Genomic DNA, 144,179 nt, shown 5'->3' with positions numbered 1-144,179 from the left:
GTGACAGGGGATTCCTTCATTTCCGCGGGAAGTCATCATTGAACACTGTGTTTTCACAGTGTCACAGTGTTCAGTGATAAGGGGACTCCCCGCGGAACGAAAGAATCCCCTATCACAGCTGTGGCAGAGGAGCATGGTTTTATCCCATTGCTTTCAATGGGGCCAGGATTCTGCTGCCGCCCCATTGACAGAAATGGGATGAAGGCAGTGATTTTCGGCGGGGGCTTGAAATATAAGCCCTACCCTGAAAAGAAGCCCGAGCTGCAGGAAAAAAAATATATATATATATACATACACACACACACGCACACACATCACCTAGAAGTGCTCCCAGGCTCTTCTTCTTCATGTTCTTCTGGCCGGGGATTGAAAAATCCCCGCCTCCTGGAAGCACTGCCTCTGATTGGCTGAGCGCCTTGACCATTCGGCTGTGATTCAATCCCCGGCCAGAAGAACATTTAGAGAAGACGCGCTGGAGCTCACAACACTTCTAGGTGATGTATTTTTTTTTTTTCCTGCAACTAGGGCTTTGACAGTAGAATTTCTTACTGTCAAAGTTGCATTGATTCACATGAAAATTGCGTTTTTGTGCGAATCGAAAAATGCTGTCCTATTTTTTCCCTAGGCGAATTTTAAACGCATATAAAACCGGACATGTGATCACTTTCATACTTTCATTGGAAAGCATTGGTTTCAATAGATCCATTTTAAAAACGTGCCTATACATGCGTTTAAAATTTGCTTGTCTAGCTGAACCCTAAAGGTATGTTTATTGTCCCAAAAATCGTTCAAATGAACAAAAGTGAATGATAATCGTTCATTTTAAATGTGAGTCAATGACTGTACGATGAATCATTAACTTTTTGTTCATCATTAAGTTTCAGCTGGCATAAAAATCTTGTTGGCTTTTTCACTTCTTGTTGTGTTTAAACACTCACAGAATGTGAAACACCGAACGAGAACTGAACAATTCTCAACGATGATCTGCCTGTGTAAACAGGCTGCACAAGCGTGAACGAGCTGGTGATGATGTCACCAGCTTGTTTGCTCAGGCAAACTTTAATTGTACATTTCTAGTTGTGTGAAAAAGGGACATTAACCCCTTAACGACGGCCCCATCGGGAAACTACGTCCTCAGAAAGTGGGCCTTAATCCTAGAGGACGTAGTTTTATGCATCCTCTTTGGATTGATGCCCACTGGCCTGAGGACGTGACAGCTCCATGCTGTCGGTGCCCGCAGGTAGCCGACAGCATGGAGCTGTCATCCCAGGATGCGGGCAGTCCCCCTCGGAATTGCGATCGGCGCTATAAAATGAATAGCGCCGATCGCAAAAAAGTAAATAAAACAGTGAAAAAAAGTAGTAATTCAGCTGCTATGATGGATCGGATCCATCACGGCAGCTGAAAATACTCACACGGCTTGTCGGCGGTGTCCCCCGGAGATCTCGTCCTCCCGGACCCGCCGGCGACCTTCTGCGCATGCGCGCCTGACGATGACGTCACGCGCACGCGCAGAAGCCCGGGTGTCCCCGGCAAATTTAAAATCTCCTGGCTCCCGGCTCCTGAAGGTAGCCGGGAACCAGGAGGTGTTACCGGGGACCACTGTGAGCGGTCCCCGGGCCCGCGATCACCGCTATCCATTGCGATAGCGGTGATCGCGAAAAAGTTTAAAAAGTAAAACAAAAGTAAAGTTTCACCTCCCCTCATGGATCGGATCCATGAGGGGAGATGAAGATACTCACCCCCGGTCCTCTGCGATGTCCCGATGTCCCGAGACCCGAAATCCCCGTCTGCGCATGCGCGCCCGATGATTGACATCGGGCGCGTGCACAGAGGGGCTCGAGCCCCGGGAAATTCAAAATTGCTCTGCTCCTGGCTGCCATGTGTAGCCAAGAGCAGAGGGATGTCACCAGGGACATGATCACTGTCATCCAATGGATGACAGTGATCATGTAAAGTAAAAAAAAAAGTGCAAAAAGTAAAAAAATAAAAATAAAAAAAGGGGTAAAAGGTAAAAAAAAAAAGTGCAAAAAGTAAAAAAAAAGTTTTAAAAAGTTTAAAAAAGCTTGCGTTTCATCTCCCCCCACGGATCATATCCGTGAGGGAGGATGAAATGACGTACCTAAGGCCTGCGGATTTATCCGCGGACCTCAACCCAGCTTCTGCGCACGCGCCCGTCACCAATGTGGCAGGCGCATGCGCAAAAGCCGTAGTTTTTTAAAATCTCCCTGCTCCTGGCTACAAAACTTAGCCGAGAGCCTGGAGATTTCACGGAGAGCCGCGGTGAGCGGTTCCTGATCACGTGTTCGCCGTTATCCAAAGAATAATGGCGATCACGTAAAAGTTAAAAAAAGGTGAAGCTTCATCTCCCCTCACCGATGCGATCGGTGAGAGGAGATAAAATTTTTTACCGGAGGCCTCCATATTTGCACCCCGACGCAATCTTCTTCCGTGAACTTTCCCGTATTCTGCGCATGCGACCGCTGGCAAAACACCGGACACATGCGCAGGAGTCGGGGAGCCCAGGAAACTTAATATCTCCTTGCTCCCAGCGACCACCGGTCACCGAGAGCCTGGAGCAGTGACGAGTGGCCGTGTTGAGCGGTCCCCGGTCACGTGAAAAAATGGTAGCGATCTACCTTAGGTCGGTCTCACATGACCGGATAGGAATTACGGATTCCGCATGCGTTTGATTAGCGGTAATACGCAGATCAATCGCATTGGATTACACAATTCCGCTCACATTAGCGGGTTGGAATTGTGTAATCCATTCGCAGAAAAGAGAACGCAGCAGGTTCTATTTTACTGCGGATATTGGCAACATAGAGCCAATTGTGCTCCATGGTCATGGATATACCCGCAGCCCATATGCAACTACGTTGTATACGGGCTGCGGGTACCCGCGTCATCGCTAAGCGACGGTGCGGGAAATACAAACAACAAAAAAAAAAAAGTGTACTGCGCATGACCGCCCGTGTAAGTACGCAGTTATGCGCAGTACATTACGCGGCCGTACGCAGGGTCACAGCCGGGCTCACAGCCGGGATCCACCTACGGCTGTGTGAGCCCGGCGTTATTCAGACTGCTGCCTGTAATACGCAATTTACAAGAAGCCCCGGGAACGCTCGCCTTCCTGCAGTTCCAGGAGCAGCTTGTTGAGCGTCTTCTGTGTGAGACCGCCGCACCTCATCAAGCTTACGGAGACTCACAGAGCGCCACTTTTTACACCCCATCCCCGCCACTGAGGTCAAAAAATGACTCCCAAAAAGCATGAAAGGAGGGGGGATACCCGGTTTTATTGCCCCATGTGCCCATCCCAACCAGCCTCCATAATTACCCGTCTTTGGAAATACTACACAGTTCACATTATTACTTTTATCTAAGATTTGGGGAACGCCGAAAAGGGCGTGGAGGGGGGGGGGGATTTTAGGGAGTCAATTTTTATTCCGTACAAATGAGCAATGGGGCCTGGAATGTATTCAGTTGTGCCCTGCAATCCAGCTGGTGTTCCCTCCATTACAGGCCTTGCCATGTTTCCTGTAAGTAGATTAGGGCCACAATGGGTATGTTTTTGAACACGGGACAAAAGGGGGTATCCATTTTGGGGTGAATGTCTTCATTCCTATGTAAACTGTACAAAAAAAAAAGTTTTTAAATTGACAAAATTGCCAAAAAAATGAAAATTGTAATTTTTTTCTTCTGCTTTGCTGAAATTTATTCAAATACTGTGTGGTCAAAATACGCAGTACACCCCTAGATGAATTCGTTAAGGGGTCTAGTTTTTAAAATGGGGATATTTGTGGGGGTCTTTATAGTTTTGGACGCTCAATGGCTCTATAAGTGGGCAATGGGGCCTGGAATTTATTCCGTTGTACCCTAAAATCCAACGGGTGCTCCTTCCATTATAGACCTAGCCATGCGTCCTTTAAGTAGATTAGGGCCACAAGGGGTATGGTTCTGAACACGGGACAAACAGGGGTATCCATTTTGGGGTGAAAGTCTTCATCCCTATGTGTGCTGTACAAAAAAAAAAAACAGTTTTTAAATTGATACAACTGCCAAAAAAATGAAAATTGTAATTTTTTTCCTACTGCTTTGCTTAGATTTATTCAAAAATTGTAGGGTAAAAATACACAGTACACCCCTAGATAAATTCATTAGGGGGTCTAGTTTTCAAAATGGGATCATTTGTGGGGGTTCTCTGTCGTTTTGGCCGCTCAAGGGCTCTACAAGTGGGCAATGGGGCCTAAATCACCTTCATGCTAAATTTCTGTTCTGAAAGCCACCGACTACTCCTTTCATTTTGGGCCCCGTTGTGCATCCAGACAAAAGATTAGGGCCACAATGGGTATGTCTCTGAACACGGGACAAACAGGGGTATCCACTTTGGGGTGCAAGTCTTCATTCATGTGTGTGCTGTACCAAAAAAGCAGTTTTTAAAACGACAGAATTGCCAAAAAAACGAAAATCACAATTTTTTCCTTTTGCTTTGCTTCAATTCATTCAAAAACTGTGGGCTCAAAATACGCAGTACACCCCTAGATAAATTCATTCAGGGGTCTAGTTTTCAAAATGGGGTCACTTGTGGGGGTTCTCTTTGATTTTGGCCGCTCAAGAGCTCTACAAAAGTGCTATGGGCCTAAAACTCCTTCAAGGAAAATCTATGTTCTTAAAGCCACCGACTACTCCTTTCGTTTTGGGCCCCATTGTGCATCCAGACATAAGATTAGGGCCACAATGGGTATGTCTCTGAACACGGGAGAAACAGGAGTATCCATTTTGGGATGAAAGGCTTCATTCATGCGTGTGCTGTACAAAAAAAGCTGTTTTTAAAATGACAGAATTGACAAAAAAATGAAAATCACAATTTTTTCCTTTTGCTTGGCTTGAATTCATTCAAAAACTGTGGGGTCAAAATGGTCAGTACACCCCTAGATAAATTCGTTAAGGGGTCTAGTTTTCAAAATGGGGTCACTTGTGGGGGTTCTCTTTGGTTTTGGCCACTCAAGAGCTCTACAAAAGTGCTATGGGGCCTAAATCGCCTTCAAGCAAAATTTATGTTCTGAAAGACACCGACTACTCCTTTCATTTTGGCTCCCGTTATGCATCCAGACATAAGATTAGGGCCACAATGGGTATGTTTCTGAACACGGGAGAAACGGGGGTATCCATTTTGGTGTGTAAATCCTCATTTTCATGGGCTCTATAGGAAAAAAATATGTCTTTAAAATGACATATTTGCAAAAATATGAAATTTTATTTTTTGTCCCCTAAATTGAACTAATTCCTGAAAAGAACTGGTGGGGTCAAAATACTCATGACACCCCTCAGTGAATACAATAAGGGGTGTAGTTTTTAAAATGGGGTCATTTGTGGGTGTATCTATTATTCTGACACTTATGAGCCTCTGCAAACTTGGCTTGGTGCAGGAAAACAAAGTGCTCCTCAAAATGCTGAAAAGTAATGTTAAATTTGTACGTCCTCTAAATGGTTAAAAAAAACACAAAAGTTTTTCAAGTGTGCATTCAGAATAAAGTAAACAGATGGAAATACATATCTTATCAAAAATTTGTACAGTATGTTTGGACATATTTGAGATATTACGGTTGAAAATGTGAAAAAATGACAATTTTTTCAAAATTTTTCCAATATTGGTACTTTTAATAAATATACACAAATTATATCGGTCTCTTTTTACAATCTAAATGAAGTACTACATGTGGCGAAAAAACAATGTCAGAATCACTGGGATATGTAAAGCCTTTACGGAGTTATGCCACGTTGAACGACGCATGTCAGATTTCCAAAATTTGGCTCCGTCACTAAGGCGCAAACAGGCTTCGTCACTAAGGGGTTAAATGTTACTCCTAATATCTCCGGCTAATGGTTTTATGACAATCGAGAAAAAAGTGATAAGAGGCAGCCTAGTCTTGTAAAATTTGGAGGATTCCATTAATCAGAACTAAATTCAAGGGGGAAGAATATAGGCCCTTAATAGCAGAAAGGATGGGTCCCACAAAGCCAAATCTCTGACCCCTATACAGGAAAAAAAGGAAAGAAGGCATCTGACAAACTTGTTACATCCACCAGATGTATTAACTTTTGAGTATCATCTGGTGCTTGATAACTGCAAGTAAAGCCCACTTGGTCATTTTTAATTAAACTTGGCAATATGGGGAATAATTTATTCGCTATAATTTGGCATTTAATTTTACATCTAAATTGAGAAGAGAAATGGGGCAGAAAGTTTTGGGGGTATCTGGGTGTATGTCAGGTTTAGGAAGTGCTAAATTATTAAATTCTCCTCTGGAAAGTCTCCTTTAAGCAGAACTAGGTTAAAGAAATCGAAATATGTGGAAGTAAAAAAGGATGAGATAATTTCAAATACTAATTAGAAAATCCACCTAGGCCTGGAGCTTTCCCTAGTTTTAGCGAATGGATGGCAGAAGCTATTTATTGCCCTTATGTAGGTTCATTTAAGGTCTGTAACTGTTCTGATGATAACCTAGTTAACTATAGCCCTTGGATGCAATAATTTATCAGGCCTTGTTAGGGTTGTATAGTAGAAGGGTCGAGCTTTAAGCTGTATAATTTGTAATAATATCGGCTACATTCATCACCTATGGCCTGGGGATTTAAGATTTTGTCCTTGGGGTTTAGTGAATTCAAATAGACTATTCTAGCTTTGGTTCTAACAGTTTTTACCCAATTCCCCATCAGCCTGCTACCTATATTATACGAGTTATAGTATGTCATTTTTAATTTTTTTGGCATGCTTCTCAAGCTTTCAAGAAATATAACTCTGGAGAGAGTTTTGTGCATCTTGGAGATGAGCATTGTTTTATGTGACGGATTGGATTTGTCCCGTTCTTCTAAGGATTTAATTTCACCCATCAAATCCTGGATAAATTTTTGAGTCACTGTTTATAAATCTCAATGTATTAACAAACCTTGGGCGTAGGCTTTGTATGAATTCCAGCGGGAGAAATTATTTTATACCGTTGGTTTATTAATAGCAAAAAATTCTGTAGGTGGCCAGTTGATCGCTGTCTGTGTTTGCTTTAAGGACATGACAAGTGTTATTCCTCCATGTATATATTTATTGTTTGGATAAGTGGGCATATGGATGGTAAAGGTAATACGGGCATGATCTTTCACACGATTTGTCAAATGTCACAATGGCTTATGTCTGGGATAACCCAATTAGTGGTGACAAACATATCAATTCGTGTGTATATGTTATGACGTTCAGAAAAGAATATGGAAGAAGATCTTTTTCAGATGTGTGTAGGCACCTCCATACACCATATAAGTCTTCCCTGGCACGCCATGGACCTAACTGAAGGGGAAGCCGGTTGCACCTAGGCATTGTTATCTAAAACGGCATCATAAAAAATATTAAAATTGCAACATATACTAAGCCTTCCTGAGATTATATTTTTAAGTTTCTTTAGCAAAAGCTATTGAGCTATTTCATATTCTTCCACAATAATGAGGGTTTGTATGGGCTATTCAGTCCTTTAACGTTAAGTCATAACATTTTTAGTCATTGTGAATTAGCACAAAAGGCATACGGTAGTTTTGCTCCATCCTGTCTCTCCACCCTCAGTGACCTGTAGTGGATTAACACAGTTGCCAAGCCAGAATGGCATACGGATAAAAAAAAAGAACTAGGAGGATCATTGGGATCAACAAAGAACTGATAATCGAGGTGTTAAATACTAACAAACAATAAAGAAAATTTGGGCAGTGTGTGAGATTTTGGGAAATATTGTAAGAAGACAGTTCTTGTCCCAGGCCTACGAAATGGTGGATGTGTAGTATACCTCAGCAGATTCTATCTAAAGTGTTCCACTCTTCGGTCAGCTTAAGAAAGAGCAATGTTTTTTTTCTCAATTAGTTTTTTATTAAAGTTTTCAGTTTTCAAGCAGAAACTGTAAAAAACAATCAGGGAAGACATTAATACATCAAATAATTACACTGATGTGTCATAAATGTCTCACATAAACAAAAGGAAAGCTCTAGGAATAGCATATCAAATGAGAGGTATAGTTCTATAGAAATGACATCCGCCATACAAATAACTACTTGGGCTGCATAGCCATGAATAATGTCCAAGGAAGCCAAATAATAGAGTGTTGACGGAGTGCATCTAAAGCTGTTCAAGTTATTATGTAGATGAACCTGCAATTATAACCTCTGATAGAAAATGAGTAGCTGAGGATCTCCATTTCTTCACAATTACAGCCCAGGCCATCAAGAGGAGATGATGACTGTATAGTTATGAGGAAGATAATCAGCCTTCAAAAGAACATAGTGCTGAAGCTGGTGTTGCGGCAGTTGTGGGATTGCTTCTTTTCTAAATAATCTAGTATAATCTGTATGTGTTTCTCCATCTTCTGTCTGGGGTGGGAATGGTATTAGGTGAGATGTGGGTCAGGACGAATAAGGTAAGAGGAAACCTGGTATATAAGGGAGAAAAACTGAATTCCAAAACATCTGAATTGTTGAGCAAGACTACCACATATGGAAACAGAAACCCTTGTGTCCAGATCCCCTCCAACACAGTTCCATAGCACAACTACAAGTTTAGAAGTAGCAAACCTGCAGTCTTGCAAGTTTAACAGGATTCAGGCACCATCGTAGGAAAAATTTTTTGTGAGTTCTTCCAATTTTGAATTCCACAGGAAATCTTTATAGTCCGTGAAAGAGCTTCTATCCAATCCTTCAAAGAAAATTGCTTAATAAAATCTTGTTAGATCTTTAGGCCGGTTTCACAAGGGTGACAAAATTGTGCGATTTTCTCACTATGCAACAGTGCTATAAATTGCATGTATGTGAAGCCCATGCTTTCCAAAAAATTATTGAGGGTTGCTAAATATTGCCGCGATGTGCAATGTTTTGTAGCCCATGTTTCCTGAAGAATCCTTCCTTTCTGTTGCATCATATTGCATGAAAACGCGGTTTTCGTGCAGTGCAATGCAACTTTTACAGTAGGAAGTCCTACTGTTTGTCCCTAAACTAAGCCCTATCTGTATTAAAAAAAACACAATGCATCACCTAACAGCCACTTTCAGCTCCGCAGCACTTCTCCTTGCAGGTCTCTGGCACTTGTTTGAAGTCTTCTGTCAGCGCTTCCCGGATTAGAGGTTCAAAAACCCCGCCTCCAGGGGTTGAATGGCTGTGAGTTAGTTCATTAAACTCTGGCTCTGATTGGTTCTCGAGCACCGCTGCTCAGCCATTCAGAAGCAGCGCTTCCTGGAGGTGAGGTCTTTCAAAATCCTGACCAGGAATCATTGACTGAAGACAAGTGCTAGGGACCTGTAGAGTAGACGTGCGGTGGAGCTGACAGCAGCTGTTAGGTGATGTATTTGGGTTTTTTATGCAGTATGGCTTATTTTAGGGGTAGAGCTTCTATTTCAAGCTCCCAAAAAAATTCCAGCAAAAGAGTGCTACAAAGTCGCGCCACTTTGTAGCGACACAAAATTGCGATAATGCACAGAACACTCATGTGATATCACTGCGATTTTCTTGCAGCGATATCACTGTCACCTGTGTGAAAGAGGCCTTAATCTCCAAGAGGCACATTCGTGACCACTTAACCTTAGACAGATTGAAAAAGAAGTTATGAAAAAGGGACAGAAATATTGGAAACCCCATATCGAGATTGAAGAGATGCAAAACTAAGCATTGAGTCTTCATTATATAGATCAACAATTTTACGTATGCCCAACCTCTCCCGATAGGCTAAGTCTGAAAGCATGGAGTACAGAAAACGTAATGAGAGAACCAAGATCGGAATCTAAGGAGGTTCTAAAGACTTCAAATATCTTTTATAAATACCAGGAGACTACCAGGATTTAAGTTGATCTAAAATGGTTGCATAATAATCTCTTTTAATGTCTGGTGCACTCATCTCTTCAAACTTACAAGGTCTAGAAATACTTAAGAATTTAACCCCACAACTAGAGCCCAGCCAAATGAATCTATTAAAGCATAGATGGAAGCTTAGAGAAAAAAGAGGGAACAGTGATCACAATTCTAAAAATATACAATATCTTAGGGAGAATCATCATTTTTATAACTGAAATCCACCCTGCGGATAAATAGATAAGATGATAAATGGATTGCAAGAGTTGGGAAATGGAAGAAAGAAAGGGTATATAGTTTTCTCAAAATATTCGGGAACTAGGACTAGAAAGGGAGATTCCTAAACACAGAAAAGAGTCTACACTACAGCAAAAAGTGAAAGAATTGCCAACATCCCATTTTGTAGAGCCATCTAGATCTATATTTAAAAGTTGAGAGTTATTAATTTTATAATAGAAACCTTTCCAAAGTCCAATAATAAAATTTGAGTGCTTGTCAAGGATGTGATCATTGAATAATGCCAAGATTACATCATCGCATATAGCCCTATTTTATGCTCTTGGCTGCCTACCTGGATACCTTTAATTTTAGGGGATGGCATAACCAATTCCACCAGAGGCTCCATCATCAGGGCAAATATGAGAGGGGACAGGGCGCAACACTATGTCATCCCATTTGAAATTAGGAAAGATTGAGAAATATATCCAGACATGAATCCCCTGGTAGAAGGGGATAAATAAATTATAAGAATAGCCAAATTTGGATTAGGTGGCCTCCAGGTAGCCCCAGTGGATCTGGGCAAACGTCTTCTCCGCGTCCAAAGCACACAACTCAACTCTGCACATCCGATAAGATTTAAAGATTCACCTGGTCCCATCTAGGACCTGTCTTCAGGGAACAAATCCTATTTGGTCTGGTCCAGCCAAGTAGGGAAGAACAGTAGCAAGATGACTTGTCAATATCTTAGCATAAATCATGACATCCATGTTCAACAGCAATATAGGCTGACAATTCGCTGGTGATATACACTCCTTACTGATCTTCGGCAAAGTAACAATCAAGGCCTTGAGCATCTCCTGAAGGATGTCAATTGAGGGGCCAAACAATCTACATAGAGTTTAATATCATCTGTTAAGGAGGCCTTCACAACCTGGTGATTTAAAATGTTTAAGCAATTTAATGGTATTGGTTACTTCTTTAATAATAACTGGGATAGAAATAGACTCCAACTGAGGAGGACAAAAAGCATGGGAGGTGGACTCTATCCAAAAATTTAGATATAACTTCTGGAAGCGGTTGAAAGGTCTCTTTATTCCCCCTAGGGTTATAAATGGATGAGTAGTAATTTGCAAATTGGTCAGCAATTTTCTGTGGATGTGAGAGAAACCCAAGTTTCTCCTTAACCGTAGTCCCCTTTAATTGTCTTGCTAAAAGAGTGTCTGTACAGTGTTATGTATTTATAAACGCATCTGCAATTTCTTAAACACGTAATCGCATTTCTGCATCAATAGGGTTTGTAACTGAAGTGGTAAGTTCACAAACTCTTTTGATCTAACATTAGAGGGATTGGTTTTATTTTGAGACTCTAAAAGATGAATCTGAGATGAAAGGCTAGTAAATTCTTGTTTTCTTGAGTCTAGCTATATTTCAAAAACAAGCCTCTCATAACCACTTTGTGAATATTCCTTACAGAAAAGATGCTAGGGCTAAAGTTAATATTAATTTTAAAAAAGAAAAAAGCCTTCAACTCAGATTCCAAAATGTCTCTATATTCTAGATGTGAAAGTAAATACTCGTTAAGCTGCCAAAGACAAATTTTCATTAAGTACTAGTTGAATGGGGGCATGGTTAGACCACATAACGGTCCCGATTTTTGTTCCTACATCGGTCTGCAAACCTCTTTGGTCAAGAAAAAAACATCAATTCTTGAATAGATAACATGAGGCCGTGAAAAGAGGCCGTAATCCCTTTTAGAGCCATGATTACAACCCCACAATCATAAAGATTACAGATGAGCGAGCAACAAAATGCTCGGGTCCTCGTTATTCGAGTCGAGCTTTTCATAAAATTCGAGAGCTCTATTCGAGTAACAAACCCCATTGACTTCAATGGAAGACTTTTGTATGGGACCCGCCGTTTTTTTTCTCTCTCTCTCTCTCCTCCGCCAAGCCAGCCACAAACTACCATTGACATGCACAGTATTGTAGTGGGGAGGGGTCAAATCTGACACATCAGCGGCGGGGAGGGGCCAAAACTGGGGCAGGGTCGAATACGGCGTGATGCTCGCTCGAGTAGTGAGCACCATCGAGTATGCTAATACTCGAACGAGCATCAAGCTCGGAAGAGTACGTTCGCTCAACTCTAATAAAGATCCATCTTCTTCAAAAAAGGGACAATAGAAGAGAGGCATCTAATGCTAGCAGAAGAGTCAAGAGAATTATCTATGATGGAATTAAAACCTCACTTGGGGGAGTTGAATTATATCCAACTCCCCACCACCACCACCCCCAAATCCAGGTCAGCCAGACGCAAGTTAGGCAGGTAATGGGAGAAATTCTTTATCCAGGTCTTTTATTAATAATGCAGAATTGTATCACACACAAAGAAAACAGGCCACGCGTTTTGCAGTGCTCAGGACCCCTTTTTCAAGCCTAATACACATACATACATGACTTAAATACTTCATCGTTCTCATGTCTTTCTGGCGCCTACTGATAACTCTCCAGTGCTCTGAGGGGATGGGACGTTCGATGTGTTTGCGGAGTGACGTCACATGCACATGTTAGATCACATGGCCAGTGCTGCGTGTCACTTGCGTTTCAAATGGAAGCCACATTTGAACTATATGCAATGTGCTATGGAGCTAATTCACATACTATAGTCTCAGTGTCTCTGATGGCTACAGGAAATAGGATAAATTTAAGTATGACAATTTAATAAATATATAAAATTAAAAATATATATAAAAAGAAAGCTTTTTGTATAGAGATAAAAATATCTCCTTCTGGAGAACTTTATACAAGAATATAGCTGTGTTTAAGATTTAATAATATAGAAAGAATAACTATAGAGGATAAGAGTTGAGCGAACGTACTCTGCTGAGCTTGATGCTCGTTTGAGTATTAGCATAATCAATGGAGCTCGCTACTCGAGCGAGCATCACCTCGTGTTCGACCCTGCCCCAGTTTTAGCCCCTCGCTGCTGTGACCTGTCAGTTTTGACCCCTCCCTGCTGCGACACGGTGCACGTCAATGGTAGTTTGTGGCTGGCTTGGGGGGTGAGTGGGAAGAGAGAGAGAGAGAGAGAACAAAAAAAAAAAAAGCTCGGCAACTGGCGGGTCCCATACAAAATAGAGCTCTCGAATTTTATGAAAAGCTCGACTCGAATAACGAGGACCCGAGCATTTGGGTACTCGCTAATCTCTATAGAGGATTTAACAATACATATTAGAAGCTCTATATATAAAAGTATATTATAATTAAAAATCTATATGCAGGAATTTTAAAATATTAGGACCACTACTCAAGACAAGAAAAACTAACAAACAAGAAGGGGGTGTAACAATTGTTCATGAAGGAAGAAAGGCTATTGGTATATGGATATATATATCGCCTATGTACATATTTACATGAGAACGACAAAGTATTTAAGTAAGTCATGTATGTATGTGTATTAGGCTGGAAAAAGGGGTCCTAAGCACCCCGAAACGCGTTGCCTGTTTTTGTATGTGATACATTACTGCATTATAAATAAAGACCTGGATGAAGAATTTCTCCCATTACCTGCCTAACTTGCGTCTGGCTGACTAAGATTTGAAGAGGGGAGTGGAGGGGGGAGTTGGATGTAATTCAAACCCCTCAAGTGAAGTCAATTCATTTCTCCTCTTCATTATAAGTAGCACAAGGATTTATTTTGGAGGTTCACTGTGGTGACTAGAGATGAGCGAGCACCAAAATGCTCGGGTGCTCGTTACTCGGGACCAAAATTTCGCGATGCTCGAGGGTTCGTTTCGAATAACGAACCCCATTGAAGTCAATGGGCGACCCGAGCATTTTTGTATATCGCCGATGCTCGCTAAGGTTTTCATTTGTGAAAATCTGGGCAATTCAAGAGAGTGATGGGAACGACACAGAAACGGATAGGGCAGGCGAGGGGCTACATGTTGGGCTGCATCTCAAGTTCCCAGGTCCCACTATTAAGCCACAATAGCGGCAAGAGTGGGCCCCCCCCTCCCAACAATTTTTACTTCTGAAAAGCCCTCATTAGCAATGCATACCTTAGCTAAGCACCACACTACCTCCAACAAAGCACAATCACTGCCTGCATGACACTCCGCTGCCACTTCTCCTGGGTTACATGCTGCCCAACCCCCCCCCTACATGACCCAGTGTCCACAGCGCACACCAAACTGTCCCTGCCCAGCCTTCAGCTGCACTCATGCCACGCCACACTCATGTCTATTTATAAGTGCATCTGCCATGAGGAGGAACCGCAGGCACACACTGCAGAGGGTTGGCACGGCTAGGCAGCGACCCTCTTTAAAAGGGGCGGGGCGATAACCCACAATGCTGTACAGAAGCAATGAGAAATATAATCCTGTGCCACCGCCATCAGGAGCTGCACACGTGGGCATAGCAATGGGAAACCTATGTGCCACACACTATTCATTCTGTCAAGGTGTCTGCATGCCCCAGTCAGACCGCGTTTTTTTATAAATAGTCACAGGCAGGTACAACTGGAAATCCCCAACTCCGCAATGGGAATTCCGCGTGCACCCACAGCATGGGTGGCTCCCTGGAACCCACCGGCTGTACATAAATGTATCCCATTGCAGTGCCCTGGACAGCAGAGCTAACGTCAGATTAAATGCAGGTGGGCTTCGGCCCACACTGCATGCCCCAACCTGACCGGGCTTTTTAATTCATAGACACAGGCAGGTACAACTCCCTATTGTGAAGTCCCTGTGGACCGACAGCATGGGTGGGTCCCAGGAAGCCACCGGCGGCACATAAATATATCCCATAGCATTGCCCATCACAGCTGAGGTAATGTCATGTTTAATGCAGGTGGGCTTCGGCCCACACTGCATGCCCCAGTCAGACTGGGGTTCTTTAGAAATGGACACATGTTACAACTCCGTGTAGACCGACAGCATGGGTGGCTCCCGGGAAACCCACCGGCGGTACATAAATATATCCCATTGCAGTGCCCAGCACAGCTGATGTAACGTCAGCTGTAATGCAGGTGGGCAAAAAATTAATTGGATTACACTGTAGGCGAGGGCCCCCAAAAATTGGTGTACCAACAGTACTAATGTACCTCAGAAAAATTGCCCATGCCCAACCCAGGTGAAACCCATTAATCGCTTTGGTTAATGTGGCTTAATTGGTAACTAGGCCTGGAGGCAGCCCAGTTAAAATAAAAATTGGTTCAGGTGCAAGTTTCAACGCTTTAATGAGCATTGAAACGTACAAAAATTGTTTAGAAAAATGATATGACTGAGCCTTGTGGGCCTAAGAAAAATTGCCCGTTCGGCGTGATTACGTGAGGTTTCAGGAGGAGGAGCAGGAGGAGGAGGAGGAATATTATACACAGATTGATGAAGCAAAAATGTCCCCGTTTTTGATGGTGATAGAGAACGATGCTTCCATCCACGGGTGCAGCCTACGTATTGCTTAGGTATCGCTGCTGTCCGCTGGTGAAGAAGAGAAGTCTGGGGAAATCCAGGCTTTGTTCATCTTGATGAGTGTAAGCCTGTCGGCACTGTCGGTTGACAGGCGGGTACGCTTATCCGTGATGATTCCCCCAGCCGCACTAAACACCCTCTCTGACAAGACGCTAGCCGCAGGACAAGCAAGCACCTCCAGGGCATACAGCACGAGTTCAGGCCACGTGTCCAGCTTCGACACCCAGTAGTTGTAGGGGGCAGAGGCGTCACCGAGGACGGTCGTGCGATCGGCTAAGTACTCCCTCACCATCCTTTTACAGTGCTCCCGCCAACTCAACCTTGACTGAGGAGCGGTGACACAGTCTTGCTGGGGAGCCATAAAGCTGGCAAAGGCCTTGGAGAATGTTCCCCTGCCTGCGCTGTACATGCTGCCTGATCTCTGCGCCTCCCCTGCTACCTGGCCCTCGGAACTGCGCCTTCTGCCACTAGCGCTGTCGGATGGGAAGTTTACCATCAGTTTGTCGACCAGGGCCCTGTTGTATAGCATCATTCTCGAACCCCTTTCCTCTTCGGGAATGAGAGTGGAAAGGTTCTCCTTATACCGTGGGTCGAGCAGTGTGTACACCCAGTAATCCGTAGTGGCCAGAATGCGTGTAACGCGAGGGTCACGAGAAAGGCATCCTAACATGAAGTCAGCCATGTGTGCCAGGGTACCTGTACGCAACACATGGCTGTCCTCACTAGGAAGATCACTTTCAGGATCCTCCTCCTCCTCCTCCTCCTCCGGCCATACACGCTGAAAGGATCACACACGACCATGCCCGGTTGGAGGCTCAGCGGCGAAAGCCAGCGGTCGGTCTGCTCTGTCAGACCCTGCAGCAGTTCGTGGGACGTGTGCCTCTTCTCTCCTAAGCTGAGTAGTTTCAGCACGGCCTGCTTACGCTTGCCCACCACTGTGCTGCCGCGCCGCGCGACAGCGACTGCTGGCGACGTGCTGCTGCTGCTGACACATCTTGATTGCGAGACAGAGGTTGCGTTGGAGGAGGAGGAGGGTGGTTTAGTGGAGGAAGCATACACCGCCGCAGATACCAGCACCGAGCTGGGGCGCACAATTCTGGGGGTGGGTAGGACGTGAGCAGTCCCAGGCTCTGACTCGGTCCCAGCCTCCACTAAATTCACCCAATGTGCCGTCAGGGAGATATAGTGGCCCTGCCGCCTGTGCTTGTCCACGTGTCCGTTGTTAAGTGGACCTTGGCAGTAACCGCATTGGTGAGGGCGCGTACAATGTTGCGGGAGACGTGGTCGTGCAGGGCTGGGACGGCACATCGGGCAAAGTAGTGGCAACTGGGAACCGAGTAGCGCGGGGCCGCCGCCGCCATCATGCTTTTCAAAGCCTCCGTTTCCACAAGCCTATACGGCAGCATCTCCAGGCTGATCAATTTGGCAATGTGCACGTTTAACGCTTGAGCGTGCGGGTGCGTGGCGGCGTACTTGCGATTCCGCTCAAACAGTGGCGCTAGCGACGTCTGGACGCTGCACTGAGAGACATTGCTGGATGGGGCCGAGGACAGCGGAGGTGAGGGTGTGGGTGCAGGCCAGGAGACGATAGTGCCTGTGTCCTCAGAGGGGGGGTTGGATCTCAGTGGCAGGTTGGGGCACAGGGGGAGAGGCAGTGGTGCAAACCAGAGGCGGTGAACGGCCTTCGTCCCACCTTGTGGGCTGCTTGGCCATCATATGCCTGCACATGCTGGTGGTGGTGGCTCCCCAGCTGATCTTGGCGTGACAAAGGTTGCACACCACTGTTCGTCGGTCGTCAGGCGTCTCTGTGAAAAACTGCCACACCGTAGAGCACCTTGACCTCTGCAGGGTGGCATGGCGTGAGGGGGCGCTTTGGGAAACAGTTGGTGGATTATTCGGTCTGGCCCTGCCTCTACCCCTGGCCACCGCACTGGCTCGGCCTGTGCCCACACCCTGACTTGGGCCTCCGCGTCCTCGCCCGCGTCCACGTCCTCTAGGCCTACCCCTACCCCTCAGCATGCTGTATTACCAGTAGTGCAGAAACAGAACGCTGTAATTAAATGTGCCACTTATTGGCCTGTGGTTGGAGGCTGACTTCGCTTACGGAACGCACAGCAGAGCCAGGAAATAATTTTGCGCAAGCCTGCTGTAACACTTAGCTGGCTGCGTATGAATTAGGACAACTACCCCCAGCACAGACCCAGTACACTGAGGACAGTCACAGGCAGCCCAAATAGATTTTTTTTCCCCAAATGTTTTTGGAAAGGCCCAATGTCTATATACACTGTATATGTCTTCTCTCTCTGTGTCACCACTACTGGCCCTGGAGAATGTAAAATAACTGCAAATTGTTGCACTGTGGACTGGAATACAGCGGTGATGTAACAGCCAACACAGAGCCAGGAAATAATTTTGCGCAAGCCTGCTGTAACACTTAGCTGGCTGCGTATGAATTAGGACAACTACCCCCAGCACAGACCCAGTACACTGAGGACAGTCACAGGCAGCCCAAATAGATTTTTTTTCCCCTAATGTTTTTGGAAAAGCCCACTGCCTATATTCAATAAATATGTCTTCTGTCCCTGCCTCACAACATATGTCTTCTGTCCCTGCCTAACCACCACTTCTGGCCCTGGAGTATTACTGCAGGGCGCAATGCTCTGCACGGCCGATATACCAAAAAAAAAAAATGTGCAACACTGCAAAAAGCAGCCTCCACACTACTGCACACGGTTAGATGTGGCCCTAAGAAGGACCGTTGGGGTTCTTGAAGCCTAAAATAACTCCTAACGCTCTCCCTATAGCAGCTCCGGCACCAGCAGCACTTTCTCTGATCTCTGTCAGAACGCATCTGTGGCGAGCCGCGGGAGGGGCCGATTTATATACTCGGGTGACACCTGATCTCGCCAGCCACTCACTGCAGGGGGGTGGTATAGGGCTTGAACGTCGCAGGGGGAAGTTGTAATGCCTTCCCTGTCTTTCTATTGGCCAGAAAAGCGCGCTAACGTCTCAGAGATGAAAGTGAAAGTAACTCGAACACCGCGTGGTACTCGTCTCGAGTAATGAGCATCTCAAACACGCTAATACTCGAACGAGTATCAAGCTCGGACGAGTACGTTCGCTCATCTCTAGTGGTGACCATTATTTTACTTCGTAGGCATGATCAGAACCATTTTTAAAAGCACAGCCTTTTGCAATAGGAGAGGCTTGAAGGGAGGAGGGAATATCTCTCTTAACCAGTTCCTTACCAGAGAGAGCTGAATCCAGCAGGACTGGGGAGGAAGAGTTGCTGCAAACCCTCTGTTGCTCAGGCCTGCTCTCCTATGAAGTAGCAGTGAACAGACACTCCGGTGATGAAGAGGCTCATTGTCCCACATCATCTTGGGAGATACACGCTCCGGGACTAAAGAAGTCCATTTGCTTTCTGGGAGCAGTAACTTTGCTCCACTTACAGGTCATGGCTGCAGGCAATGAAAAGAAAGCACCACTGGCAAGTAGAGCTAATGAAAAGGCTTGATGTGAGCTCTGTGTGTTGCTATGGAGCTACTATCAGTGGAAGCTCGGAACACGACAGCGGCCAAGTGTGCTGCTATGGAGCTATCAGCGGGAGCTTGAAAGATGACAGCGGCCAAGCTCAGCCCCAGAACAATGGGTTTTTAATTTCCTTCTGGTTGGTTGGAAAAGGGGGACCTAGGCACCAGAGTTTAAGAAGTTGCATGCCTCTTTCCAAAGAGCTAAAATTGTTGTTAGAGCCATTTTTCAAAATAATTAATTTTGTGTGGTAACCCCAATTATAGAGAATGGCATTTTTTTTACATAACATTTGGGTAACTGAAGAAAGCTTTTTTCTGGCTGCAATTTTGACTAGCGAGAGGTTGACAAACATCAGAATGTTTTCATAAGATTCAGGAAGAGTAATTTTCTTGATAATGACCTGAGCTGTTCTTTCACATGAAAAAAAATGAATATGAGCAATGACATCTCATGGGTTAGAGTCTGGGAGATTCTTTTGCTTCAAAAATCTAATGAGCTCGATTGATAGCTAGTTCTTGAGGCAAGCAGCTGGGGAGGAGTGTATGAATTAACTTCTGCAGCAATCGGAAGAGTTTGGGAGGTGATACCAATTCTGGAATGTCTTTGAACTTTATAGTGTTCCTTCTATTTAGATCTTAAGTCGGCCAATCTAGATTTTAATGCCTCAAATTCCTCCTCCAAAGCTCTACTTAGAGGGGATGAGTGTCGGGCAATCGATGCCCGACACTCATCCCTGCACATACTAGCTCCCGTGCACCTTCACCGAAGCTAGTATCACTGGCTCACAGTGGGGAGGCTGCAGGAGATTTCTCTCCTCGATCTCCCCCAGCCCTCTCCATTGACATAACATAGTGGCAGTTCAATACTGAAGGCTGCTATTTACACTGAACAGCATAAATGATGGACAATGAGCTGAACGATCATCATTCAGTGTAAGTAGCAGGCCTTCAGTATTGAACAGCCTCTATGTTATGTCAATTGAGAGGGGGCAGGGGAGCACGAGCAGAGAAATCTCCTGCAGCCTCCCCGCTGTGAGCCAGCGATACTAGCTCCCGTGCAGGTGCACGGTAGCTAGTATGTGCGGGGACGAATGCCGAGCATCGCTTGCCCGATACTCGCCTGTCTAAATGGGCCTTTAGGAGTTATATGCATGCACTAATGTGTTTTGGGCAGTAGAAGATTCCCCTATCTTTTGTTCTACGTGATCTACTCTTTTATTCTGAGTCAACATTAGTCGAAACTACAGCTATTGCTTTGGAGATATCCTTTGAGATAGAACTACGTAAAGCCATCATAGCTTCTTGATGCTGTCTGATTGCGAGCCGATTGCATTGAGTGAGTCATCTGCAAGTGTGTCTGAGAAAGTACCATCAGTGTCAGGTCTATTAATATCAGGTTGTGAGCACCATTTCATATGTTGCTTGGCAGGGCTCTTTGAAGGAGAGCAATTTGTATGCCTATTAGTGATGTGTCGCTAGGTGAGTAATCACATAACAACTCAGAATTTGACTCCGTAGTGGAGTCTCAGTTTCTGTATAATAGACTGACCAGTGCCCATGTCTGTGGCCCCAGGGAGTGGCTCATGCAGATCTCCTGTGCTTACTTCCAAAGATTGGGAAATACTGCTGGGGGTTCAAGGGGGAGCCACCATTACTGGAATATTACTATGCTGATATAAGTATGCATCCGTCCAAGTGTAGAAGAAGTGCCACTTCCCTGTCCGCATCTCTCTCGGGTGGCGAGGGCTGCTCTCTTCTCTGATCATTAATTGTTAATCTTTAAACATTCATGAGCTTGTATGATGGCAGTGTTTGGCTTTCATTAATCAGTTACATGAGCTTAGTTAAGGCTTGCATAGTTAGCCCCTTAGTGACCACCCTATAGTGTTTTTACGTCCTGCAGCTGCAGGACGTGTATGGAGGGAGGTAGCGCTGCTATCTCCCTCCATACAGTGCGGGCGTCAGCTGTTTATTACAGCTGACACCCGCGGGCAATAGCCACGCTCAGCCATTCGGCCGATCGCGGCTATTAACCCTTTAAATGCCCCGAACGCTGTTTGGGGGTCCTGCACGCCCCCCCCCCCCCCCCCCCCGCTGTGAGATCGGGGGATCCGTGCAGGTGTCAAGGCAGCCGGGGGCCTAATGAATGGTCCCAGGGCTGCCTTAGCAGACTGCCTATCAAGCTATCCACACAGGGTGGCTTGATAGACTGCTTGTAAAAAAGCAGTATGACGTAATGCTATAGCATTACGTCATACTGCAGGAGCGATCAAAGCATCGCATGTTAAAGTCCCCCAGGGGGACTTCAAAGTAAAGTTAAAAAAAAGATCAATAAAGTTTTTTAAATTGTAAAAAAAAAAGTTATAAAAGTTTAAAATCACCCCCCTTTTGCCATATCAATTACTAAAAAATCTAAATCATAAAATAAAAATATGTATTTGGTATCGCCGCGTCCGTAAAAGTCCGATCTATCAAAGTAGTGCATCATTTTTCCTGCACGGTGAACGTCGTCCGAAAAAAAAATAAAGAATGCCAGAAATACACTTTTTTAGTTACCCTGTCTTCCAGAAAAAATGCAATAAAAAGCAATCAAAAAGTTGTATGTATTCCAAATTGATACTATCGGAAACTACAGGACATCCCGCAAAAATTGAGCCCTTGCACAACTACGTCGACAGAAAAATAAAAAAGTTATTGCGCACACAAAATGACCGCAGAAAATAATTGAAAAAAATTAAATATCTTAAAAAAAAAATACAAGTACTACAGCAAAAAAAAAAACTATATAAGTTTGGTATCGTAGTAATCATACTGACCCGTAGAATAAAAATATCAGGTCATTTTTATTGCAGTTTGTGCGCCGTAGAAACAGGACGCACCGAAAGATGGTGGAATGTCGGGTTTTTTTCCATTTCTCTCCGCTAAGAATTTAAAAAAAATTTGCAGTACATTATATGGTACAATAAATAGTGTCATTGAAAAATACAACTCGTCCCGCAAAAAACAAGCCCTCATACAGCGACGTCGATGGATAAATAAAGGAGCTATGATTTTTTAAAAAGGAGTAGGAAAAAACAAAAATGGAAAAAAGCAAAAAAGCCTGGTCACTAAGGGGTTAAATATAAGTATAGAAGATCAGATGAATCCCTCTTTATTATGTCTTACTATTTGCTAAGCAGACTGATCATACAGCATACGAATATTTCTAGACAAAGCCCACCGTCTCCCCCAGAGTACTCAAGCGTGAGCAAAGGTCAATCGTAACAATCCTTCTTCAGGCTTTGGAAACATCCTTGTAAACTTCCGATTCTCCTGTTCTTGTGCCAAAATATCTGAATACGGGTGTCAAGTAAATTATGAAATGGAGTTAAGAACAAGATGGTGTTCAGCAAACACTATGGCTTCTCTCACATTAAGACATGTCTATTAGGGTTCAATATACATGTCTATTGTCACTGTTTACTGGGGTACTGCCTTTATATTAACCCTTGTTGCTTTGCCTTTTTATGGTTTTGCATTGCAGTAGGGCCATCTTCTCACAATGGATACCTGGTTCATATCTGGTTATGATTTCCTTGATACGACCTTTGTGTGGTGCAATAACCTCTTTATATCATTTAGGGGTGTGTACACTTACTTCATGTGTTAGGCCTCGTTTGTATCAACTTCAAAGGTTCCGCTAAGGAGTTCCATCACCGATTTCCCCCCCAAAAAATAAAAAACACAGGACGAAAGACAAGAATTATTCTTACCGTTAATTCTTTTTCATGAGTCCATCATGACAGCACACATGGAGGTTGCTCCGCCTGTGATCCTTGGGACAGGAAGAAGGAGTTCTTTAAAAGCCACCTCCCACCGCTTGACTCCAGTGACTTCCAAATTATCACAACGGATACGAGGTCCAACAGTTTTATTATTAGCACTGAAAGACATTAATCGTATGTACAGACATTATATACATCAATCAAGGGTGGGAAAGCATATGCTGTCATGATGGACTCATGAAAAAGGAATTAACGGTAAGAATAATTCTTGTCTTTTCATAGCGTCCATCATGACAGCACACATGGAGGTATAACAAATCATAAGACCTTTCTTTAAGGGGGGACAACTGCCTGGAGTACTTTCCGTCCAAAGGCCAACTCCGTGTTTGAGTGGAGATCTAGTCTATAATGTCTTGCGAACGTATTTATACTAGACCATGTTGCTGCCTTGCATATCTGATCTATTGAGGCTCCCCTGCGTTCTGCCCAGGAGGTGGTGAGTGCCCTGGTGGAGAGGGCCCTCGTCCCCTCCAGAGCTACCAAACCTCTGGTTTTATAGGTCTCCTGGATTGCTAATCTGATCCATCTAGCTATAGTGTCCTTAGAAGCTGGTCTGCCCCTATTTGCCCCTTGGTATTGTAAGAAGAACTTTTCTGACTCTCGGAAAGTTTGAGCAACCTCTAGGTAGGTTTTTACTACTCTACGGACATCTAAACTATGAAGACGCTCTTCTTTCACGTTACTGAAATTTTGGCAAAAGGATGGCAGTGTTATTTCCTGATTTAAGTGAAAAGGAGATACGACTTTTGGTAAAAGGTCGGGGGGGGGGGGTGTTTGAATATTACCCGATCATCTAAGATCCTTAAGTAGGGTTCTCTACTGGATAAGGCTTGCAACTCGCCAATCCTTCTGGCCGATGTAATGGCGATCAGGAAAGCGACTTTTATGGATAGATTTTTAACCGTGATTTGGTTAATGGGCTCAAATTGCGGGTCACAGAGGCCCTCCAGGACTAAATTAAGGGCCCATGAGGGGGATGGCCCCCTCACAAAAGGGTTTTGATCTGTCAGCCCCCTTCAGGAACCTTCTTATCCATTTGTTTTCCGAGAGTTTGAAATCAAACAGAGCACTAAGAGCTGCTGTCTGAACTCGCAGAGTTCGGGGACTAAGACCTTTGTCTAGCCCTGCTTGCAGAAAATCTAGAATTTTAATAATATCCGGACAATCTAGGTTAGGGTTCTCTGGTTTATACCATATACAAAATACTTCCCAAATTCTGTAATAAATTTTTGAAGTAGTTGATTTCCAACTCTTGAACAAAGCATTAATCACCTTGTCGGAAAGCCCCTGTTTTTTTAATCTCTGCCTCTCAGCAGCCAGGCCGTCAGTTTTAGCCAGTGGATTCTCTGGAACAAAACTGGGCCCTGGGATAGGAGATCCTCTCTGAGGGGTAGCGCTATTGGAGATTGTATTGCCAACCAATTCAGCATTGGATACCAAGGTCGTTTTGGCCACGCTGGGGCGATGAATATGACGGTGGTGTGACTGCGTGCAATCTTTTGTAGGCATTTGGCTATCAACGGTAAGGGAGGGAACGCATAAGCCAGGGGCATTTCCCATTCCTGGGATAGTGCGTCCAGTGCTAGTGGTTGGTCTACTGGATCTAGGGAGAAGTCCCGGCATTTTGCATTTTTTCTTGAGGCAAACAGGTCTACTTGTGGTAGCCCCCACTGGTCTGTAAGTTGTTGGAATACTTCTGGGTTGAGGGACCAGTTTCCCGGATCCAGTCTTTCCCTACTCAGGAAGTCCGCCACCTGATTTTGAGTCCCCTTTAAATGGACCGCCGAGAGGGATGCTGTGTTGACCTCTGCCCACGATAGGATTTTGCTCGCTATATACTGCAGGCGAGGATACCGGGTGCCTCCCTGGTGACGGAGAAAGGAAACTGTAGTCATATTATCTGACAGTATTTTTACGTGTCTGTTTCTCAATACATCCTCAGATCTAATCAGGGTCTCTCAGACCGCCCTTAGCTCCCTGTAATTGGATGAGTGGGTACTGGTGAACCTAGACCAGGATCCCTGTAAGGCTTCACCTGCCACTTGGGCTCCCCATCCTGTACCGCTGGCGTCCGTATTTATAGTGACGCATGGAGAGAGTGTCCACTGGACTCCTTTCCTAAGATTTGATGGTGTCAGCCACCAGTCTAAGGATTTTTTTACCCATGGTGGTAGTTTAAATTTCTCCTCCAAGGACTCCTGGGAGCGATCCCAAGTCGCCAACAATTTTTGTTGTAAAGACCTGGAGTGAAATTGAGACCAGGGAACTGCCGGAAGACAGGATGTCATTAGGCCCAAGATGTGCATTGTTTCCCTTACTGACACCTTTTTTTTCTTCTGGAAATTCCGTACCTCTTTCAAAATGTGGGAAACTTTTGATTCGGGTAAAAAGGACCGATTTTTATTTGAATCCAGGAGGATCCCCAAAAAAATCTTTTTGGTTTCTGGAACTGGACTAGATTTTTCGTAATTGATGATCCAACCTAGTTTTTTTAGATGTAATGTCTCCTCTAACTGGACCCTCATGGTTTTAGCGTCACTTGCTATCAATAGAAGGTCGTCTAGATAGGGGATGATTTTAATATTGCGTTCCCACAGGAACCTAACTGGTTCTATCATGATTTTAGTGAACACCCTGGGGGCTGAGGAGATGCCGAACGGGCAGATAAATTGAAAATGCCGTATAGTATTATTCATATAAACTGAAAATCTTAAGAATTTTTGGGATGTCGCATGGATGGGGATGTGGAAATACGCATCTTTTAGGTCTATAGTACTCATAACGTTATTCCGACCTATTAATGGGACCGTCGAGTGTATGGTTTCCATTTTAAACGTATAATTATTCACATAAGCGGTCAATTTTTTGAGATTCAAAATAACTCTAAACTTGCCGTTCGGCTTTGGGACCAAAAATAAATGGGAATAATAACCCTGGCTTTGTTCCGCCGTAGGGACAGGGATAACTGCTCCTATTTTAATCAAATTAAGTACTCCCTCCTCCAATTTTGCTTGGAGGTTGGGGGGCTGCAATGGTGTTATGCAGAAATTATCGGGGGGATTCGAGTTCAGCCTGATTTTATAACCTGTAGAGACTATCTCCAGAACCCAGGGGCTTTTTGAGATCTGCAGCCAGTTTTCTGAGTACTGGAGAAGTCTACCCCCCACTTTAACGCTTTTATCTTGGGTCAGATCTAGAGGGAAACCCCGAAGTTCTCCCTCTACCCCCTTTCGGGTAGGACCACCTACCCGTCTTCCCTTTGCTTTTTCCTCTTGGAAAATACTCTCTCCTAAAGGGGATGGTTTTCTTAGGTAGATAGTCTGTTGGGAAGCCTAGTTTTTTATCTGCTGCTTTCTCCAAAATTTTGTCCAGAGTTGGTCCGAAAAGGTATTCGCCCACCAGAGGGATCGTGCATAACCTGGACTTGGACGTTTGGTCTCCTGTCCATGATCTGAGCCATAAGGCCCGTCTGGCCGCATTCCCTAGGCCTGCACCTCTTGCAGCGAACCTTACGGACTCCCCCGATGCGTCCACTAAAAAAGCTGTCGCTTTTTTAATTAGGGGTAGACATTTGAGAAGCTCTTCCCTAGGGGTTTTTAATTGTAGGTGGGAATCCAACTGATCAAGCCATAGGTGTAGGGATCTTGCCACCAATGTGGCCGCTATGTTGGTCTCTATGACCGTAGAGGCTGATTCCCATACGCCTTCAGAAACCCCTCCAATTTACGCTCCATAGGATCTTTTAAGTGGGAGCAGTCCTCAAAGGGGAGCGCCGTCTTTTTTGTCAGTTTTGCGACTGGAACGTCCACCTTGGGGATCACTCGCCACAGAGAGGCATCCTCTGCAGCAAAAGAGAGTCTCTCTCTGAACTCTTTTTGGATGATGGACCCTCGTGTGGGTTTGCGCCACTCATCCAAGATCATGTTTCGCAGGTTTTCGTTAACTGGGAAGCACTTTTTGTGATGGATTCTGAGACCCTCAAACATTTCATCTTGCACTGATTTGACCTGTGGTGCATCAGTGAGCTCCATGGTGTTACGGACTGCAGAGATTAGCTGCTCCAGGTCCGTATTTGAAAAAAAGAATTTTGTATCCCCTTCTGTGGGGGTTAACAATTCCGAGTTGTCTGAGAACTCTCCCTCGGAATGTTCGGGTGAAGAGACCATATAAGTTTCAGTGCGGGCCCTTTTCCGGGATGGTCCCGGCTGGGCGTCCAATGTTTGCTCTTTTAGCGCCTGTACCTCTTCCCGCACCATTTCACGGATACCCTGTAATAGGTTGTGTTGATCGTCTTTAACTATTTTCGTAGCACAGTCCGAGCATATGGGTCTCTTGGCGTTATCGTCCACTTTTTTTGCGCATAACGCACACCTCTTGATCCTTTTTTTCTCCTTAGTTTTTAATGCTTCCTCCTATAAGGAGAAGCCATTACTAATACCAGGTGTGAAAAAAAACTTCTTTTACTCACAAAAAAATGTCACCCATTTTTGGCCAAGTGGACTACTTACAGTTGGCACAATCTTATCCCCTTCAGCGCTATCCATACTTGCTCAGCCAGGAAGGAAAGAGATGCCTGGGACATGAAAAGGATCTTTCTTTTGAATTTGGCGCTTTTAAGCGCCCGCGCTGCGTCTGACGTCATCCCATCCGACGTCTGGCGTCATCGCGCACGACGCGGCGCCGCCCCATACCCAGAAGCCGGCTGCCGCGCCGCCAGGGAGTAGAAGCGCAGAGCAGTCACCCTGCACCTGCCGCTCCTTCCCCACTGAAGATGCTGATTCCTCCGGACAGAGCGAGGAAGCTGCCTCCCCTGGCCGGATACTCCGCGCCCGGTGAGTAGCGCTCGCAGCTCCCCCTGCCTCCATCCTCAGCACGGAGAACTCCTGCTGTGTCCGTTTGGGACAGGAAGACACTGGAGTCAAGCGGTGGGAGGTGGCTTTTAAAGAACTCCTTCTTCCTGTCCCAAGGATGAAAGGCGGAGCAACCTCCATGTGTGCTGTCATGATGGACGCTATGAAAATAGTGCTGAATGCTGTGCTATTTCGTCCTGTAAAATGTTGGAGACCTTGCCACCATTACAGTCTATGGGGTCTGTTCAGTTCTGTCATAAGCCTGATCCATTCGCCCAGGGGGTTGGCGGTTTCCTGATCCCCAAATGGAGTGGGAAAACGGAAAAGTCTATCACTAGAATGAACAAGTTGTTACTTTGTTGTTCTTCAGCACATAGTGTAGGCACACTGATCAGCCATGGCATTAAGACTACGGACAAGTGAAGTGAAGAAAACCGGAATCCCAGGAACGTATTTGTGCAGCGTATTATGCATGAAGACTTTGTTTGCACAGGACAAAAATATGCAGCATGCTCTATTTTTATGCACATTTGCGCACACAAATAACACACAGTGAACTAATTAATTGCCCATTTCAATGAATGGGAGAATACTTGTGTGGTTTTTTCTGCATGCGCAACAAGTACAGTAAAACACGCACTCGTGTGCACAGCTGGAGGCAAGACAAAATCCTACATGTGTGCCACGTAATCCAGCCTACTAGACACCGCTTCCCATAGGACTAATAGGCTGCTGTGATATGTAGTGCAGTGTAGCATGCCTAAGTAATGCAGTGTACTATACGAATGATTGGACGATTGCATCTTAAAATCCCTTTGAGGGACCAAAAATTATTTAAAGTAAGATTAAACTTTATTTGAAAAAAATAATCACCTGTTAAAAATACACATTTTACTTTGACAATGGCCTTTAGAATGGGAAAAAATACCTAAAATAACATTTTTTAAAAACCCACAATAGTTGGTGTTACATTCACAACACCACAATCTACGAAAATATGTTATTTACCCTGCACGGTGAATGACAGAAAGGAAAAACACATGACCTAAACTGCTGTTTTCTGTCCATCCCCTTCCAAATATGCAAAAAAGTGATCCAAGTGGCACATGAACTCCAAAATGGGACCAATTAAACTAGAACTCTTCCTGCAAAAAAAAACCAAAGAAACCACGATATTCGACAGCGCATTTGGTGAAAAAATAATAACGCAATGGATCTTGTAACGCAGTGATGCAAATGCAATAGTTTTTATTTTTAAAAAGTTGGTATTGTGCAAATACAGTGAAAAATACTAAGTCTTTGCTGTAGTTGTACTGAGCCACAGCATGCAGCAAACATCATTTATAGTGAATTGCTGGAATCAGAAGTGATCTGTACCCAAACATGGTACCAATGAACCTACAGGCCGTCCCGCAGAATATAAGTCCTTGTAGACCTCCGCCGGTGGAGACATAAACGCGTTATGAGTTATGACGTCTTGTGGAAACAGAGACCAGTTTGCCTTTTTTTTAAAGAGCCCGGCATCCCAGCAGCCACCCCCGCCTCCTTCTCCAGCAGTCACGTGACCGTCCACGTAGGATGAGACACGTAAACGAACGTGCTGACGTCTCCAGCCAATTGCATTTTCGTCGGCCCACTTGTTTCCCTTGCCATGCCTTTAAACATGACGTCACCCGCTTCCTGCTGGGATTCTTTAGCGCAGAAACTATGTTCCGCCTCCGGCTTTAAAGGGGAAGTCGCTACACTCCGAGGCCTGCCAGGCCTCCAACTGTCCCCGGGCTTTCCTGGACACAGCTGCTGAGCGGTGATGAGGGCAGGCGGGAAGGCCATGACCAGAGGTAAGTGATTAGATGGCGGGCATGCAGCGGTGAGCTGGGAGCTGCACCTCGCGGGCGGCTAGCAGCACTAGCTCGGGGTTCTCGGCGGGTTTGGCCTCCAGCGGTGCACAGAACACTGTGTGTGGCTGCGGCTGCCGGCTTCCTAGCTCTCGCTGCACTCCGGGGTGGCTGCCGTCGTATAAGCTGTCTGCTTTCGTTTTCTGCAGCGCTACTGAAATGAGAGCTGAAATCTGATTGGCTGCAGGGCCGCTTGGCTTTTAAATGCTGGGGGCCAAATGAGCAAGGTCATGTGACCAACATCTCCCCCAGCTGTGCGTGCCTGTGGTGGGAAACCCATCTATACTGCCCTGTCTGCTAATGTGCGCTTCCAGGCAGTGAGACCAGCCAGATGGAGGCCCACATGGGGTCACTGGGGGCTATGGGTCTGTCTAGAGGGTGTGCCAGTAGCTTTCCCACTGCATACAGTAAGGCCTCCTGCCCACGGACGGATTTCCGCCGTTTTGCCCCGCAGCTATTAGGTTCTACTGAATCTAATAGCGCAATGCTTCTGGTGCCGAATTCCGCAGTGGAATTCCGCACCGTGAAATCACCCGTCCTCACCCGTGGCATGCTCTATTTGCCACGGGTGTACGTGCGGACGGCTTCCATTGCAGTCAATAGAAGCCATCCGTCACGCTATCTTCCACTGTAGCACAGTGGAAGATAGCGTGAAACCGCTTCCCCGCCTACCGCGTCATATGACACGGCCGGTGCGTCACATGACACTGTGGCGCGTTACGCGCTCTATTGCGCATGCGCGCCAAAGTGTCATGCGGGACGTAGGACGCCGGATCTGGAGGTAAGTATTGGGGTCTCTGGGGGGGCGCCGTGACGGCTGTGTGAAGCCGGCTTAATGCTATGGTCACATGGGACGGCACCGCTGTGGAATGCTCGGCGTACGGTTGGCGCGCTTTAAAATCGCAGCTAAATAAGAGTTTTAGTGATTTATTTTTTTAATTTTTTCCTGCAATGGTGCATGCAGAGCAGATTCTAACAATTCAGAAAAGCAGCGTACGGCTGGTTCACACAGGATAGAAATCTTGCGGAATGTCCGCAGTGCGACCGCACGGAAATTCCGCAAGACTTCCTCAGCAGAGAGGCTGCTTCAAAACCTGCGGCCTTCAGCCTGTATTCTGCTGCCGAAATCTTTCTAGTTGTTTTTAACATTACAAACGGCTGCTGACTTATGCAATAAAAAATGGCAGAATGTTATCAGCGGCGATGTGAGGTTATCTCACGAAAAGCATCGCTGATGCTACTAAACTGCGTACAAGGCTGCGAGATCGCAGTCACCCGTGTGAAAGAAGCCTCAGTCTCAGGCTTAAAAATGCAGGTGGAATATCTGGAGCATGCTGAGTTTTGGGGAGAAAAAAGCCAGAAAGCAAAACGCTGTATGTAGCCCTCACAGGGCCAGGGCATTTCCAGTGGGGCCAAGATTTTGAAAGTGGCACAGAGATTTTTCAGTCTGCTCACTGACTAGCGGCTCCGCCATGCTGTACGCCAACAGCCTACCTATGTCTGGCTGTACTGCCCCTACTTGGCCACCAGGGGAGGATGCAGGCTGAGCCGAGCAACCCTAACCTCATGTTAACATCACAACATCCAATGTGGAAAACTCTCAGGATTTTATTTTTGGGGGCGGGGGAGGTTATTTTTACAGTGTTTATGGTGCAGTAAAAATGACACATTTTCTTTATTCTGAAGGTCATTACAATTACCAAGATGCCAAACATATTTTGTGTGTGTGTGTGTGTGTGTGTGTGTGTGTTAACAATCTGAAAAATGCATTAAAAAAAAAAAAGGGTTCATATTCTTGCGTTTTGCAATGCACAAATTTCACTCAATTTTTCTTTGTGTGAAAGTAGCCTTATAATGGGATATTTTAATAAATTTGACCTTTACTAATGTGATACTGTGATACATATATTTGTAAAAAGTTATGTTTTATGTACTTTTACTCTTCCTGAAGAGGGCCACAAGTTACCATGACAACCAGACGGCACCTGTGGGGGGCATTTGGTACATTTTGATTCAGAGCTGGACATTTAAACCTCTAAATGCTGCATTTAAAGGGTTAATGGTCCTCTGATCCCCGATATTGTGGATAGGTGTCAGCCATCAAAGGACAGCCCATATTCGCCATGTATGCAGCGGGTTCGGCTCCTGAGCTCACTCCATGCACAGCTTGTGCTGTGCAGGGCTATATACATCCTGATTGCATGGGGTGTGTGCAGGTAGCCCTTGGTCATATGTGTCGTGAAGGGGTTAACGTGTCGTCTGTCAGCAGTAGGTTTGAACTTCCTGCCCAAGAACTCCTCCCATCTGTAAGGCCGCTTGCAGACGGGCGGAAATTCCGCGGCAGGATTTCCCACAGAATTTCCGCCCCTGGAAGCTGCCATAGGATTGCGTTAACAAACGCAATCTTATGCAGACGGCCGCGATTTGGCCGCGTGAAATCTCGTGCGGCAAACAAACCGCGGCATGCTCTGCCCCACACAGAAACGTCACTTCCCGGCCGCCGGCTCCGCTCTGCACATGCACCGGCAGCTGGCACATGAAAGAGCCGGGGCTGCGGGAGCAGGTGAGTGACACGCTGCTCTCTGCAGACGCTCGGGTCGGGTCCCACTATGAGAATTCTCACAGCCGGATCCAACCCGGCCGTCTGCAGGCGGCCTTAAGCTTCCTCCCACTGCGGAGGTTGTATGTTGGGCTGTTAGTGAAGTATGTAATGAGGTTCAGCTTTTGGTATGTAATTTTATTTTATTTTGTTTTTCTGACAGGTTTTTATGAGAGGACTATTTAACCTTCTCCATCAGGCAGTGAGGACCTTCGGCCAGCTATCAACAAGGGGAACTTTGCAGTGTCCTGCTGCTTTGCACCGCTGCTCTTCTCACTTACCTCATCTTGGTACCTCATATTTAAACTTTGCTGTCTGCATATCTAGTTGGCACAACATGGCAGAGCAGCGGTATTGTGTGGAGTATGCCAAGCGTGGGACTGCTGGCTGCAAAAAGTGTAAGGAAAAAATTGGGAAGGGGTTAGTGCGCATTGGGAAGATCGTTCCAAATCCCTTTAGTGAATCTGCTGGCGATATGAAGGAGTGGTACCATATCAAGTGTATGTTCGAGAAACTGGAACGTGTTCGGGCAACTACCAAGAAGATTGATGACCTTACAGAGCTTGAAGGCTGGCAAGAGCTGCAGGACCCGGAGAAAGACCTCATCAACCAGCATGTCAAAGGTAAAGTTAGAGGGGTGGTCTCATGAAGATGGTCAAAGTCTACTGAACAATCCGCTGCGATCACCTTGGGGAAGATCTGATGATGGTTAGACATCTTACCCTGCATTGGGAATGTAGCTTCCTGTGATGGGCATGCAATACTGAGAGCTATTACTTCACGGCTTTTTGCTCTGGCTGATAGAGGGGGCAGTCAGTGATGGATCCAACTTTATGAAGTCCTCAGTAAGGCATACGTTTCCTTAAATGGGTTTTCCGGTTACCGGACAACCCTGCTGCAATACGGCCTCATGTATTAAAATAATAAACTGAACTATACTTACCCCTCCGCCTCCACCGGGATCCAGCGCTGCAGCCCTGCTCTAGTCCTGTCTCTTGTTGTGATAGATATCGCTGCAGACAATGAGACACTGCAGCGTCGTGTACCTGGAGCTCAGGATGTGAGCGTCAATTCTAGGAGAATGAGTAGTGACGCTGCAGCCTCACTTTCTGTGGCAGTCACTTGATTTCCTGTGACCTCCTCTGTAACAAAAAACGTGGGGACTAGAGCGTAGGCAAACCTTTAACCGATCAGTCCATTTAAATTGACAACGGCTATCAGCGTTTTCTGATTGCAGCTGTTGCAGACGATGCCCACCGTGAATGGGCTCCCAAGCTGTATACGTAATAGATGGTTATATACGTGCTAACTCCGCAAAAACTTTTTTCAGTTCCCATAGGGGGCTTGAACTTGCCATCGTTTGATTGCTTATACCACATACTGCAATACTTCAGTATTGTAGTATATGGTATTTCAACAGGCATTCTATGAAGACGGGCCACAGAAGGCCCCTGACTACAATAACAACAGCAACTCATGATCACATCATGTGAGGGCTGTTTGAGACCTACAAAACCCTGAATAGGGCATTTAACGCCATTGTCGGAATTGACAGCTGCATTTGAGGAGTTAACAGTCAGGGTGAATGCTAATTGCAGCTGTTGTGGGTGGGTGTCAGCTATCAAAGACAGCTATATGGCTACAGCTCCTGATCCTGCTGCATACATATACATCCTGAGGCACTAAGGGGTTAAAAGGGTATGTATGGAACTTTTGATGATGAAGCCTTAGGTTAGTCAAGCAATATCAGATCTGTGCGAATCGGCTGACGAAGGTCCTACAAGAGCCGTATAGCCTTCATTGTTTACCAGGCACGGATCTGTGCAACTGGTAGTGATTGTACATGATATCAGAGGACTGAAGTACCAGGCATAGCCATTGCATAACGTACAGCACTGGGCCTGCTAACTAACGAAGAGAATGCTGTGCTGGTTAGTATGCCGCAACCGTTCAGTTTCTTTATCAGTGGGGCTGGCAGGAGCTGAATCCCTATCGTATTGATATTAGTAGGACAAACCATAAATATTAAAGTCCCAAAGAACTCCTTTTAACTTTCCTGCTAATATGTAAATCTGCGGGGTCCTTATTGCAGGTCACTTGTAGACAGAAAATAACGCTTTACAGAAAGATAGACCTTCTATGAGGAAATTGGTCCTAGGTGTGTATTTCCATAGGAAATGTTGTGTGACTTACACTTATCCACTGGTGCAGGGGCTGAAGTGCTTGTGTAACGACTGGGAGATAGATAGCTAGAATGGAGGGTAGTTGTGAATAATTTATGTAAATGAAAATCTGTTACACAAGTTATCTTTTTTTTTTTTTTGTAGACCACTGCTCTAATACATTGTAATCTTACCCTGTAACATTGATTGTGTTCACAGAGCTTGCTTCCAAAGCAGGGTCTGCACCTACTCCCCGGAAAAAGACGCCATCAAAAGCAAACCAATCCCCAGGAGCACCGAGTATAACTCCTACTAAAGCATCTACTGCAAACCCTTCACCCCTGAAATTTTCAGGTTTTTCAGGTATGCTTGCTAAAACACTTTAAGCCTTTCCAATCCACTGTCTGACATCTTCCTACATTCTGATTGAAGCTTCTACGGCTCCAATGTCAGAAGACGTCCGTCAGGGTATTCTTACTGTCTATTGCCAACCACTCCGCTGTCAGAGCCTCTCTGGCGCGCACGCACGCACGCACGCACACACACACACACACACACACACACACACACTTTAGCCAGCAGATGGCACCGTTGTCTAACAGCAAAAAGAGAAAGCCTTTTAGAAAACCCAGAGTCCAAAATTGGATTGGAAAGGGTTAATTCTCTGTTGTTCCAGCTACAGCTATATGAAACCAGTGGGGAAATGCTAGCGACACAATGAATGTTGTAAAGCAACAAAGTACACACTATCTGGTGAACGCCCTTTTAAACACTCATATCCACAGTAAAGTAAATGACCACACTGGTCAAGAACGTTTATACAATAGTATTTCATTAAAGTACGGCTTTCGAAATCCTTTGAACACTCTTCCATATGTAGGTCATCACCAAGTTGATTTGTGCAAAACCTTAGGAAAAATCTTGTTGGTCTAACAGTCTTAGTTCTTGCTCCCACAGCCAAACCAGACCAATCTCCTGCACCAAGTTCTAGCAGTGGCTCGAGTCTTTCCACCGCACAATGCGATCCCAAGCACAAGGACTGTCTGCTGCGTGAATTCCGCAAGCTGTGTGCCATGGTCGCCGAGCAGGCAAGCTACAATACCAAGACCCAGATTATCCATGACTTCCTGACAAAGGGAACAGGTGGAGGTAGGACTTATTGTGAGGTGGATCACATTATTTGGTTTAAGTTATTTAACTTCTGCAAATGCTTGCAAATAAAGGTGGCATCCATGTTCACATCTGTAGAGCCATCACCCTAAGGGCGCATTCAGACAACCGTATATCGGCCGCCGGCCAATATACAGCGTCTCTCTGCAGGGGGTGGAGGCTGGAAGAGCCAGGAGCAGTGATCTGAGCTCCCACCTCCTCTGTGCCTCTCTGCACTATTTGCAATGAGAGGAGGTGGGATATGGGCAGTGCTAAGTTCTGGGAATTAGCCCTGCCCTGTCCCACCTCTCCTCATTGAAAATAGTGCAGAGGAGGCAGAGAGGGGGCGGGAGCTCAGAGCACTGCTCCCGGCTCTTCCAGCCTCCACCCCCTGCAGAGAGACTCCGTATATCGGCCAGCGGTCGATATACGGTCGTCTGAATGCGCCCTAATTCTGGGAACTATGAAATCAGTAGGCATTTGTATGTTCTAGTTAAAAAGCAGCTGCTATAACCAAATTAATGGCTCCAGCCATGCCTCTCTGCTCTCCCTGCAGAGTCTGTTAACAGGTTTGTAGTCTGCCTGTCTGAGGTGGTGGCACAGGCCATGGTAGTCAATCAGACCTCAGCGGTCAAACACTGAGGTCTGTGATTGCAGTAGCCTGTGACATCCCATCGGTGGGTTGACTGACAGAGGCGAGAATGAAGATGTGCTGGGAGTATAAGTTGCTGTTTTCTTTTTGGAGCTATGGGCAGCTGGGTTTAAAATAAAAATCTTGGAAAATCTCTCTCTCATCATAAATTGTAATACTAGTGACTGCTCCTATCATTTTAAATTAGATCAATCAAATTTTAATATAAATTTTGAAACAGGAATATAGTAGTAATACAGTAGTTATAAATTGTTGGTTTGCCTCCAAACAGATGGCTTTCATGGAGACACATACTTAACAGTGAAGCTGTTGTTACCGGGTGTTATCAAGAATGTGTACAACCTCAATGATAAGCAGATTGTCAAACTTTTTAGTCGGGTGTTCAGCTGTAACCAGGAGGAAATGGTTCGAGATCTTGAGCAGGTGATTTAAAAAAAAAAAAAAAAGCAACACTTTTTAAGTGGCTCTGTTAACCTATTACTCTCCAGCTACGATTATGGTGGCTTTCATTTGGGCATAAAAATGCCATATATTTATGTTTAGGGCGATGTGTCAGAAACTGTTCGAATCTTCTTTGAAGAGAGCAAAACTTTCCCACCCGCTGCTAAGAGTCTTCTGACAATCCATGAGGTGGATGACATGCTGAATCAGCTTTCCAAAATGACCAAAGAAGAGGACCAGCAAAAGGTCCTGGAGGACATAGCATGCAGGTAGTACATCGGAGGGCACAATGCATATACATCGTACTATATTGTTGTTAATTTTATATTCTTGACTAATGTATATAAATCTGTAATGTCATGCAGTCAGCCCTTGCTGACTGTAAGACAACTCTACAACTACAGCCCTACAAAGGCTGGGCTCAGTGTTTTACCATTTTGTGTGTGTCTGTCTGTCTTCTACAATAGAGGTTATCCTGAATGCTGTATGCATACATTGACACTCGTTACACCCGTGCTTGATTAGGGTAAGGGTTGTTTCAGTGTTAAAGTGGATCAATAACCTCTCTATTTCCAGGTGTACCAGCAATGATCTCAAGTGCATAATTCGCCTCATCAAGCATGATTTGAAGATGAACTCTGGAGCCAAACATGTGTAAGTGACGATGCATCTAAAACTGATTGTGGCTCTTTTCCTTTCTAGAATATACTGTAAGTTAGTGAACATACTGTGGATGTTGGCAGGGTTTCAGCAACAAGTTTGATGTTACAGAATAAGGCCGCCTGCAGACGGGCGGGTCGGATCCGGCGGCGAGAATTCTTGCCGCGGGACCCGACCCGAGCGCCTGCAGGGAGGAGAGCGTACTCACCCGCGCCCGGCGGCCCCGGCTCTTTCATGTGCCGGCTGACGGGCAGCCGGCGCATGCGCACACCGGAGCCAGCGGCTGGGTGAGTGACGTTTCTGTGCGAGGCTCTGCGAGCCCCGCACAGAAATAGGACATGCCGCGGTTTGTTTGCCGCGCAACATTTTGCGCGGCCAAACCGTGGCCATCTGCATAGGAGTGCGTATTGTAATGCACTCCTATGCAGGCTTTCAGTGGCGGAAATCCCGCCGCAGGATTTCTGCCCGTGTGCAGGCGGCCTAAGTCAGTCTGTTTACTTTTTTTAGAAGTTGCTGCACTTCTATATCTTTTTGAAGAGAGTGCCTCACTGGTTCAGTTCCCTGACTAAATGTATACATGACCTGCAGCACGAAGATGCATTAAAACCACGTATTATGTTATGGCAGTAGGCAATGCAGAAAATACATTACTACAAGAAAAGTGTAGATGCACAACTGCTGATTGACTACCCCACAGCAGTCGTACTTGCTGCAGCTATAAGGGCCTTGTATTATCGATGGACCCTGTAATAAATAAATATATATATATATATATATATATATATATATATATATATATATATATATATATATAATTTTTTTTTTTTTGTTTTTGTTTAAACCTTTTTTTTTCCTGTATAAAACAAGTTAATGTTCTGGGCACAGGATCTTTGCTGTAAGATATTGCAGGAACATAACCAATTTCTGTCTTTGTTTCAGTCTCGATGCTCTTGATCCTAATGCATATGATGCCTTCAAAGCCTCTCGTAATTTAGGGGATGTTGTAGAGCGGGTTCTGCGCAACAGACAGCAAGGCCCAGGAATGAAGAAAGCACTTACTGTTGAAGCATCACTTATGACCCCTGTCCAACCTATGCTGGTAAAGTATATTCAGACTTTTCTTTAAGCATATGTAGTGCACGTAAAAAAAAGTGTGTGTGTGTGTGTGTGTGTGTGTGTGTGTGTACACTTAAGCATGAGTGATAATTTTTTGTCTTTAGATTTAAAAATATGTCTATGGGATGCAATAACATAAAGCCAAGGTCTCTGAACAAATATCTCTTCCCTTCAGGCCTCTCGATATTTTACGCTGTACAGATATCACTGACCACTTAAACTAATATTTTAAAGAGGTATCCCATGTCAGACATTTACGGATATGACAAAAATATCTGATAAAACTGTTACTTGCCACCCTTTGGGACCCTTGCCTAGCGCAAAAACTGCCTATCGCTGCCTGTGGTGACTAGGTTCTATAGAAATGCCATAGTACAGTCCGCTGACTACCATAGAAGGAATTAAGAGTTGCATAAAATGTGTCGTACAGCAAACGCGGTCTTCACATCTCAGAAGTTACGGAAATGGCATAAAAAACAAATTTAGCAGTGTCTGTAATTCTGATTTATCACTGGCCAAGACAGACAGACGAGTGCTCTCGCTCAGCCGTGACGGAGTTGTTTTTTTGTTTGTTTTTTTTTGTTTGTTTTTCCTACCTGATAAATCCCTTAAAGATTGTTTATAGTTTGCTCAAGTTTTCCTTTTAAATCTTCCAGGCTGAAGCTTGCAAATCCATAGAGTATGCCATGAAGAAATGTCCCAACGGAATGTATGCAGAAATAAAGTATGATGGGGAACGAGTCCAAGTGCACAAAAACGGTGATCACTTTAGTTACTTCAGTCGTAGTCTCAAGCCTGTTCTTCCCCATAAGGTAATTCAGCTGGACTTCTTCTTTGTGAGCTTTTTATTTTCCAGCTTCTCTTTTGTTTATATTCATTGGTGTGACTTTCTTTTTGTTTTATAGGTTGCTCATTTCAAAGATTATATTCCAAAAGCGTTTCCAGGTGGTAATAGCATGATTTTGGACGCTGAAGTGCTGCTCATTGACACCAATACTGGGAAGCCGCTTCCATTTGGAACATTGGGTGTTCATAAGGTAACATGTCAATGTTTTTTTTTTTTGTTGTTTTTTTTTTCTCTCTGTACTTCTTTCCTCACCAAAGTACATGTTGGTCCAGTATAGCAGTTATCGTTTGGGAAAAAAAAAAAACAAAGGTAGAATGTTTTATGTAGTTTTAATTCTGTTCTAGCATAGTATGATACCAAAATTAATGGGCTACATTTTAACCCCTTGGTGGCCACCAATAAACAATCACTAAGGGGCCTTAAGCTAGGCTGCTGTTTAAAAAAAAAAAAAAATTGGATGGATATATATTTCATTAAAGTTTTGAGCTGGGACTTGGCTGTCTACTGGCAGCTGAACTCTTGTTCTAATGGCTGTTCACTAATGGCTGTTCAATCCCTTACATACCACAGTCAGTAGCGACTCCGCCATGTAAGCGGTTGATGGGCCGCTGGCTGCCATGGCAATCCATTGGCATCCTGTGATTCCCAGCATTTATTTCTGCCTATTGGACCCTGTTTGCAGAAGTAGTAACACAATAATTGGTACTGCTGTTAACTGTAATTTACAAGTCATCTTTATGGTATAGTGAGCTCTGAAAAAATTCTGCAATCGCTTTCTCTGTGTGTTGTGGTTTGTTTTTTTTTTGTTTTTTTTTTTTTTTTTTTTCAACTAGTGTTTTTGAGCTTTTTTTATTTATGTAAATATTTTATATAGCTCTCTACCTGCAAAATAAAAACTCTCCAATTGATAATTGAAATAAAAAATGTTAATTGTATGGTTCTTGGAATGTGACAATGGAAATGGTCATTCAGGTGTAAAGTGGGCTAGTCACTAAGGGCTTAATGAGCATAGTCCTCTAAATCTTAATACACATGATTTGGCCTTTTTCCAGCCACTGTGTTACAAATTGTAATAATTGCTAGTCTTGGGTACATGGACAGTTCTTTCCTCGGGCAGAATGACTTGGAGGGTTACCAAAGTGATCTGCATCAATGAATTTACCTGAAACTGATTCATAGGTGCACATCTACCTTTGGTGTAATAGACACATATTTTCCTGTATAAATTGAATTTACGCTTTGTGATGAATGTTTTATTTACTTATCAATTTTTCTTTGTAGAAAGCTGCTTTTAAGGATGCCAATGTTTGCCTCTTTGTCTTTGACTGCATATATTTTAATGGTGTCAGTTTAATGGACAGGTGAGTATGAAATGACCTGCATCATGTTGTCAGTAATGTTTAATGTACCAATTGTATCCAGTGACCCTCTGTTCTTATTATAGGCCACTTAATGAGCGCCGAAAATTTATGCGAGATAATATGGTAGAAATCCAAAACCATATCTTGTTCTCAGAGATGAAACATGTTACAGTGAGTGCATTACCAGTATACTCCACCTTGTCAGTGTGACTGTGACAGACGTGACGCCTATACTTGTAACCTTATGTGCTTACTCCTAGAAAGCAGCAGATCTTGCAGATATGATTACAAGAGTTATCCGGGAAGGTTTAGAGGGCCTTGTGCTTAAAGACTTGAAGGTATCTACTGTCTCCCATTAAAGTCCCAGGGATCATTATACTGAAGTGTGTGTGTGTGTGTGTGTGTGTGTGGTGTGTGTGGTGTGTGTGTTGAAAGGGAATCTGTGGGCTAAAGGTTTGCGACCTACTGAGTCAACTACTTGCCTTCCATGTGTTTTTTTTTTTTTGTTTCCCCCCCCCCCCCCCCCCTTTGTGTGGGTACCGAAACCTGTTGGTCAATGTATTGAGTGGCGCTGCTGAGTAGTCTGCCTGTTCTGATCTTATGATGGGCGGATTACTTCCTAGCACCACTAAACGCACTGAGCTACTGCTTCCAGTGCTGACAACGGGGGAGCAATGGGGAAGGTAAGTTAAGCATTTGCATCCTGACTCGGTGGGTCACCTTCTTTTCACTCACGGGCTAAAAGTGACCGTCTTTAATATCTGTATGTATTATCAGTTCATAAAATTCAGACCTACCAAATGTAAAGCCATTTTCTACTAAAATTTTTATTTTTTTTTTTGTTCTGTAATTTTGTAGTCCATCTACGAGCCTGGAAAGCGTCATTGGCTAAAAGTGAAAAAGGATTATTTGAATGAAGGCGCTATGGCAGATACTGCTGATCTTGCAGTATTGGGAGCATTTTATGGGAAGGGAGCCAATGGTTAGTGAACCTATAAAACATTCCTTTGTTTTGAAACGGTTATGCTTTAGAACTATGCCATTTCACACGTATGCTTTGTGTTATTACAGGTGGCTTAATGTCCATATTTCTGATGGGATGCTATGACACTGATACTCGTAAGTGGTGCACAGTATCAAAGTGTTCCAGTGGGTATGATGATGCAACACTTGCACGTTTACAAAAGGAGCTGGATATGGTGAAGATTAGTAAGGTTAGTTACTACACGTCCTACTCTGCTGATGGTTTGGGGATCCTAATGGCGATATCCCTAATTGTATGTCAACTAAAATATTAAAATTAAGGGTGGTTTCACACCTCTTTGTTTTTAATGCAGTGGCCTTTTTTTTTTTTTTTTTTTTTTTCAACTCCTTACAGACACTGTTTTTTGAAGTGACGTTTTTGTTTTCTGACTTCTGTATCCCCCTACCTAAGGGCTCATTTCCACGGCCAGGTTTGAATTCCGGGATCCACGTGGGGCACCCGCATAGATGATTCAGAGTTAAAGCCACCCACAGGCAATTTATGAGCGCCCTCAGCTTAATTAACGCATGCGGGTTTGTCTTCCGGAGCATGCTGAGTTTTGCCACGGGACCCGGGGGGGACTGCTTCCAATGAAGTCAATGGAAGCCGTCTGATCTGCGGCACACCCGGAACTGTTACTCCGGGTGTGCAGCGGGAAAGCAGGAGATTAAGAAAAACAAAACTTCACTGCGCATGTGCAGGGGCGGGGGGGATTTTGTATGAAACTTGCACATACAGGCTCCACTGTTTCCACACTTACTGGTGGACGGCCGGAGGAATTTCATTTACAGATGCAACCTTGTTTTCTAAAATTGGAGCCCTGCTTACAAATTGTGTGTCCATTGGGTGGGTGGATCTTCACCAGACTTTCTTCGAAAACAATGTTGCACTCTAATAGACTAGTAGACGTGAAAATCAAGGACCCAATAGTCTTTCCTGTCTTTGTTGGCAGCCATTATGTCTCATATTTCCCATGCTACGAATATGGCATATAAAACTTTTTGGGCCTCCTTTAGCAAAACAGTAAGGCCATCTTTGTTGCGGGATACCGCAATGTCCGTGGATAGGCAGCCTTAGTCAAGTGAGTTCATTTAAATGGGCTTGAGCCTCTGTTAAATTATTCCATGCCGCTGCCATACCTTCCTGCACAACCCTCTATGCTTCAACCAAATCTTTAACTTGCAACAATTTCCCATGTTTCGCCTTTTAATGTGATTTGATATTAATGGAGGTTCTGTGGCGCCTGGCGTGGTATGGGACACCATATGTCAAAGAACTCTTGGACTTTCAGTGTGATATCTTCTCCAGCTATCAAGTTAAGCCAACAGGCATTTTAAAGGGGTATTCCCATCTGAGACTTTCTGAAAGATGCAGGTCCCACCTGTGAGATCCACAAACCCCTAGCTCTGACCCCTGGCCCAGCTGAATATGGTGGTCAAAGCTTGAGGGAACAGTGTAGCTCATTGTGCTATGCTGTTCTCATCGCAGAGATTGGGGGTCCCATGTCCCCCTCTTGTCTTCACTGCAGGCTCTCTTCACCCGCCTACAGTAACATCAGATTGAACAGAGCGGTGACCAAGCATACATGGCCACTGCTCCATTCGTGTCAACGGCGCTGACAGAAATGGCAGAGTACAGGCGCTCTGCTATCCCCATCGGCCCCATTGAAGATGAATGGAGTAGCCCCTCGCGTGTGGAGACTGCAGCTCGATTAACCCTCGTCCTCGCTGCAGGGGTGTAGTTGGGGACAGAAGACCCCTGTTGGGGGCAGGAGAGTGTGACTGTCATGGTGGCACTGCTACTTTCAGCACGGCTCACTCTACTGAGCTTCTAGAATTGCAGAAAGGGGCTTCTATTAAGCTGGAGCACTTTACAAAAAGTGTTCTTAGAGGAAACCGACGATTAGCTGAGAAGCCACTGATGAACCGCAAGAGACCAGCCTGAATGGGGTAAATGTGGATTAAGCCCTGCATGAAGTGACCAGATACATACTGCGCATATCTGTCACTGCTCCTGTCTGCAGAAGATGGCACAGCAAATAATGCTCAGAGCAAACCTACCTTGAAAGAGGCCTTCCTAGAAGTAACTCTGTCTCGGCCCTTACTCTACAAGATGGAGCAATAGTAATCTCCTTAGATGTAACATTCAGAAAATCTGAGATAAAAGTACTTGGTATAAGTCATCGGTAATTCGGAAGCCCGGTTTGAATCTGCTCCCTAGTTAGCCTAATGTCTGGTCATGGTGGTTCAAGGGGATACTGTATTGCTCTCCCCCGCTATTTGGGTTTTAATTTACCCAATAACTGTTTAATATTTTAGTCCACATACAATCGGTGAAATCTATTTTGTACTGAGTTTTTGTATTTTATTCTGCACTTTATTTGTAGGACCCAACCAAAATCCCATCTTGGCTAAAGATTAACAAGAACTATTACCCGGACTTCATTATACGAGATCCTGAGGTAATGTCCACTAATTCTACTGTATTGTTACTTTGCAAGCTTAATAGAATGTGCTTGACGATGCCACACACCTTCGTTAGTGTCAGCATTCTGATATTGACCTAAAAGATCAAAATTATTTGGAGAAGACTACATTCTAGTCTTCGAAGATGTAAAGCAGTCGTCAAACTAGTGGATCGGAAGCCACCTGTAAAGGCTGTATAATTTTACTGACCCGACTCTCTATAGGTACATTTTATGCCCCCCCATATAACTTGTGTACCAATTGAGTACTTACTACCTCTGCTGCCAGTGTGTAGGAGCTTCCATGGTTTAAATGCAGATGTGAATCTGTGCTGGTGATCTGATGATCACTCAAGGTGCAGAGCTCCTTACACTAAAGTTATCAAAACCCGGTCTTCTAATAAGTCGTGTTCTTGCATGACCAGGATGGACTTGCATCCTCCAGAGGATGCATGTTCTTTCATGAAAAGGTTATAGGCAGAGATCTTGAAAACGATAAGTAATTGATAAACTAGATAAAACTGCATGACGTTTAATGTTCTACATATTCCATATCTGTCTTACAGAAAGCTCCTATCTGGGAAATCACTGGAGCAGAGTTTTCCAAGGCAGAGGCTCACACAGCTGGTGGCATATCCATTCGCTTTCCGCGCTGCACCCGGTTCAGAGATGACAAGGACTGGAAGTCTGCCACTACGCTGCAGCAGCTAAAGGTTTGTTCACAACTTGGTTTACACGCTGTTTTGGTCAGGCTTTTGTGGTGGTTTCTTCTTGAGTTTGTGATATAGGAAAATTTGACTGCAGAAAAAGAGCACATGGTCCAACTAGTCTGCTCTTATCCTTTTTTCCTTTCTCGCTCTCTTAGGAAAGATATATGCTTATCCCAGGCATGTTTGGAATTCATTTTTCTTCTTTAGGCACATCTGCTGGAAGTTTGCTCCAAGCATTTAATACTCTTTCTGTAAAGTTGTATTTTCTGACATTGCTTCGGATTCCCCCTTTTCCCAAACTAATTTAACTTTGTGTCCCCTTGTTCTAATGTTGAGCTTCTTAATAAAATTTCTTCCCTCCAGAATCTTATTTATACCTTTTTAACATGTATAAAGGTGTTATGTCTCCCTCTCACTTCTTTCCTTCAGGCTGTACAAATTAAGTTCCTAAATCTTTCCTGATAACTTTTTGTTCTTCAGACCTTGCGCTATTTTTGTAGCTTGTCTTTGGACTTTTCTATTTTATCAATGTCGCTTGAGGTCTCCAGAACTTAACATGGGAGACCACATCTGGAATACCCAGAGCTCTATACAGTGGGATCACAATCTCCGTCTTTCTACTGGTTATACCTCTAGCTATGCAGCCGAGCATCCTACTTACTCTTTGCTACAGGACTACACTGTAGCTATCAGAAATCAGAACAGATACGATTGCTTCTCCAGCATTTCCAAATGTAGAATACACTCGTGAACACAAGGAGTAGCAACACTACTGCTCATTTTTATGTAATCTGCAAACTGATAAACCTAACTTATTCTTCTTTGTGCCTTAAAAACACACTAAAAAGCATAGGATTGAGTTCAGACCATTGAAGTCACAACTTTGAACTTGGCCCTGTTCAAAATCCGCTTGGTTAATGGGTATCAGTACGTTGTTAATAACAAACTGCAAATCTACTAGACCATCGAAGGACTAAGTTCAATTTTAGTAGCTTATCTAGGAGTTCTTTATGCGGAACTGCATGGAATGCGGAACTGGCAATAGCCACGGCACCACCTTTTTCCACCATTTATGTGAAGTCGTAGAAATCATTGAGATTAGCTTGATATCTGCTTTCAGTAAAGTTGTGCTGTTTAGGGTACAACAGATTGTTGGATTTAAAATTTTTTTTTTTTTAAAAACCCATCTCTTTTAGGAGCCATTTCCATTAACCCCCTTAACACCACAGGACATAAATGTACGGCCTGGCTGACGGGTACTTAACGCAACAGGACGTACACTTGTGTCCTGTGGATGGCGCGAGATCAGAAGAGATTCCGCACTATCCGGCAGCGGGAACTGGCTGTCACCGATGGCCAACCTCACCCTGCAACAGCGGGGGTGCATCAGAACGGCGCCCCCGTCCCCTGTTAACACCTTCTCTGTTGCGATCTATGTAGATTGCGGCATGTATAAGGCTCATAGAGGGAGGGCACTCCCTCTGCCGTCATCGGGCTCTATTGATATAATCGCGGAGAGCCTGACGGGTTGCCATGGTAACAGGATGTCAGACATGGGCGTCCTCCTGCATTGCCAGTGCCTATGATCACTATAACAAGCAATAAGGCATTGCAAGACAGAAATCCTGCACTGCTTTATCATAGTGATCATAGGTGCTATGGTGAAAGTCTCCCACAGGGACACAAATGGTGCTTAAAAAAAATAAATAAATAATTCTACATGTCAAAAACAAAAAAGGAAACCCCTTTATTAGTATGATAAAAAAAAGTTAAAATTTAGATCCCACTGATTTGGTAGTCGTATCTGTAACGACTTGCCCAACAAATTGAACACCCTTTTTAACCTGCACAGCAAAAAGCGTAAAAAAATAAAACCCGAGGCAAAATGCTTTTTCACTGTCTTTACAAAAAAGCAATCAAAAAAAGTCGTATGTACCCTAAAATGGTACCCATAAAAACGACAGCAAAATTAAAGTTATAGGACTTTAAATGCAACGATTTAGAAAATCAAATTTCCAAAAGAATTATATTATAAGGAGGCGCACTTGATGCTTTGCTAAATCATGTTATATTATCTTAACATGAAATGAAAAACAAGGTAGAGTGTTAAACTCACCTGGTGTCTAGCGAGAATACCTTGCAAAAGGTATCTCGCTGACACCGCAATCCACGTCCACTTGTAAGATAGGTCTTTAATCCATCCAACCTTCGTCAGAGAGCAGCCGGACAATCCAGGTAAGCTACACCGGGTAACCGGGGCTTAATTACGGCAAACCACAGGGAAGAAAAACGGCTGTCCGCGCTCCTAGGGATATCAGACTCTGATCCAGGATAATCAATTCCTTCTTTTTATTGGGAACACATACAGGGATCTTCGAGCAACGCGTTTCAGTAGGTACAACTACCTTTCTCAAGCTCTACACGGACGGTCTATTTATGCCTATTTATGTTGTGTGTCAGTCGGAGTTGTGTAGAGCTTGAGAAAGGTAGTTGTACCTACTGAAACGCGTTGCTCGAAGATCCCTGTATGTGTTCCCAATAAAAAGAAGGAATTGATTATCCTGGATCAGAGTCTGATATCCCTAGGAGCGCGGACAGCCGTTTTTCTTCCCTGTGGTTTGCCCAAATTTCCAAAAGGTTTTTATTGCACGGGAAAAAATGTACTGTCATTTATGCTGCATGGTTAACACTGTTAAAAAAAAAAAAAAAAAAGCATCATGTCGCTGGAAAAATAAAGTTATAGCTTTTGAAAAGTGGAGAGGAAAATCTCCCAAAAATCGTTGCATCCTCAATGCCAAAATTGGCCATGTTAAGGTGTTTAAGGGGATCTCTGAGTCCCCAACCTTAGTTGGGGGAGGGAGGGTTTGAAGTACCTAAGGAGCTTAAAAGAACAAAAACCTACTCTCCTCCTGCTGCGTGCTGTTCTCTGATCTGTTAACATGGTAGGCCAGCAGGGATGTCCTCAGTGAGGTTCCATAAACCTGCCTCTGGGCTTCTATGTTAGAAGCCTGCTAGTTGGGTGATATCACCTGTCAGATGCTGCGGATCCACAGATTACTTTTAAATAGTTTGGGGCATGGGTGGCCCAAATCTGTATAAAAGTAATAACTCTGAAAGCACCTCTAACTACTACAGAAGTTAAACTGGCTTGTGATTGCTGGCTTTTTCTGTACTTTCCTTCTCATGGATGGTTACAACAGTGGCCATTTTTAAATCAGCAGGGACATCACCTGTTAGAAATGACTGGTTAAACAAATCTGTTAGAGGTTGAGCAATCACAGATTGGAGTTCTTTAGGAACTCCTTAGTGAATCCAATCTGGACTAATCGCTTTATTTATCTTTCAATATAAATAGAGATGAGCGAGCACCAAAATGCTCGGGTGCTCGTTACTCGAGTCGAACTTTCAGTGATGCTCGAGAGTTCGTTTCGAGTAACGAACCCCATTGAAGTCAATGGGCGACTCGAGCATTTTTGTATATGACTGGTGCTCCGCTAAGGCTTTCATTTGTGAAAATCTTAGCAAATCACCAAAGTCATGTAAAAAACACAGAAATGGATAGGGCAGGCGAGGAGCAACATGCAGGGCTGCATTTCGGGCTCTGAGGTCTCACTGTTAAGCCACAATAGTGGCAAGAGTGAGACCCCCCCCCCTCCACTGTCAGCATAACGATTGTTCTCTTCCACAGCTGTAACAGCTGTGGCAGAGAAGAACGATGTGTGTGTGTGTGTATATATGTATGTGTGTGTGTGTGTGTGTGTGTGTATATGTATATATGTGTGTGTGTATATGTATATGTATATATATATATATATATATATATATATATATATATATATATATATATATATATATATATATATATATATATATATATTGTGTGTGTATGTATATATAATATTTATTGTGTGTGTATGTATATATAATATTTATTGTGTATATGTGTATATATCTATATGTATGTATGTATGTATGTATGTATGTATACACACACACATACGGTCCCGGCAGACGGAGTTCAGCGCGGCCAGCGGCAGTCCTCCTGAACTGCTCTGAACAGCTGTGAGTAGTATTCAGCAGCCGGGGATTTAAAATCCCTGCCTGCTGAATGAGCTGCCTCTAATTGGTCACAGCCTGACCAATCAGAGGCAGATTCCACTCACACACCCATTCATGAATTTATGAATGGGTGAGTGACTGCTGCCTCTCATCTGATTGGTCCCGCTGAGCCAATCAGAGGCAGCAGTCACACACCCATTCATGAATGGGTGTGTGAGTGGAATCTGCCTCTGATTTGGTCAGGCTGTGACCAATTAGAGGCAGCTCATTCAGCAGGCAGGGATTTTAAATCCCCGGCTGCTGAATACTACTCACAGCTGTTCAGAGCAGTTCAGGAGGACGGCCGCTGGCCGCGCTGAACTCCGTGTGTTTGTGTTTGTGTTTGTGTTCAGGGAAGGGCTTATATATTTAACCCCTTCCTGACAATTCATCCCGCGATCGCCGGCAGCCCATTGCTTTTAATGGAGCCGGCTGTATTGCCGGCTCCATTGAATTCAATGGGCTAACATCGTTCTGTCGGGACAAGGTGTGTGTGTGTGTGTGTATATAATATATGTATATTTTTTTTTACACATTTCTGGATGAATTGCGGGGAAGGGCTTATATATTTAAGCCCTTCCCAACAATTCATTCCGCGCTCGCGGCAGGCCATTGCTTTCAATGGAGCCGGCTGTATTGCCGGCTCCATTGAATTCAATGGTCAGTGCTCATTTAATCGAGACGAGTACCGCGTGGTGCTCGTCTCGAGCAACGAGCATCTCGAGCACCCTAATACTCGAACGAGCATCAAGCTCGGACGAGTATGCTCGCTCATCTCTAAATATAAACATTCACTTACAACATCAGCCTCCCAAAACGATGGATGAGAACCCTTACATATGGAGGTAACACCAGGCCCAATCCTATTCTCACTCTGAGGGCTTATTCCAGAATAAGCCCTGACGCTGCCTTCACTCAAGCGTATATATGTAACTATTTACCTGCCTAAATACGTCTGTCTATTAGAGACAATGCAATTTGATTCAGTGCATTCATTCAGCTGGCCCGGCGTATTTATGCGGGTAGATGGCTCTGTGTATATACGCTTATGTGAATAAAGCCTGAGAACCAGCTTCTGAAAATGCTGAACAATAGTAGCTATTCAGATGAACAGCAACAGTCTTCTCTCCATTAATATGGTTATCCCCATTATTTTTTTTGTAATTCCAGTTTCTTTCTTTCTTTTTTTTTTTTTTTTTTAATTTTTTTCTTTTCCCTCTCCTTAATAGATTTTTTCCTCATTTTGCGCTTTAGCAGCATTGCTAGGCTTTGCCTTCTAATTTTATATAACTGTTAGTTGCACTTTTACTTTCTTTATAACTCATAGGCAGATATTTTACTATTACTTCTCTAGTAAACCATGATGGCTTTGCTTTCCTTTTGCTATTTTGTCTGACATAACATTTAGTTGCCTTTAAGATGGCCGTTTTAATATCACACACCTGTTTTATTCCACCCAAAAGCCGCATGCACAGATTCTGCTCCTGAATCCCACTTCGGAATTTGCCAGCGTAGGTCTCCTTTGTCGAGGCCGGATCGTCTGTCTTCGGCACGCTGGGCCAACACGCATGTGCAGTTTTTGGTTGTTTTTTTTTTTTTCGTCCCTTGCTTTCCTGCGGATCCACGGCACGTCCGCACTGACAGCTGCGAGTGTTCCACAGCAGGGACTGCAATGGAAGCCATCGCTGCAGGATCAGCAGGAAAATAGAGCATGCTGCGATTTTATTTTGGGACGAAGCGTCCGCAAATAAGATCTGCTGGTGTGCGTGGAGAGTGAAATCTCCACATGACAAGCGTGGAGTCCACTGCTCAATTTGCCCAATATGCAGAAGTCCTAACTCTTTTTGTAAAAAATAAAAATAAAAAAAAAGCTCCATATCCTTGAAATTAGTCTTTCTGAAAACTAAAAGTTTGGTGTAGTAAAGGATTGCTCAAAGCCTGATATGTAAAACTATAAACACTGGTGGACAGTGGAACCAAAATTTATATTCCACCTTACCTCAGATCTTTAACCAGGCAAGATAGCAGTCTACATTTAGTGTCTAACAAGGTGTTTTAGAGATGCTTCAAGTGCTTTTTATCAAATTCCTGCTTCTGGGGAATTTTCAATCAATATGAATTCACCCATTATTATAGTATCTTTTTATTGCCTTTTGAGAAATTTCATCAATAGATGAAAATAATCCTCAGTTTGCCCCAGAGACCTATATACAACACCAATTCAGATTACTGTTTGCTCTCCAGTTTGCATGCAAACCCAAAGAGCTTCTAGCTCTGTCTGTATTGAGTCCCCACTTATTTAAAGCTATCCTTGACCTAAACAGCTACTGCACCACCGCTTCTTTCAACTGTTTTTCCTGTACAATGTGTACCCAGGTATGGCTATTTTCTCATCACTTCAATCCTTGAGCCATGAACATTGCAGTGAATTTTCTGATATTAACGCTTTCCAACAGGTAGCTGTACTATTACATCCAGTGGATGGCAGTGGCACATGAGCTATGCTTGTGTGCCATCAGCAGCGTATGCCAGCCAGAATAGACTTTCTGCTGTAGTGGACAGGATTGAAGGGCACTCCAATGCCATGGTAAATGGCCACTTATGAGGTGATGGCTTTGTTTGTGAATAGTCGTCATTTTCTTGCAACTCTAGCCATGGCAAGCTTCCAGGTGCCATGACAAAGCCACTTCACACTTGCATTTTAGGTCTTCCATCTCTTTGTTCTGTTTTTGGAACAGAGAAGTGGAAGTAATACTGAAATAAACTTTCAGGTATTTTCTCACAGATTTCAATCTGTTTTTTAAATTAAAAAAAGCTGAATGCTTTCAGTTTCCTTTGCAATGGTAATGCATGCCCTATATTCTAAAGTTAGCAAGTTTAAAATGCACGATGAATAATGTGTATTTAAGAGGGGGAAAAATTAAGAAAGACCTATCCTTGTTCTTTGGAAAATTATTGCGCAACTGATGCAAATGCTTCTGTTTGTCATTGTCTAATGATGGTTATATACTTCTGTCTTCTAGGATCTTTACCGCATCTCTAAGGAAAAATCAGATTTTACTGTTACTGCTGCGTCTTCTCTGGATGAAGAAGGCTCATCTGAAAACAGTAGTCGTGAAAACGAAGGAACATCAAGACCGTCAACCCCTAGTGGCTCCATGAAGAGTCCTAAAACTTTAACTTCAAAGTCACTGGGAAAAGACAAAAAAAGTGACAGTAAGACTTCAACTTTAAATAAAAAATATAACTTCTTGTAATTTTTCCATCTTTATACCACAAAACTAAATATTATATTTTATCGTGTGCTTAAGGTGGTAAGCTTTCACAGACGAAGAAAAGGGAAGAGCCACCTAAGGCACAGAAAAGGAAAATGGTGTCTCCTGCCCCTACTGAAAATAAGAAGGTGAGCACTTATCTGAGATTAGTGGGTTTGCATAATGTTTTAGTAGAATACGGCACAATTTCAGCTTAATATTCTCCACATCTCCTAAATTTTGCGACATGGAGGAAAGTTTATCTTGTTCATTATAAGAAGGGAAGAAAATTGCTCTGTATTGGTGGCCTTTTTAAGTCTAGTAGTTTAATTTTTGAGAATAGTAGCTGTTACTGAGACGTTTTCAATCTAGAACGTCCGCCCTCCTGGGGCCAAGCACTGTAAATGTAGCCGTGTCCACACCATTCAGAGTAGGTGTCTCTTCTATATTACTATAATTTTGGCCGTTTACTTCTCAGATGCTGTGGTCAATAGAATTTGCAGCATCTAAGCAGTTAGACGGTGACGCAATGGTGTGTTGCAAATAGGTTTTCATGCCAGCCAGGGGCCTTAAAAATATAAAGGGGTAAAAATAACCACCCCACTGCCTTTTAGGAAAAAAACATCCTTTTTTTAAATCCAAAAATGTAATTTTAATCCTGTTTAAGAAAGATGATAGAGGATGATATTTCTTTTTTCTTCCCTTCATAAGGCTTATGTACAACCTGTCCCTGAAAAATGCAGGGTCTCATACAATTTATGTCAATGAGGAAAAGTGGAAAAAAATACATTTGTGGCTCTCAAAATGAGGTGACACAAAGTTTTGTAACACCTTAAATATATAATTTTGATATTGCCATACATATATTTGAAAATACTTGTGTTACCCTGCTTGCACAGAATTGTGGCATCAAAAAGCTACAGTTTTGGTGCAACTGACCAAAAATGTGACCACACTTTCTTATTTTAAAATAAAGTAGATATGACCTAGCATTAGGGGGCATCAGATTTACTATGATTTACCCCAGAGCCTCGTATAAATTTTATAGCTGGAATCTACACCAGCTAGTAGCTGGCATAAATCTCAGTCTGGCACATGGAGGGTACTGTCTGTGAGAAATGTATTAAAAGGCTTGTTCCTCTTATTTACTTATGGCACATGTATGGGCATAAACTTGGGACTTATTCACAGGAGCATATATCGGCCGCCGTCTTCGTGGCTGGCCAATATACGCTACCATTTGAGCTGTCTTTCCACCTTCCCTTCCCCTCATCGGCTCTCTGCATCTCTCTCCTCCCCTCTGCCAGTTTTCAATGGGAGGGGGCAAAGTTAAGCTCCCGCCCCCACCCCTTGTACGAGGCCAGCAATGAAAGGAATAGGGTGGTGCTTGGCTCCGCCCCATCTTGCCCCCTGCCTTTGCAAACAGCTGGAGGGGAGGAGAGGCAGAGCGCTGGCCAATATACACTCGTTTAAATAAGCCCTTAGACTAGCGTATGAAATGCCGGCGTAACTAAATATACTAAAAAAAAGTGTGCTATAGGGAGAATCTGTATGATGTGAATATGTATTTAATTCCTTTGTTTTGTTTATGGGGAGAGATGGTGAAGGAAAAAAAAACTTCAATACTTGGCTAACATGAAAAGGCTGTCTTGCCAAACATAAAGGGGTTATAATTAAAGGAGATGTCCCGAGGCAGCAAGTGGGTCTATACACTTCTGTATGGCCATAATAATGCACTTTGTAATGTACATCGTGCATTAATTATGAGCCATACAGAAGTTATAAAAAGTTTTATACTTACCTGCTCCGTTGCTAGCGTCCTCGTCTCCATGGAGCCGACTAATTTTTGGCCTCCGATGGCCAAATTAGCCGCGCTTGCGCAGTCCGGGTCTTCAGCTTTCTTCTATGGAGCCGCTCGTGCCAAAGAGCGGCTCCGTGTAGCTCCGCCCCGTCACGTGCCGATTCCAGCCAATCAGGAGGCTGGAATCGGCAGTGGACCGCACAGAAGAGCTGCGGTCCACGAAGGTAGAAGATCCCGGCGGCCATCTTCAGCGGTAAGTATTGAAGTCACCGGACCGCCGGGATTCAGGTAAGCGCTGTGCGGGTGGTTTTTTTAACCCCTGCATCGGGGTTGTCTCGCGCCGAACGGGGGGGGGGGGTTAAAAAAAAAAAAACCCGTTTCGGCGCGGGACATCTCCTTTAAGTTCTACATAAATGACTGTTGTATGTTGTCTTAGGAACAGTTATTCAATACCAAGACACAGATATATAATATATATGTTTAGGGTGAGGGATTTTGGTGTGCATTCCTAAGTACATTGCCTACAGCAATTCTTGAAATTTCTCTTCTGATTTGAGCAGTAGCTACTAATCCAGCCAATGACTGGGCTATTTGCAATATGCAGAGGCAAGGTTTCAGGGCTAACATTCCCTCCCCTTTCTTTCACACTACTTGAAGCACAGATCTTAAAAAGGAATTGCACTTTTTAAAATTGACACTTGAGGTTAACATTTCAAAAGTTTTGACCAGTGGGGTCCGGCTGCTGAGATCTTTGCTGATTGCTGAAATGAAGGGAGTTCAGTGCTCACACAAGCTGTGTGCCCATTCGGCTGTCTTCATTGCCTTTCAGTTCCTCTCGTCGGATTAGGTCCTCCGCTGACAACTATATGCCCATCTTTAGCTGCTGAGAGGAGTCAAGAGGGCACAGTGCTCTGCAGCCCCTTCATTTTAGCAATCAGCGGGACCCCCACTGATCAATACTGGGGGGGGGGGGGTCAATGGGGTTCGTTCTGCCATCAGTTTCGTCATAAGGGATTCCACTTTCCTCCTCCTATAACAAAAAAATGGAACCCTGACACAGATGTGTAAGTGGCCTTAATTGGAATCAGTTTTGCAGGGTCAAAACTGCCGACAGACTCCCTTTTTTCTTTTTTTTTTTTTTTTTCTTTTAAGAAGCAAAACGTATTCAAAAAGACTGGCCACTTATGTGGAGTAGAAAACATAAGGGGGTGCTGTTCAGGTGTCCCCTATTTTCATCCCCTGTGTTATGTTTAATAATTCTCTTTTACTGCAGGGTAAAATTGCAAATTCTAACCAAAGCAATGGACACAATATGGCGCAGTCTTCATCCACTTCCAAAGTAAGTATTCATTATGACTAGACCAGGCATTCTTGTGGAAAGGGACCATGTAGGTAAACGCTGGCTTACAATCAATAAAACTCCTTTTCGTTGTCAGTCTGCCTACTTCTGGTCATTTATTAGACTGTATTCATGTTCTTGCAGAGTCTAAGGAAACACAATCTTGATTAAACCATTCCATTTTCTGAAGGCCCATTTAGACACAACGATAATCGCTCAAAAGATGTCGCTCAAGTGACTTGAGCGATCATCGTTGTGTCATTTACAGTGCAAGATGAACGATCACCTTGCGCTGCCAGCGGAGCATGCAGAAGACAAGCAGGGTGTCCCCGCTTGCCTTCTGCATCCAGCTGTTCCCTACTGGGAGTGCCTGGCTGTCATACAGCCGAGCGCTCAGAGCAGAGGATGCAGAAGACAAGCTGGGTGTCTCCGCTTGTCTTCTGCATCCAGATGTTTTCTGCACAGAGCACCCATCTGTTATACAGCCGAGCGCTCCACCCTGGGTATGGGGAACAGAGCTGGACTGCTCTGTTCTTCATACCCAGCCTGTTATCAGGGAGCGGGATACAGCTGAAACAATATTAACAGCTGTACCCCACTGTGAATCCCTGATAAGGCTCATCTTTCAGCACGCTAAAAGACGACGATAAGTGACGGGAGAACGAAAACGGCACAATGTCAGTGCAGTTACACATGATTATCCATCAAGACTGCTTTTGAGCGATAATCGTCTAAATGGGCCTTAAGAAGGGAAAAATTCAGGTTGCTAATACTGATTTACAAACTACTCATGTATCTTTCTCTCTTAAAGGGGTTGTCTCGCGAAAGCAAGTGGGGTTAGGCACTTCTGTATGGCCATATTAATGCCCTTCGTAATATACATCGTGCATTAAATATGAGCCATACAGAAGTTATTCACTTACCTGCTCCGTTGCTAGCGTCCCCGTCTCCATGGTTCCGTCTAATTTCGGGGTCTTCTCGCTTCTTTAGACGCGCTTGCGCAGATCCGTCTTCTCCCTTCGGCTCCGCTCGGCAGCATCGGCGATTTGGCTCCGCCCCCTTGTACGCATCATCGCGTAGCTCCGCCCCCGTCACGTGCCAATTCCAGCCAATCAGGAGGCTGGAACCGGCACACATCATGGGGCGGAGCTACGCGATGATGCGTACAAGGGGGCAGAGCCAAATCGCCGATGCTGCCGAGCGGAGCCGAAGGGAGAAGACGGATCTGCGCAAGCGCGTCTAAAGAAGCAAGCAGACCCCGAAATTAGACGGAACCATGGCGACGAGGACGCTAGCAACGGAGCAGGTAAGTGAATAACTTCTGTATGGCTCATATTTAATGCACGATGTATATTACAAAGTGCATTAATATGGCCATACAGAAGTGTATAACCCCACTTGCTGCCGCGAGACAACCCCTTTAATAAAACTATTTGTTTTTAGACTCTTCTAGAGATTTTCACTGGCGTGAAGCTTTATCTCCCTTCTTCACTTGAGGAATATGCAAAACTGCGGCGTTACTTCATTGCGTATGATGGTGATCTAGTCCCAGAATTTGATATCCCTTCGGCTACACATGTGATGGGTGATGCTTCCGAGTGTGCTGAAGACGCCAAGCGTGTTACACCACGCTGGATATGGGAGTGCATACGCCGTCGTAGACTTGTGGCACCGTGCTAATGAAGGCAAGCCCAGGCAACCCTTATGGGCCTGTTTACACCCTGATGTTTACAGAACATGTTACAAGTTGAACTCCTGGCTGAGCAGTCAAAGACCAGAGAAGATACCAGTGTCGCAGCAGCTAGTGCATTCGGTACACTAACAATGAAGGTTTACTACTACGGTTATGAAGTGTGCCCAGATCTGGAACTTCTCCCCACAGATCTACCCTTCTACCCAAAATGTCTTGGGTAAGAACGTCGCCCCTGGATCCTACGGGCACTGTTCTGCAGGGCTGCTTTGTACTCAAAATGTAGAATTTATTTTTCAGTATAAATAATGTATGAACACTATTGATTTTACATAATTAGGTGTATGGAAATTATTGTTCTGACTTTAGGGAAACGGTACTAAGTGAACTTTTTATTGTTGCTTTGTTTTGAGTCACAAATGCTAGTACAAAGGGGTTGCCTAAGGAAAAATGGGCTTCCCAAACACTTCTATTACTGGACACTGGAATAGACATGTTTTTATATGTGCCATTTTACTAACTGTACAGTTAACTCCTCCAGAGTGATGTAGTGTTGGAGCATATATATCTGTCTATGGATGTATTAAAGCCTGCAATGATTTTCAGATGTCATTCACTAATTAAAGCTGCAGCTGCACTGCTTGATACAAAGGACAGTTAAAATGTAAATGTTCAAAGATTACAGAAATTGTGTATATAGATATGTCGACTGGAATGGGCAAGCCTTGCTCAATCTGCTGTATTCTTAAGGCTACATAACCACATTGGAGGCAACAATGTGTAGTAAAAGTATGGCGTCGCCCTTATGCATAGTTGAACTTTTATTAAATTATTTTTTACTTCTTTAAAGAAAAAAAAACTGTAACCAGCCTTGTAAAACATCTGTCTAACCCTGTCCATATAGGAAAACCTTTTCATAGTTCTGCTACAAAGTTGTGGAACTGCCACAGATGTACCAAAAGGGTAAAAAGTACACAGACAAAAGTGAGATGAGCCATAGCAATGTAAATGTTTATTATATTGGTCCCGGTTACCCTTAGGTTACCATTTAGATTGGTCTTGCAATCTGTGTACATTTTTTGGAATACGATGAAACTGTATGTTCTCCTTGTGTGTGCATTTAGTTTTCTCAGGGAATTGCAAACTCCAGGAAAATCTGGTGCTTGGTCAGATTTAACCCAGAAGCCTCACACTGCAAAAAAATAAAGTTCTAACAGTGTAAACCCAGGATTCCCTGGTTTACTCAAAGCGATCTTGTAGCAAAAACTGAAAATTGGGCCAGTCATTGCTCATGTATAGTCGACTTTACTGGTACCTTCCTCATGATCCACCCTACCTGTTCTGTTGCCCTCATTGCAAAATTGTCTCCCTCAACATGGTTAGCTTTCTCACCCCCTTCCTTCCAACTCCCTCTCTTGTGGAACAATGCAAGGGATGTTGATGCTGTGTTCTTCCTGGGCATGTTTCAATGCAGTGGTTCCAGCTACAGCAGAAACTCTAGTAAGGAAGCTTATAGGGAAAGACTGGCAGGCTGGATACAGTGACTGTCATTGCTGTTTGCCCCATCTAAAGAAGGGAGTTCTCGGGCTAGCGCTGCACACTACATAGTGTAGTCTGAGACTGGGGTGGCAATTTTGTGATTAAGGCAACCGTAGCGCAGACTGGATGCTGCATGAATCATCAGTAGGGCAGAGAGTTAGCTGACTACACATTAGCACTGTGTACAGTGGAATTTCTCAAAGTTGAGGATCTGGTACCCCCTAGTTGATAAAAGTCACTGCTGTGGCATTGTCTGTCATAATCCTCATATCTGTTATAAAAGGAATTGACTGAGACTGGGAGAGAAGAATGGCTCTCAGCTCTATTGCATTAAGAGAGTCTAAGGCTTGGGTTGGTTCCTAAATAGAGATGAGCGAGCGTACTCGGCCACGCCCCTTTTGCACCAGAGCGCCGCGATTTTCAAGTACTTCCGTACTCGGGTGAAAAGACTCGGGGGGGTGCCGTGGGTGAGTGGGGTGTTGCAGCGGGGAGTGGGGGGGGAGAGGGAGAGAGGGCTCCCCCCTGTTCCCCGCTGCTACCCCCGCTCCGCCATGCCTCCCCCCGGCGCCCCCCGAATCTTTTCACCCAAGTACGGAAGTACTCGAAAATCGCGGTGCTTGATCAAGTAATTACTCGAAACGAGTATATTCGCTCATCTCTATTCCTAAAGTCTCTGGAATAGAAATGATTCTGAGTGAGCTACGCAACCTCTGGGCCTCGCATCAGGGGTAAGTGAATTTTCCATAGCACCCGCTTTCTCACAGCTAAGAGGGAGAAATCCCCCAAAGGAGAGAATCCTTCACCTGAGAAGACAAGAGGAAATGGGAGAACCAGAGCAATCGGATCCTCCATCTCAATGGGCCAGAATTTCTAGTTGTAGAGTTCTTGAGCAAAATTGTGCCCATTTTACTGTCTGCATAAAAGATGTCATTATTACTAGAACTGCCATAGCCTCCCTCAAAGTGGTCTGACTAAAGTCTCTCAGACTCTCCCCCTTTGCTATAATTAGTCAGAATTTTTATTTTTATTTTTTTGGTGGAAGGAAACTGGTTTGCAGCTTTAAGGTGCCTACCCACTGGCGTTTGCGATTTTCGTGCGTGAAAAACGCAGCGGTTTTCGAGGCTTTTCCGTTAATTTCCATTGACATTCATGGGTGCATTAAAAGAAAAATAAGGACACATATGCAACTGACAGTTCCTATGTTAAAAATTGCAACGGACCGAAAAAAAAAACCGTAAGTGGACAGGAACACATTCTATACTAATTGCTCTTCAGAAAAAACGCAAAGGAAAAAAAATCGCAAGTGGGTAGGCGCCCTTAAATCTAATAATTTCCTGAGGCTGATGCATGTGGAATCTCTGAGAAGACAAGACTTCTTTCAATTTGTGAACCCCGCTGCGATGGGATAGCTATTCCTCTCACTATTGGAATCTTTAGATCCTCTATCATTTGGCCTACTAGCGGGAGTCTTCCAAATACAGGATAATTGCTGTCTTCCTCTCTAATACAGACCATAGGTTTTGCCACCAACTTTGTAAATATTCTTGGTGCTTGAGACACCCCAAATGGAAGGGCCCTGTACTGCAGGTGCATTATAGAATTGTTGGCCTGTATTGCTACACTTAAACCACTCACATGCAGCATAGGCAAAACGCCACAATTTTTTTATCGCGGCTTTAGTGCCATTCTCAGACGCAGGTTACTGTATCCGACAGCCGGTTTTAACGCACCCGGTCGTGATGAGTTGCGTTAAACCCGGCAAAATAGAGCAGACACCGCTCAAAAATTGCAGCTATAGAAAACTCCACGTTCAAGCGCATGTCTGCAGGGCCCCATTCACATCAATGGTAGTTCAAAACACCGCTGTAATCATGGTGCGTGTAAGAGTGGCCTTAGGTTGATTTCATACTGGCGAGAAAATCATGCGAGATTTGTGCGTTGCCAAGACATATAAATCTCACACAAATGTGAAACCTATTCTTTTGAATAGTTTCATATACATTAGCGATGTCTTCCTGCGTGGCCCCATGTTCTGCAGGAAAAAAGTAAAAGCCCTGCATCTACGGGTTTCACATGGATGGTGAGGCTGATATTGGCCCGTGATTCACTGCCTGATATCGTCCTCGCCAGTGTGAAGAAGCCCTTAGGCATTTATGTGAGGAAGGATGAATGGAGACATGTGCCCTTTTGATATCGACATGCCATGATTCAATCTTTGCACACATATTGAGCGGTGGACTGGACTGTTTCCATACGGGACTGGTGATAAGTCAGATGCCTATTTAGTGGTCAGATTTATAGTGCAGAAAGACCCATCTGGTTTTCTTACTTATGAGAGTTAAACAGAAGCCCTGACGTTTCTTCTTTCGGAACGTTAACACGAACCCCTTTTTTCTAACAAGGAAAAGCTTTCCTCTAGTAATGCCTTTTGTTTTACGGAGTCTGACCTCAGGCTTGTCAGCTTGAATCTTTCCAGAGAAAGGGAGCAAAACTCCAGCCGATAACCATCTCTAATTAGGTCTTTGACCGAGGAGCTGACAGAAATTGAACCTGGGGCCTGGCGTCATTGCTGGCCTTTACTGGGGGGAATCAAACAGTAGTTTGAAGAGACGTCCTTGTGTTTGTGATTGGATTTCCATTTCTTGCTTTCATTCACACAGGTTTCAGTTACATAAGCTGCACAAAAATGCAGTGTATATATGCAAGTGCAGGGGTTTTTGCATAACATATTTACTCATTCTATATACTTTAATATAATAGGCGTCTAAATACGCACAAAGAGCGGACGTGTTGGTTGTGTAAAAAAAATTTGCAAATGTGAACAAACACATAGAACCCAATAAATTCAAGTCACGGAACTTACACAAGCAAAAAAAGTGCGTGTAATTGTGGCGTATATATGCTTGTATGACTGAACCCTTAGCCCCCTGTTTTCCTCCTTCTGCCTAAAGACTCGACCTTGAAAAATTGTCTACAATTGGACCAAAAAGGAGTTTTCCCATGGCTTACAGTTTCCCTTTTAGAAGTGACCTAACCATTTCATGACTTCAGTCATAATGTCCTTCGAACTGCATTTGTTCAGGCCTCTGCTGTGGTACTTGGTCTAAGAGCATCTGCTATAACATCAACAGCTAAGTGGTGGGGATAGATTCTAACAGCTAGCTGATGGCAGGGTGTCTTAGCTCTGAATAATAACTGATTGAGCCATACCATTTAAAGAGGTTGCGGCAACACTTGGTCTAAAGGAGGAAGTAGAGACTTCCCAATTTTTCTTTCACTATGCCTCAGCTCTTCTACCCAAGGTCCTGTAAAGCTAGTGCCATCTTCTTAGAAACTTTAGATACTGGCGAATCTACCTTTTGGGCCACTATCTCACGTAGATGCCTCCTCATCTTAGGGCTGGGTTCACACAGGGCGGAAATTCCATCACAGCACATCCGCCTGTGGCCGCTAATCCCAGGATTAGCCAGTCATGTGGATGAGATTTCTCTGAAATCTCGTCCACACAGGACGGCAAAGCCGCTGCTGCGGTGCGGATTCCTCGGCGGCAGCATGTACATTTTTTTCTTCTTCCGCTGTGGCCGCACTCTCCTCCATGGATACCCCCATTTGTCCTGTGTTCAGAAACATACCTATTGTGGCCCTAATATTATGTTCGTGTGCACAACGGGGCCCAAACCAAAAGGAGCAGCCAATGGCTTTCAGAACAGACATTTTGCTTGAAGGCAGTTTAGGCCCCATTGCCCACTTGTAGACCCCCTTGAGCAGCCAAAACGACACAGGACCCTCACAAATGACCTCATTATGGAAACAAGACCTCTTAATGAATTCATCTAGGGGTGTACTGCGTATTTTGACCCAACAGTTTTTGAATGAATCAAAGCAGAATAAAAATATACGATTTTAATTTTTTTTTTTTTTACCAATTGTCATTTAAAATTTTTTTTTTGTACAGCACACATTAATAAAGACTTTCACCCCAAAATGGATCCCCGTTTGTCCTGTGTTCAGAAACATACCCATTGTGGCCCCAATCTTCTGTCCGTATGCACAACGGGGCCCTAACCGAAAGGAGCAACGGGTGGTTTTCAGAAGACATTTTGCTTGAAGGTGTTTTAGGCCCCATTGTCCACTTGTAGAGCCCTTGAGCTGCCAAAATGATGGAGAACCCCCACAAATGACCCCATTTTAAAAACTAGACCCCTTAACGCATTCATCTAGCTGTGTACTGAGTATTTTGACCCCACCGTTTTTGAATGAATCGAAGCAAAGCAGAAGCAAAAAATATACGATTTTTGTTTTTTTGGCAATCGCATCATTTTAAAAATAGTTGGGTTTTTTTTGTACAGCATACAGAGTAATAAAGACTTTCACCCCAAAATGGATACCCCCATTTGTCCCGTGTTCAGAAACATACCCATTGTGGCCCTAATCTTCTGTCTGGATGCACAACGGGGCCCAAACTGAATAGAGCGTCAAACTTTAACTATTAACTTTTATGTGATGGATAATGGCGATCACGGGAGAGAAGACCGCTCTCTGCGGCCGCCTGTGATATCTCCGAGCTCTCGGCTACCTTTAGTAGCCAGGAGCAAGGAGATTTTAAATTTCCTCTTGCCCTCCCCAGCTTCTGTGCTTGCGTCTGCCATTTTGGCGACGGGCGCATGAGCCAAAGCTGGGGAAAGGTCCGCGGATAAGGATCCTGTCAGCGTACATAGCCGGTGGCCTTGGTTAAGTAATTTCACCTCTCCTCACGGATCGGATCCGTGACAGGAGGTGAAAATTGAGCTTTTTTTTTTTTTTACTTTTATGTGATCCAATGGATAACGGCGATCACGTGACTGGTAAACGCGTACCGTGGCCCCCCATGAAATCTCCAGGGTCTTGGCTACATTTAGTAGCCAGGTGCAGAGAGATTTTAAAGTACCCCGGCAATTTGCTGCTTTTGCGCCTGCGGCCGCCATTTTAGCGGCGGACGCGTGCACAGAAGCCAGGGTAAAGTCTGCGGATTAATCCGGGGGCCTTAGGTACCTTATTTTATCTCCCCTCATGGATATGATCCATTAGGAGAGATAAAACAAACTTTTTCTCTTTTTACACTTTTTAAACTTTTAAAAAACTTTTACATTGGATAGCAGCGATCATGTGACCAGGAACCGCATACAGTGGCTCCCCGTTAAAGGCTCCTTGCTCTCGGCTACTCATACTAGCCGATAGCAGGAAGTTATTGAATTTCCTGGGCCTCCCGGCTCTCTGCGCATGCGCAGACGTCGGCGACAGGGCCGGGCAGAACGAAAAAGACGCGGAGGACGGGGTGAGTATTCTCAGCTCCCCGTACAGATCCGATCCATAAGGGGAGCTGAAACTAACTTTTTTCAACTTTTTCACTGACTTTACCGCAAACGCGTGACCGGGAGTGGGGTCCCACGGCCCGGGATGACGGTAACCGGCAGCATGGAGCTGTGACATCCAGGGCCTGCAGGGCTTTCATTCCCAGGGGATGCATGTTTTTACGTCCTCTGGGAATTAAGCCCAGCAGGCCAGGACGTAAAAAGGCAATGGGGCTGGTCACTTAGGGGTTAACTATGGCATTTTCTGTAAAGATAAGACTAAGGCCTCATGTCCACTTGCACGCAGGGATTTCACTGCTGAATACAGCAGTGAAATCCGTGCGTGCCTGCGGCCATTGAGAGGGTAAATACATTATACTCACCTCTCCAGACGCTGTGGACCCGTCTCAATGCAGGCCCGATCTTTTTTCTTCTGGCCGGCGAATGTGATCGGCGTGCTTGCAGTGTGCCGTGCGCATGTGCTGTGCACACCATCTTTTTTTAATTTTTTTTTTTTATATAAATCTCCTGCTCTCTCGCGTATCCACAGCATAAACACAGCTGCGGCTGTACTGTGGATACGGACGGCTTCCGTCTGTATCCACAGCACAAACACAGCTGCGGCTGTACTGCGGATACGGACGGCTTCCATCTGTGCGGCAGATCCGCAGCTAAATGGAGCATTCTGCAATTTCTTCCCATGTGTATGACCCCCACGCCGGGAAAAAAATCCTATCCGCATGCTTTTAGCTGCCCTACAGATGCTAATGCATCCCTATGGGCAGCACAACGCACGGATCTCCCATGTAGGGGGTGCAGTGCTGCTCTGTTCATTTCAACGGGACTAATAGAAATAGCACAGTACAAGCGCTCAACTATAACTGGCAGTCCCATTGAAGATGTATGCACCATGCCTGTGCCAGTGCCACTCCATTCAGTTTCCAGAGAGTCCACAGTGAGGAGATGAAAACGACACAGGACCCCTGTTTAAGGGATTCATGGAGGATACAGCAGTAAGACCCACCCACCAGTTATATTTTTATCACTTATCCTAAGGATAGGTGATAAGACATTCTGTGTACAAGCCCTTTAAATAAGAATCCAGCAGCACAATTTTACAATGGGCGATATTGCACTTGGCCGGGTGAATGCGTAGTCTGTGCTGTTCCATGCAAGAAAGTAGTACCAACCTTTCATTTGTCACATAGACTAGCATGCTTCATTTCTCAAAAGTCTCATTTACACTTGTGTATTTTAAATATTTGTAAATGACAACCACAATGAAAAACCATTTCATTCTCTGGCAGTCTGATGGATGAATCTGGGGTTTGTAGCTGCCTGAAGACCACTAGATACTAAAACAGATAGTAGGTACTGTAAGGATTTGGTGAAGGAATGGGATGTGGGGCAGTGTTAGGGGGTTAAGCCAATCCTCCAACTTCCAGTAAAGGGTAATGTTAATGTTACCGCATACAAAGACATTTTAAACCATTGTGGCTACAGGTGTGAAGAGTCCCTTTCCTATCCCAGTATGGTCGTGCCCTTGTGCTCAAAATAAGATCCATAAAGACATAACCTTCCAAGTCACAAGCTGTCCTAGTTGCTAAGCTCCCGCCCCATCCCTTCCCATTGCTGGCAACGGGTTCGGCATATATAGTTGCCGTACCTGGGCTATCTGAACGGGCGAAAAAACGTGAATTTAAACCCCTGTTCATGCAATTTTCAGCCATTCTGGGGCCGTGACACAGCTGGCCGAAAATCATCACGCTTGTGTGAAAGGGCCCTAAGGGTGAATACACACGGGTGGATTTGAATTGCGGAATCCGGATTGGGAGACTATCTCCGGATTCCGCAGCAAATACCGCCCATAGCATGCTATGAAAAAGTGATTCTTCATGCACACGAGCGGAAACAAATTGCGGTTTCTGATCATGGATGAAGAAAAAAAATCTCAGCATGCTTCATTTTCCTGTGGTGTCCGCACGAACGGCTTCCATTGAAGTCATTGGAAGCTGTCCGACCTGCGGCACGTCCGCAATTTACATTACAGACAGGCCACGCGAGAAGCAGAAGTTTGATTTTTAAAAATTCGGTACTGTGCATGTCTAACGGCTCACCGTGCGGAACAATCCACAGTACAGATGAAGATATTAGAAAGTACGGGTGGTGCTGCTGCCATGGCCGGATTCTGCATGTGGACTCTACTGTGTGCAAGCAGCCTAAAGTATACTAGGGGAGGGGAATAATGTGGATGGTGCACAGCACGACTATTAGTACTGCTAGGTAAAGCATGCCAGGGCATGGGGCTGGCAAGATTATCAGAATCTCCCAACACGGTCATTAAGCCCTCTGTACTACAGTTTCTGCCTCCTGATATATCACATTCTTATCTTCTTACTACTTAGAGTGAATGTAACAATGACATATAAGCTTTCCATAGACTGCACTTCCCTGTCTGGAAGATTACATGAAACTATAAATGACTGTGTGCTGGTTTCTTCCTATCACTGCAGAAACCCCCTGAGTGATCAGGTCCCCCCCCCCCCCCCAAAAAAAAAAAAAAACATAACTCCATCAAAACATAAATCCATCAAAATAGCTGTCTGAGAGCTTGTTTTTTTGTGAGGCGAGTTGTATTTTTCAATGGTACTATTTAATGTAGCATATGATGTATTGGAAAACTTTTTAAAAATTCCAAGTGAAGTAAAATGGGGAAGGAGAAAAAAAAAGTGCAAATTCGGTCATCTTTGGTACAAGCTTCCGCAAAAATTACATACATTTTAAGGGTCAGCACAATTACTGATACCAAATTTATACCTTTTTTTGCGGTACTACTTTAAAAAAAAATAATGTGTCACTTTGACAGATCAGACTTTTATGGACGCAAAACCAAAATATTTTTGCGGGTTCTTTATTTAGTTGTTTGTTTTTTAATTCTAAAATATGAGGAAAGGTTTTTTTTAAAATGTTTTTTTTTTTTAATACAGTTTTTAGTCCCCATGGAGAACATGAACTTGTGATGGTCTGATAGAATAACATTATATCCCGATCTGACAGGCAATCTGAAATTGCAGTCCTGAGGGCTTTCAGATGGCCCTCAGATGCCATGGCAATCGAATGACACCATTTGATCCCGAGAGACCCTACGGGATGCTCAAACTCCAATCAGAGCAATTTAAATGCCGCTGTCAGAATTGAAGGTGGCATTTTAAGGGTTAATAGCTGCAAGCCTTGGTGGTGCTGATTGCAGCTGTTATGAGTGGGTGGCAGCTACAAGAAAATGTCAACACCCACATTGAATGGCGCAAGATCAGCCTTTTGTGTTAAGGGGTTAAGAACAACAATTTTAGGGGACATTCTACTTTTCAAAAGACATAACGACTTTTCCTTTGACATATTAAAGCTCATTCATTGTAAGAAAAAGTGTAGTTTTCATTGGTACCATTTTGGCATTGTAGAGCAACGTATTCATTTTTTGGGAGGGGGTTGTGTAAAAAAAAAAAATTGTGCTGCTGCTTCTTTTTACAGCATGCAGTATAAGGGATAATGTTTTTCCGGGTTAGTACAGTTACAACAATGCCAAAAGTATATATTTTTGTTTAGGTTTTTCAACGTTTGCACAATAAAACTTTTTTGTTGTTTAGAAAACAATTGGCTTTTAGTATCACCACATTCAAAGACCCATTACTTTTGTATTTTTTTATTTATTTTTTTTTATCTCCAATCGACAGCTTGTTTTTTGAATGACAGGTGCAATTTTTTAGTGTTTGCCGTGTAGAATAAAAAGTGTGCGTTTTTAATTTCGTGTACCGATCCTTATGGATGCAAGTAATTGCAATTTCCCCCAGTCGTCTCCACGACAGCACCAATTGAGATTGCCTCCTCCTGATAGGACAGGAATACACTGAGAGGTTAAAAGCTCCCCCCTTCCCCACTTTCCTCAGTGTCTTCCTGTCCTGCCAGGAGGCAGGATCTCAGAGGGGCTGGTGGAGAAGCCAGCCAGGATTACTTACAGGTAGATCGGAGGGCAGTGGGTCAGCCTGTCCTCCCTTCCCAGCCAGATGACTTCCGGGACGCCACATGGGGTGGTAACCCCCGGGCCAGGTTCCTCCCGCGGCGGCCCATGGGGGGGTACAAAGCAGGAGCCTCAGTCCCCCTCCTCCTCCTCCTCCTCCTCGTATAGTCACAGCGCGGCGCTCCAGAAAGCCCTTTGGCGGGGGGGGGGGGGGGGGCGCGTAACACGTGCCCAGCGTGGTGATGTCATCACACTCGCATCAGGAGCCGCACGGAGGGGGCGGGGCCTAGCGCAGGAGCGCGAAAATTCAAAATAAGGAACCTGAGAGAAGTCAGAAGGTGGACCAGCACTACAGGTCGCAGGGTGTCTGCAGCACCAGTACAGTAATGAGTGCTCCAGCCCCAGAGATAGCTGAAGCCTCAGCGGCCGTAAGTAGCCAGTGCAGCAAAAAATAGAAAATGCAAAATCCAATGTATTGTATATGGAAAAATTGCATATTTACCCGCAAAAAATACTTTCCCTTTTTTTGTCAGGGGGATAAAAAAAGACATAACCCCCCCAGAACAAAACCCAAAAAATGCGTGGAGTGCGGGACGAGACTGCCAGCTACGTACCGTAGCTAGGCTAGTCAAAGAGGAATTGGGGGGATTCCTGGATGACGTTAGGAAGCTGGTGAAGGAGGAGGTTCGATCAGCCCTAACGTCACAGCTGGCGCCGCCAGCGAAAAGCCAGAAAAAGGCGTATGTTCCCGACGAGCCTTCCGACTCCAAGAGTTCTATCGGATCGGAGCAAGAGGAACAGGCGGCCGAGGAGTCCTCAGACGCTGAGGACTACAAAAGATACCTATTCCATCAGGACGACATAACAGAATTGATTAAGTCAGTCAGGGCTACATTAAAAATGGAAGAGCTCAGAGAACCACGCACCCTGCAAGACGACGAGAAATTCGGGGGACTAGGGGAGAGGCGTAAACATACCTTCCCTGTCCACAAAAACATCATTAAAATTATCCAAAAGAAGTGGAAGAAACCAGGCGCAGGTTCCTTCTCCGCTAGAGGGGTAAAAAGAAGGTACCCATTCGAGGAGGAAGTTTGCACAAGCTGGGAAGAGATACCCAAGGTAGACGTCCCAGTGGCCAAAGTAGCTAGGAGGATGAGCCTGCCCTTTGAGGACGCCGCACAATTAAAAGATCCCATGGATCGCAAAGCCGAAGGCCTTCTAAAAAAATCATGGGAGACAGCAGCAAGCATACTTAGGCCAGGGATCGCAGCCACCTGCGTGGCGCGCACTCTGGGGGTATGGCTCGAACAGCTGGAGCTACACTTAACCAATAAAATGCCAAGGGAACAGATCCTAAATTCCCTACCTATCCTGCGCATGGCAACAAATTTCCTAGCAGATGCCGCAGCCGAAACGGTTAAACTCTCGGCAAAAGCTACAGCCCGATCTAACTCAGCCAGAAGAGTACTATGGCTGAAATCATGGTCAGGCGATTTAGCCTCAAAAAATAAACTATGCGCCCTCCCGTTCTACGGTCAGTTTTTGTTCGGACCAGACCTAGACAAAATCCTGGAGAAGGCGGCTGACAAAAAAGAGGGATTTCCAGAAGAAAAGCCGCAGAGAGGGAAGACCTTCTTCCGAACCCCAGGGCAACAGCCCGAGGCCTACCGAGGCAAGGGCAAGACAGGCCGCTGGAGTTACCCCAAGGGGGGCAGAGGGAGAAATATCCTCTTTAATCCCCACCAGGGGGAGCCCAAGCAGAGACCCTGACGCCAGCTCCGTAGGGGCAAGGCTGGGGAACTTTGTGGACCAATGGGCCGCAATTTGCGAAGGCCCATGGATCCCAAAGATCCTACAGCAGGGATACCGGATAGAACTGGTGTCCCTCCCCAGAAGGAAATTCATTATCACAGGAGGCTCAGGGCAACAGTTACACTTACTAAGGCAGAGCGTTCGGGACCTGCAACATCTAAACGCAATATCCCCCGTACCGCAAAACGAGGAAACTCAGGGCCATTATTCCAGGCTCTTCCTAGTAAGAAAACCCTGCGGAAAACAGCGGATAATAGTGAATCTGAAGCCTCTGAACACCTGTGTCAAGTACAGAAAATTCAAAATGGAGTCCATCTCTTCAACGATAAAGTTGATTCCCAAAGGGGCCTACATGGCGTCCATCGATCTGAAGGACGCTTATTTCCATGTACCGATCCACGAGGGGTCCCAAAGATACCTAAGGTTCGCAGTGGATATGGGCAAAGGAATAGAGCACCACCAATTCAGATGCCTGCCTTTCGGGATCTCCTCAGCACCCAGAATTTTTACCAAAATTATGGCAGAGGTAGCTGCATACCTGAGAAAAAAGTAGATCCTAATAATACCCTACCTGGACAATATTTTAATAATAGCAGAGTCCAGGAAACTACTAACAAAGCACCTGAGATAGTGCTAGAACTCCTCCAGTCTCTAGGATGGCCATAAACTGGGTAAAATCAAGCTTAGACCCCGACAGGAAGAAGACGTTTTTAGGCATAACGCTCAACTCAGAATTACAATGCTCCTGCCTGCCCGAGGAAAAAATACAAAAAATACAAAGGCTGGTCAGATCCTTCCTACAGAAACAATCATGAACAATTCGGGAAGCCATGTCTCTCCTGGGAAGCCTAACGTCATGCATTCCCGGAGTAGCATGGGCCCAGGCTCACACCAGAGCTCTACAGGCCTCAGTCCTATCCACATGGGACAAAAAGCAGTCCTCGCTAGGGACAAAAATGTATATCCCAAACACAGTGAAAACATCCCTGCGTTGGTGGACATCCCCGGCGAACCTGCAGGAAGGGGTTCATTGGCTACAAAACCCAGCCACGCACATCACAACGGACACAAGCGCCTGGGGATGGGGAGCGCATGTGGGGAACCAGTTCTTTCAGGGCCCGTGGTCCCAAAGGATAAAAGAACAATCCTCCAATTACAGAGAACTTCAGGCCGTATGGCGGGTCCTACAGCAGTTAGGAAACTCGCTACGGAACCAGCATATAAAGATACTGTTGGACAATACCACCACGGTCGCCCATATTCGGCACCAGGGGGGCACAAGGTCGCCTGCCCTGCAAAACATTTCGCAGAAAATTTTCCACTGGGCAGAGGGCCGGATCCTTTTGATCACGGCAACACACTTAAAAGGGACACTAAACCAAAAAGCAGACTTCCTCAGCAGGAGGCAGATAGACCCAGGAGAATGGTCTCTCTCCTTGGAGGCATTCAGAATCCTGACCAACTGGTGGGGGTCCCCGCAATTGGACCTATTTGCAACTAGGGAGAACGCCAAAGTAGGCAATTTCTTCTCCCTCCGGCCAGGAGATCGTCCTACGGCAATAGACGCCCTAGGCCAGGACTGGGGAAAGGGGCTAGCGTACGCGTTTCCTCCGATACTGCTGATCCCCAGGGTCTTACAACATTTCAGAACCCAGGTATGCACGCTAATCCTGGTGACCCCCTTCTGGCCCAAGAGAAGTTGGTTCGGTTTTCTGACAACATTGAGTGTCCAGGACCCAGCACCTTTCCGACCTGGACAGATCTGCTATCACAGGGGCCACTGAACCACCCGGGCTTAAACAGACCACTTAACAGCATGGCTCTTGAGGAATCCTCACTAAGGGGGAAGGGATTCTCACAAAGAGTGATAGAAACGTTAATGTCCAGCAGAAAAAAAGACGACCCACCTTATCTACCAGAAGGTTTGGAGAAGGTTCTCCTCATGGAGACAGGGAAGGGATTCCGGGGATTCTATCCCGAGCATCCCTTTGATCTTAGCATTCTTGCAGGAGGGCCTACAGATGGGCCTCTCTCCAAGTACCCTGAAGGTCCAGGTCGCAGCCCTTAGCGCCATATGCGACACAAAGTTTGCGGACAATAGATGGGTCAACAGGTTCCTGACAGCAGCAGCTAGATTACGACCTAGACCCATAAAACTTGTTCCAGACTGGAACCTTAAGTGGGTTCTAAGGGCCATGTCAGCGGAACCATTCGAGCCGCTCAAAGCACTACCGATAAAAATGCTTACGATCAAGACCGTTTTTCTAGTAGCCATCACGTCTGCGAGGAGGGATAGCGAGCTTCAGGCTTTGTCCATTCGCCACCCATTTCTAAAAATCTCAGACTGCAAATTAGTATTTAAAACGGACCCTGCCTTCATGCCAAAGGTGGTATCACATTTTCATAGGTCCCAGGACGTAATAATTCCCTCATTTTTTAGCAAACCTAAAAAAGAGGAAGAAAAAATCCTAAGCTACCTGGACATCAGGAGAGCAGTCCTAGGCTACATAGATGCGACAAGCCACTGGAGACGGGACGACAACGTGCTTATCCAGTTCAGTGGCCCAAATAAAGGGAACAAAGCGGCAAAAAACTCCATAGCCAGGTGGATCTGCCTGGTCATCAGAGTCCTATAAGGCCCTCGGGAAGGAAATCCCCTTAGCTCTTAAAGCCCATTCTACAAGGGCAGTAGCATCCTCATGGGCCGAACATAGCTCAGCCTTGGTCGAGCAGATATGCAAGGCTGCAGTCTGGAAGAAACCCCACACGTTCACTAAACACTATAGGGTAAAAGTGCAGCAGGGCGAGGACATGGCCTTCGGCCGCAAAGTCCTCTCGGCAGCAATCCCACCCTAATAAACTTTAGTTGGTACGTCTCAATTGGTGCTGTCGTGGAGACGACTGGGGGAAAAAATGTATTATACCTACCTGATAATCAGGTTTCCAGGAGTCTCCATGACAGCACCCCCCCCCCCCCCCCAAATGGATAGAAATAAACTATAGAATATAATATAAAAAATAAAATATATAATATATTTTTTATAATCAACAAAAAACCCCGGTTAAGGGAAGAAATTTAAGTTGCGCTCCTACCGTTAGAATCCACTGAGGAAAGTGGGGAAGGGGGGGGGGGGGAGCTTTTAACCTGTGTGTGTTCCTGTCCTATCAGGAGGAGGCAATCTCAATTGGTGCTGTTGTGGAGACTCCTGGAAACCTGATTATCAGGTAGGTATAATCCATTTTTTTTTCATTCTATATAAAGTGTGCAAAAAGGCTTTTTTACCTTAATGTTTCTTTACCTTTAACACCTTTTTTATGTCCCTGTGAGGAACTTAAACCGGCGATAACGCATTACATTGCTTCTAAACCTCTGTTTCTCTGACAGCAATAGCAGAGCTGGAGGCCATTGGCAGGCCTGCAGTTGCCATGGCAACACATCGTTCTGTGCTTGCATAGAGGAGAATCGATGACATCAGAGGAAGCTCACGCCTGTTATTACATGCCGCTATGATTATTACTCACAGCATGCAAGGTGTTAAAGGGGATCAGTATCATCTCAGGCCCTTGTTACTGCAGAGTAACTGTGGCTGCCAATTAGTCAGCTTATTACCTCCTCTCTTTGTGCCATCTACTGTATATCCCTTAATTGTACAGAACTTAGTGATAAGATCCTCCTGCCCTTATGTACATATAACATCATTAGCAGGTGGGGGTTAAGACATGAACACCATTTGAACACAAAAAAATATGCTGGTAAAAAGTAAACATTCACTTTAATATAGAAGTGCGAGGGCCTATTTTTTGTATATTTTTTAATTAACCCTTTGCAATCTAATTTTGGATTCAAGGTTTCCTAGGGGGCTTTTTCTTTCCACAATTATACAGTGGTGCCATCTGCTGGCTAGAGCCAATATGTGACATGCTGGAGAGGCCCCCGACAACAGAGTAGACAGTAATATACAGCAAGAATACCCTGGCGGACGTCTTCCAACATCGGAGCTGTACAGCTTCAATCAGAATGTCTTTAGACGTCAGAGAGTGGATTGGAAAGTGTCAACAAAAGCTGGACTCGTGGAACACACCTGGTAAGATAAACTGCTTAATAAGCAGCAGGTAATGGGGGGGGGGGGGGATAAAAAATAAAAAAAAAAACATAAACCGATGCCCTTTATATTCTACAGTTAAGAACTGGGTTGCCAAATTTAAAACGGGCCACTTCAGCACCAATGATGAGGAACGTCCTGGACGACCGAGAGAGGTTGTTGTTCCGTAGATCGTCGATGCGGAGCACAACCTCATACTGGAGAATCTCAGCTAAAGGAATAGCAGACATCATGGGGATTTCTCGTAAACGTGTTTGTGTCATTATCCATGAACACTTGAACATGAAGAAGTATCTGCAAAGTGGGTCAGCAAATGTTTGACAACAGATCAGAAAAGCATGTGAGTGAAAACTTCCCGGTCAATTTGTCAGCGTTTCCGGACTGATAAGAAATTCCTGGATCGACTGGTCACTATGGATGAGACCTGGATTTATTTGTATGACCCTGAAACCAAGGAGCAGTCAAAAGAGTGGAGGCACAGTGGTTCTCCTCACCCAAAGAAGTTCAGGGATCAAAAATCAGCCACTAAAGGTGATGGCGTCTGTGTTCTGGGATAAGGAGGCATGCTGCTAGTGGACTACCTTGAAAATGGTTCTACCAACAATGCAAGGTATTACATTGAACTTTTGGACCAATTGCAGGCAGCTCTGAAGGCCAGAAGGCACCACAAAAACTGTCCAAAGAAATCTTGTTCCTGCAAGACAGTGCCTCCGCTCACACTGCACAAGCAACCACAGCAAAACCGGTGGAGCTAGGCTTCCAGCTGGTTGACCACCCATCTTATTCACCAGATCTAGCTCCCTTCGACTATCATGTTTCCAAACCTGAAGAAACACCTCAAGGGTACCAAATTTCACACCATTTCTGATGCCATGGCTGCTACAGATGACTGGTTTGAGGCACAACTGAACTTGGAATACCGATGTAAGAAGTGTGTTGCCATCATGGAGAGTATGTGGAATAAATGTAAAGTTCCATCTCCCTATCTCGTTTCTTTCTGGGTAAAGCCAAAGACTTATTAGCAGCCGCTCGTATAATAAATGCATTTTGTTCTATAAATGTGAATTCACATACAATGCTGTCAGAGCATTTGCCCTTCTGTAGTTTCCCCCCCCCCCCCTAATTTTAGCATTTTTGTTACACTTGAATGTTTCACATAATCCAACTAGTGTTTTCTTGTAATATTAGACAATGTTAATGTAAGTAAAGCCCCATTTATACTGGATGAATGTTGGGCAAATGATGCCCAACACTCATCCTTGCATGTATTCGCTCCCGTTCTGTTGCACAGGAGCAAGTATCATTGGCTCGCATTCGTTCCATGTAAATAGCGCTTAAATTCTGTTCTAAAATTACCTACATCTATTGAAGTAATTTATTGCTTAGCCCTACCTGGCACTATGTGGAAAAGTAAATGCCCCCTTAGCTACTAGTTCCCCAAATTAAGTTGACAATTGTGTTCAATTGCACTAGCTAAATTCACGGATGATTATTGCAAGAACTGTTGAATCTAAACATCAATTACATGGAACATGTCTGATACCTTCTAGTCTGCTTAACATTGCCAAACCGCAGCACAAGATGCCACGTTCGAATGAGCTTCAAATACAAAACAAAGTTACTAAAATCTACCATTTGTAAAGGATCTGGTACTCCAGATCCTCCACAATAAGAGCAATGATCCACAAATGGAGAAAACTTGGAAGAGTGGTGAACCTGAACTGAATCCAGGGGTGGCTGGACTACCAAATTTTCACCAAGAGCGCTTTGACAACTATCCTAGTAGGTCACAAAACGAAGATCTTAAAAAATTGCAGACCTCAGTTATTTCAATGTACATGATTCCACAATAAAAAAAAAAAAATTATATATATATATATATATATTGGGCAAAAATGTAATCCATGGCTGAGATCATACTGATGAACATTATTAAATTGCGCTTTGCAAAACAAAAAGGTTTGTCTCACGCTTGCCAAATGTAATAGTTCTCAGTAAGGGCTCCTACCCACTTGCGTTTTTTTAATGTGAATGTCAAATGGGACTTTCTAATGTTAAACGCATCGCAAGTTTGTGCTTTGCGATTTTTGTGCGATGCGATTTTAACATTAGAAAGTACCATTGAAAAAATGCAGCGATATCGCAGCATTAAAAAAAAGCAAACAAATAAAAAAAAAAACAAAAAAAAAACCCACACTAGTGGTGTTTGCAAAAAAAAAGTGGGTATGAGCCCTAAGAGAGACCAAGTAATCTTGTAGATATGATACCTTTTAAAGGAGATGTCCCGCGCCGAAACGGGTTTTTTTTGTTTTTTTTTAAACCCCCCCCCCGTTCGGCGCGAGACAACCCCGATGCAGGGGTTAAAAAAACCACCCGCACAGCGCTTACCTGCATCCCGGCGGTCCGGCGTCTTCATACTCACCTGCTGAAGATGGCCGCCGGGATCCTCTGTCTTCATGGACCGCAGGGCTTCTGTGCGGTCCATTGCCGATTCCAGCCTCCTGATTGGCTGGAATCGGCACGTGATGGGGCGGAGCTACACGGAGCCCCATAGAGAAGAGGAGAAGACCCGGACTGCGCAAGCGCGGCTAATTTGACCATCGGAGGGCGAAAATTAGTCGGCACCATGGAGACGAGGACGCTAGCAACGGAGCAGGTAAGTATAAAACTTTTTATAACTTCTGTATGGCTCATAATTAATGCACAATGTACATTACAAAGTGCATTATTATGGCCATACAGAAGTGTATAGACCCACTTGCTGCCTCGGGACATCTCCTTTAATGGGTAACAAACATCTAGAACAGTGGTTCTCAACGTGGGCGTTATTGCCCCATGGGGGCGGTGGAACAGAAAAGGGCGGCAGGGGGGCGTTCTGTGTTTGCTTTGTTGATTTTTTTAGTTTTTTCTACTTAGATACCAATTTTCTTTTTTTTTTTTTAATTTTACCTTTTTTTTTGTCACTACATTCTAAGCCCCATGAGTTTGTTTTCTTGATAGGGCTGTGCGAGCACTTGTGTTTTTGCAGAGCAAGCTTCTATTGGTATCATTATGACATTTTAGCAAGCTCATTTAACTCCGTACGGGATTCAAAAACTAAAATCTGATTTTACTCCGCCACGTGATTATACCGCGAGCTTCCTGTCACCTTCCCTAACTGCACCATAACTTATTTTATGGTGGTGTAAAAATACAACAGGTTCCCTTTAAAGTGTTATGTTGGAAAGAAAGCAAGACGATTACAGATTCTTGACAATCATATAACTTTATTTAAAAAAAAAAAAAAGCAAAAACTCTTCAATGTAAAAATACCCCACAGTCTGGAGTGTAATTCTGAAACTATTAAAGTGATAAAGCTTCTTCAGTGGTGAGAGGCACAGAGGGCTGTTGTAGAGCAGGCACAGCACTCAGTCCATTTACACAGTATAGCCCTTTTAATGTGTACCACAGGTAGCAGCTGAGAACATCAAAGTCACTGGCTCATCTCCGACGCACTAAAATAATGTCACCTACTGGTCCATACAGCTAGGCGGACGTCAGATTAGTTATATAGAATATCTATTGTCCTACCTAATACTGGTCATAGATGCTACAGTGTCACTGATGGGTTTGCACCCTACATAAGCCTAGGCAGGGCAATGAATTAAAGGGGTATTCTTGGCATTTAATGCCTTGTAGTATAAATGACCTATTCTTAGGCTAGGCCATTAATAGCTGGTCAGTGGAGCTCTGCCGCTTGGGATCCTCAGTGATCGGCTGATCTCAGGCCCCGTAGTCACTGCCGCAGGACAGATGTTGACAGTTCCATCTGCATTGGGAGTCAGAACCAGTAGTGCAATAGGAATCATAGCTGGAAGTGCAATAGAAGCTACAGCTCCCAATGCAAATGAAACAGTCAACATCCAGCCTGCTGCAGTGAATGCAAGAGCCGAGATCAGCTGATCGCTGGGGGTCCAAGTGGTGGACCGCGCAAATCAACTATTGATGACCTATCTTGCAGTTAGGTCATTAATCCTACAAGGGATTAAATACCCAGAATACCCCTTTTAAACACTAGATTCCTATTGCTCATGTATGCAAGTGTGACAGAAAGGACAGAAGATGCACGTGGTCCAACTGGAAATAAATGTTCACAATGAAAGGTAAGACTGGGCTGTGCCTTGGTATTAAAGGTTTAGTAACCATACCCATTGAAATATTGCACTCAATATGAGCTCTTACAAGACATTAACTTGTTATACCATTTATATTCGGAAATGTTTGTATTATTTATAATGCAGTCCTCCCATTTTACTGTGCCCGATGTCCACACCTCTTCACTGGGCCCCCTCTAAGGTTAGATGGAGACTTTCCATAGCACAACTTTCACAACTGAACGACAGCCGCAGTTCACAATGCATGCAACTCACAGTATTTCTTTGAATGGCAGCTTGCTTCAAACTGGAAAGTCAATCAAAAAGAAAAAAAGGATCTCCATGTACCCCTAGTCTTAATGATCCAACGTACTTTCCAAGTAAGAGGATAATTATCTTGCTTATGGCCTTTCGCAATGGTGGCCAACTTCTAAGGCTCAGCGTTCTCATACAGGGAGGTTGCATTCTGTAAAAAGGCACATTACTGCTTTTGCAGTGTACAGTCTCAATTATATCAGAATAGATTTTATCAGTTTTAACATATTAAAATATCAGATTTGTTAAACAATTTCTTCCTAGGTTTGTGCTTAGCAACGAAACATCTTTAAGATTACACAAAAAGCAGCATCAGACGGGAAAGTAATGAATTATCAGCTGTTGAGTCCACAGCAGGGAAGGTCTTACCACTGGAAAGTCTTCTTGATATAGTTCTTGAAGAGAACATCTTAAACCGATATCATAAAGCACCACAAATGGTAAGTACTCTTGGCTTCACAATTACAAAAAAATATATATATATTGCATCTTGCAATGGAAAGACAAGATAAGTGAGTAATTAAAGGAGTATTAGACGTATTCCCTAATTAAAAGGAAAGTCCAACTGAGTCAAGCCCAACACGGCTAAACAGAAACCTTCTGTTTTGGTAACTTCTTGTATCCAAAAAAAAAAAAGAAGAATGATGTCACAACTGTGCAACTCTTCATTCAACAGCATATCCAACTTTGGTCTATCAAAAATAACTTTAAGCATAGTCTCTGTAAGAAAGCTCCGCCAACAAAATGGCTTAGACAATAGATTCAAGGCACTAACTAGTTGATCGTGTTGAAATCGGAGTTGCATATTAAATTTTTACCATAAATGCATGTTAGCACACACAGCTGGACGGAGAGCGCCCAGGTACATGTGCCACGTACTGAAATCCAGCAAAAGAAAGACATTCAAAAATAAGGATTCCACATAAGTGGGTGCTTCATTAACTCTTGTTAAGTCCAACATTGATATGAAAGATGCTACATAACAACTCAACAATGCACTGCTGAGTCAAGACCGGAAGACGTGTACAGCCCGCACTACGTACTGTCGGCAGATTGGGCATTCGCTCATACGCTTGCCGCACTTTGTGCAAGTCACCATGTGACCACATTCCAGAAGTACACAGTCGATGGGGGAATCCATGCAGACCTTGCATATGTTTTCATCACTGGCAGGCCCGAACTTGCCTGTAAGACAACAAGGACACAGAGTCAACAATAACTCACAAAAGAAAAGTACTGAGAATTAAAATGTACACACGATACACATTTGAGTTCCTTCCCCACAAAGGCAAGTAGAATCTCTCAAAATAGATTTTCCTTTTTTTGTGATTAGTATATACTTTTTGTATGGTTCAAACATTCAGTAATATTCTAATAGCACATCCTGTTAAAAAGGTCATCTTCAAAATTGCTGGGTAGATAAAAATAAAGTAAAAAATTATTTTTAAAATATGGTTAAAAATATACAACAGGCACTTACAAACACATGAACAAAGTGGGCAATTCACAATTGTGACACCCAATATCTAAATAACGGCCCATGTACACGCACAGATAATCGACCAAAAAATAGCTGCAAAACAATCGCTCAAAACCTGCTAATGGACACTAATGTTCATTAGCAACTTATCACCTTCAGTTGCATGTAAATGAGCCTCCGCAGCTGTATGCAGAGGACAGCAGGTGGTCTGTTCTCTGCATTCAGCTCGTTTTGCCACGGCTTTTTGTTGAATACAATGTAATCAGCAGCTCCCGTGGAGAATACAGCACACTATGGGCAGCAAACACAGCATGCTGTCTGAGTTCTCTTCTCTCTGGCTGAACAATGGATTTTAAGCTCACCTAAAAATTAACGAGTGAAAGATGGGAGCATTTACACACATCTCGCTCAATGGATGGCTTTTGGGCGAATTTTAGGCCATAATCGTTGCCTGTAAATAGGCTCTAACGGCTATGCAAAAGACAAAAGATTACATAAAGTGATTCCAATGTGGATTTTGACCATTCATTGTGCAGTATTATTTTTTGCATTGCCACACTCAAATGGCTAAGATTTTTGTTTTACATTGACAGAGCTGTTTGAGATCCGTTTTTTTCAGGATGAATTGAAGTTTTTATTGGTACCATTTTGGAGGTTCATATGACTTTTTGACTGATTTCTTTTTCCATTTTTGAACCAAAATATCCAGAATTAGCATAAAACCTTGCCCAGTGAACAGAGAGTACAGTAAAATAAGCTGATGAGAGTGCAAAAAAAGCCTTGTTCGTAATACAAATACGATGTGCCAAGTTGTGCGCAGTTACACATACCTGTGTGAAGGAGCCCTTAAATGCCAGTATACTGTACTAGTGCCTGATCATGGATATCAGTAAATCTTAGCGAATGGAGCAGGAAAAAAAACCTCCTACAACAGCATTGATGTATACCTGCCTACCCCACAGTACAGCACTGGTGGATACGCTGAGGACAGGCAACACAGATTAGATGGATGTACAGCACCGTGCACATTAATTGGCGCAAACAGTATTATAAAGGAGATAAAAAGAATGGTATAAAGTTCAATTGTTTTCACAGGTTGTAATACATGATGTATCCTCCTTTTGCTGGGGTTACTTTAACTTCTTGATCCTGGAACCCCCTTTTGATGACTGGCTGTCATCTTATTGTTTTGTTGCACAATCCACGATTCCCATTTGTGACTACACAACAGCCTGTAGGAGTTCTATAGGGTTCGGATCCGACGAGTGTCCAGGCCAGTCCAACAATGCAAAAATGTGTAGTGGGGTAAAAACTCCTTGGTGTAACTGGCAGGGTACCAGGTCTTACTGGAACGTGCCATCACCACTTGGAAATAGTAGCAGATAGGTCTTCAGAACGGCCACACATTTTTCTGATGTCTTTGGAGGTGCTGGACCAGAGACCTTCCAACCAGTCTCGGTAGGTATTGTTGGATGCAGTCAGCTGGTAGATGCTCCCTGGATGACCTCCACAGTACTTCAAAGTGAGTTTTGTCAGGAGGGGAAAAAAAATTAAAAAAAATAAAAAATAATTAAAAAAAAAAAACTTTCCATTTGTTCACAGTCTTGATTTATTATTTTTTTTCACCCACAAGCATTTTTTCTTAATGGCGGTGATTACAAGTTGCTTCTTGACAGATTGTCCTCCTGCGGACAGATTCCAGAAGTCGGTAGTGCACTGTGGAGGCATGGATATCGATCCTTTGTGATGCCATGTCTCTCTTGATATCCCCACTTGTTTTTCAGGGGTTGATTATACTTATTATCCAAATTAGACATCAGCTTGGCATGGTTTTCTTTTTTGTTCCATAGTGTCCTTTCCAGAAAATTTCTGTTGTACCTGATGATTTAAAACGCTTTTACATGGCCGAGAAAATCGTGCGAGATTTGTGCATTGTGAGATACAAATCTCAAACGAATATAAATCCCATTCAAAAAACTATATACATGAGCGATTTCTTTTGTGCATCGCAGTGTGGGGAAAATTTTAAAAAATTGCAGCATCTTTGGGTATTTCCTCGGAATGCCTCGCCCATTGTTTTCAATGGGGCCAGAAAACACACTGCACGGTGTGCACATTGGGAAACACTTGCTGATCCGATGACGTGTACTGAGGTGATGGAGGGCGTTTTTGACACAAATGTCTCACATCCATGGGTACATCATATGTTTCCAAGTGAGCTTGACAAAGGCCAACATGGCCGAAACGTTGCCTGTTTTTCTGTGATGGGGGAATAAAACTTTGGATATCAATTTGCACCCTGGATGCTGCCGAAGTCTTTTTTCATTGCTATATGTTTCCAAGCGCAATATCGGGTACAACCTTATCAGTGTCACAATTCTTCAAACACTTCCTAACCAACTACTTTTCAGATTTCCCAAATTATCGCTTCAGTAACAATTTTGGAATGCTTTTGAGGAGAGAGCCATCTTTACACCACAAAGTAAAAAGCATGGAAAACACAATCCAATTTAAATATAACTTCAGCCCAGTCTAATAGAAGCTTTTTTTTACCACATAATACGCAGCACTTGGGCTAGACTCAAACGGGTGGACTGGTTTCTGTATGCGAGAGGCCGCAGTGGATTCCGGCTGTGAGTCCATCTGGCAACCCTGCATACCTGAATTCTCAGTACTGCAGGTGTCTGCGGTCGCTCGCCATCAGTCATGCGCAGTATAGTTTTCTTCAATATTTAGCATTTCCGGCGTCATCACTTAGATAATTGCGTGTGTGCTGCAAGTCAGACATCAATGGAGATCGTCCGCGTGGAGTCCACGGCTAAATAGAGTATGCTGCGATTTATTTCCCTCTATACGCAATTCATATCCAAGAGTGTACATGAAAAAGCGAAAGTTCATGCTGCGCATTTTCCTGCGGATCCTCCCCCGTAGGGACTAACAGGAATTTACAGTGGGACATTTAAAATGCAAAAGATAGCCATTGCAGAGTCCAGACGTGCACCAGCCACTGACTGGGAGAACACAACCTTCACTTGTATACCCCTATTCATTTACACAGTACTGTATATAACAACCTGCCGCAGTTCCATCCACGTATATCGTCCATGATCAAGCACTACTCAGTGTGAGCTGAACTGAATCTCTTTCTGTCCCTTTAATCTCCTTTAAATACATGTCTGTATGACCCGACGGCTCAGCACCTCGGCAGCAGCTATGTGATACAGCCGTGCGTGACACTCCGGTGCCCTGTCTAATCCTTCTCACTAAGGGACACAGAGCCAGTTCAAAAGGTGACAGTAGGATGGCGGATTAAGCAGGTTCGGATCTTACCTTTTTCTTCTCCCATAGTAACTAAAGGAGGAAAAGAAAAAAAAAGAAAAGAAAGATTACAACATGTCAGGCAAGATTCTGACTTCAAAGTAAAGATGTTCTTTGAAGTTAAAAAAGTAGGTATGAGACAAGTCGTAATTGGAAAATCTCCTGTACAATTTATAGTTCTGAAGAGCAGGTAAACGAAGAAACTATTAAGACTCATGATATGCCATTATGTGGGATGATACAGTCATAACTAGATAACGGGAAAATTACTGTACGGGGTTAGATAATCAGCGCAATAACAGAAAAGTAGATAATGAGATGAAATTATAGAAAAATTAGCACAGTGATTATATGCACGGGTAAGTATAAAGGGATTTATGAGAATATATTTATATATACCACATTTGATTGGTGTACTGTGCCTCCCCAGCAAGTCTTAAGGCCCATTTACATGCAATGACAATCTTCCAAACGATTTAAAGATTTGACAGTTTTTAGCGATCGTTTTGCATAAAGTGTTAATGGACACTAATATCGATTAACACTTTACCAGCTTCGTTTGCATGTAAAAGGGCCTCAGGAGCGGTTTGCATGGGCTGTCAGCAGAATATAATGTAATCTCCGACTCCCGAGAAGAACACAGTGTGTTCCTTGTTAACTCTCTCCGGCTGAACGATGGATTTTAGGCTCACCTTAAAATCATCGTTCAGCCAAAGAGTGAACGAATGCAGTGTCTACACACAACGATTATCACTCATATGCCATTGTTTGAATGAATTTTGAGCAATAATCATTGCATGAAAATGGGGCTTAAAAAGAAGTGATTGGAGGAGTGAATTGTGTGACAGTGGTTAGACACGTTTATCCACTTTGCACTTTGTTAATTGACCAAAATAAACTATTACCCCTTTAATTTTGAAAACATTCTAACATCACAGCGTTTTGCCTAAATCTTTTGCACAGTTTTGAATATATTAGCAGGATTGCAGTGTATTCTATCAGCCGATCAAAGTTGCTGAAGTTTCAGCCCCCAGTGGGGGGTGGTGGGAGATTACGGAAAAATAATGCTGCAAACTGCGCTATTTTCACGAAAGTTGAAGCCAGTTGTACCTTTTTGCTGAAGATCCTTCTGGCTGTTGTATAATCTGGTTACACGTTCCATTAGTTCCCATTTTTCACAGCAGCCCTTGTAGTTCACAAAGTTCCTGGCTAAAATCTCCTTTAACTGACGCACAGACAAGGATTCAATGTCATCCAAGTTGCTTATGTCCGAGAGCGAGGCTCTTTTTCCAAGCACAAGTATTTCTTCTGAGTCTGTGGACTATGAAAGGAGAACAATGAGTTACAGAGGGGAATGTACCAGTGTTAAAAGGGGTTGTCCTGGAATTCAGACATTTTTCTATTGAGGAGTTCTCTTCCAGACAGGCTCTTAATAGATAGTCAGAAGTTTTGCACTCGGACCCCGAGCACCACTCTAAGTAGGGACGGTGCAGGAAGCAGACTGTGCAGACCTTTCCACAGTGGCCTGGTTTGGATCTGCAGGCTAAGCTCCTATTAAATTCAATAGGAGCTGCGCCTGCAGCTCCAAACTGAGTCAATGTAGTCGGTTCGGCACAATTTGCTCCCTGCACCGTCTCTGACTGTGGTGTTGGGAATCTCAGAGACAGATCTCCGCCAATCATCTATTGATGACCTATTCTGAAGACAAGTAATCAACAGAAAAAAAATGAAATGTTTGAATTCACGGACAACCCCTTTAATGGAATGCCGTAATACAATTGTATCTAGAAACCACAGCTTGAAAGACTATGGGCGTGTTCACGCATGGTGGATTTGCTGCGTATTTTCTGCAACGGAAAAATCCACAGCATACCCGCAACAAAGGGAAGATTTTGCTTCAGGTCCACAGTAGGTTTCAGTCCTTCAGTTGAAGGGAAGAAAGATATATGGTTCGGAGTTGGACATGGATTTTGGTGCAGCTTAGATGTGGATTTTTTCTGTTGGAGGAAAATCCGCAACGGATCCACCAGGTGTGAACGCACCCTGAATGACGTTACCTCATCCCCATCATCGGCCTGGTCATTTGTCAGTACTTCTGGTCCATCTACTGGAGATGAAGATATGTCTTGGTTTGCCTACAGGAAGAAAAAGATTGAGAAAACATTAACACATGCAAGTTCTTCTACTTATATTTACAGACTGATAACGCTGTAATAAAACGCAAGTACAAATTAGAAGTTTTAATGTGCGGCATCTGGTAGAACTAATGTAATTTCTAACACCACCAACTGAGCCTAGGGCAACTGGAAATGGAATTTATGGTACATTATTCTTGCTCATTCTTGTTCACTTGCCCTGTCGGGGTTCCATCTTTAATGTGGGATGACCATTGCCCATAATCGCTCTTTTGAGCAATTACGATGGCAAATTGCATTCCATGTAGAAGTACCCTTAAACAGGCAGTGGCTCATTGTGAACAACTGCCTGTTTACTCTGAATGGCACCAAAAGAGATCTCTTGTGCTCGCCACCTCCATTCAGTGTGAAAGCACAGGAGTAAGAATCACCAGGCTGGCTATCAGGAGCTTAAAGGGGTTGTCCTGTGCCGAAACGGGTTTTCTTTTCAATAGCCCCCCGTTCGGTGCGAGACAAACCCGATGCATGTGTTGAAAAAAAAAAACGGATAGTACTTACCCGAATCCCCGCGCTCCGGTGACTTCTTACTTACCTTGCGAAGATGTCCGCCGGGATCTTCACCCTCGGTGGACCGCAGGTCTTCTGTGCGGTCCATTGCCGATTCCAGCCTCCTGATTGGCTGGAATCGGCACACGTGACGGGGCGGAGCTACGAGGAGCAGCTCTCCAGCACGAGCAGCCCCATTCAACACGGAGAAGACCGGACTGCGCAAGCGCGTCTAATCGGGCGATTAGACGCTGAAAATTAGACGGCACCATGGAGACGAGGACGCTGGCAACGGAGCAGGTAAATGAATAACTTCTGTATGGCTCATAATTAATGCACAATGTACATTACAAAGTGCATTAATATGGCCATACAGAAGTGTATACCCCAACTTTGTTTCGCGGGACAACCCCTTTAAGCACCCAACAGTCATCCGGTATAAAAGGACCCTTAGGTGCAATATCACACGGGTCATCTCCGTATCTCACTAGATAATCTTTCACACCCTTATTCTTATTTGCACTGAGGCTCAGGGCAGCTAAGAAGACATGATCTGTATCCTACAAGCCTGTCTACTGTAATTCCTTGAACACCGATGCAACTTCCACAACCAGGAACACATCCGCTAGGCATCTGAACGTTTTCATACTAAACTTCAGGCATCACAATAAGATTATTGCCATAAGTACAACATTCATTCTCTGAGGTCATTCAAAATGACTGACAAAAGGCTAAGAGTTCAGAACTGCCCAGTCCATCACCAATATTGCTTGAGGATCTGAACACTACAGTTATCCTAAATGTCAACAAGGATACTATAGCTCATGGGTTAAAGGTGTTGCAGCATGTGCATGCCAGATGGAACCATGCCTCTACAGCACCACCTATTGGAAGGCAGCATTCCTGCAAGTCAACATCAGACTTTTTAACAAGCCTTGTGACAATGACTGGGACTTGTGAGCCAAAGCTAGAATCTTCTCCAAAGGAGGAGGTAACCTTGTACAGACAAACCGGTTCAGGGCGATTACCCATCAGTGTGCTCTAAGTTTCTGGCTTGGCTAGTGAGAGGCCTTCAAAGGTGCTCTCTCCATGGAGAAATGTCACAATCTTACTAACCGATAGAATAAAGTTATGTCATCTTCACCACAGTCGTAGAAACAAGGCCCCCCAAAGATGGTGTAATTCTAGGGTTTTTTCCGAACATTTCACTGCACTTTTTTTCAGGTTTTTTAGTACATAATATGGTTCATTACATGGTACCACTAAAAAACACAGTTTGTCCCACAAAAAAAACAAAAAAACACCTCAGACAGCTACGCTGATAAATAAAAGCTATGATTTTTTGAAAGTGGGGAGGAAAGAAATAAAAAGAGGGGGGGGGGGGGGGAGAAAAAAGAGCTGTGTCCTTAAGGGGTTAATAAGATTTGGAAAACCCAATATTTGTCTCAAGGAGCACTAGCATACAAGCACTATATTCATTTCAACCGGGAAACAGTAGAAAACACATGTAATTTTCTAAAAATGACCACATGTGTAGGCGCTATACAGGAAGTTAAGATGCTTTTCATAGGCCTTTCCATCATTGCTCACATAAGATATAAGTGGGTAGCGTCGATTTAAACCTGTAATTAAGGAAAACTAGATTCCAGAAACATTATACATGACTCAGAGTCTTTTTTATTTTTGTCTTCATGCAACTTCAAACTTTGCAAGAATTTACAGGAAGATCATACTTGAGTGCCAAGCACGGTCATATAGAGTCTGGTGGTATACAAATCATCCTTATATACAGCCCTCTACGGCTCTGTTACCACAACGCAAGCCATAGCAGTCAGTCAGCGTTCACATTATGTCACCAAGAATAGCACAGCGTCAATGGAAACCCCGAGAGCGTCCCTGACAGGGGCACATGGGGTCCGTGCCCATTCAGGACATTAGCTCCACAAACTCTTCCATTACTTACTGTTGGAATGTCTTGTTCTGTGCATATTTCACCCGACCCGGTCATTTGGCTGTTCAGATTAGATGGAAACGATGGAACATTCGTCACATCCGAAAAGGAAACAGGTCTTAGAGTCAATACAAGTTGTACCAGGTCTTCCTTCTCTCGACACAAGTCTGTGGGTACATCTCTCATTGATAAATAGTCCCGAAGATCTTTTACTTTGAGTCTGAGTAACTCCTCTCGGGAGAAAGAAGTGGAGCGTATCCTCCGGCACAGTTGACAAAGAGGTAGGCTGTCATTTAATTGTGTTACACATGTTGCGCAAAAGTTATTTCTGCAATCCATGCAGGTGTTCTATGGAAGACATCAGATTTTAAAAAAATGAACCCCAGATGTAAAGTGAAAGAAACAATCTAAATAAACATAAATCCAAGTGTGGGAAAATATATATATATATATATATATATATATATATATATATATATATATATATATATATATATATATATATATATATATATATATATCTTTTTTTTACATTTTCTTCAGACACACACACCCTGGTGCACGCAATGCATTCTGTTTGTCCCATTGTATAGTCACTTTACAAAACATGCGAGCCTCCACACAATTACATGCCATGTTAACAAGGCTGAGGACGCACACACAGTAACCCGATTGTTAGGAGGGTGGTGAAACAATACATGGCTGATGTGATGACAACTTGGGTCAGCAGATGACACAGCAAACAAAGTAGTATTTCTGCAGAGAACGCTGTATGTTTTGGGATGCAGCTCACATAATTGGATTTACAAAGAATTTCAGGGCACAAAGGATTTTTTATTTCGTTAAAAGGTGCTTTTAGATGGGACAATTATGGTGCAAATGAGCGAAAGTGAATAATCATCATTCGGTCTAAACACAAGCCAACATCCGAACAATTTTCACTCACTTTTCATTAGCCATTCATTCTGAAAGCATACAAATACAATTTGTTGGCTGCATGATGGTCATGAGCTAAAAGGAATAGAAGCTTTAGCTGGAAATTTCATTTTTCTTCTTTATGTATTTTAGGCTGACAACATTTTTGCAATAAGGTTTAATTAAAATGTTTGCAGTTTTTCTTCTGCAGCTCCTACATATCACTGTATATAGAAACTGCAGTCCAAGTCTCAATAAGAGATCCGTCAGTGAGGCTGGCCGATTAGCTCATCTGTACTTATCAGCTAATTCATGATCACAGCAAAATAAACCCTGTTCCAAATTGATCACTTGATGTTCAGTTTCATTGAAAATTATAGGGGGGGGGGGGGGGTCTCTTGCGGCCACAGAGGTCAGACATCCTTTGATTAGCTTCTATTTGGAACCCTTCTAATAAAAAAGGGATTGCCTTCAAAAATGAGACAACTCCTTCAGGGTGGTTTCACACTCGGGGTGTTGTGCAGCAGATCTTCCATTATATACCCAATCACTATTGAATCCACTTATGGCTTTGGTGCAAAATACTGCCACCAAATCCTGTGTATGAAAGCCCCACCTCCTGGAAATTTGTGACCCGTTTGCATACACCTTTATTCTGCACTTTTACACGTACAGATCTGGCCACTTACTTTCCTACTGGTGCTCTGCAGTCTGGTACCACAAGCTTTACATGTTTCTGAAACTGGAGGAGAAGTTCTGATGTTCTGATTGGGGTGATCACTTGTTCTTGCACTTTGAGGGATCTCTTCGGGCTCCGTATCTACACACAACCAGTTACAGCATGCAGCCCACATAATCACACCTGCTTAAAAGAGATTGAAAGTTTGAGAAATCTGCAGAGAAAAAAAACTGCATATAAGATATTTCACCTGCAATGGATTACATCAAGTTTAGACTTAAAATGACCTACAGATGTAGCAAAATGTAACTCAGTGCTGTTAACTTGCCGCAACCACTTATTCTATAGTAACACAATAAAAGCCACTGAAAAGCTATTAAAAAGGCAAGAAACATTTCTATGCCATAGTATATATTTAACATTTTAAGTTGAGCTTTGGAGAATTTCTGTGGTCATTATGGTGATCTACAGATGCAGCAAACGTCTGTCACACAAAGTGTAAAATAATGTGCATATACTTAAAAAAACGCAATTGATTTCCGCTCATGGGCATGAAAACCCACTTTTACATTGCATGTATTTGCTGCGGAATCCAGAGGTGTATTCCCACTCCGGATTCCGCAATGCAAATCCAGCCGTGTGCATTCGGCCTTATATAAGGTATTAGACTAAGCCGCATAAAAGAAACAAGAGTACACACATCACTTTACTTCTCCTTTACTCTTCCTGCAATTTCATGCGTACTCACTGCATTTTTATGCATGTTGCCAGAACACAGTGGGTAAAAAAAAAGTGACATCATTTGAGTATTGTTTGTTTTGTGCGTGTGAAAAACAGTGAACGGATGCGAGACACATGTGAAACCCCCCCCCACACAGAAACTACGCAGCGAATATGGACATATACGCAGGACAAATAGTGTGATATTCACGCACAGAAGTTGCATACACTACATACCAATAATAAAATTGGATGTTTCGTGTGGATTTTGTCGCAGAATAGCCACAGATTTCACCCCGGGTATTGCTAAGGCTGAAATCGGCAATGAAAAGTCAGCAGAAAGAAATTACCAGGCTGCAGATTGACAACAGGTCAATTTCCAGGCAGATTATTTTCCGTAACATGTGGATCTTTTCCTAAATCTCATGGACTTCGCCGTTACTGTAATTCACAGAATTTCACACGGCACATCTGCAGTGTCTCCGCCAAGTGTGAACATACCCTTAATTATTATTTACTCCTCGTGACCTAAAAATGCAGAATGAAAATAATATGGGCGGCTTTATGGGCTTCGGTAATATATATTGTAGAACAAACTTTTGAATCCCAAGCCATATCAGCTGATAGTGAAGGAGGTGCATGATATATGATATATATATAATTTTTTTAAATTTTTTTTTAACACAGGGCACTTATTCAATTTGTTGATAAAACTAGCTGGAAGTGATTCTATTTAACACATTATAAAAAGCATGTAAAAACTCACCCAAAATCGTGGTACCAGACTCACAGGCAGACTAGTGTAACAGAAGTAACACAAACAACATCTTACACTGTAGGGAATTCCATGTCAAAATCCATGTTGGCCAGAAAACAAAAAAATGAAACCATGTGACAAACTAACTTTATCACGATCACGGTGACAATGCAGTTTGCAAAAAGTGTTGAAGAAACAGGAAGAGACTTTCAGATGTTGAGAGGTGCAGCACAGGAAATGCTTGGAGTAACGTAACAAGTTATATGCATAAAGTCCTGTTAATGGCAACCTCACAACACACCAACTGCTGCTTCACTCGGGGGCTTGTCTAAGGACAACTACAACTGAACATACACTCCCCGATCTCATGACTTCTGCATCCTTATCAGCACTAAGGCGGGGCCCTTCACTCCTTACTTCCACTTTCCCTAGCACCACATGATCTCCTGATCACTTATGACAACGCACACTTTAAATAAAGTAACTTATCTCAGATGACGTTTCAGAATAAGTTCTCCTGAGTGCACATGAGTAATACTATTATTTATGACCACTGTATGGCTCGCTTATGACATTAATCACATGTTTTACCCTCTGCAGGCTGTATCTCTAATACCCAGTCTTCCCTGAACTGGCGCTACATGGAGAAGAGACCCTGCTCACCCATCTCTCTGTAGCACACCCTCAGAAATAGCATTCAGGACATTGTAGAGCAGTACTGAACAGTGTAGATGTAATCTAGGACTGGATGAAACATAGAAAATGGACAGCAGAAAATGACCGCATGGTCGATCTAGTCTGCCCTTATATTCCTTTTTTTTATGTCTTAGGTGAGATCTATTCCTAACCCACACGTGCTTGAATTCATTTACTGATTTTCCAACCACGTCTGCTGGAAGTTTGTTCCAAGCATCTCCTACTAAGTCCGTAAAATGTATTTTCCAACATTGCTTCTGATCGCCCCCCCCCCCCCCCCCCCCCACACACACACACACAATGCCAGATTGTGCCCCTTGTTATAGTGTTTAGCTTACTAATAAAAAACTATCATCCTGAACCTTACTTATACCCTTAACGTATTTAACCCCTTAGTGAACAGCATATTTTGTGCCTTAAAGGCCAATCGATTTTCATCGCCGCACTGCAAGTGACATAACTTGTTGACATAGCTGTACGAGGGTCCCTTTGCAGACAAGTCCGGGGTACTTATAATGTGTTGTATAACTTTCATTACATGTTTTTTGGGGGAGGAGATGAAGAAAACTTCTAGAAATATCACCATTGTTTTTGGGTTTAGTTTTTACGGCATTCACCATTCAGTAAAAACGTCATAAGAAAGTTATCTGAATCATTATGCTGCCTGCGGCATGACCCCGGTATCAGGTTTCCTTCAAGATGAAAAGTAACCAATATACATAGACCAATAAATTGTTTATATAATAATGCATAATATAAGTCTTACCACGTACTGTTATACGGAAGAATTGACATTGAAGTGACAAATATGAATACAGATGTATTCAAGGCGGATAATAAAATTATAACACTTCCTACATGTACACTGAACAAAAGTCTCAATGCTCCAGATCTAATATTACATAAGTACAGGCCATCAATTTGCAGTGAAACCAGGCAGTGAGCATACCCCGAGGCCACTAAAGCTCAGGAATCAATTTCACGCATTTAATACTGCTAGAGTAGACTATTAACTAGTGATCAATGTAATTAATTTATCACATAAACCAAAGAGGGGGTGGAAACCACAATTTTACTTCAACGGAGAGATGAATGTTACAATATGCAATAAAAGAAGACACAAACATCCACTCATTTTCTTCTGATGTCATGTCCTGGCACAAATATATTGTCAGTATATTCTTTACTAAAGCAGACCCAAAACTATATGTTTCAAAGAGTGGACTTTGGGACTACAAATTGACTTAAAAATTGTCGTAAGCATAGGCCAAACATTCCTAAGTTACTATAGTTTAGCATGGCGAGTTTCTTGTGCAGGGTTACCCCCTTTGGGGAGGGTGCTCCACGTGTGAGTGAACATTATTGGCCAATAAGGCATAGGATTCAGATAACTTTATTAGTTTGCAATAAAATCTATGTTATAATTGCCTGGCTCCCACCCCCTTCCTCCTTTTTTTTCTGCGACTGAATTTGGTTATCATTTTTGCTATGTATTTCTCCTGGGAGAATTACAGGTGTCTGCAAGCCCAAGTATAAATTGACCAAAACAAAAATAGTTAATAGAGAGGAGCTACACGACTACCAGAGACACTCTAAACAGCAATGAAGATGATAGCTAAGCCTCCTGACTGTATAATTCTAGCCTGTAGCTTTTTTTTAGTGAATAAAAAAGGCAATGATAATTACTGTCCTCCCAGCAGGCAGAGATAGTACAGGGTCTAAATGCTCATGTAATTTTGTGCTGATGCATGCTGGGATTACTAGCACAGAATAGTGAAAGCGAAAGCAGGGAGAAATCTCAACATCAAGATGATGGCTGCTAAGTATCAGACAGGAAGCTCCACTACATGGAAGGGACTGCAATATACAGGGGAAACCTCCAGAGTGTTATCGGACAATCAGATCATTGGGGCAGGGATTAAAAAAGGAGAAAAACCGTTTTCATAGGAGTTCCCCTTTAAAATAATAGCTTTCCTTCCTCAAACAGATTTCAGGGAACCTGGAAATAAAGGAAAGAAGTACAGCTCAGAAGGGTGGTGAACAGTGCCAAGTTGATAGAGTGTGGATACTTTTTGTAGGCGCAATATACTGAGGACAAAGAGCTGTTTGTTTATGGATATTTCTTCGATGGATAACGAACTTCGTTCTAGGCCTTGCACCAATATTGTCAATATTGACTCTAGTATGGAAAACCAAGAAGACACTAGACATGCTAAAAACAAAAATAAATAAAATGACTGTTCTGAGCAAAACATGTAGAGCGGAGATGGAATTTACATACAATAGAAGATCCACAGTTTCTACAAAATAAATTCTTTATAGATTTGAGGGGGTACAGAAGGAAAAGAGGGAAATGAGGGTACGGGTGGAACAGCACACCAACATTCTCACAACAATCATGATTGCAAAATTGCATGGATACATCAATGAGTAGAATTACAAAAAGCGAGATTGGGTTATCAAAGGTAAGGGGTAAGACAGGAACGGGGGCCAATCAGTGTCCTGATTGGTTGTCCGGCTGTCTCCCAGTCCTCGGCCTCACAGGTACTGTAGGCGCCGACACCCGCCGTTGAGGAAGGTCAGAGGCGGCGGTCGGCACTTCAGAGCCGCTGTGGGAAGGAAGTGGTGAGTGTTGCAAGGGCTGGGGGAGGGGGGGCTCGGCACTGTGTCATGAACGGAGCTGTTTGCCGGCAGCAGCGGGGCCGGGTGGATGTGCTGTAGCGATGAGCAGCGCTTGGGAGGGGCCCTGCTTATTGAGCGAAGCAGTTTTCCAGCAGCGGGGCAGGGTCCTATGTTTCCAAGTCAGTGTGCATACATGTTCGCCTGCCCTGGATTGTTAGGGATTAGTGTTCCTGTTTGCCTTTGCTTACTTGCTGTCAATGGGTATTAGTGTATTCTGACGCCACCAGGAAGTCCTGGTGGCGTCAAGATTGACAGGGGAGGGGGGGGGTAATGCCCCCTGCACCCGATTGGCTGCACAGCAGCCTGCCACATAGGTCCTGGAAGGGCACTAGAGACGGTGGCGCTGCACAACAGGCACCCCCACCCGCAACCGAAGGGAGTTAAAAATACCGGCAGCAGCAGGGAGGCGATATGGCCAGGGAAAGGAGGGAGGGGGGGGGGGGGGGAAGACACAGTGTTATCTGGCGGCCGCCCGGTGCAGGAGCCCACACCGCTGCCTTTCCACACCCCACCCCACACACACATATGATGCGGCTTTTCCCAGCGACATAGCATAACTGCTCAGCCCGGCAGCTGTCAGTGGGGGAGCGTCTGGCACACATCTGACTGTCACGGCAACGGCAAAGAAGTGGCATCTCTCAGCTGGGGAGGGGCGTCCAGGGACATCACGGTCAGGGTGGCGATGCAATAACTGAACGCAACAGCAGCGAGTGGCCAAGACCAAGCAGACTATGCAGGCAGTGGAGCACAACCGCTGAGGCCGGCAAATGTGAGCAGGGGGCCTCAGGGTCAAGGTAACGTGTTATTAGGCTTACGTCATTACATGTTAATGCTGCCATGTTACTGTGGCAACATGGCACCATTTACAGGTAATAATGTAAGCCTAATAACACGTTACCCTGAGCGTACGGCTGCAGACAACGCAGTAATGTAACCACAGTGTGCAGCTAGGACCTGCCAGCCCTGGCCCTATCAGGAGCTAGTGTGACAGGGTGTTTCTCCTGTTAAACCCCTAGCTTCCGGTGGCGTCAAGATACACTAATACCCAGTCAATGCTTCCATGTTACAACCCTCCAGCCTAGGCAAAAAGAAATCCACACGCTACTGATAGGACCTACATGAAGGCAGCCAATCGGAAGCTAGGGGTGTGAAAGGGGCGTTCCTGGATCCAAGCCCTGTCAAACTCCTAGCTTCTGGTGGCGTCAAGATACAATAATACTGTGAGAGTGTACCTTCTGCTTTGAGACATCTCCAGCATAGAGTGGGGCGTTTTGGATTTTGTGGAGAAGATCTGGGGTCTTGTACCATCTGGAGATTATTTTATAATTTAGCTCTTTGTATCTTATTGATATTGAGACTCAGTGCAAGTTTAAGATAGTCTTAACTTCATCTTGTGAGTCTTCGACAATCCTTTTAAGAAGCAGATATTTCTGCAACAAGGTGTACAGTTATGGAAACAGGTAACGCTTCTTGTTTCAATACTGCACTGGCAAAAGTTACGCCTTTCATATACTGTAACACACCAACTGTAGAGCGAGATCCGGTTACAGAGAACACCTGCGTCACGGTCAGATGACAGCAGCCAATGTCCCGCAAACCCTCCGCTGGGAGAGGACTTCTTGTTAAACCAGTCGAGCAGGCAAGAAGAGAACCCCTGCAGTAACAATGTACACTGCCTCACATCACCATATGAGCTGCAACAGATCTAATGGCAGGAGGAATAACCTGTAGTGCACCTGCCATGCAGACGTCTGAGAGTCATCTTATTACCTAATCACGGCCAAGGTGGCTAATGACAGGACAACTGTAATCTTGTAAGATTCTTAGAGCAAGTCTGGAAAATAACATGCATAGTACTGGAAACACTAGCAGGAGGAGGAATTGCAAACTAAAGCTCCATTTACACACAAAGATGATCGCTCAAAATTCTTTTTGAGTGATCATTTTGCATAGCTACTAATGGGCACTAATGCCTAGTAGTAGCTTATTAGCGTCATTTGCATTTAAACGAAGCTCCCTTAAAACCCATTTAGGCAAGATTTACGCTCAAAATTCGCTCAAAAGCCATCTTTTCAGCAATAATTGTTGTGTCTAAATATGCGGCCATCATGCACTATTCGCTCATTGCCGATTTCCAGCAAGCTTTAAAAATAAAAAAAAATCAGCGAGGAACCTTATCAGCGCCGCACTCTGACTTCTCTGCGGGATACTAGCTGATAGCATTCTTCCGTATGAAATCCTGCATGGAGATCTCAGCGATTGCTCAGTACAAAAGCAGCTCCTGATGTTCTCGGCGCTATCAGCTCAGCGGGATACCAGCTGACAGCTCAGAGAACAAAGCAGCTGTATGCAGAAGCCAGCGCTCCCACTGTCTTCTGCAAACAGCGTGAGCCCTCATTTTCACACTAATAAGTTCTTAAGTAGCTAATTACTTAAGAGCTTGTGCAAAGTGATCGCTCAACACGGTCACTCAAACTGCAGTTTAAGCGATCATCTTGCCGTGTAAATGCACCATTAGCTATATGCAGATAACAGCGGGTGATCTGTTATCTGCATACAGCTCCATTGTTCTCCCGTGGGACTGCAGCTGAAGACAAGGTCAGACTCACAGCGTGCGGTCCCTGCCATCAGCTGGCTGGCCAAAGGATGGTTTTTATGCTGAACTAAAAATCGTTCGGCCGAAAAGTGAACGATGGTAGCACGCAACGATTATCACTCAAAAGACATCGTTTGAACGAATTTTAGATGATAATCTGTGGGCTTTAACACTTCCATAGACCTCCCAAGAATCCCTTCTTACAATTCATGCATGTTCGGAGCTGGTTGAGTGATCTGAGGACTTGGAACAAGACGTCAAGGCTTGAACCTACAACCTCCTGTGCTCTAGTCGGTGGCTCTCCATATTGTAGGTGCAGAGAGTGGTAGAAAGACATACACCAAGATGCTGTAGAAAGCTCTAGTAAGTGTTTTTTCACACTCCACTGTTATAAGTCACAGCTACACTGCTCAGTACTGCTGTATAACTTCCTCTATGATGCTACTGATTCACAGAGAGATAGGAGGGCAGGGCCTTCTCTGTGTATAGGAGACACTATAGCAGTTAGTCTCTGCGCATTAGCTCATAAAAACTGGTGAAAAACGCCACATAAAATAAATCATATAATAGGTAATAAATAGTGCTACTCTTCAGGTACACACCAGTGCTTCTAATAAAAAAAAAAAAAAAAAAAAAAAAAAAAAAACGCGACCTGAAAAATTTAGGAGCCAAATTAAACTTCTAATCAACAAATTTAAACAAATGATAATTGTTTAATTCCATCCCTCTTGCTCCAAAAACAGAACAGAGAAACAGAAAGCCTTAACACACGCTGAATGCCAATGAGAATGAGCCCTCATTCTTCTTGAATATTTATAGACTCACAGGCATATGCAATTTTGCTCTGTTAGAAAAAAAAAAGCTGTTTTCACCGTGTACGTGCGCATTACATGCTCGTTTGCTGTTGTGTATGTTTTTAATATCTGAATTGCATCTGTGTGTTACCCGTTCTCCACGTCTAAAACTAAAAGAAACCACGGAAGTGAATACGGATGCTAATGCATGTTTGTTTAAAAAAAAAAAAAAAAAAAATCCACAAACACACGCACCCATAGACTTTAGTAGGCGGCTTTGGTCCATGAACATAGACCAAAAAAGGTCATGAGGCAATGTTTTTTTTTTTTTTGTTTTTTTTTTGTGTGGACCATTTGTCCGTGTAAAAGATGCACATTTGAATACACCATTATAATGCGGCCATGTGCTCTTCCTATTCACAGACAAATACATTAAAAGAATAGGAATAAAGTCCTTTGAGGTCACTATCAGCGCGTCACATTTCTAAGTTACACAATCCATTCTAATCCTTTGATCCCTAAAGGATCCAGCTTACTACAGGTCTAGATGTCCGACATACAACTAGCGTTTGTGTTGTGTGCGCCCTAAAGCTGCTCTATGTATACTTCCATGTTCTGCTGAGGGGAGGCCCATTCCTAAATAAAGGGTTAACATCAACCACTATAAAACCATACAGATCATTAGAGTTTTGTCCAAGGGAACGAAAAGGCTACATTTTGCAAATAAAAAAAAAGGAAAAAGCACATCAACTTAATATCCAGAAATAAGACGTCTGCGCCGGCTACATCTCGCTCTACGCAGCATTCATGCCCGCCAAGCAGTACTGTGCCAAGTTCTGCAGAAGCTGCCATCTGAGTACGGTTGCCATGTTTACGAGGGCATGTCACTCAGTGTTTAGGAGACATATTGGTACAGTAATTGCTGTCTGAATAAACTGGCACTAATGTGGTGGTAAGGGGAAACAGAAGAAAAGTAGTATTCTGTTCACACGGCTAAGATATTCACACAACATAAATACAGAAACTATCAATGCGGCTGCCCTCACACCTGCGATAGGGCTCAGTTCAAGGTTTCAGTCTAGCTTCTCCGTTTTTGGAGTAGAGAAATGGAAAAAAAAAACAAAAACATGGATCAGTTTTCTCCCCTATTGGCTTAAAAAATAAAAACAGAAAGCAAACGGAAAGGCTTCTGTTTGCTTCCATTCCGTTAGTTTTACATATTTTCTTTATAACCGTTTTTGTTCCAGTCAAAAAAAAAAAAAAAAACTAAAGCAGAACGGAACTGAAGTAAACAAATCTTTTAAAAAGAAACAACATTAAATTCAATGTGGAAAAAAGCTCATTGTTATTACAGTTTTTCCATCAGTTTCTTTCTCTCCCTGCACTGACCCAAGGCAGCTGTGACAGCAGCCCAAGAAGAATTCGTATTTGGGTAGTCTATGTGGAACTTAATCATGCCCAACACTTCAGTCCTCCAAGATACTGCAAAATGACTCCTCTTGTGCTGTACCTGTCCCTGGAACACTTGACCTTGGTCCATCAGGGCCCCTTCGCACAGGCGTATTTACACGTGCAATAAGCAGAGTATACAATACATTGATTTCATTGTTCTCCGCTGTAAGAGCTGGTGCCCGGCTATCATCTGACAGCTAATCCCCAGCTCTTCCTGCCACGGGAACCCTCGGCCGGCTTCTGACAAGCCGATGGTCTCCATGGCAACCTGTAAACAGTGCAGGAGTTCAAAAAAAAAAAAAAGAAGCAGGAAGTTGCCGGCAGATCAGTTATATCATCCTGCTTCTTTTTTTTTTAAGTCCTGCACTGGTTCTCTGTGGGACTGTGCAGGACACAACATCACAGCTTATGGCATGGTGTTCTGCATGGTCCCATAGTGAAACATAGCCTGGAAATCTTCTGGGCTATATCACTATGGGCAGTGCAGCTAGTCCCGAAAAATTTTCAGGCGTGCCACTAATGCGGTTAAAAGGCGTTGTGCGATTAAAATAAAATATATATATTTTTTTTACGGCTGGGCTAGTGATAAAATAAAGTTCCCACATACTTATCTGTCTAGGGGACCCAACTGAGCATCTCCTCCCACTGCCTTGTACTTGTCTTCCGGCAGTCAAGTGACCACTGCTGCGGCCAGAAGCCATAGTGTCACCATCCCAATTCCTGGCATCACAGTGCTCTAGATGTGAGCGTCAATGGCAGCTGTTTGAAAGGCAATACTACGGCCTTTGATTTCCCACAGTGGTCAGCTGGCTTCCAGCGCATGTTTCATCTGGATCACGGGCTTCTCGCTGCGTGTAAACATAGAATGTGAAGCACTGAGCGAGAAATCTGCAATCCACTGGTGTTCTCTGCCTGTCCAAATGCTCTACACGAGTGTTAACGACCTCAGTAGTGACATCAGCGTCCGTGCAGTTGGGGCGCTTACCTATTAAGGACCAAGCACTGTAAATTTACGGCTCTTGGTCCCGGACTTAAAGCCTAGCAATATGTAAAATTACAGCAGGAATTAAAGCCTCTTGCTTCTGCAATCAATCAGACGCATGTCAGGTTGTAACCTAGAGGAGAGGGGGGGGGGGGAAGAAGTGGGTTTTAAACCCTTTCTGCCTCCTCCTTTTTTCAGTACACATCGCTCAATGAGCACTATGTACTAAAAGTGAAAGTGGATGGGTTTCTTCCACTATACAAGCCGGCAGTCACGCGACCATCAGATTCCCTGCTACAGCAGAGCTGCAGGGTTCTAGCAGACCCTGATCAGCTCTGCCAGTGAATAATGTCACTACAGGATGTTTTCCCTGTAACTGGGGCTCCTATGGATGCTCTAGCTACAGTGGGAAAGTGTCAAATAAAAAAAAATAAAAAAAAAACACGTGAATGCCCCCCAGAGGTCTTATGTGACATCATGGGGGACATAGATAGTAAAAAGAATTATTACATACATAAGTAAAAAAATTACAGAATAAAACAATATATACATAAGAAAGAAAATAACCCAAAGCCGATGCCAACCAAAGAGTCGCTATAAACTCCCTGTAATCCAATACCATACATATTATATATCAAAACGTCCGAAACAAAATAAGGAACCCGTTCCCATACTTTATTTTAACGTAAATATACCAATTTAAAAAAACTAAAAACATTTTTTTAGCTTTTTACCCCCAGGAAAACAAACAAACAAACAAAAAAACTGAAAAAAGTTAGTGAAAAAAGTGGATTATACCCACCTGATAATCAGGTTTCCAGTAGTCTCCACGACAGCACCAATGAGATTGCCTCCTCCTGGTAGGACAGGAACATACTGAGAGGTTAAAAGCTCCCCCCCTTCCCCACTTTCCTCAGTGGATTCTAACGAATTGCCGGGGCAGGAGCTAAACTTAAATTTTTTCCCCTAACCGGGGTTTTTTAATTTTAAATTTATTATTTTATTTTTCTAGGGCGGGAAAGGTACGGGTGCTGTCGTGGAGACTACTGGAAACCTGATTATCAGGTGGGTATAATCCACTTTTTCCCCCAGTCGTCTCCACGACAGCACCAATGAGACGTACCAACTAAAGTTTATTAGGGTGGGATTGCTGCCGAGAGGACTTTGCGGCCGAAGGCCATGTCCTCGTCCTGCTGCACTTTTACCCTATAGTGTTTAGTGAACGTGTGGGGTTTTTTCCAGACTGCGGCCTTGCAAATTTGCTCGACCGAGGCTGAACTGTGTTCGGCCCATGAGGACGCTACTGCCCTTGTGGAATGGGCTTTAAGCGCTAACGGGATCTCCTTCCCGAGGGCTTTATAGGATTCTATGATGGCCAGGCGGATCCACCTGGCTATGGAACTTTTCGCTGCTTTGCTACCCTTATTTGGGCCACTGAACTGGACGAACAGGTTGTCGTCCCGCCTCCAGTGGCTCGTTGTATCTATGTAGGTTAGGACTGCTCTCCTAACGTCCAGGCAGCTTAGGGTTCTTTCCTCCTCGTTTTTTGGGTGGCTGAAGAATGAGGGGATTATTATATCCTGGGACCTATGAAAATCTGACACTACTTTCGGCATAAAGGCCGGGTCTGTTTTAAATATTAGTTTGGTGTCTGTAATTTTCATAAACGGGTGGCGGATGGACAAGGCCTGTAGTTCGCTAACCCGTCTTGCGGATGTAATGGCTACTAGGAAGATGGTCTTGATTGTCAGCGTTCTTATAGGTAGCGCTTTGATCGGTTCGAATGGTACCGCTGTCATGGCCCCTAGAACCCAATTAAGGTTCCAGTCTGGGAACAGGTTTATGGGCCTAGGGCGTAATCTAGCTGCTGCTGTTAGGAACCTGTGGACCCATCTATCGTCTGCGAATTTTGTGTCGCAGATAGCGCTAAGGGCTGAAACCTGGACTTTTAGGGTGCTCGGGGAGAGGCCCATCTCTAAGCCCTCCTGCAGGAATTCTAAGATTAGCGGAGTGTCGGGGATAGAATCCCCGCGATCCCTTCCCTGTCTCCATGAGGAAAACTTTCTCCAGACCTTCTGGTAGATCAGGTGGGTCGTCTTTTTCCTACTGGACATTAGGGTTTCTACTACTTTCTCTGAGAATCCTTTCTGTCTTAGCGAGGATTCCTCAAGAGCCATGCCGTTAAATGGAGTTTGTCTAGGCCGGGGTGGTTCAGTGGCCCCTGCGATAGAAGATCCGTCCAGGTAGGCAAGGTGACTGGGTCCTGGACGCTCAGTGTTGTCAGAAGACCGAACCAGCTTCTTTTTGGCCAGAAGGGGGTCACTAGGATTAGCGTGCATCCCTGGGTTCTGAAGTGTTGTAAAACCCTGGGGATTAGTGGTATGGGAGGAAAGGCGTAGGCCAGTCCTTGTCCCCAGTCCTGGCCCAGGGCGTCTACCGCTATCGGACGATCTCCTGGCCGGAGGGAGAAAAAGTTGCCTACTTTCGTGTTCTCCCTGGTTGCGAAGAGGTCCAACTGTGGGGTCCCCCACCGGTTGGTTAAGATTCTGAATGCCTCTGGGGAGAGGGACCACTCTCCTGGGTCTATCTGCTTCCTGCTGAGGAAGTCTGCTTTTCCATTTAGTGTCCCCTTTAAGTGGGTTGCCGTGATCGAGAGGATCCGGCCCTCCGCCCAGTGAAAGATTTCCTGTGCGATGCTTTGTAGTGGGGGAGATCTTGTGCCCCCTTGGTGTCGTATGTGAGCGACCGCGGTGACATTGTCTGACAGTATTTTTATGTGATGGTTCTGTAGCGAGTTGCCCAACTGCTGTAGAACCTGCCAAACTGCCTGTAGTTCTCTGAAATTTGAGGATTGTTCTTTTATCCTCTGAGGCCAGGGACCCTGAAAGAATTGGTTCCCCACATGCGCTCCCCATCCACAGGCGCTTGCGTCTGTTGTGATGTGGATGGCTGGGTTTTGTAGCCAGTGAACCCCTCTCCGCAGGTTCTCTGGGGATGTCCACCAACGCAGGGATGTTTTTGCCCTGTTTGGGATGTACATCCTTGCCCCTAGCGAGGACTGCCTTTTGTCCCACGAGGATAGGACTACGGCCTGTAGGGCTCTGGTGTGGGCCTGGGCCCATGCTACTCCTGGGATGCATGATGTCAAGCTCCCCAGAAGAGACATTGCCTCCCGAATTGTGCAGAATCGTCTTCGTAGGAAGGTTTTGACTATTCTGCGGATTTTTTGTATTCTCTCCTCGGGTAGGTAGGAGCATTGCGATTCTGAGTCGAGAGTTATTCCCAGAAACGTCTTCTGCTTGCCGGGATCTAGGCTGGATTTTTCCCAGTTTATAATCCATCCCAATGATTGGAGAAGTTGTAGCACTGTCTCCAGATGTTTGGTTAGGAGTTTTTTGGACTCTGCTATTAATAGAATATCGTCCAGGTACGGTACTACTAGGATCGATTTTTCTCTCAGGTGGGCGGCTACCTCCGCCATAATCTTGGTAAAGATTCTGGGAGCTGAGGATATCCCGAAGGGCAGGCATCTGAACTGGTGGTGCTCTGTTCTTCCGCCCATGTCCACTGCGAACCGCAGGTATTTCTGTGAATCTTTGTGGATCGGGATGTGAAAATACGCGTCCTTCAGATCGATGGACGCCATGTAGGCTCCTCTGGGGATCAACTTTATTGTCGAGGAGATGGTTTCCATTTTGAATCTCCTGTATCGGACGCAGGTGTTCAGGTCTTTCAGGTTTATTATCGTCCGGTGTTTCCCGCCGGGTTTTTTTACTAAAAAGAGCCTGGAGTAATAGCCCTGGGTTTCCTCGTTTCGCGGTACGGGAGATATTGCGTTTAACCGCTGCAAGTCGCGCACGCTTTGCCCTAGTAAATGTAGCTGTTTTTTTGGGGCTCGCGTGGTAATGAATTTCCTTCTGGGGATGGATACCAGCTCTATCTGGTATCCGTGCTGTAGGATCTTTGGGATCCATGGGCCCCCGCAGATTGCGGCCCATTGATCCACAAAGCTCCCCAGCCTTGCCCCTACGGGGATGGCGTCAGGGTCTTTGCTTCGGCTCCCCCTGATGGGGGTTGAAGAGGATATTCCTTCCTCTGCCCCCCTTGGGGTAACTCCAGCGGCCTGTCTTGCCCTTGCCTCGGTAGGCCTCGGGCTGCTGCATTGGGGCCCGGGGAAAGGTCTTCACTCTCTGTGGTTTTTCCTCAGGGAACCCTTTTTTCCTGTCGGCCGCCTTCTCTAGAATTTTATCTAGGTCCGGTCCGAATAGAAATTGGCCGTAGAAAGGGAGGGCACACAATTTGTTTTTCGAGGCCAGGTCGCCTGACCATGACCTCAGCCATAACACCCTTCTGGCTGAGTTAGCGCGGGCTGTGGCTTTTGCTGAGAGTTTGACGGTCTCGGCTGCGGCGTCCGCTAAGAAGTTAGTGGCCATGCGCAGTATGGGAAGGGAGTTAAGGATCTGATCCCTCGGCGTTTTGTTGGTCAGATGTAGTTCCAGCTGCTCTAACCATACCCCCAGGGTCCGCGCCACGCAAGTGGCTGCGATCCCTGGCCTAAGGATGTTTGCCGCTGCCTCCCATGATTTCTTTAGGAGTCCCTCTGCCTTGCGATCCATGGGGTCTTTTAGCTGTGCGGCATCCTCAAAGGGCAGAGTCGTCCTCTTGGCTACCTTGGCCACCGGGACGTCTACCTTAGGTATTTCGTCCCAGCTTGCGCAAGCTTCCTCCTCCAGGGGGTATCTCCTTTTTACGCCTCGAGCGGAGTAGGAACCTGCGTCTGGTTTACTCCACTCTCTCTGAATTATTTTAGAGATGTTTTTGTGGACCGGGAAGGTATGTTTGCGCCTCTCCCCAAGTCCACTGAATATCTCATCCTGTCGGGTCCGCGGCTCTCTGGGCTGTTCTATTTTTAACGTAGCCCTAACTGATTTAATTAGTTCCGTCAATTCATCTTGATGGAACAAATATTTCCTGTAGTCCTCCTCCTCTGAGGACTCTTCGGCCGCCTGCTCCTCTTGCTCTGATCCGATGGAGTTCTCGGAATCAGAAGACTCCTCGGGAACATATGCCTTTCTTCGGCGTTTTGCTGGCGGTGCCGGCAGTGACGTTAGAGCTGATTGAACCTCTTCCTTCACCAGCTTTCTAACGTCATCCAGGAATCCCCCCGATTCCTCTCTGACTAGCCTAGCCACGCATGCCTTGCATAGAGGCCTCTGATACGTGGCTGGCAGTCTCGTCCCGCATTCCACGCACTTTCGCAGTTTTGTTCTGGGGGGGGATGTCTTTTTTATCCCCCTGACAAACAAAGCATTTTTGCGGGTAAACATGCAATTTTTCCATACACAACATACTGGATATTTGCATTGTATTTTTGCCGCACTGGCTACTTACGGCCGCTGAGGCTGAGGTTTCAGCTGTCTCTGGGGCTGGAGCACTCATCTTTATACCAGTGCTGCAGACACCCTGCGACCTGTGATGCTGGTGTTCTGGCTTCTCTCAGGTTCCTATTTGAATTTTCGCGCTCCTGCGCTAAGCCCCGCCCCCTCCGCTCCTAATGCAGACGCGATGACGTCATCGCGCTGGACGTGAGATGCGGCGCCCCGCCCCCTGCCGTCAAAGGGCTTCCTGGAGCGCCGCGCTGTAATTTCTGCCGGAGGACGAGGGGGACTGAGGCTCCCGCTTTGAACCCCCTATGGGCCGCCGCGGGAGGAACCTGGCCCGGGGGTTACCACCCTGATGTGGCGTCCCGGGAGTCGTCTGGCTGCGAAGGGATGACAGGGTGAGCCACTGCCTTCCGATCCGCCTGTATGCTTTCGCTGGCTTCTCCACCAGCTCCTCTCATAGATCCTGCCTCCTGGCAGGACAGGAAGACACTGAGGAAAGTGGGGAAGGGGGGGAGCTTTTAACCTCTCAGTATGTTCCTGTCCTACCAGGAGGAGGCAATCTCATTGGTGCTGTCGTGGAGACGACTGGGGGAAAAGATATTTTTAAAATAGCCCTATATGTCACGGGGAAAAAACCCAGCAAAAATAATTTTAGTAGCTGAAGGAAAAAGAATAGGGCAGTAAAACCACCACATGGCTAAAATCCCTAAAAAGTGTCTGGTCCTTAAGGTACAAAACAGCCTGGTGCTTAAGGGGTTAAACATGACTCCGGCTGGTCTAACCATTAAATAAGAGATCCATCACTGCAAAAAGCAGCAATAAGTGGCTTAAGGATGGATTCACATGTGCATACGTACATTTGCACGCGCATGAGCGCAGCATTTAAGGAACAAACGTTGCTTTTTTGCATACGCATCGTTGTATTTTCCTGTACTTTCTGCTTATGCAAGGCAAGAGCTACATTGAAGCAAAAAAAAAAAAAATCAAATGGTGATCAAATGGTTAAAATCCAACTGGTGATTTCATTCCCTTGTACAGAAAACACAAGGCGACAATGAACGTCCTGAGCTAAATACTTCAAGTCTCACTGTAGATCAGGGTTATGAAGCCGCAGAAAGAAAAATGATAACCCATTCAGCCCACTAATCCTGGTAACCGAAACCCATTACATAATGATGCTCCGACACTTGGCCAGGGCACCCAGTTCATGACCTACAGTCAACCCCAACGTGACAGCCATGATCATTCTGCACTTAAGTACAACCCAAACATTAAACTCCTCCAGAAGTGCATGTGTCTAATGGGAATCCAGTATTAACGGTATTCCTTGTTCACACCACGTTAATCTCATGGGTATTGGCACAACAGACAGCAGAGTTCAGGGGGTGCCCTCGTCTCGGGAACCCTGGATCTGATTACTAGGAATATCGGGGTTCGGCGGAAGACTACTAAGACCATAAGAGGCCTATAAACCAGTATTTGGTAACAATGCCTGTAGTCCAAAGGAAGCAATGGCTTGTTGACTATATATTTTTCATGAGCTCAGCTCGTACTATCTGTAGTGAAACTTTTCTGCCTGCACTCGTAAATGTACTCGTCAGTGGTTTACTATGGATCCAACATAGGTCAAAGGAGTGTGGCTGCGCAAAAAGAAAACCTACCATATGGTTTACATTTCTCTTCTGCAATGGCAATCCATAGGTCCGCACCCCCCCCCCCCCCGATATATACACTGAACGTACCGTATATATTGAAAGCAGTGGGAAAGGAGTCTTAAGATACATTTTATATGTAAAAACCTAACATATAGGCCAGTGGCACAAGAATAGACGCGGAGCTGAATCTAGCTCTGTCCCCATGTACCTCTCATTTTCTGTATTGCGAATGACTGCGGATGCTCGCTGTCGGTCATGCACAGTACAGATTTTTTTATTTTTTTTAAGGTTTGTTCCTCCTACGCCATTGCTAGGCGATGATGTGGGTACCCATGGCCTATCCACAATGTCAAGTGCGGATGAGCCGCGAATTGGACGGCTTCCATTGACTTTAATGGGCGGAGTCCACAGCAAAATAGAGCATGCTGCAGTTTTCCCCTCCACTCGCGGAAATTGCATTAAGTTTCCGCAAGTGTTCAGGAAAAAGTGATTTTACATACCTTCAATGCATGCCTTTTGCAGCGGATCCTCCATGCGGATTCTGGCCACCGGCCTTCTACAGGGAGAAATTTGGAAAAAATACAAAACTTTGAGGCGTGTAGCCTACCGTATGCTTCCTTTAATCCGGTGTTCCAGGTTATATAGGTGCCCTAGTTTTCAGCCCATTATAGTGTAATAAGTATTCTTCATAGACAAAGCTGCACTAAATGTTTCATTAGCGCGCAGAGGGAGCTTCGCAATGTTCACCATCCACGTTACTATAAAGCTACTTTTCTTCGTCTTTCTTCTACTCTAACCGACAATTAGCGATTCTAGTTGTCCCAACATGAAATATAATGTACTGGTATATAGAAAATGCTCTGTGCGCCGCGACTCTGGGTAATAGGTTTTACAGGAAAGGTAACAAAAACTGTGTTTCCTAAACCCTTCTATTCTAAAATCTTGGAGCCTGGCGCACAGACTGGTCAAACGTGTTTGTGAGGAAGTTCCTGCCAACTCCAGAGATGGGATTAGAAGGGTTTTACATAGCTGCCAACAGGCCAAAATGTTTAACAGGCACAGAATTAACTAAAAACTGGTATATTAAAAAATAAGTGCCAAGCCATTACTCCAACCACAGTGAATTCTGCATAAAAGAATGAAGTTAGACCAAGTTCACATCATACTTGGTCCTTACAGAGGAGGTATACTGTTCATTTGTTAACCCATTCAAGTCCGCAATATGCCTTTTTTTTTCACTGATCTCACTGATGGGCTTTAAACCTGCCCGTACGTCTTTTTAGGTGGTGGTTTGGCTGACTACTGACAGCCAGGCTCCTGCTCTAATAGCTAGTAGCCGAGAAGCCTAAAGGCCCTTTTACACACAACGATTATTGCTCAAAATTAGCTCAAAAGCCATTTTTTGAGAGATAACCGTTGTGTGCAAATGTGCCCATCGCGCACTTTTCGCCCATCGCTGAGTTCAGCTCAGCTTAAAATCCGTTGTCCTTGATAAGAGGCACTGCACACCGAGTTTTCCGCGGGCAAGGCTGATAAGATTCTTTCAGCAGCTGTCCTGCTGGAGAACAATAGTTATGTATTTAGAGAACAGACCACCCGCTGTTCTCTAAATACATGAAACTAGTTAGTAGCTAATACAAAAGGATCGCTCAAAACTGTCAGTTTCTGCTGAATTTTGAACGATTGTGTGTGTGTAAATGGGACTTAAGATTCTGGCAGTTTAACCCATTACATGCCACAATCAATAGCATGTAAGCAGATGCTAGAAGGAGGGGGCTCTGTCACCCATCAGCATCCCGCAATGCAATCGCAAAGTACCAATGTGTTCTCATGGCATCCAAAAGATTGACAAAGGCCTCCAAGTCTGCCATGCATCTCAGCCTATTAAAACCCGCCTCCTATGGATGCTGTCATTGTCTTAGTAGAATGCACTACATAAGTAATGCAGTGTACTATTTTAGAGATTGTATTATCACATCTTCAAGTCCCCTTCAGGGACTAAAAAAAGTTCAATAAAGTAATTCAAAGGGAAAAAAAATTCCAGTTAAAAAAATAAAAAATTATATATAATATTATACATATTACATTTTTTCCCACAAAAAAAAAAATGTTAAAAAAGCAACACATAATAGGTATTAACATCTTCATAACGACCCAGACAATAAAAATATTTTATTTATCTCTCATGGTGAATGTAGTAAAAATATAGTTTTTTAAAAAAAGGTAATGCTAGAATTGTCATTTTTCTTTTGTTTGCCTCAGAAAAAAAATACAATAAAAAGCAATCCAAAAGTCACATGTACCACAAACTGGTACCAATAAAAACTACCAAGCTTCATGCAAAAAACAAGTCATCACATAGCTCCATTACTGGAAAAGTAAGAATGCTACGTGTCTTAGGCCGCTTTCACGTGGCCAAGAAAATCATGTGAGATTTGTGCATTGCGAGACGCACGAATATGAACCCCATTCTTTTCAATGGAGTCATATAAATGTCCTATATTTTTTTGTTCCTTGGAAAGCATCGGCTATTGTTTTCAATGGGACAGGAAAAAAACATTGCATGGCATAAGATGCGAGGTTTGCTCGTGTGCAGGTAGCCATAGAATGTGGTGATGCAGAGTCAATTGGTTTTCTTTAAAAAAAAAAAAAAACGTGTTTTTATTGTGCAAAAAAAGAAAAATAATGGCAGAATTTCCGGATTCATCCTCTCCACCCCTCCCCCAAAAAAGAAGAAAAAAGGAATAAATGCTATACAACATATTATATGTACCCAGAGTGGTGCCATCAATATATACACCTCGTCCCACAAGCCGTTATAAGACTATGTCAAGCAGTTATGGCTCTTGCAATGTGATAAGCGCTGCGAAATAAGGGGGCACTATACAAAAAGATTATTACATTATTGATAAGAATCACTTGGTCCTTAAAGCACAAAATAGGCTACTCTCCAAGGAGTTAAAAAGTCTATACCATCCAAAGCTTTGTGAGACAAACCCAAATTGTTTTTACCAGAGTTCTGTTTAACGGATCATTCACCAGAAAAGTGTAACAGTGGTTGTAACTCCTATTTAAACATCTTTGCATTTTTCTTTAAGAGTTGTTGTCTCCTTTAAGGCCCATCCGCACAGCATAATCCATGTCGGAAAACTTCAATACAGATATACCATATAAAGAGCAGCAGAAAGCAAAGGCCGAGCAATAGATCTGCATTTACAGATGTCACAGATCTACATGTGGATTAGTCCCACTTAAGGGCACAAATTCGCTTTCGAGACATCCAAACATTTCTGCATCAAAAAGTAATAAGACCTGCAGAAAAAAACCCACTACGCTGTGGATTTCCATTCTAATGAATTGGACACAGATTGTCACAATAGGAAAACAGCTTTAGACCATTCCCGTTTTCTAGACGGGTCCGCCAAGTATGAGATGGCCATAGGGTGTCCAAAATCTGGCAACAACTGTTCAGTCCCACTGCAGAACCCCCATAGTTGAAGCATGGAATGCCAAAAAAAAACAACAACAACAAAAAAAAAAAACAGGCCCTTTGTGCAATGAAAGGACTTGCTGGGTCCTCTAGAGACCCACTCCAATGAGATGCAAAGCAAATTAACAAGGCACTTACCACAGTTAATGCTTCATCCGTATGACCACATCCAGTTTAGAACACCAGTAGAGTAGTCAGGTAGGAACGAGCTCCTTCCATGACCTGGCAGACAGCCATGATTGCGACAAGCATGCTTCGTGCAGGTGAGCGCTGTGTTAATTTGCTTTTCATCTCCTTGGATATGCTCTGAATGGACTTCCATTGAACACTAATCACTGCTTCATTCATCTGCGGGGTGCAGTGCCGATACGTATTCTCTCCTATCCCGTTACATATAACTCCAGATAGAAATCATCTGCATCTACTCACCATTCTGGCCAAATAATTTTATTCACGAATGAGGGACCCCAAAATATTAATTCTCAACCCAAAAGGATACGTGAACCAACACTAATGGCCACTGCTACTGCGCTTTTGTACAGATTATTGTTGGGACGAACTCCCATGTGCAGCCCAGCAATTAATTGCAAATCACATGCATTCTGTGGGTTTTATAAACTAGACCAGACAGCCCCTCTACAAGAAGTGTGTGGATTTTCTTTCCCAGATGGATCCAAGCTTACACTTTGCAAATTAATTCAAATGGAACACAAAATTAGACCTGTCAAATCTATGCCAAAAGGACTCCATTACGTAGTTGAAACCCATGAAAATGGGCTTTGATGAAGCAAGTATGTTGAAGTCTTTCCTCTCCCAGCCCAGCCCTCAATATTGGACAAATCCTATAAGCAGATAAAGTGCTTCCTCCATCCGGTGAAGGACATATGGTCCAATATTGCATGTGACAGAAAATCCACCAATCTTTAGTGAATACAAAATTGTTTGGTCATTGGCTAATGTGGGTGTGCATGGTTGGCCAACATGTGGTTTCACCCCAACAATTAGGCAGGAAGATAGCGATTCTGTCATGCTCCCCCTTTCACTTTGTGAATGTCCATTTGGATCTTAATCCCGGATTCAATATTGATCACCAATTCAGAGGTGATAAATATTGGACTGCCGGGAACCCAACAAATTATGAGACTGGGGGTTTTGTGTCCTCCGTTCATCCTAAAGACCCATTTACACGCAAAGATAATTGTTCAAAAGATAGCAGTTTATGCAAAACAATCGCTCAAAACCTAATGGACACTAATGTCCATTAGCAGCTTATCGCCTTAATTTGCATGTAAATGAGCCTCCTGGACCTGTATGCAGAGAACAGCAGGTGGTCTGCTCTCTGCAGTCAGCACCTTTGCTCTGCCATGGGCTTTCTGCTGAATACAATGTAATCAGCACTCCTGTGTAGAATACAGCACCATGGACAGCAAACACAGCAAGCGGTCTGTGTTGTCTTCTCTCCAGCTGAACAATGAATTTTATGCTCACCTAAAAATCATCGTTCAGCCGAAGAGTGAAAAATGGGAGCATTTACACACTTTTGAGCAAATTTTGATCGATATTCATAGCATGTAAATGGGCCTTTACTCAAGACCACAGTGAAGAGGAGCTTGAATGGAACAGCAGTTGAGTATGTGTGACATCACTCCACTTAACATCCATGGAACTGATGAAAATAATGCAGCACTGTACTTGGCCATCTTCATTAACGGTAGCACGCAACCGTTGCTCAAATCAAACTCCTCCACACTGAGGGACGGAAAGCACAAGCCCACCATCCCAGCCTTGTTCTCGTGATCGACGGAGCTCACACCAATCTAGAATAGACTTATCACCCCACAACCTGTCGCAAGCTGTAGTGACCTATAATAAACTCATGGGTAAAGGGTGGGTCTCAATCTGAATTGGATTTGGCTGTCCATAGTTCACCAATGATGGAAGGGCCATGTTCACACAGCGCATTTGTTACAGTTTTTGGTGCATACTAAGAACTAAAAAAAAAACTGCAAGGGATTACCAAATAATAAATACGCAATTACAGCAGTAAATAAGGACAAGGATTTGAGGGCCTGATACCAATAAGGAAAAACTGGAAATAGCAGACATGTATTAATATATTGACAGTCAACATAATAAATCTGCACGTTGATGGAAAAACAAAGGCTAAAGGTTTGCGTGAACCTGCGGGAGTGTCCGTCCATGTATCATATTGCTAGGTTACTATCACAATGACATGACTGCACCGTCCACACAACAGGATATTTATGGATGATGGTAATTATGTGGATTACATAGAACTATGAACAATGTCAGCCCTACTATAGCAATCAGTCAGACCTTGTCAGCCGTACGCTCCACTAACAAGGGGTATTAGGAAATATGTTGACAGATAACGTCAGTCAATAAGGGTGAAGTCACAGCGCAGCTGCCAAAATAGCTCCCCGTGCAAGTGTCGACCGTGTCTATAGGCCGCCTTCGTACAATGGAGACCAAAAGAGGGTCCTTTTGGTAAGGTTGGTATACATTTTTCCCAATTGTATGGAATAGTGTAGTCTGCTGCGTCATTTGCAAAGAGAAACGAAACAAGAAAAAACAGACTACCACAGCAGCCTATGGTATATGTCAGGAAATCCTGCTGGTATGTACCACCAATGTTCACAGCAGTGTAAACCAGGGGTTCCCAAACTGTGCTCCGCAAGCGACAGTCAGGGGCTCCACGATAGGGAATTTATGGCACGAGTGCCGACGTCTGTTCACCACTATAGTGATTACGCTATTATTACTGGGGCCACTGTGGGGGGACGCTATTACTACCGGGGTCACCAATATAGGGGGTCATTACTACTACCGGGGCCACCAATATAGAGAGTTACTACTACCGCAGTCACCAATAGAGGGGGTCACTACTACTACTACTACTACTACCACGGCACCCCATATAGGGGGTCACTATTACAGGGTTCACTACTTCTACTACCGGGGCCACCAATATAGGGGGGTCACTACTACTACCGGCGCCACCAATATAGGGGGTCACTACTACTACTACAACCGGGGCCACAAATATAGAGGGTCACTACTACTACTACTACCGGGGCCACCAATATAGGGGGTCGCTACTACTACTACCGGGGCCACCAATATAGGGGGTCGCTACTACTACTACCGGGGCCACCAATATAGGGGGTCGCTACTACTACTACCGGGGCCACCAATATAGGGGGTCGCTACTACTACTACCGGGGCCACCAATATAGGGGGTCGCTACTACTACTACCGGGGCCACCAATATAGGGGGTCGCTACTACTACTACCGGGGCCACCAATATAGGGGGTCGCTACTACTACTACCGGGGCCACCAATATAGGGGGTCGCTACTACTACTACCGGGGCCCCCAATATAGGGGGTCGCTACTACTACTACCGGGGCCCCCAATATAGGGGGTCGCTACTACTACTACCGGGGCCCCCAATATAGGGAGTCGCTACTACTACTACTACCGGGGCCCCCAATATAGGGAGTCGCTACTACTACTACCGGGGCCCCCAATATAGGGAGTCGCTACTACTACTACCGGGGCCCCCAATATAGGGAGTCGCTACTACTACTACCGGGGCCCCCAATATAGGGAGTCGCTACTACTACTACCGGGGCCCCCAATATAGGGAGTCGCTACTACTACTACCGGGGCCCCCAATATAGGGAGTCGCTACTACCAGGGCCCCCAATATAGGGAGTCGCTACTACCAGGGCCCCCAATATAGGGAGTCGCTACTACCAGGGCCCCCAATATAGGGAGTCGCTACTACCAGGGCCCCCAATATAGGGAGTCACTACTACCAGGGCCCCCAATATAGGGAGTCACTACTACTACTACTGGGGCCACCAATATAGGGAGTCACTACTACTACCACCACCACCACCACCACCACCAGGGCCACCAATATAGGGAGTCACTACTACTACTACTACCACCGGGGCCACCAATATAGGGGGTCACTTCTACTACTACCGGGGCCCCCAATATAGGGGTCACTACTACTACACAGGGTAGATTTGCTGCAGAATTTACAGTAGCTGTAGCAGCAAAGTGGATGAGATTTTAAAAATCTCATCAGCACACTGTGGAGAAAATCTACACAAAACCCGTGCTGATAATGTGGTGCAGAATTTAATTCCACAGCATGTTAGTTTTAAATATAATGTATATCAACTACCCAACCAGTGCTCCTCCGTTTTGTTTTTTTTTAATGGCCCTGTCCTTTTTATAAGGACATAGTGATAAGCCACACCCCTAACCCCTCCCCTGACCCCACACTCTGTCCCACTTTGGGGCTCCATGAGAAACTTTGCTCCATTGCTGAAAAAGTTTGGGAAGTACTGGTGTAAACAGGCCCTAAAGCTGCAGGGAAGCTGGAAGACAACGTGGGTTGCACCCCCCAGTAATGGTGCCGTTGGCCACATCAACTGGCCACTTTTTTTTTTGCAAACTAGATGTATAAAGGAAGTTTCATATATGTTTTGGGGGAGATGGGAAGACATCGTTGGGACTGAAGCTAAATTCCACACAACTTTTACATAAAAGCGTATCTTCTGCGCTCCCAAAGACTAGCACAGACCGCCATCTACGCAATAGTTGTGAGAGCTCGTGTCATACAAGTTTGTCCTCACTTACTCGGTATATCACAAGTATTTCTCCGTCTGTGGCGATATACACAGTTTGTATATCTATGAAAGCGATGATATCTTACACTAGTCACATGTAATAGATGAAGATTTTGCAAATCAAGTGACCATACCTTAAAGCGATATTCTAGCACTTGTACTTAGATCGCCTGTACACATACGGTTGCATTGCAGAATCCGCGGTGAGCGCCCGCACCGCGGATCTGCAACAAATACTGTTCATAGCATGCTAAGGGAAAGCGCTTCTTCCTGCATACTTTTTTTTCCCCTCCACTTGTGGAAACCCCAAATGGTTTCCACGAGCGGAGGGGGGAAAAGAAAGAAAGAAATACAGCTCGCTCTACTTTCGTGCTGTGTCAATGGAAGTCGTCCGACCTGCAGCCCTTCCGCAATCGACATTGCGGAAAGGTTGCGGGTACCCGCATCATCGCGTAACGAAGGCGTGGGGAAAATAATTTTTTTTAAAATCTGTATTGCCCATGTCTGATGGTGGCTCGCGGCAGCCATCCGCTGTACAGCGAAAAGGTACGCGCGTCTGCCGGCTGGGCACAGGTCGGATTCCACCGCGGGCTCTGACCCGTTCGTGAGAGACCAGCCTTATCCTGAGGATAGATCATCAATAGTGGATCAGTGGAGGTTTGCTTTCTCAGGATCCCTGCCGATCACTTGATCGTCTGGCATGCCGTCAGTGCAGTAGGGCCAGACGTCCGCATCGGTAGTCAGTACTGGTAGTTATGCAGCCTCACTTCCCTTGAAGTCAATTGGAACCATGCCTAGTATCACGCGTCTGGCTCCTCGTTGCAGTCAGAAACGAAACTGTAATATTAGGCATCACTCCCGTTGATTTGAATGGAAGTGAAGCCGATTACGATGTCCAGCCCGCTACACTGACAGTGGGTAATCAGCTGATTGGCAGGGATCCAGAACATGAGGATAGGTCATCAATAGTAAAAATGCCAACATACCCCTTTAAGAGTGGCTCCCACACTAGTGTACTTTGCACAGTGATAAAGTGGATTGAATCACATTGATCTGCCCCACTAGAAGTTTCTAAGCTCGTCTTAGGAAATTTGTTCTGGAATACGATTTAATATTCATGGTCTTGGCTGATTACCCATCTGGTAATTCTTGCAAATACAACAGTGTGCGCCCTCACTCCTGGCACGCTCCTGTAGCTCCTCCCCTCCCCGCATGTTGTATTGCTTCTTGACTTCCCACCCTTTTTCTGCACTTTTTCCAGTGTGTCAAATGCTGCAGTTTGCATCCCTGTACCATCCAGTCTAATCAGCGTTTTACTCCTCTCCAGGCTATGCTTGGTGGGTCGCTACTTGCAGCCCCCAAAACCCTCGTCTCTTCATTACTTACCAGGCACAGCTCCGTACATGTTGTAGTGGCTGTGCCTGGTACTCCTGCTTATGCTGACTGTCGGAGATCCGTCAGCTGGTTCCTGCTCCCCGGCGGCGGAGATCTGCAGTGGGATATCACAACGCCCGTGAACAGGCAGCCTTACTGCAGATCAGTCCCGTTCTATTAAGTGGCACTGAGCTGCAGTACCAGGTACAGCCACTATAAAATGTATGGAGCTGTGCCTGGTAAGTAATGAAGAAGTTGCAGCTTTCAGCAAAGTGTCACAGCTCTTCAATACACTGTTTGGCTGGGAGTCAGACCCCCAGATTTGATATTGACAACCTATCCTAAAGAACAGGCCATCAATATTAAATCCCTCGAAAACATCTAGGGAGACCAATTTATTATAACAAAACACCCGAATTCAAACTAAACAATGAAATTCAATAAACTCAAACAGAACATTCAGGCTCTCCTATTACAGATCCCAAGCTATATTTGTCCAGAGCAGGTCACCAACTGAAAATAGCGATCCAATTAGTCACCATGGGCAAACATGTCTTACTAGCACAGGGGATGATACATGTGTATACACCCTACATGGGTATATACAGTATATTACACAGAGCAAAGCCAGTGGGGTAAGAGCACTGCCCCACTTGTGTGTGGCCGGCACATCCATGTATCTGATTTTCAGAATGGGTCATCAATAGTTGATTGGCTGGGATCTGCCACTCAGGACCCCGTGAATCCTGCCCCCATATCAGGCTCCCCACCATGTGATTCCCCCAAGGCGCTTTCATGTTGAAACATGAAGAACCAATCCTCCACCTTGGCTGACAGTCATAGCAGAGGATCGTGGAGTACCCAACACTGTTTTTAGGAAGACCTTGGTATGCTGCGCTGGCCCCATTGGCAACAATGGGAGCTGCGATGCGAGAGAACGCAGGAAGCTAGAACATGCCGCGATTTGTTTCCTGCATCGCATCATGGTGCCATGTAGGAAAATATCTCTCATGTGTATGACGCCATTCAAAAGAAGGGGGTTCATATTTGTGAGTCTCGCAACAGTTTTCTTACCGGCCTTAGGCCGCCTGCACACGGGGCGGAAATCCCGCGGTGGGATTTCCGCCGCTCAAAGTCTGCATAGGAGTGCATTACAATACGCACTCCTATGCAGACGGCCGCGCGAAATGTCGCGCGGCAAACAAACCGCGGCACGTCCTATTTTTGTGCGGGGCTCGCAGAGCCTCGCACAGATACGTCACTCACCCGGCCGCCGGCTCCGGTCTGCGCTCCCCGGGTGAGTACGCGCTCGTCTCTGCAGGCGCTCGGGTCCCGCGGCGAGAATTCTCGCCGCCGGATCCGACCCGCTCGTCTGCAGGCGGCCTTAGAAAGAGGTTGTCGGCACATTTCCCCTGAAGACCTATGGTAGCTTCTAGACAGATCATTAGAAGTTGATGAACAGGGATCCGCCTTACAGGACACACGTCCATCAGCTCATCATCCGGCCCAGCGTCCAGTGCAGCGGGCTGGATGCTGTCACTAGCGGCCAGAACGGTAAGTGCACGCACCAACCTCCCTTCTATTGAAATCAATGGCAGAGCGGCGCTGCTCCTGTCGTGCCGTCACATCCAGTCCTGGAGGACAGTGTAGAAGTGGAGGAGCACCGATTTCAATAGGAGTGCAGGCAGGGCATGCACGTCCCGTGCTGGCCATTGACAACATTTAGCCCGCTGTACCCAATGATCAGCTGATGCATGGGGGTCCTAATGACAGACCTTTGTTCATCAACTACGGATGTTACGTTATATTGTATACAGAGTGCAGTCAGAAAAGACTGATCCAGCGCTAGATCTCAGAACTGAAATAATAGTGCACTTGTGTAGGAAGCCATGGATGCTCTACACGATGGTATAGCACACGGGCTCCTGGGGGCCCCAGAATATGGATTTTAATTTTGTATTGTGGCCGCCATAAGAGATAGAGCGTAAGACCCAATTACAAAGTTGGAGAGCAGCACGTGAGAAGTAGAAACCCGCTTTCCACGTCCCGTGGAACCTCTGCTATGACTCAAGTAAGGAAAGCGTACTCAAAGCAGCTTCCATAGTGGCAGCTGATCCAGGAAGTCATCCACCACGTAGCCATCTGTGCTGAGCCCCTGGGATGAGCACAGGTCCAACGACGGTGCCATGCAGGTATCACAGGTGGAGGCCGCTTCCAGGACGTTCCCACACTTCAGTCATCGCTGCGGTCCCACGGGTCGTAGACAGATGCGGACAGCGAATTTCTACTTATCGAGGCCACAGCGCAAAATTTAAATCCATGTTCCGGGGCCCCCCAGGAGCCCATGCGCCATACATCATGGAGCGCATCCATGTCTTCCTATACACTAGTGAGATACAAGTAGATCCGCCTTCTTGGCTACATCCTGTATACATGGCCATAAGAAGCCCAGTTATGGCCAGAATATAAAATGGTCATCTTAGCCACAAATTGTCCCCTCTATCACGTATGTGCTGCCGCAAACATGACCGCCACCGCGAACACGCATGAGATGTCATGGCGCTCCTCCCGCGTGCACACATCAAGGATATGGGGACTTCTAGAAAAGTTACTTACAAGTAATAAACCAGGAAATGTGACTTGTAAGAAGCTGCCGAGTAGAAGCACAGCACACTGCCCCCTGTCTGCAGGCTGCTCGGTGACACTGCAGCCACACGCTACCCCATTCCTACAGCTCGGGCACATCTGTCCTTCTGGCTCAGCCAACTTTACCCCTAAAGTAAAGTCCGGGGTGAAGTCCACGCAGCGCTCCGCCGGCCCTCCGCAGACACTTGTGTGGGTATATACCTGTATGGATGCCAGGGGGCGCAGGAGCCTCCCCTCCCCGGAGCGCTACCACTTGTGGCTCCTACAAGACCCCAGCTGCGGCATGATCCGACCCCAAGCCAGCAGGAAGAGCCGAGCACAGGCTGACCGTGGGCGGGTCAGGGAGACGCCTCCTGCGAGTGCCAGACCAATACCGTCCGAGAGCTTACTTGTAGCCACGCCCTATAGTGCAGGCCAAACTCGGAGAGCACGCCTCTCGTTCCTTGAATCGCCTGTTCTACGGCCTAGATCAAGCACGTGACTAGCGATAGGCGGCGCTCGCTGTGTGACGTCAGACACAGGTGTGTCTATGGACACTGAGGGGAAGACAACGGACTGGAAGCCGGAGGACGTGGAGCTGCTTAGTGCTGGAGACACTGCCACCTCATAGCAGACTAATGCCGTGCCTGCTCGTAGCGCCCAGTGTTAGGACGTTTTCTGCGCTGGCCATATGTTGTGTTGCACTGTGGGTAGCCGGCTGCCTGTTGCTATGTGTTTGGTGGGACAGAAGCACACGTGACATTAATGTTTACATTCTCTATAGTAAGCAGAAGTCCCCGGCTGTCGCAGGCTCCGCTCATAGTTCTCCCCACAGACCCCCTGTTCCTCCTGCTGCCACCTGCTGGCTGCTCTAGTTATGTCACCTCGCCGGCAGGACATGTAACAGCTGGGGCTCTCGGAGTCCTGTATGTATCACGCATCACGCCGGAGTCTCTTCAAAGGGTTAAATGAGTTTGCGCCACAGCAGTAGTGTAGCTATAGGGGGCGCAATTGTAGTCGTCCCCCTAGGTCCTCACTCCACAATAGGAGCCAATACTGCCAGTGGGGCAGGGGAAGCATTTTAGGAAGTGTGCGGTTGCATTTGTCCTGGGAGGGGGGCATGGAAGGGTAACTACTATTAACCCCTCAAGGACCGCTGTGCTTTGGTTCAAAAGGACCAGAGGCCCTATACAATAATTATTTTTGCTGCCTTTTTTTTCTCCATGACATTCTGGGCTATTTTTTTTATTTATTTATTTTCTTTTATCTTAATTTTTCCCTGTTTTTTAGTATTATTGGGCGTAAAAAGCTTAAAAAAAATAAAAACTTAATTTATAGTTACTTTTTAAATTTGTGTATTATAAATATATAATAAAGTACAGGAATTTGTTTTGGGCGTTGTAATATATCATTTCTATAGTCGCAGATTCCAGGGCGCTATGCAGCCTGCAAGAGAGAAGGCAGGAGCTTTAGGCCGCCCGCACACGGCCGGGTCAGATGCCGAATCCCGCAGTGGCGTCGGTGCGTACCTGACATTTCTTCACTCTAACTGTACTGCGGATGGTGCACACGGCGAGGCGTCGGACATGCATAGTACAGTTTTGTTTTTTTTTACGTGGGTACCTGCGACCTTTCCGCAATATCATTGCGGAAGGGTCGGGGGTCGATGGTTTCCATTGACTTCAATGGAAGCCGTCCGTACAGAATCCGCACAGAAATAGAGCGTGCTGCGACTTCTCCGCAAGCAGAAAATCGCAACTGATTATCGGCGGTATTTGCTGCGAAATCCGGAGGTAGACACTCACTACGGATTCCGCAATGCAAATCCGCCCGTGTGCAGCCGGCCTTAATCTTGCACTATATGTTTACTATCAGTTAGAATTATGCCTCTTTCATACGATCAGCAGTAATGTTGTCGCAAGAAAATCGCAGCAATATCGCACCTGTGCTTCCATGATTTTTGTACAATATTGCTGCGTTTTCTCACAAAAGCATGGTGGCCTCTCGCACGATTTTGCTGCAGTGTTTTTGCAAGAAAGAGAGTAGAACTTTTTAATGTTATGGCATTTCACAAAAAACAAGATTTTTGTGAAATCCATAGGGAAACATGAGCTACAAAACATCAGAAATCACGGCAATATCCTCGCAAGATAGCAGCAAACAAGAGCATTAATTTGAAGAAACCCATAGGAAAGCATGGGCCTCGCATACATGTGTCTTGTAGCGCTGTCACATTGCGAGAAAATCGTAAGGTTTTGTAACCCGTGTGAAAGTGGCCTAAAATGCCCAAGATCAAGCGCCGTAAATTTACAGTGCTAGGTCCTAAGGGTTTCTGCACAATGGCGGGAGCAATCACGGACCGATATCGCCCTCACAGTCCTTCTGAAAACCCCTGGATGCGAGGCGTTGTCACATGGAAACAGACTCGTATCACTGCAGAGCTCCCGTTCATTACCCCTGCGGCTGTCACAGTCACGGCAGGAGATCGTGATGTCCTCCCATTGTTTTCAATGGGGCCGGCGCTGAGTAGGACACGGAGTAGGCCACAGTGGGGCAATATAGTGGGCCCCCTCTAAGCCCTCACACCCTAATAGTGGCCCCTTCTGTGCCCTCACATCAGGCCCGGACTGGCAATCTGCCCGACGGGGTAGATTACCAATGAACCACTATCAATTGGATCAGCGCCCACAGGACTATGATAGTATGCAAGACCTGCACACAGGACATTGGCGGCACGGTGACCTCCCTACATTACACCATCTGCCTGGGGAATGACACACTGCAGGAAGACGTTCATAGCTCGCGAAGCATTATTTTTTGTTTAATTTTATCCGGTATTATTGTATCTTGACACCACCAGGAAGTCCTTGTGGAGTCATGATTGACAGGGGGGTGACGCTCCCTGTACCTGATTGGCTGGACAGCTGCCAAGGCAGTAGGTCCTGGAAGGCGATTAAACCTCTTTTGAAAAGGCATACTGCGTGGGCTCCTCCTGGCCCAGGCTACTAAGTAGTGAGGCGAAAGAGCCGTGAAGTACCTTCTCCTGCAGCCCACTAGCGCCCTCCCTCCCCCATGTAACTTACTGATGGCGGATGCAGCAGGGAAGGCACTGCGGCCGGAGAGGCACTGTCACAGTCAGCCGGACGCACAGTGAGCAGCACACCAGGGATGGTAGTGTGCCGCGGGACTGCAGCAGCATTGTTAGCGGCGGCGCCGGCACATGGCCAGTATGTGTGCCCGAGGGAGCCGTTGTTACAGAGCACACATGCCCCAGGATGCTGGGAGCAGGCAGCCGGCCAGCAGAACAGAAGACACAGCCGGCGTCCGACAATTAGCCCTCATTCTCCCTGCGGCTGGGAGCCATCACACACAAGCAGCGCGCCCAGCAGAGGTGAGAGTCACAGGTGCACCCTGTACATTGCTTTTTGCCGGCCCTGGTGGCTTACGGTGGGAGTTCCTTTTCTTGTTACAGCTGATAATGTAAGCCTAAATGGAAAAGTAACCCTCACCCTAAGCCACCACAGCCGACAATAAGCAATGCACTTTGTGCTGCAAGGACCTTTTACGCTTGACCCTATGGGGAACTGTGGGTTTGAGAGGGGCATTCCTCCTGTGAAACCCCTATGTTCTGGTGACGTCAAGATACAATAATATCATTATTTTCTACTTTGAGCAGGGAGGGGCCACTATAAGTAGTCATGGGGCAGTCAGTGGCCACTATAAGTAGTCATGGGGCAGTGAGGGGTCACTATAAGTAGTCATGGGGAGATCACTATTACACTTCAAGCGAATGATTCAAGTCAGAAAAGATGCCTGCGAGTCATTAAAGGGGTTGTCCCGCGGCAGCAAGTGGGTCTATACACTTCTGTATGGCCATAATAATGCACTTTGTAATGTACATTGTGCATTAATTATGAGCCATACAGAAGTTATAAAAAGTTATTCACTTACCTGTTCCGTTGCTAGCGTCCTCGTCTCCATGGTTGCCGTCTAATTTTCGCCGTCTAATGGCCAAATTAGACGCGCTTGCGCAGTCCGGGTCTTCTTATCTTCTCAATGGGGCTCCGTGTAGCTCCGTGTAGCTCCGCCCCGTCACGTGCCGATTCCAGCCAATCAGGAGGCTGGAATCGGCAATGGACCGCACAGAAGAGCTGCGGTCCACGGAGGGAGAAGACCCCGGCGGCCATCTTCAACCGGTAAGTAAGAAGTCACCGGAGCGCGGGGATTCAGGTAAGCGCTGTGCTGCTTTTTTTTTAAAGTCCCTGCATCGGGGTTGTCTCGCGCCGAACGGGGGGGGGGGGGGGGGTTGAAAAAAAAAAAACCCGTTTCGGCGCGGGACAACCCCTTTAAATATAACTGTATTGTAGGGCGATTTGGGATAAAATTAAAATCTCAATTTCTTTCAGCTTATAGACAATTCTTAATTTTAATCTTTATTTTTCTTTTTGATAAAGTAAAAACAACAACAGGGAAACAGTATTTTACAGAAGAGAATTGTGTGACATTTTATAAAATATACTCAGAATCGTCCCTTGAGACCCATTTAGTATCATCCTGATGTTTATAAGGGATATTTCTCATTTTTTACATAAAATATAGAGGGGACAGTATAACAATGCTATATATCAGAGCAGAGGATGGTAAATAATACTATATACTAGAGGGGAAGGGGCTTGTATAATAACGCTATGTACTAGATGTTGAGGGGATGAAGAATAATACTATATACTAGACGGGACGGTACCATAACGTTATGTACCAGTCGACGAGGGGATGGTCCAATAACGTTATGTACCAGACGGCTATATATCAGACGGTGAGGGGACTTGTTATTTGTATAGCGCCAACTTATTCCGCAGCGCTTTCAGGTAATTGTTATTTATTTATATAAACCTGGCCTTATGCCTCCCCCTGCTTGCGTTTTTATTGTGCCTTGTAACAAGCTTCCTCCCTGCATACCTGCCTCTCACAATTAGATCGTCCGCCTGTATTACCAGACCTAGGCTATCTCCTGACTACAATTCTGCTCAAAACCTTCTGTGCTGCACCACCATCTTGTGTACCAGGCCTCGGCTATTCCTTGATAACGCTACCCTCCAGTACTAGTTACAACAAGAGACTCCAGCCCTGTGCCAGAATTATGACACCAGCCCTGCTTCACATCATAATTGTGGCCGATTCTGTGCCCTCATACCTTACTAGTGAATCCCTTTTTGTCTTCACTTCTTAATTGTGGCCTCCTCTGCGCCTTCACACCCTGATATTAGAATGTGGGGGCACAGAAGGGGTGAGGCATCAACCCCTGTTAACCCCCACTCAATTTTCAGTCATTTACAGGCATTGACCATATGGATACCGATGACGAGTGGGACATGTAAGCTCACCTTAAGGCCCAATGTCCACAGGCGGACCGGATTCTGCATGCCGAGCCTGCAGAGGGATCAGACCCTGCCTGTGGCCAAGGATACTCTTACCCATCTGGGTTTTCTGGGTGCCTGTCCAGGTCTTCTATTTTCTTCATTGTGGAAGTGCCAGTGCGCCGCAGTGGAATTTTTTTTTTCAAACTCCTGCTTTCCCGTGGAATCCACGGCCCTCCGCAATTCAATTGCGGATGGGCCGCGGATCATGCGGCTTCAATTCACTTCAACGGAAGCCGTCCGTGCGGGAACCGCACTGAAATGGAGCATGCTGCAATTTGTTTTTTGGACCAAAAGGTCCGCAAAACAAATCCACATGCTTTAATTCATGTGCAGACGTCCATACTTCCCTATGGGTGGCTTGATTTGCAGATCTTTCGCATGGGCGACCTGCGTAGATTCCGCAAATCAGTTCCACGGACATTGGGCTAAGTCTCCCTCCAAAAAAGGAGACATAGAACAATATATATCTTTACTGGAAACTACATATAAAAAAAGAACTGGACACTGTATAATTTGATCATAAAGTCGCTGATGTGGAATCAACCCAATCTTGGACCAACTAGAAGAACACCATACAATTCTGCAGTGTCACTCAGCAAAGTTACAGGCTCTGGCGTCTTCACAGGAATATAATGAAAATAGAGGTTGCCATAATAACATGAGGATAATGGGACTCCCTGAATTAGTGGTATCCAAAGACTGGTATTCCACTGCGCAACTTTTATTTACCAACTGTCACGTCTGTGTGGCACGGACGCTGGGCGATGTTCACACAAACACAAGATGCACAGACACCATGCATGGAGCAAACACGAGGGTGTTGGGAAACCAGCTTCCTCTAGCCAAAGGGCCTGGTACATATGAGCAGCAGACCAGGGGGATTGGCTGGTTGGAGAACTCCACACCCAGCCAGCTCAATTATCCTACACCTGTGAAGCTGTGCAGCGGGAAACCCGTAGAACAACAGATCCCATCAGCACAACCTGACACCAACTTGATGACCCTACTCTTGCTGCAATAGAACAGGACAGAATACATCCTACTCTTGTCATGGGATGTAATATGCAGGGTTCATTTCTATAAAATTACATAACTTCCTGGCAGACCTAGTATGATGTACCCTACAACTTAGGAGAGCTTTTAAACGTAGGGGTCCTTCCTAAATTTTTTCCGCAAGTTGAAACTAGCCATGATCAAGGCTTCCACAAACCCTCCGCATTGTGAAAGATGGCAAACTCCTGCTAGGAGTCCCAAGACTAAGTCTCCACAGGCTGTTACTTAACCTGGTTTGGTACCACTGGTGGTTCCCACTGTCCTGCTGGTTCTGTTAGTCCATGACCTGTAATTGCTATATGATATCTTGCTTTCTTTTTCCCATTTAGAGGCATATATGCTTTATACATGTTTTGGTTATTACTTTTGGTTTTGCCTAATTTTTCTGTGTCGGCCAGTAGTGTGTTTTTAATGTTAGGTTATTGAAAATTATGTTATAATTTGAGGAGGGTTGTCGCTGCTTGACCCATAGGTTTGACATTTGCTGAGGGCTCCCGCCACTGCTATTTTAGGGTGATGGCTGGGTGCGTCATTTACAGTTGCATTCTGACCATTATTTGTTGTTTGATGATATCAGACACCTTGTTTATGTTTATTGCATAGCATGTATTACATGCCATTTTCCCACTCATTACCTGACTTGATTGGTAGCAATGTCTGACTTCACACGGTAATACTTCAATGTGAGAGATTTACTCTTCCCACAAAACACAGGTGTTCATGTGCTGTCTGGTACACGTTACGCCCTCGCCTCCTGGGTGCAACTTGCACACACGAAATGTGTGCATCTGACTTTAGATCTTTTTCATAATATTAAACCCAAACAATGGCTGACCCCAGAAATCAATATGTTCCCTACTCACTACCCTCATGTAGCATCTCTTGCCCTAGGGGCTTCCTTTTGACCCAAAACATGGTTATTCCCTTGGGATCGTATACTCCATCACTGGCTGCTTTCTTCTATACCAGATCCTCTTACTCCATTAATAGGTAACCCACAATTTGCTCCAGGTATAGGGCTTCTTCTCTTTTTGATCTTTTACCACCTCCTTGTTTATGGGTCAGAAACGTCATGGACATCTCTAAATTACATGCGTTATTGGGCCTTTCTCTATCCCCAGGTAGAGACTGGCTTTAAATACTCAACTTAAGCACTTTCTATCTACGAGATACATTAACCTATCGGTCTAATATTATGTGCTGCCTTACTCCGTTCAAGCCGATATGTCTTACACATGGTTTTTTTGGGTTTGTGCATTGCTGAGGGAGGGGGTGGGTGACTCTATCTCCCCTGAGGATCCTCCCTTTATCTCCAAATGGGAGGCAAAATGTATAGGACCTTTTCTTCAGAAGAAAAAGGTAATATATTTTATTTGACCCATAAATCTACAATATCGGGGAGATAACAAGGAATTGATTATTGCCCTCAAAAATATGAAATCTAGAGCTATCCAGTGCAAGATTCTCAGTGTACCTTCTCTCCGAAACCCCTCTCTAGGCCCAGAAGAACAAAGGAGTGACCGATTATCAATATATATCTCTCTGCAACACCCAATGAAGGAAAAACAATTAAACAATTAGCGAATTTGGCTGAACATGCAGTCTAAGGCCCCCTGTCCACGGGCGAGGTATGCCTCCGCAGAGAATCGCGGCATGCCCCGATTTGAGTCCTGTGAGCAGAGAAGCGCTATGATTCTCCGCTTGTAGACAGGAGGCTGCGCTTTCCATAGCACTGCGTTACCCGCGGCCAGATTATTGCAGTGAGTAACGCAATGCACAATGGCCCATGGACAGGAGCCCTAAAGTGAGTAGAATCCCATTTCCCAAGCTTTCATATTACTTCTTCATTAAAGCCCAAGGCTACAGCTTCCATTGCGGCCCTAATTCTGAATGAATGCCAAGTAACCCGTGTATTAATAATTCCCAATAAAACTAAATCTTTCTTTAAAACCATAGTTAAATGAAATTGGGAAAGAGAAGAGCCATCGGCATGAATTAATAGAGAACCACTACATAAGGGTCAACAAAAACCAACAAATTTTGAACCGGACATAGATCTAAATTAACCAGAATGTTTCCCTGAAACACCTTGACGCAACATATCCATTTTAGATCAATGCAGCAATAATTTAACAAAAACTTTGCTGAAACACGCGTCTGACAGTAATAGAGGAGGGAAAAAGAAACCTTGGACCTAGACGGTGACTAACAATGCAAAGCACACCGAGAAAAGCCAATAAAAAAGGCACAATGAAACAATAATGTTTCGTACTTTGAAAAACAAACCTGAGGCAAGACAAATATTAATTCACCTAATAAATGAAATAGGAGACGACCATCAGGCCCAGGAGCCAAGCATTTATAGCCTTTAACCAACTGCTTAACCTAAAAATAGGAATGAATTGGACGAACATTATGCCATTTCTGAAAAAACAAAATTCCAGCTAAAAGTTTCATAACATACTGTGCGATGAACCCTGACGAAAAATAGAGCATAGAAACTATAGAGATTCACAGCATGAGTAAAAGTATCAATACACTTCTCAGAACAACATTTTGTCTAGAATTCCCAGGCTGACTTATAATAGTTCCATATCTTGGGTGCAACTGAACGAGCCAGTAGTTGATACATTCGTCCGATATTAAACCCCATAGATGTATTGGACACTCCAAGCCCACCATGTCTGCGTCCGGTGCTGCTTCCCGAAACCTCTCCATCTGAAGGCGAGACAAAGCATCCGCAATTACATTGCTGTATCCATACATGTGCCTTGTTCTTAATAAAATATTCACATAAAAACATAACCATACAAGATGACACAATAATTGTACAACCGGATCAGTTTTTGAGGACAGATAATTAATCCCTTCCCGCTCCATGATGTACCGGTACGTCATGGAGCGGCGGGGTATGTATGAAGAGAGGTTGCGGGGCAACCTCTCTTCATACAGTGCGGGCGGCCGATCGCGGCTATTAACCATTTAAATTCCCCGAACGATGTTCGGGGGTCCTGCATGGCCCCCCCGCAGTGAGTTTGGGGGAGCCATGCAGGTGTCATGGCAGCCGGGGGCCTAATAAAGGCCCCAGGGCTGCCTTACCAGACTGCCTATCAAGCCACCCCCGTGGGGTGGCTTGATAGGCTGCCTGTTAAACTGCAGTATGACGTAATGCTATAGCATTACGTCATACTGCAAGAGCGATCAAAGCATCGCATGTTAAAGTCCCCCTGGGGACTTCAAAGTAAAGTAAAAAAAAATCAATAAAGTTTTTTTAATTGTAAAAAAAAAAGTTGTACACGTTTAAATCACCCCCCTTTTGCCATAACTATTATTAAAAAATCTAAATCATAAAATAAAAATATGTATTTGGTATAGCCATGTCCGTAAAAGTCCGATCTATCAAAGTAGCCCATTATTTTTCCCACATGGTGAACGTTGTCCGAAAAAAAAATAAAGAACGCCAGAAATGCATTTTTTTAGTTACCCTGTCTGCCAGAAAAAACGCAATAAAAAGCGATCAAAAAGTCATATGTATTCCAAATTGATACTATCGGAAACTACAGGACATCCCGCAAAAAATGAGCCCTTGCTCAACTACGTCGACGGAAAAATAAAAAAGTTATTGCGCGCACAGAATGACCGCAGAAAATAATTTTAAAAAAATTAAATGTCTGAAAAAAAAAAAGAGTAGTACAGTAAAAAAAACCTTTGGTATCGTAGTAATCGTACCGACCCATAGAATAAAGTTATCATGTCGCTTTTGTTGCCGTTTGTGCGCTGTAGAAACAAGACGCACTAAAAGATGGCGGAATGTCGTTTGTTTTTTTTTCATTTTACTCCACTTAGAATTTTTTAAAAGTTTTTCAGTACATTATATGGTACTTTAAATAGCACCATTGAAAAATACAACTCGTCCCGCAAAAAACAAACCCTCATACAGCGACGTCGATGGATAAATAAAGGAGTTACGATTTTTTTGAAGGGGGGGATGAAAAAACGAAAATGGAAAAAGAAAAAGGGACCGCGTCATTAAGGGGTTAATGGCAAAAACAACCTTTGCTGTCAGTATTTAACAGAAGACGCTAATTAGACAAACCAGCCACTACCACAGGAGGTAACTCTAGTAACACTAAATTCTTAGTCAGAGTGTTTTTGACCCAAAAAACATGCCATGGCTCAGCCGACCAATGCCCATCCCAGAAAACACTGTATCCATGAGTATCTGATGCATCAGGAAATAAATGCAATTCTGAGGCTTCAACAAACTCGGCTTGCCAAACTGAATGCATGTTAAAAATCAAACAAAAATTCTAGTCAAATCACTAAGTCCTCCTTCAAGGCATGAGACAAATATACATAAAGAAGGAGATTTAAGGCTCTTAGTGGCACTAAACAATCTTTTAGAAAAATGCAACAAATCGTAATCACCCTTGTGGCAAAAACCAATTGCTTTAAGAGAGATTGTAGTTGCTTTAAACGTAATCTTTTTACGACGTAGTGCCGTACGCAAACAATAACGTAGTTGCTGCAACTTGTCTTGTAGTAAAAGAAATTGTATAGTATGACTATTAATGGTAATGCCTAAAGATTCCAAACAAGCACATGAGATAACAAAAAATTCAAAAATTTTACAGAAACCAGCAAGGGCCAATAAACAAAAAAGTTTAGTTGAAATTGTCTAAATTTGGCAAAAGGGGAAACTACTAGAGATGCGCGAGCGTACTCGGAAAAGCACTACTCGCTCGAGTAATTTGCTTTATCCGAGTATCGCTCATCTCTAGAAACTACCAAAAGTGCTAGCAATACGTCTCCAGCCACTTCTTTTTCAAGTTTAGTTCTAACAACATCATGATGCATATCCACTGACTTTACATTTTTAATCCATGAACAACCTGAACCCGTAAACTCAAGAACAAAAAAACCCGTACTGAAAAGCCGAAGTCATTAGCTGGGCCTTCAGATGGTCTGGATAGACTTCTAGCCAGGAAAGCATTCTTGGAAGCCTCACTGGTGTCAAGGCTTTTAGGTAAAAACTTTTTACCAAAGGGAGGACTTTAAGCTGAGCGGCTCTTTTTAAACACCACAACATGGTATGCCTCCCACCACAATAGGAGCATTCATGGCGGTATCTCCAATTCTGTAACCACTTACATTGGCCCTCATTAAAGACACAGCAGACCCCTTTACAAAAGCCAGGCAAAGTAGTGCCAAAAGACTGTGATTTAAAATTAGATGTCGGCCTCTGAGGGAGGATTAGGTTCAAGTAGAGGCCGACGTCCTTGACATCCCATTTAACGTTAGGATAAACTGCAAATTTTGAAGAAACATTTTGTCATACGAATACCAAGAAACACCAGCAAAATTATGAGAAGCTTCAAAAATTACGTTGATATGTTGAAATAACCTAGAAGCACTGTCTTCTAAATGATCTGACAAAACAGCAGCAAATATACAAAAGGCTTGTAGACCATTATTAAAAGATTTCACAGGGGCTCTTCTATGCTCGTCCGCCTGTTCATAAATCTTTTTATCAGACTTTGTCGCAAACTCTTTTGCCGATGGTGGTAAGGACATCAGTTCCACAAATTCATCTCTCCATATTTTTTCTTTGAAACTCTGAGGGAGATGATAACCTACAGGATACAGCTCACACATTAGCGCCTTCTTCATGCATACCTAACACCCGCCCTATTCTAAACTGGGTATAATAGATACAGGTTCCCAGGCTGGACCTGGACAGCCTAGGATCAGTTAATATACTAGCTGTTTCGCTAGCCCCCCTCCCTGCATTCCCTGGCAGCAGGCTAGAAAGTTAATAAAACACTGTTAAAAAGCTACAATATCTAGTTCACTATTACTAGGTACAAGGGGAGAAATACCGCTGCCAGCGGACAGAGACGGACTCTGACCACTGGGGATCTCATAATCCTTGGGGTCTTCACCCGGTCCCTGCTGCCGCAGCACTTTGGGCCTCCACTGACGGGAGCAAGCACTCTCCTGTGGTCCACTTTGCTTTGCAGGCAGCAATGGTGGGGAGTAGCGCCTCTGTTTTCTCCTGGTCCTCTTTTCAACACTTCCGATGCAAAGGTCATCTGCTTCCAGTTCTGGGTCCGACCTCTGCAATGTCCTTACACTTACCAGCATCGTGTTTTTCTGCAGGAGGAAGGGGGACAGCTAAGCACCTCTTCAGCTATTCTTCACTGCCAGCTTCTTCAGGGCAGATGATCAGCTGCTTATTGAGTCCAGATCATCACGCCAGCCTGGACAGCCAATCCAGCACTGTCACCAAGTCACCTGATTCTCCTGGCAGATATTCTAGAAAGTTCTCAAGGATTCCTCAGCTGACCCTCAAACGTCCTCTCAGCACAGGTGAGTTACTAAAGGACCCTCCTAATAAAAGAAAAAAACACCATAATAATGCCCAGCTCCCATGTGGTCTTTGCTCCTAAGGTCTCATGTCCACGGGCGGATCGGATCCAGCATGCGGGAGACCTGCGGAAACCATTTGTGGACGATCACGGATGTAATGGTTTTTCTGTGCGGATGTAGGTAGATGCACTGCGGATGATCCGCACAGAAAAAAATCCACAACCCCAGCTCCCTAATTGATTTTAACCTTCAAATCCGCAGTGCATCCACAATTGTATTTGCGGATACACTGCGGATCATCCGCACCCATTGACTTTTATTGGGCCTATCCGCTCGGAATCCGCTGAAATGGAGCATGCTGCGATTTGTTTTCTGCACCAAACGGTCCGCAAATCAAATTCACATGCTTAAATTCAGTTGCGGATGCCCATGCTTCCCTATTGGCACTTTGAATTGTGAATCTTCTGCGTGGATTCCGCAAATCAAATTCCGCCCGTGGACATTGGGCCTAAATGTCCCATTGGCCTTCCAAGCAGCAGCAACTCCTCTATAATGGAGAAGCATCTTCTAAGCTGTCTTCTCCTGTGTCTTCTGGATTACTCCTTACAGAGTCCACTGCGGTCTGTTTGCATATATGTGCGCACACCCCTGTATGTATCTGTGAAATGTATGTATGCGAAAGCATGTTGCTACCTATGTATCTGCACGTGTATATATAAGTGTGCATCCCGGAGTGTGTGTGTCCAGCAGCAGAGTCATACAGAGAGCAACTGTAGACCCGGTTTCATCATGTGTCCTCCTCCCTGACCGTCTTCTAAACTGTCTTTCCTGCACTGGCATGTAAAGCTGTATCTTGCAAACAAGAAGTAAAGTTTCCAGTCACTGCCCATTCCCAGTGATTGAGTTTTCAACATTAACAGTGTCTGGACTTTATTATTTCTACTGCTGGAGAATCAACCGTGTGAAGAAATGGTGGCGTCACGAGTGACAACTTCTTCAGTCTACTACATCCATATACAGGTGACCGCTATCCCAGCGTTGCCTGGAAGAGGCCTAGCAGTGCCCTCGCTGAAGTTGCATACAGGGGAGGAGTTTGGTAGAGCCACCGTGACAAATGCCATTTCCACCCCACCAGCTCCTCAGTGTGGTCCTTGTGTCTGGGTTGCTGCAGGACGCCAGTAGGACTACAATAGGCACATTATTACTACAGGGGGTGCACTGAGAAGTGCGTCAGAGGTTGTGGCAGCAGGATGCCAGGAGTGTGCACAAACAAGCCATGGCTGGAAGAAAGCTCTGAGAGCCTGGAGCAAGGGAAAAGAAAATTAAATACTGTCTTTGCGCTTTAACGGTCCCTATAGAAGTCTATGGGAGGTGTGCAAATGCGCACTTAATACCAACGCAATTGCACAATACACTGCACAATTCCACAGGAAAAAGAACACATCTAGAACTCACGCAAGAAGTAATACGTATTGTTCACTGTGAAAATGCTCAGCATTTATGCAAGCATTTTTTTTGCATATGATCGTTTGAGGGAGCCTTTAAAGGGGTTGTCTCGAAGAAGCAGTGAAATTTTTTTTTTTGCCCAGTCCCCCTAATTAAGCATACATTACTAAGCCCCCCTGTAAATGACTTTTCTAGCTGGTTTGTACTTACAGTTCCAGCGTTTCAGCAACTTATAAAAAGTTTCCCCAAGATGGCCGCCAGCTCTTTTCCCGTCGCTTGCTGTAGCCCGACGTGCGCGCTCCCGAGACGCTACCAGCTGTGTCTCCCTGACAACCAGACGCCCCGCAGCCGCCGACCGGACCCCGGGATTGAACGCAGCCGACCAGTCACCCACCGCCAGGCAGCAGGTAACCGGCGCTAGCCCCCGGCTCCCCCGCGCTAGCCCCGGCTCCCCAGCGCTACGCCCCGGCTCCCCAGCGCTACGCCCCGGCTCCCCAGCGCTACGCCCCGGCTCCCCAGCGCTACGCCCCGGCTCCCCAGCGCTACGCCCCGGCTCCCCAGCGCTACGCCCCGGGGCCCAGCGCTACGCCCCGGGGCCACAGCGGTAGGCTCCGGGGCCACAGCGGTAGGCTCCGGGGCCACAGCGGTAGGCTCCGGGGCCACAGCGGCAGTCAGTCACGCGTCACCCCTGTCAGTCCGTCACCCATCACTTACCTGGGCTGGGCAGCTCTGCTGGGCGGCTGGGCGGCTTCTCGGCACGGCTGGGCGGCTCTGCACCTTCCTCTAAGAGAGGATGGTAGCAGAATGGCCGCTCCAGCGCGCTCCCGAGAAGATACAGCTCGTCTGCGCATGCGCAGAAGAGCTGTAGCGGCGAGCACACTGAAACGGCTCGTGCTCAGAGCAGAAGACCGGACTGCGCAAGCGCGTCTAAAAAAGCAAGCCGCCAGCGAATTTAGACGGAGCCATGGCGATGGGGACGCTAGCAACGGAGCAGGTAAGTGAATAACTTCTGTATGGCTCATATTTAATGCACGATGTATATTACAAAGTGCATTAATATGGCCATACAGAAGTGTATAACCCCACTTGCTTTCGCGGGACAACCCCTTTAATGCTACAAATTGACCAGGATGTAATAACTGCGTGTTAGGTCTCTCTCACAAGGGTGACAGCGATATCGCATCTGTGTTCTGTGCGATATCACTGCGTTTTCCCGATATCATGACTTTGTAGCACTCTCTTGACGGGATTTTCGGAGGGCTTGAAATATAAGCCCTACCCTGAAAATAAGCCCTGACTGCATTAAAAAAAAATTAAAAACACAATACATCACCTAACAGGCGCTGTCAGCTCCGTCGCACTTCTTCTCGCAAGTCCCTGGCACTTGTTTGAAGTCTTCTGTCAGCGCTTCCTAGATTGGATGTTCAAAAACCTCACCTCCAGGAAGCAATAGCTTTGATTGGTTCATAGAGCGCTGCAGTGATTGGCTAAGCCACGGCACTCGAGAACCAGTCAGAGCCAGCGCTTCCTGGAGGTGGGATTTATGAACCCCCCTGACCAGCAAGCAGCAGCTGAAGACCGCAAACAAGTGCGGCAGAGCTTCGGGAAGGAGAAGTGCAGCTTAGCGCCCAGTAAGCAGTTATTTGAGAAGAGCGATGCTCGCTTGACTATCTGCCTTTACCGAGCGTGCTCACTCATCTCTAGTCCTGATAAACCACCTCGCAATGAGTTCATGAGGTGCTGTTTGGTTGTTATGGCAGCCGGGGGCCTTCTGAAAGCTCCTAGGGCTGCCAAGAATGATCGCCTGTCAAGATGTGCCGGTCAGAATACATTAGCCTGTATGAGCGGTCAAACGATTACAATTTCAGGTCTCCTTAGACTATAAAAAAGTAAGTAAAAATAGGTGAAAAACAGACATTATTGTAAAAAGTAAGGCCGGCTGCACACGGCCGGATTTGGATTGCGGAATCCATAATAGTCATACAGACAGACGATCCATGGCATTCCGCATCCATTAGCAAAAATAGAACATTCGCATGTCCGCTCACGCCAGCGATTGCAATTCCCATTTGCGGGGAAAAAAAACTGCAGCATGTTCTATTTTTGCGCGGACGGCTTTCATCGAAGTCAATGAAGGTCATCCGACCTGCGGCCCTTTCGCTATTGACATTGCGGAAAAGTTGCAATCTCTGCGTTATCGCCTAGCAACGTCGCGGGAAAAGTAAACATTTTTAAAAAAATCTGTACTGCGCATGTCCAACAGTGGCGCGCCACAGCCATCAACAGTATAGCTAAAGATGACAGGAGACAGGTACAAGTGGACGCCGGCTGCAGTCAGGGACGGATTTCGCTGCAGGCTCGCACATGTGGAATCCCAGCCGGGCTAAAGGATATTAAAAGTTAAAAAAACATATTTCCCAAATTGAGCAAAAAAAAAAAACAACCACATATTTGATATTGCTACATCTGTAAGTCTGATGTATCCAAGTAACATTATTTATCCTGCACAGTGAACGCCGTCGTAAAAAAAAATAAAAAAAATACACAAAGCCAAAAAAAAACAACCTTTTTTTCAAAGCTAATTAATTTTTTTAAGTAGTACAGCAAAGAAAACTATATAAATTGACACTGCCGTAATCGTTCCGACCTGTAGAATAACAGTATGTCATTTTTTGGCTGCAGTGTGTACACCATAAAAATAAGACCCTCCACCTGAGAAGATGCAGGTTTTTTTGCAATTTCACTCTACTTAGAAATTTTTTTAAGGTTTTTCAGTACATTATATAGTAGATTTGTTAAATACAACACGGCCCACAAAAACAAGCCCTCAGGTTGTTGGAAAAATAAAAGTTACGTTGGTTTTTTTTAGAGTGGTTAGAAAAAAACTGAAATTGGTGGAAAAAAACACCTAGGTCATGAAGGGGTTAACAAGGACATGGCTACAGCTGCGCCCCTTATGTCCACAGGTTGTGCTGTCCCTGATGCAGTGAGCTGCAGACCTGAAATGTCTATGAGTGCGGGACACCGCAATGTAGTGCTTGCGCTCCGTGCCCTCTCCTCTGCCGCCAGTACACATCGCGCTGTATGTAGGCGCAGCGTCCGCTATACATAACTGCACTTGCCAGTAAAACAGCCAATCCGCGTACGTTTACAGTAGAAGGCGTGACCCTGAACACTGTCTCCTGATTGGCCGAGATTGGACTGTCACGGCCAATGGCAGGCCGGCCCCGTGTGTTTACAAGCTGAAGCAGCTGCTGGGTCGTGCAGTCATGTCTGCAGACGTGGAGAGCCTGTTCGTGTTCGAGCACTTCCATTACGACGAGTACGACTACTACAACCTGCGGGAGTACAGCTGCGGGGCGGGCGGCAAAGGCAGGACCAAGAGGGAGATAGAGCAGAACGGCAACCGCCATGTCCCCGCCGGCCACGAAAGGAAGATCTTGGGGAAACTGTACAACAGCGAAGTAAAGCGCCGGAGGAGCCGCAACTCGTCCAACTAGACTAAGGCAGCCCCTCCGCTCAGGTAAGCGGACCTGCAGCTCACAGCCAGTGCGAGCCACTAGGGGGCGCCCAGAGACGTGCTGCGGCAGCCATACAGCGAGGCATAAGGCAGCGCAGTGGTGACGGGATGCATATTACCCTTTTCAGCCGCAGTTCTCCGGCGCGGCGCATTCAGCCAATCAGCTGGCTGGAATCGGCACCACGTGACTACACAGCGTGCACGCGGATTGCCTTAAGCAGCCATGCACTACACACTACAGTTAAGCAGACGTGCACTACACACTACACTTAAGCAGCACGGGCTTAGTGGTTGGGATTAGTTTTAGGGTTGGGGTTTGGTTTAGTTAACCCTAACCCTAACCCCGTGCTGCTTAACTGCAGTGTGTAGTGCACGGCTGTTGAAGGCAATCTGCGTGCACGTTGTGTAGTCACGTGGTGCCGATTCCAGCCAGCTGATTGGCTGAATGCGCGGTGCCGGAGAACTGCGGCTGAAAAGGGAAATATGCTGACGGGATCTCTGCCTCCTGCAGGGCCGGATGCCAACACTCTCTCGGTGGTTTCCATGGTTACCCTCCAAGAGACAGAACCTTTTCTGTTGACACGATGTTTTTTAGTTCAAGTTAGTATTTTTATTATTTTGGGGGTACATGTCCTCCCCTCTTGGGGTGGGAGGTGGCATTCTCCATGTAGTAAAGCTAATCTGATAGTAACTCTGTAGGTCAGTATGAGCAGGGGCAGGCGATGTGGGGAGTGTGGGAAAAAAAATTGCTTAAATCAGCCTGCAATTCCACATCCACCTTGGCAGTCCGCCCTGAGGATCTTGGGGTGGAATTGTTCCACCCGCGTGATGAGTCCCTCACAGTGACTCTGTTGCGTCCGCACAGCACTGTTCACTTAGTTATGGTGCTGTAGGGGACATGGCAGGGAGCCGGTGATGTGTGTTATACTCACCTGCTTCCATGATCAAACAGTGCACCTCTGAAGTTGGCGCATGGCACAAATCACCCTCCTCTCCCAGCAGCGCCAGAACTCTGGCTGCACACTCACATGCATTCAGCAAACACCGCACAAAACCATGACATTTTACTGCAAATTCGTGCAGCGTTTTTGAACTCCTGTTACAGCGTTTAACGCACCCCATCGCTGTGATACAGTGTAAAAATGGAGCAGACGGCGCTTGAAAATTGCAGTTAGAAGTCACCCATCTGAGTGCTGGTCTGCGAGGCCCCACTGAAATCAATGGTCGTATTGTACCGCGGTTACATCCTGTGTGAGCGGGCGTAGTTTGTGACCGGTTCCCGTTAAGGCGCCCTCACACGGGCCATAAGCACTGTTGGTTCCGCTGCAGAACTTCCAGTACAAGCATGTGGAGGCAATATCAGAAATCCCCATCACTCACGGTGGCGCTATTCTGCGACTACTCAGCAGCTACGTGCAACAGGACGCTTCACAGGATACACAACTCTGTGAGATAAAGAACTGTTATGTTTGTTTTTTTTGTTTTTTTTTTGCACCCATTTGTTTAAATGGGAGATTCTAGTCAGACTCGCACTAAAATAGCATGTTTTGTGGGTGTCTTTTTATATTACCATAGGTCTGCTAAAAAAAAACCTGCACGTGAACACACACACAACTTGAACCCATTAAAGTCAGACCAGTTAGGGCATTCACTCTGACTTTAAACTCCTCCATGTGAATAAGCCCTTATTGCTGACTTATTATTCCCCATCTAATTGGAGCCCCGCGTTAATCCTGCATTTCATCACATCTATATACTAAGTTAGTTACATTCAGTGTTCTCCATTGCCAATACATCATAATTCCCATAATTCCTATAATCTGGCATCAGTGGAACATTGTAAATGCAGGAAGATCACATTCAGAATGGTTAAAGTTGGGTTGTGCTAAGATGCACCCCTCCCAGAGTGCAGGAGGACCCAGGGGCAAACTGCTGATCACTGGGGTGTGGAGAGCAGGACCTGGACAAGTGGCTGAATCTGTCAGTTGAAGCTGTAGCCAGCTACACATCTTCCCTGCAGGGGAGATCTGGTATTACAGGACGCACTCTTACTGAGTGGCTCTTCCTTTAGGGTTCCTGAGTGTACATGTCCCCCGATGTTCATGTGCCCAACTGCAGCATATTGAATAGGGCTGTGCTCATGGCACAAACCCTTTTTAAGCTCCGCTTTTGGGCATGTGAACTGGAACCTCCCTGATGGTTTCCTTCAAAAGTTTTCTTGTCTCACAGGAAAATGTGTGTTTGTTTGTTTGTTTGTTTGTTTTGTTAAAGAAAAAGCCACAGTGCATACCTTTCTTAAGGCCGGCTGTCCACAGGCAACACAGTATCCCGCGGCAAAGCTCTGCAAGGGAGCAGGAGCTGCCGCCGAATCTCCGCCGGTTAGCCCTATCTGATAGGCTGACTGTGGAGAATCACAATGATTCTCTGCTCGTGGACAGGTGCTGGCGCTTTCCATAGCAATGCTATGGGAAGCGTCGGCCAGCGTGATTCGCCAGCGGTGTACCTCCAACAAATACACTGCCGTGGACAGGGGGCCTAAGGGTAGCAATTAGGGTTGGACAATTTTGCCCTGAGAATATAGTGTGTTTGTTTTTATTTATTTAATAGACTTTTCTGGTCTTTAATCTCTATTTGTAAACAAATTATTTTACAGAAGAGAACAGCTATTCCATAAGTGTTTATCAGAATTGTTCCATTTATGATGATGGAACTTTCCTCTTAAAAGGGACAGATCTGCTTTTTATATACCATGGTTCCCTGATAAGACCTACCCTTATTTTATTGGGGGGGGGGGGGGAGGGGGTTGAGGAGGAGCTTGAAATATAAGCCCTAGCTAGACAACATTAAAAAAAATACTACTCACCTAGTAGACTGTTAGGGTCCCTCGCACTGGGCCACAGGCTTCTGTGTTCTCCTGAATGATGACTAAGCAGTTCTTCCTTGTGGTTGGGCTTGAATATCCCACCTTCAGCAAGCTAATGCTCTGATGGGCTGACACGGCTCGATTAACCAACTAGAGCATTAGTTCGCTGGAGTCGGGGTATTCAAGGCCCGCTACCAGGAAGGACTGCTGTGTCCGCATTCAGGAGACCACGGCAGCCTGCAGATTATACAACGTGGACCAGTAGAACGTCCTCCCTTAAACTGTTCCTCTGTCTTCCAGGTATCGGACTCTCGCTCGGTTGACTTTGAATTGTGTTTCCGGTTTTGTAACGAAACCTAACCCTGCCTTACAACAGGACGCAGAGCTGGACTATCGCTGCGGCAGCCTTCCCGGAGCGGCCGGCCACAATGGCAGTTTGTACTCCACTTGTGGCTTTGCTGTTGAGATGTCAGTTCTGTATGACTGCAGCAACTAATGGCGCCTTAAGCGGTGCAATAATGGTTTTATACTGCACACCGTGTCCTGTAATGACGCATTTATATTAAGAAATTTGGTTGTATAAAACCCATTTTTTATATTTTTGCTTGGTGTAAAAATAAAGTGTAAAGTTTTAAAGTTTTCCAAGTCTTCTGTCTGACTCTTCATGTAGGGATCGCTCTCAAGGCTTATAGTGATGCACTGTTTGCGAATCATCAAGAACTGGAGCCGCTTCTGGCTGTCCGTCATCTGGTAGGGATGGGGGGGGAAGGACCTGCTGGGGTGGCTGTGGGGCATGCATTCAGAAAACCGAGGCAAAGTACTTGGGTTCCTTAGGCTACCTACACACGGGTGAGGGCAGTATCTGGCTGAGAAACTCGGCCCAATAATGCGCTCGCCAGCGTGGGGTTTTCACGTCTATGCGAGACGTTTTTCTGGCAAGATGCCACCCCATCACCTCTGCGAAGTACCGATCCTCTGGTGCGGCTTTCAGCCGTGTTAAAGGATCGGCAAGTGTTTCTTGTCTTCTGAGTGAAGCCACGCAGGGCACATCGCACGCCGTACGATGGGTTTACTGTCCCATTGAAAACAATAGGTGATGATGTGTTCCAAAGAATGCACAAAAAGATAAAGCATGCAGTTTTTTTTTTTTTGCGAAGTGTCTGCTTCTTATCGTGGGGGGGGGGGGGGGGGGGTAGATCCAGAGACTCCTGACCGTTGCCTGATCATGGGGAGAACTCTGCAGCCATACATACTGCAGCTGCACAGTCCTGCCCTCCAGCAGATAACACTGGAGATCACTCCTATATCTCCCAGGTCCTCCTCTGTACACACAGGGACAGGCAACGGCACAGATCAAAAGTCTTGTAGTAGCAGCCGGACCTCTGATGCCATAACCAGCTAGAGGGGTCATGTATTACTAAACTTGTATGTTGGTACACCATTCTGGTAAACTGGCACGGCTCTGATCAATAACCCACCAGATCTGATATTTTGGTTTGGCAACCAGGACAGATGGAGATGGCAGATATGAATGTGGCCTTGCACTCCATCCCCTTCACCCCTTTATGGTCTAAGATTGGTAAATTTACAGCGCTTGGTCCTGGGCTATAATCCCTACTGAAAGAGAGATGCGGGATTAAAGCCTCTGCTGCTGCAATCAAGCAGGAGCAGGCCAGGTTTTCGGCAGAGGGCCCGGAGGAGGAGGGGGAAGTGGTTTCTAACCTACATAGCCCTCATTGAGTGGTATGTACTAAAAAGTGGCAATATTACCTCCACTATGTGATCTGGTGATCACATGACCACCGGAATCTCCCTGTTACAGCAAAGCTCAAGGATGCTACCAGACCCTGATCAGCTCTGCCAGTGACTATTTTCACTACAGGGGGATGTTTTTCCTGTAACTGGGACTACAAGGCAAGTGTCAAATAAAAGTGACTCTCAGGTCTTATGACATCTTGGACATATATGGCAAAAAAAAAGTTATAAAAAGTTGCTGTGTGCGCCCTGTATTCTTAGGGCTAGTTCAGACGACCGTATATGGGCTCGGTTTTCACACCGAGCCGATATACAGTGTCCTTGTCTGCAGGGGGGAGGATGGAAGAGCCAGGAGCAGGAACTGAGCTCCCTCCCCCTCTCCACTATCTGCAATAGAAGGGGGTAGAGCTAAGTAACTGTTGCTTAGCTCCACCCCCATCCGACCCCTCCCATTGAAAATAGGGGGAAGGGGCTGGAGCTCAGTTCCTGCTCCTGGCTCTTCCATCCTCCCCCTCCCCCCTCCAGACAAGGGGGGGACATATCGGCTTGGTGTGAAAACCAAGCCGAAATAAGCCCTAAGACTATACATACTATATATCAAAATGTCAAACACAAGAAGGAACCCATTCCCACTCTTTAGTTTTTGTTTTGTTAAGTATATTTACACAAATAAAATTTAATTTTAGCTTTTTTTTTACCCCCCCAATAAAACAGAAAAAAGTACCAAAAATAACTTTGGTAGCTGAAGGGGAAATAGGGTAAAACCCCTTACTCCAGCCTGGTCCTAGTGGTCGCCGCTGTACCCTGTACAAAGCCATCTCTGCTGTCTCCACATCCGCCGCGGAGGTTACTTTCTGTTGCGTCACGCTTTGACCTTCACGTTGCCGACTGCGGAGACATTTTCTAGAAGTCCACGTGGTAGGCGGGGCTAGTTACGTGGAGGGCGTGGCTACGGTGTACGTCAGAGATCTTATAAGTGCTCGGCAGGCTGCGTGACGCAATCACGTTGTAAGTACCCCGTGTGCTGAAGGACGAGCAGCGACCAGCGCGTCTAGTCATGCCGAGAGGAAGCCGCAGCCGGACTTCGCGGATGGCCCCGCCGGCCAGGTACGGGGTGTTAGGGGGAGGTAGAGCCAGCGTGGCGCGGCCCTGTGTCTCCCGGCATTAGGAGTCCTCCAGAGCCGGCTCTGTTGTGTCACGTGTGGTCAGCAGTCCTGGAGGGACTAGCGCCGCCCACACTCCGGGGTCTGGGGACTAGTCATGTCGCACATACCGAGTAGTCGGCCACCCGGCTCCTCTGTAGCTGCAGAGACCAATGTCATTAGAACCCCATAGAAGTGGATGCAGCCCGGGGCGCCAGTGATGTGGTGGCCGGTCCCTCCTGTGTCTGGGGGTCACACTGGGGATCACATATAGCTCTGCCATCACCCTTAACTGTTCAAATGACCCAAAGTCTGCGCTGGTTGCTTAGTGTGAGCTGGTGGAGGAGGATCCTGTGGTTCACACTTGGCATTCAGTTGCAGCCGGCATACAACTGTCCTGTTCGCGCGTTTCTCGTTCCGTTTATACACTGATGGCCGAGTGTCGCACAGGAAGATGACGGCCCACACTGCTCTCCGCCACAACTGCGCAATCTAAACTGGTGGCCCGAGGGCAAATGAGCCGCTGATGTCACTCCGGTGAACGATAATCGGGGTCTTGTGGTTGTGTAACAGGAGCTGCAGCCATTGGGGACTGAGCGATCTGTTAACCCCTTAACGCTGCAGGGCGTACTTGGGGGCGATTGCAGGTGGACCCCACTCCATACAACGTGGGTGCCGGCTGTTTCTTATAGCCATCACCTGACCGCAACAGCTCCGATAAGTAATGCCGCTCCTCAGAGCTGTTAACCATTTAAATGACTTGACTGATGTTCGGGGGTCCCGCACTGTTCCGTGGGTTGCCGTACAGTTGTCATGGCAACTGGGAGCCTTCTGAAAGGCCCCACAGCTGTCATTGCAGAATGCCTATCTAACCATTGCCTGCGGCGTAGCTTGATAGACGGTCTGCCCAATCGCAGTATGATGTAATGCTATGGCCTTACATCATACTGCAGGAGCGATCAAAGCATCACATGTTCTTGCCCTCTCTGGGGACTACAAAAAAACGTAAAGTTTTAAAAAGGTTTGCCAATTATTAAAAAAGAATAAAAACGAATACGTTTTAAATGCTGGTTTTTTGGCATATTTATAACCTCTGAATAATATACATATTTAGTATCGCCGCGTCCATAAAAGTCTGATCTGTCAAAGTAACACATAATTTACCCCGCATGGTGAACGTCCGAAAAAACAGTGCCAAAATTGTGCGCTTTTTTTTTTGGTCACCCGTCTCCCAAGAAAAGATGTAATAAAAGCGATGTAAACATATGTACTCCAGAATGGAGCCTATAGTAACTACCGGACGTCCCGCACAAAATCAGCCCGCAAACAACTATTTCCACGGAAAAAAGCTATGGCTGTCAGAAGACGTCGACAGAATATGATAAAAAAAAATCTTTGATTTAAAAAAAAAAAACCTATACAAATAGTAATAGTACTGACC

The 144,179-nt window shown here is 45.0% G+C and overlaps 3 protein-coding genes across 9 annotated transcripts in view; 2 read left to right on the top strand and 1 right to left on the bottom strand.

The window, feature by feature from the left end:
- Positions 1–29,446: 29,446 nt before the first annotated feature.
- Positions 29,447–57,630, top strand: LIG3 (DNA ligase 3). Its single transcript, XM_066576232.1, has 21 exons — positions 29,447–29,601; positions 32,421–32,880; positions 34,639–34,782; positions 35,377–35,568; positions 36,492–36,643; positions 36,764–36,930; positions 37,238–37,315; positions 38,261–38,420; positions 39,094–39,249; positions 39,343–39,474; positions 40,566–40,645; positions 40,729–40,816; positions 40,906–40,983; positions 41,504–41,627; positions 41,717–41,859; positions 44,056–44,130; positions 44,700–44,846; positions 51,965–52,157; positions 52,253–52,344; positions 55,270–55,335; positions 56,779–57,630. The coding sequence occupies exons 2-21, from the start codon at positions 32,427–32,429 to the stop codon at positions 57,013–57,015; spliced, it is 2,958 nt and encodes a 985-aa protein (XP_066432329.1). The 5' UTR covers positions 29,447–29,601; positions 32,421–32,426; the 3' UTR covers positions 57,016–57,630.
- A 19,463-nt stretch (positions 57,631–77,093) lies between these two features.
- RFFL (ring finger and FYVE like domain containing E3 ubiquitin protein ligase) lies at positions 77,094–119,545 on the bottom strand. 7 transcript variants are annotated; one of them, XM_066576200.1, is made up of 8 exons: positions 90,783–91,109; positions 90,367–90,544; positions 89,307–89,482; positions 87,715–88,050; positions 85,128–85,205; positions 84,181–84,391; positions 83,083–83,103; positions 77,094–79,457 (listed from the first exon to the last, which is right to left on the bottom strand). In XM_066576200.1, the coding sequence occupies exons 3-8, from the start codon at positions 89,469–89,471 to the stop codon at positions 79,279–79,281; spliced, it is 990 nt and encodes a 329-aa protein (XP_066432297.1). In that variant the 5' UTR covers positions 89,472–89,482; positions 90,367–90,544; positions 90,783–91,109; the 3' UTR covers positions 77,094–79,278. The 7 variants fall into 7 exon arrangements, with proteins under 7 accessions (XP_066432297.1, XP_066432306.1, XP_066432263.1 ...); XM_066576209.1 differs by having other exon boundaries at positions 89,307–89,479; XM_066576166.1 differs by lacking the exons at positions 90,367–90,544; positions 90,783–91,109 and adding an exon at positions 119,393–119,545.
- A 22,999-nt stretch (positions 119,546–142,544) lies between these two features.
- The window catches only part of CHCHD2 (coiled-coil-helix-coiled-coil-helix domain containing 2), a 6,773-nt gene continuing 5,138 nt past the window's right edge, over positions 142,545–144,179 (top strand). Inside the window, exon 1 of the mRNA XM_066576154.1 lies at positions 142,545–142,703. Coding sequence (XP_066432251.1) covers positions 142,654–142,703 — 50 coding nt within the window. The 5' untranslated portion in view covers positions 142,545–142,653. The remainder of the gene's footprint in view (positions 142,704–144,179) is intronic.

This window comes from Eleutherodactylus coqui, chromosome 1 (assembly GCF_035609145.1).
Source record: "Eleutherodactylus coqui strain aEleCoq1 chromosome 1, aEleCoq1.hap1, whole genome shotgun sequence".
Taxonomy (NCBI): Eukaryota; Metazoa; Chordata; class Amphibia; order Anura; family Eleutherodactylidae; genus Eleutherodactylus; species Eleutherodactylus coqui.
This window is presented reverse-complemented; position numbering and strand designations above follow the sequence as displayed.

Excerpts from the sequence above, each read along its gene's own strand:
- RFFL (XM_066576166.1), bottom strand. The coding sequence starts at position 89,471 with ATGTGGGCTGCATGCTGTAACTGGTTGTGTGTAGATACGGAGCCCGAA. Across the intron at positions 88,051-89,306 it reads TGCAGAGCACCAGTAGGAAA|AACACCTGCATGGATTGCAG; the intron begins GTAAGTGGCCAG and ends TGTCTTCCATAG. Across the intron at positions 84,392-85,127 it reads AGGCCGATGATGGGGATGAG|TCCACAGACTCAGAAGAAAT; the intron begins GTAACGTCATTC and ends CTCCTTTCATAG.
- LIG3 (XM_066576232.1), top strand. The coding sequence starts at position 32,427 with ATGAGAGGACTATTTAACCTTCTCCATCAGGCAGTGAGGACCTTCGGC. Across the intron at positions 36,644-36,763 it reads TGGTTCGAGATCTTGAGCAG|GGCGATGTGTCAGAAACTGT; the intron begins GTGATTTAAAAA and ends ATTTATGTTTAG. Across the intron at positions 38,421-39,093 it reads CCCCTGTCCAACCTATGCTG|GCTGAAGCTTGCAAATCCAT; the intron begins GTAAAGTATATT and ends TAAATCTTCCAG.